General features: G+C 46.9%; 1 protein-coding gene across 10 annotated transcripts; it reads right to left on the bottom strand.

Annotated features, from left to right (window-relative positions):
* Positions 1 to 10,173: 10,173 nt before the first annotated feature.
* On the bottom strand, positions 10,174 to 112,356 carry kiaa1109 (KIAA1109 ortholog). 10 transcript variants are annotated; one of them, XM_072707740.1, is made up of 86 exons: positions 112,213 to 112,356; positions 102,637 to 102,858; positions 100,560 to 100,676; positions 100,145 to 100,223; positions 99,557 to 99,621; positions 98,757 to 98,931; positions 98,530 to 98,611; positions 96,991 to 97,184; positions 95,945 to 96,024; positions 95,621 to 95,768; positions 94,853 to 95,009; positions 94,664 to 94,742; positions 93,657 to 93,748; positions 90,206 to 90,323; positions 89,444 to 89,599; positions 86,915 to 87,012; positions 86,122 to 86,303; positions 85,434 to 85,540; positions 84,248 to 84,447; positions 83,619 to 83,843; positions 82,101 to 82,238; positions 77,434 to 77,610; positions 77,042 to 77,170; positions 76,455 to 76,574; positions 73,699 to 73,979; positions 72,373 to 72,623; positions 69,442 to 69,706; positions 68,458 to 69,283; positions 68,298 to 68,368; positions 67,993 to 68,166; positions 67,652 to 67,772; positions 67,314 to 67,460; positions 66,969 to 67,096; positions 66,070 to 66,272; positions 65,690 to 65,887; positions 63,408 to 63,619; positions 62,017 to 62,168; positions 61,165 to 61,315; positions 59,596 to 59,748; positions 58,805 to 59,024; positions 58,320 to 58,468; positions 57,447 to 57,654; positions 56,727 to 56,885; positions 55,512 to 55,687; positions 53,739 to 53,914; positions 52,506 to 53,236; positions 51,895 to 52,143; positions 50,791 to 50,884; positions 50,064 to 50,114; positions 48,353 to 48,559; positions 46,434 to 46,672; positions 45,342 to 45,586; positions 45,115 to 45,220; positions 44,392 to 44,489; positions 44,097 to 44,282; positions 43,204 to 43,372; positions 42,653 to 42,864; positions 41,270 to 41,468; positions 39,670 to 39,729; positions 39,164 to 39,390; positions 38,556 to 38,686; positions 38,326 to 38,449; positions 37,787 to 37,893; positions 37,608 to 37,698; positions 36,234 to 36,296; positions 33,172 to 33,425; positions 32,299 to 32,514; positions 27,258 to 27,438; positions 26,508 to 26,706; positions 25,379 to 25,540; positions 25,054 to 25,193; positions 24,662 to 24,860; positions 24,238 to 24,435; positions 23,451 to 23,627; positions 23,125 to 23,262; positions 22,675 to 22,923; positions 22,034 to 22,187; positions 21,525 to 21,682; positions 20,629 to 20,821; positions 19,200 to 19,417; positions 17,999 to 18,250; positions 17,506 to 17,709; positions 15,236 to 15,430; positions 14,856 to 14,990; positions 14,326 to 14,500; positions 10,174 to 10,767 (listed from the first exon to the last, which is right to left on the bottom strand). In XM_072707740.1, exons 2-86 carry the CDS (start codon positions 102,731 to 102,733, stop codon positions 10,551 to 10,553), a joined length of 15,039 nt encoding a protein of 5,012 aa, XP_072563841.1. In that variant the 5' UTR covers positions 102,734 to 102,858; positions 112,213 to 112,356; the 3' UTR covers positions 10,174 to 10,550. The 10 variants fall into 10 exon arrangements, with proteins under 10 accessions (XP_072563841.1, XP_072563833.1, XP_072563838.1 ...); XM_072707732.1 differs by having other exon boundaries at positions 22,558 to 22,923; XM_072707737.1 differs by having other exon boundaries at positions 22,558 to 22,923; positions 33,172 to 33,278; positions 67,314 to 67,463.
* Positions 112,357 to 119,226: the final 6,870 nt, after the last annotated feature.

A 119,226-nucleotide genomic window follows, 5' to 3' on the forward strand; every position in this document is an offset into this window, starting at 1 on the left:
ATTTCATTCAGACTCATTGCTACAGGTGTATAAAAGCAAGCACCCAGCCATGCAGTCAGGGTTACAAACATTGTCGTTCTGAAGAGCCCAGTGTGGCAGACCACGTAACAGTAAGAGTGGGGAGGTCGCCGAGTGCTTTAAAGTCCCCAGCATTCTCTCTGGCGTTAACCCCATGCAGCACAAAAACTGTGCACTTGGAGCTTCCATGGCTGAGCAAATGCATGCAAGCTTCACATCACCAAGCTGAATGGCAAGCAGTGGATGGAGTGGAATAAAGCCTGCCGACACTGTCAGAGTTAAATGACTCAATATCTCTTCCAACCTCAAAATGGGAAACTGATTTATCGATTAATATAGACCAGAACATCTAGACACAAATATGCTTAAATAGTTTTAGAATGACCAAAAAACCCAATCTACAACTCATACAATATAAGACTCTCCATAGGACACACTACACAGGACAAAGGATGTTCATTTCCCACAAGGGAAATTTCCCGGCACCCACCGCGAGCCATCCCACCATCCCCCCCAACACCCCACCACCCCAACACCCCACCACCCCAACCAAGCTCTAGTATCCCTTACATTCTAAGACAGGTGTACAAGAGATCTAAAATAACCACTTGTCATTTACATTTTATTTTCATTACACATTTTCTTTTAATTTCTCATGTTACTCATGTGGCTCTCTGGCATTCACTAATGACTTATTATACAGATTTGTTGCAGACTTTGTATCCTTGTTGAAGTCGTCACAGAAGGTGAAAGTAACATTATTTTTGGCACACAGCATTGCCATTTTAACCTCCGCATTTATGACCTGGTTAATGTTGTAAATGACCTGCAGATTACTGCAGGTGGCAGTTCTCGCGAGGCTACTCACAGTTCAGGTAGAGGAATTATTATTTTTTAAATGATATTATAATACGGGAGATTTACGGGAAAATACTAATATGGGAGGACGGCCGGGAAAGAGGGGTAAAATACGGTAGTTTCCCGGCCAAAACGGGAGTCTTGACAGCCTTCTGCACTCTCACTCTCAACCACGACTTCGGGTCACGTCTCGGCTTTCGGTATTTGGATAGGATAGCTACGGATAACGGCCTGGATACGGCTTATGACTTTCCCCTGTATTACCCTCAATATACCTGGTTGCCTGGATTTGCTTGTTTGTGTCTTATTTGGCAGGACATTAGCGACGCCCTGGCCACGCCCCTCCCATCTTCGGCACTGCTTCCTCTTTCCACAAAGAAAAGGCCACAGCTTATAACATCGAAAGCTTTGCTCATTGTTTGGATTATTGTTGCTTTGATTGCTCCTGTATGACAGTTTTGGTTTTTGGTTTCTGATTCTCGCTTCGCCCCTTTCCTGGAACTTCTGCCCTGGTCTGTTGTTTTTCTGGTTTGAACCTGCGGCTGTTTATCTTCTACCCTTTTGCTTTCTCCTTTTGGTACCGTTTTGTGTGCTTGCTGTGTGTTTGTACCTAGGTGTGTACGGAGTGACTGTCATTTTTGTTCTGCGTGACACGTGGTTTAATTGTTGGTTTGGTTAGGGAGCTAGGAATTAGTATTGTTGTTTTGTTTGTGTTTTGTTTATCTCACGTAGGATTAGTTTAGCTTGGGTTTCATTCGGTAGCGGTGTTTGGTTTGTTATTTTGGCCTGTGTCACTCCTGAAGTCTGTTACACCTATTGTTTGTGAAGTGTTTGTAAAAAATAAAAAATAGAAAACAAAAAAAAAAGATCCCCTTCGTTTCCTGTGTTCCCTTTCCCTATTCCCCGCTGGTCTCGTCTCCAATTTCCTTTTCTGACGGTCTCCAACCCTACACTGGGGACCATAACACCACAAAGACTTACTGTCCTGGTCATAGATGCACCACTGATTCCAGTATCTTATGTAGACTTGTGACCACGGCAGGGGCTGACCCTGACAGACTTGTGCTATTGCTCTGCTAATTCAACCTTCACATTCAGCTCTTACTGACAGATTGGTCACCAGGCCATGCATATGTACCTGTGAAACCTCAAACACTATTTTGGCCAGTGTTTCGGTTTCAGTTTCATTGTGCAACCCCTGTGTAAGTCAAAGCTGCATGTGAGATGTCACAAACACTTCTACTGAAACCGTTCAAAACAAAATGCAAATACAGGGTTTCCTTCCCTGCTTTCAAATATATATCTCTAAGTACTCAGTATAGACATCTTCCATTACTACAACCAGATATCTCAAAATAAGGACAGAAATAGATTATGCCTTTATCTGTACTTCATGGGTCCAATCAAACAGCCTCGACATTAAGATGAGCAGATAATCCATGTCAGGGAGGGGACTTTGAGTCACTTCAGGTTTTACACATGACTTTAAAACTAGTTAAACAGTTTGGTTCTTCAAGTGATTTGACTGGTTTGTTCCTTTGATTGATAGACTCATCTTGCTGTGGCGCATTAACATTGGCGTCACATGCATGATTATGGGAGACTGACCAATCAGCACACAGCAAGAACTCAGTGCTTAAGTGAAATCAAGGTTCTTTTGATTAAAATGGTAGCTTAATAATGCTCTCCCGGCACCCACCAAACCCAGACTCGTCCATCAGATTGTCAGGCAGAGAATTATGATCTGTCACTCCACAGAACATTTCTACTGCTCCGGAGTCCTGTGGCGGTGTGCTTTATGCCACTATGTTCAATGCTTGGCATTGCATTTGGTGATGTGAGGCTTGCATGCAGCTGCTCGACCATGGAAGTACATTCCTGGCTCACAGTTTTTGTGCTGGATTAATGGCAGAGAAAGTCTGGAACGCTGCAGTTATTGAGTCAGCAGAGCGTTGGTGACTTTTACACACTATGTGCCTCAGTCCTTGGAGACCCCACTCTGTTACTTTATGTGGTTGAGTTTCTGTTGTTCCTAAATGCTTCCACATTGCAATAATACCACTTATATCTGACTGTGGAATATCTAGCAGGAAACAAATTCACAAGCTGACTTATTTCCAAGGTGGCATCCTATCGCAGTATAACACTTGAATTCACTGAGCTCTTTAGAACAACCCATTCTTTCTCAAATGTTTGCAATCCTGACTGCATGGCTGGGTGCTTGATTTTATACACCTGTGGCAATTGGTCAGAATGAAACACCTGAATTCAATGATCATGAGGTGTGTCCCAATACGTTTGCCTGCCTTTGCTCTGTTCTTCAGTCGGTTATTGTGTTCCAGTTTTAGGTGTCATTAGTTCTTGTTTGCCTCTCTGTCTGTGTTGACACCCCCTGCGGTCCTTTTTGAGTTTTATTTCCAATAAAAAGCAGCCTGTAGCTGCTTTGTCAATTATCATTCATCATGCGCCACCATAACAGGGCTACTAACTAATTTAACTTAATTGTTCAGTCATAGTCAGAGTTAGGGGCCACGGATATAAACCAATCAGCCGTGACATTAAAATCAGTTTACAGTTTAAATGTTGCAGCTGATTGGTGTAGTTGGTGCTGCAAACCTGGGATGTACAAGGCATATAAACTTTGATTTCTATTTTTTTTTTTGTACTAATACACTGGAGTAGGACTACAGATTGTAATTTATTTATTTATTTATTTATTAAAACTCTTGCAGCTGCAGTAATGAAATGGGGCAAAGATGCAACCAATGAGATTATGTGCCAGCTTCAGTATCACACCCGGTCTGCAAGCTGCCCAGCTGATCAGCGGAAATAAGCTGCATCTGTGCTTCGGTATCGCACCCGGTCTGCAAGCTGCCCAGCTGATCAGCGGAAATAAGCTGCATCTGTGCTTCGGTATCGCACCCGGTCTGCAAGCTGCCCAGCTGATCAGCGGAAATAAGCTGCATCTGTGCTTCGGTATCGCACCCGGTCTGCAAGCTGCCCAGTTGATCAGCGGAAATAAGCTGCATCTGTGCTTCGGTATCGCACCCGGTCTGCAAGCTGCCCAGCTGATCAGCGGAAATAAGCTGCATCTGAATCCAGCTCCGTAAAAGAGCTCCGCAAATTCGCATCCGGTGCAGGTATTGAGGAATCTAATGTGATTTACCAAGTGTTTCTATCTTGTCCTTCGTCTAGCCCTGATCCCGTTTAATAACCGCCAGCCATAAGTCTCCGCCTCCCGCCAATTGCATAATATAATATAATATGATATAATATACATCAGATATTTAACACATTAGGAATGACAGAAAGTAAATGTATTTGTATCTAGGATGGAGTTTGTTTGTGACGTGTTATTGTTAGCCTGCACTGGGACCCCATCAGGCTGATATATCTGACCTTTATCTGTGTGTGCCCACTGTGCGTGTTAGGATTAAGCAGGACGACGGGCACCGTGAGCAGTGTGAGTGGGTTGTGAGTACACCTGGTACAGGTGAAATAAACGCCGTCTCGTGCTGAAACTCTGAACAACCGCGTCAGTGTTGATTAATTGCGTCTGGCAGCCCGACACAACAACTAGAGTGATTAAAAGACAGTGGTGCACCTGCCGTTGGCACTGGAAACGCACCAGGCTCTCCTCAGCTTGACCTCCGATGAGCAGCAAAATTTCACTGCCCTCGTGGAGGCACTGGAGCAGCGGTTTGGCTCTGGAAAACTGGCAAAGGCGGGACAGAGAGACCCTGGTGGCGCTCGGGGCAGACCTCCGCATCCTTGCGCGGAGAGGCTACCCGCAGTTCCCTAGGGACACACCTGAAGAGCTGACTCTCCCAGCATTTGTTAAAGCTCTAACATTCCTGGGGGCTCTGACAGCAAAGAATGACAGAGCATGCGCACCACCCGCACAGAGCCACGGCGGGGATGTCGCCTGACAGCCGCTGCTCCCTGCTACCGCTGCGGAGAGGTCGCACACTTCGGTCACAACTGTCCCGCTCCAGCACCTCACCCATGTCCCGGGAATCGCTGGGTGGGTGGCGCTGTGAGGGGGACACCACCCACAACGCACGCAACTTCAACCCCAACAGCTGCACCCGGAGTGATCCAACTTGGTGAGGTTAATGCTCTGTATAACCCAAGCATTATATGGTAGATGAGACACCTCGCCGAGCCCTGGTGGACACAGGGTCCATCACCCTGATTCGCCCAGGCAAACTACCAGGCACTGGCCAGGCTGCACCAGCCAGCTGGGGGATGACTGATGTGCAGCTGACTGGCGTGCACACGGCTATGAGAGGGAAGAGGCAGCTGTGAGTCCAGCTGGCCAGACGCACAGTGGTGAAGGAGGTTTTGCTTGCTCACATCCTCGACCCTGCATCATCGCTCTGTCCTTGCTGGTTCAGCTGGGGGCCACTGATGTGGTGGCCCTCCAGCGTGACAGCACCGGCCAGGAGCAGAGGAGGACGGCATGCACATGCATTTGGGGAAGGGAGCAGCCTACATCACCCGAGGAAAGGTCACCAGTGACACAGCCTCAAGCTCTGCCCATATGGCAGATCACAGCAACAGAGAGATGGCAGTGGCAGGAGTCATAGAGCCGTCTGACAGCCCGTGGGTGGATTCGACAGTCCTCGTCGCCAAGAAGGATGGGTGGTGGCGCTTCTGTGTTGACTACAGATTGCTGAACCTGGTAACGAGGAAAGACTCCTATCCACTGCCACGCACTGATGACACACTGGACTACCTCACTGGGTTGTCATGGTTCAGCACCTTGGACCTCTGGACTGCCTACTGGCAGGTTGAACTGGCCCAAGAAGCTCACCGCTTTCTCCATCGGCCACGGAGTATGGCACTTCTGGTCAATGCCGTTCGGCTTCTGCAACACTCCGGCCACATTTGAGAGGCTCATGCAGCGTGTGCTGTACCACGTTGCCCAAATCGAGTGCGTTGTCTATCTCGACGATCTACTGGTCTTCGCTGCTGACTTTGCTCAGGCAATCCGGAACCTAAAAACTGAGTTCTCCACAATAAGGCAGGCAGGATTACAGCTGAGCTCCCTCTTCCTCTTCCAGCACCTGACGTACTACCTGGGCCACGTTGTCAGCAAGGAGAGTGCAGCTACCGACCCGGAAGATATGGCAGCCGGGTGGGGTTGGTCGATTTTGTGCAACGTGAAGGAGTTGCATCACTTTCTGGTTTCCAATGGATGGACACCTGTGCTGCGACTTTTAACCAGCTTCGCTGAAGCCCCCATGCTAGCGTACTTGGATCCATGTCCCCCTTTCATGGACATGGACACTAGTACCAAGGAGACAGGCGCTGTGCTGTCGCAGGTGGGGCCCGAAGAAGAGCGCGAAGTGGTGTATTTACTTACCTGGTAGGAATGCAACTATTGCGTAACCCAACGGCAACTGCTGGCCATGGTGCCTGCATGTAAACATGTCTGTCCCTACCTCTGTGGCCAGTGGATCCGGTTGCGGACGGCCCAGACATCACTGGCGTGGCTCCTAAACATTCACAACCCGGAGGGCCAGCTGGCCCGCTGGTTAGGCGTGCTGGCGGAGTTCGATTTTGAAGTGCAACATCACCCCAGGAACTCGCACAGAAATGCGGACGCTCTGTCTCTCAGTCCCCCCACCACCGAGAGCTGCCATCACTGCTGCTGGGCAAAGGAGCAAGAGCAGCTCTCTGCGGCAGTAGCCACTGCACGCACGGAGCCAGACGATCAAGCCCACCAGGACTTTGATCAGCTGGCTGCGGCAGTAGCCACTGCACGCACGGAGCCGGACGATCAAGCCCACCAGGACTTTGATCAGCTGGCTGCGGCAGTAGCCACTGCACGCACGGAGCCGGACGATCAAGCCCACCAGGACTTTGATCAGCTGGCTGCGGCAGTAGCCACTGCACGCACGGAGCCGGACGATCAAGCCCACCAGGATTTTGATCAACAGCAGCTCATCACGGAGCAGCACAGCGATGCCGTGCAGGCCAGGGTGAAGGAGAGGCTGGGCAATGGGAGGTATCCGGGCTGGGAGGTGATCTCGGCCTCTGGAAACACTGACCTACCACAATCAATGGGACACCCTGGAAGAGTGCGAGAGGCAGCTGTGACTATAAAAAATTACAAAACTTACAGCCATTGCTTTTCAAGACATAATACTTCAAGCTTGCATACGTCAATGATTTACGCAGTACTGAAAGTTCCCTGTCCCACAATACAAAGCATATGCATCAAATTAAATGCAACATATCAAAACAAAAATTGATATAAAGTTCACTGTAGACTGATTCGGCATAGCAAAATAAAGGTCTATTACCACAAACAATATACAACCTTCCTTCGCAGACCCAAATAAATCAGGGAGCAGAAAAAAGAGAACAGAATAGAAAGGCCGCTCTCATTTCCACAACCAAAGTTCTCGTATATTGGATAATACCAACTGGCCGGAGAGCTTAAGTCCAGGCAGTCGGTAAACCGGTAGGTCGTTACGTGAGGAGTGTCTGTATTTTGAAAATTTGAACATTTCTTGTTGTAGACCAAAAATTCCATTAAAAATGATGATGAATATGACTAGCAAGTTAGTAAGTAAGGCACGTTATGAATGTATTCAGTTATGTATGTATTGAGTCATACATGCATCTGCTTGGAAGATGATTTTCACATTCAACAATAAAGGAAATGAAGGTAATACTTTAGAGGGCACAAATAGTTCGTAATAACTCAGTTACTATTAAAGTACAAATCGTAAACAAATCATGAACAAATATAGTCGCTACTTGAAATAAAAGATACATCACAATTCATTAATGGTGAACAAACGAGATCAGTATTTCACTTGTGTTATTCACATTGTGTTATACATTACTTTTTCCTTTAGTAGTTCCTTCAGTAGTTGCAAGGGTTTGCAGAATTAACAGCTATAGTAACAAATATAATAACTGCTTGAGATAAGAGATGTCACAATTTATTAATGAAGAATTAACATGAGATCATTATGTAACTAAGAGTTTGTGGTTAATTAATACATAAGTAATAGCACAATGCTACATTATTTGTGCCCTGTCAAATGAAGTGTTACTGGAAAATAGTCTTAGTTGTAGAAGACCACAATCTAATCATGACCAGAAAAGTTATAGATAATGTGATTTAATGTAGGTCGTTTGCCGATAGTGTGAGGGGACTGCTTTAGGCGAACTATCATGGCTACGCTTGGCATGAAAGACAACCTACGCTAATCTCTAATCGATTATGCATTAGACTGGGGTGTGCATCTTATATTCCCTGTAACACTTGACCATCAGTATAAGTCAGTTTCAATTTTCCCCACCATTTCCATTGACACAGTATCTGATAAAGGTGTAGGAAATGTTTAGCAGGGAGAACGATAGTTAATTTCCGGCAATGAGTCATTTTGGCGGAACCTGAGCATCATTTACGGGGCAGGTGTTGTGACCTCCTACGAGGGCAGATGCTTTATTATGAGTATTATTATGCTGGAATTTTTCCGCTACAGCATGCTATGAAATGTGTCTGTGTTTGCAGTTTTCTGAATACTGGTAATCTTACAGCTTCAAGGCCAGGTAGCAAACCACCGTCTATCGGTATTTCAGTATTTCCGGCAGAAGGAAATCACCAATGTCTGTCTATCCAACATGTCCTGGACTCACATAGATGCTTGACGCAGTCATGTCTGCTAAGCTTAGGAGCAAGTGATGCTGAAGACACTATATTTTGGTGGTATTTTACAATATACGGTCACATTTTTCTGACAGAAATATTGTGTCATAGCAACAATTACCGCCTTCTATTATATTTATAATGTTATAAGGGTATCATTGGCAGGTGTTTTACAAGGACTCAGGAACGTGCAATATCATGCTTTTCCTGATGATTCATCAGAACCAGAAAGGTGAAAACGCTGTAAAACGTAATGCCTAAAATTCTAAAAACACCATTTCTATAGATCCAATATCCAAAGATGGCAGAGGCCTCTTTGACGAACTGGAATCAAAGTCAGCGAGAGCAGGGGCCTCTCCTTTGGCCTGGGAATTTGACGTACAGATAAGTGGCTTCTAACCAATAAAAGCTACATCCATAGCCCTGTTTCTCCTCCTGCGTGTACATAGCCCAGAACCACAAAGTGTCTTCATTTGGAGGAGGATCCAGGCGCGTCTAACACTTTGGTGCAGTGTGTGACTTGAAAGCTAAACTCTATACACTATGGGTGGTGTGGATTTGCTCCAGGTTCAAGATTGACAGCAGAAGGATATACCAGGGCTACTCAAATCTCGGTCAAGGTCCAAGCACCTTCCTTTACCTGTGAACCAGGTGGAAAGCCTCTGTGCCCATTCAGAATCAGAAATTATGCAACTACCTGAACCGAAAACAAGACCCTTGCAGTCAAGGTCCAGATTTGAAGAGCCCTAGGACATACTGAAGCTGGTGTATTCTGCGTTTGTGCAGATTGTGGAGATTAAGTAGTTACTTCACTCACCACTTCCTCTCTTGAATTCCTCACTAAGTAGCAAGGAGCGGTACCTGACATGCTGGAGGAGTATGCGAGGAGGCCCAGCGTCGGGACATGGGGATTGCCCTCTGGGTATCACGTCATCTACCTCAGTGTGGAGGGGAAATCACCTGCGCTGTTAACGGGAAGCTGTGGCAAGAATCCTCAGTGTGTGGTTGTCTTTGATGTTTCATGGCACCGGTTAGCCCCCCTCCCCGCCGACAACACCTGATATGAAGCTGCATATTCAGCTAGGTGATAAAACAGCAATTCTTTGCTATAAGGGTGGGACTCTATAGGTGTCTGCTGCTGTGCCAAGATCAGTTCGGTAAATTAAATTTAAATCTTTTAAATGCAGGGGTTGTGGTCGATCCCCTGTTGCCAGGAGATGGAAATGGGGTTAATGCATGGGGTCAATGCTGTGCATTGTCATATGCTGTCAAGCTGTCATCCAATGGGTGACAATGCTACCTCCCATTTCAGCAGTTCATAGTTGTAACCCCCCCCCCCCCCCCCAATAATCAAAACCGACCAATACAACCCCACCCGTCAAACAATCACAGAATGGGGAGAACTCAACCCCCAAAATGTTCAACTCAAAGTTACGCCCTGTGTCTTGAAACCTTTGTTGGTATAACTTTGTGTTCCATTTTGTTCGCCTCATGGACCCCTGGCTCTGTACACAGAATTAGTTGTGAATGGGAGACACTCGTATTCCAATTTCAATGGATCAGAATGGCAGGAAAAATTAGGAAACATGCAATTCATTAAAATCACCAGGCCAACTACATGCATGTAATGGCAACGCATATATTATGCACGTTAGAAATCAGAACCATTTAAATTCACATTAGTCAATACACATTTTATGTACATTAGTCTATTGAACATCATTTAGAAATTAACTTTAAGCAGTAACTGATCATTTTAACCTTTTTTTGTTCAAAATATACATAACACTGTCAAATGGCAGCATGCACTATAGTAAACATCTACAGATGGTCAAAGTCACATGGTCCAGTGCTTAGTAGTGTTTGTGGAAAAACATACACTAGAGTAATGAAAAATATATTCAGAGGTCGATGTAAACTTGGATTTATATAGTAGTGATTTCACAGTTGACATTCAGGCTTAAGTTGTGTGTTAATGTGTAGGAATGTTGAGGTCTTTGTGTCAGTGTTCATCCTTGTCTCTTCCCTTCCTTTCCTTCTCATCCTGCAGAGCCGTGCCGAGCTTCTTGATCAGAACAGAGAGGACTTTGTCCAGGGGATCCATCACCCCCCTCTGGAGCCACTTGGGAATGGTTGTCCTTGCGTGATGGAAGCCCAGTTTCTGTAGGATGTAGTCCACGCCAACAGGGTCAATTTTTCGCCCAGTCCAGGATATCAACCTGAAGGAAAATGAGTGTGAGGTGGTTGACTTTCTGTAGTAAGTGTATATGGAAGAATTCATGTCACGCCTACCTGGTGACGACAACAACAATCAGTAGGACTCCCTATTTATGGAATGTCAACGATACCTCGCACCGACCTGCTGCCGGTGCAAGGTATCGTTGGCATGCCATTACTGAGCAAACTAATTATCTGTTCTTCCCACAGTTACGTTACGTCCGTCTGTCCCTTTTTACCCGCGCCTCCTGCCTGCCCTCCTTCCCTTCCGCCCTCCCCGTGACCTCCCTTGTGGATTTCCCTTCTCCGTGTGTCCTTGGACTGACTCCCCGGCTCTTCGACCTTCGGATCTCCCCTTCTCAACTATGCTCGGCTTCTGGTGCTTTGTACGGACGGATTATAGTAATGACTCTGCAACGGATTCTGACCCCTCTTTGTCTAACCGCAAATAAATCTGGTTGCTTGGAATCCTCTGTCTGGGTCTTGTGTAACGGTATATATATATATATACACAGACGCTCCTCTACTTACGAACTTTCAACTTATGAACTTTCAGACATACAAACGAAGAGGACTGCAAGTCCAAATTGTGTTCCTTGGGCTCCTGTTTCCTGTCCGCAACTTCAATTTTTTTTCTGCGCACCAATTCTGCCTAGTACGATTTCTAGCGTAGCGTGCGTAGTCCCAGCATCCTACTTCTTTATACTTGCATATACTATTAAAATGTTGAATAACAACTTACAAGCGATTATTCTTTAAACGATTAATCTAGCGATTATTTTTTCGATTATTCGACTCATCTAACTAATTTTTTGATTGATCTGATGATACATTTATTATTAAGCAATTATTTTCAAGTTAGTAATTTAATATAATTCACCCTCTCCTGCACTCGGCGGGAGCAAATTTCCTTTTTGCAGGGTGGTAGGAGATGTCTCATTAATATTTATGAGAGAAGTGCTACATGATTGGCCAGTGTATACCTCACAAAACAGTGCGGCACTGCTGGAACCGGTGATATTAGACAAAACTATATCGGAATTCAGTCTATAATTGATATAGTTTTAACGGTGGCAGCAGTGACACAACTAGCGAGCCTATTAACTTTGTTTTGTAAATGAAAAGCATGCCGCAGGGCCAATAAATAACATATTGTAGCTCTGGAGTGGCAAGGAGATCATCAGGTGGACAGTAAAGTTCAGTTATTAGCAGACTGTTTTATTGCACGATTCTTAAAAGGACAGCGTTAACGTGCTCCTGAGGGGATAAAGTACTTTCACTTACAATACGTTTAGCTTTTCACTTAGTGCACTGCAGTTACACAACATCTACGTAGTCTTGAACAACGCGTCAACACTAAAATTCCATGTCGACGCATATTTATAATCGACATTGTCGATTACGTCGAATAATCGTTCCTGCCCTATATATAGTGCTGTGCAAATGTCTTGTGCATTCAAAAACATGTTTAAAGCTACCTGTCTGGGTAGGAAGTTTATATTTGCTTAGAAAAACATTAACATTAGACCATATGCAAATGAACAGTAAGACAATAAAAACGTACAGGAATTTCCTCCGTTCCCCAAAAAGTGACTGATACCTTGCTGGATGGCTAGACGAACATCGCTTCAGTTCCCAAACCTCGCCTCAGGGGCACCTCAGCCATTCCGTGTACTCACTAAATTTCCCCGTCAGCTCTATTAATTATTTTAATAGCTTAATGAGGTATTGATTAGCCAAACACTGAATGCCACATTTACATGGGTGTATTGGACAGCTGCTGCAAATGCTGGGGTGACTTTAGGAAAGGTTTTGAAATGGCTAACCTCACACTTTAACAGACATAATACACCAGCATGAAGAGCATTTAAACATCATTAAACAATGTTTGCATATTGCTGTATATATGCAGTGAGAGACACTGTAAGGCTCGATCCCTCACAAACATGAAGAGCATTTAAACATCATTAAACGACGTTTGCATATTGCTGTATATATGCAGTGAGAGACACTGTAAGGCTCGATCCCTCACAAACATGAAGAGCATTTAAACATCATTAAACGACGTTTGCATATTGCTGTATATATGCAGTGAGAGACACTGTAAGGCTCGATCCCTCACAAACATGAAGAGCATTTAAACATCATTAAACGACGTTTGCATATTGCTGTATATATGCAGTGAGAGACACTGTAAGGCTCGATCCCTCACAAACATGAAGAGCATTTAAACATCATTAAACGACGTTTGCATATTGCTGTATATATACAGTGAGAGACAGTGTAAGGCTCGATCCCTCACAAACATGAAGAGCATTTAAACATCATTAACTAAACGACGTTTGCATATTGCTGTATATATGCAGTGAGAGACAGTGTAAGGCTCGATCCCTCACAAACATGATGAGCATTTAAACATCATTAAACGACGTTTGCATATTGCTGTATATATGCAGTGAGAGACAGTGTAAGGCTCGATCCCTCACAAACATGATGAGCATTTAAACATCATTAAACGACGTTTGCATATTGCTGTATATATACAGTGAGAGACAGTGTAAGGCTCGATCCCTCACAAACATGATGAGCATTTAAACATCATTAACTAAACGACGTTTGCATATTGCTGTATATATGCAGTGAGAGACAGTGTAAGGCTCGATCCCTCACAAACATGATGAGCATTTAAACATCATTAAACGACGTTTGCATATTGCTGTATATATGCAGTGAGAGACAGAGTAAGGCTCGATCCCTCACAAACATGATGAGCATTTAAACATCATTAAACGACGTTTGCATATTGCTGTATATATACAGTGAGAGATAGTGTAAGGCTCGATCCCTCACAAACATGATGAGCATTTAAACATCATTAACTAAACGACGTTTGCATATTGCTGTATATATGCAGTGAGAGACAGTGTAAGGGTCGATCCCTCACAAACATGAAGAGCATTTAAACATCATTAAACGACGTTTGCATATTGCTGTATATATACAGTGAGAGACAGTGTAAGGCTCGATCCCTCACAAACATGAAGAGCATTTAAACATCATTAAACGACGTTTGCATATTGCTGTATATATGCAGTGAGAGACAGTGTAAGGCTCGATCCCTCACAAACATGAAGAGCATTTAAACATCATTAAACGACGTTTGCATATTGCTGTATATATGCAGTGAGAGACAGTGTAAGGCTCGATCCCTCACAAACATGCTGCCGCTGCTATGAGCTCCATATTCAATATGATTGTAATGAATTTCTGGAGTTTCAAGCCGTCAAACTGCATGTATTGACTGAAAAAGACTCTAAAATGACTTAGCAAGGTGTCCTCTGCCTCGTGCCTCATGGTGTTTGGCTTCAGCATCTCTGTGACTCTGTACTGGATATGCAGTGTGGATAGACTGTAAAGTGTGTCACCATGCCAAGGCTTCTACCAAGGACACCATACAAACCAGGGAAAAAAGACTGACGTGTCTTACTTGCATTCACAGTTTGAGAATGGGGGTAGCCCCGCCTCCCTGTGAATCTCATTGGCCTCCTGGGGGTCCCTACCTGAGGGTAGGCTCCAGATGCCAGGTGTTGCACATGAACTCTCTCCAGTCGACAGTGGTATAGTTCACAGCATCCTCTCTCTCCCTGTCAGAGGTGGACGTGGAGGATTCGTCTTGGAGGGCGGTGGGGCTCTTCTGACCAGGGCGGGTGGCAAAAGCCCGTGGGGCAAAGAGCGCTGCACAGAGGTAGATAGTTCAGATACAGGAAATAAAAATCCAGACCAAGATTTTGATTCAACCAAGCAGTTGAATACTCAGTGACTACGACTCTTTATACTCAACTGCTTGGCTGAAACCAAATCTTTGTCTGGATTTTTACTTTCAGGACATGAACTATCCACCCCTGTATTTGACCAGTTAATCATGTGACACAATGGCCTGGAAGATGGATGAATAGATATTCCACAGGGTGGCTTGTGTGGGACTCTGATTCTTAGTTAAATTTCAAATTTTGAAAAATTTTAACTGTACATTATGAAAATATAGGCTGAAGGCCGGGGGCTCAGTGTGGTTAAACATATGTGTTATTACCTTTCTCCTTCTCCTTCAGGTAGGCTGATACCAGGTCATGCAGGAACATGATAAGCTCAGCATCCATTGTGACACATATGTGGTCCGTGAACTCCGTCACCACACTGCACTCAACCTTGGGTCTGCTGCTGGTATCTGTGTGCGGAGAGATATTAAGATAAGATTATGGTTATCGAGAACCACAGAAGGCTCTTCCAAAAAACCTCAGTACAACCAAACCCAATCAATATGAGACATGGGTCTCCTGTCAAGCTTGTAATTGCTTTAATGAACTCATTATTTTAATAGTAAGTAAATTTACCTGCTACTGGGACTGGTCAAAGCATATTTGGAGACCAAGTTCCCATCAGGTGACACCTGATGTTCTCCTTTGGTCCTACCTGTGAGTGAGGGCTCAACGGGGTCCTGCACGTGGATGGACTTGAAATCAAGTTGCATCCGGGGGAGGGCAAAGATGGTTTCTGTCTCGTGGTTGTAGCTGGATGAGCCGCGGAAGCCGCTTAGCAGGCTGGAGGTCTTCGCCGCCGTGCTACTCTGGGGGACGCTGCCATCCACGTTTCGCAGGAGGTTCAGCTCTGAGGAGACGCAGGAACCTACCTTAGTGCCACCAAAGACTAGAGCTGTTTCAGAGTATTATTTGTGTATTTTTTGTATTATTCTAAATCAAGTCAGAGTGGACAAATCTCAGGTCATCTCATCTAGCCATGTATGGTGAACATTCATTGACCACTTTTTCTTCACTCCCTGGTCAAACTCCTCCAAAACCATTTCTGCTGTGTTTAGGTCATATGACTTGGCCACCTGACCTAAACACAGCAGAAATGGTTTTGGAGGAGTTTGACCAGGGAGTGAAGAAAAAGTGGTCAATGAATGTTCACCATACATGGGACCTCCTTCAGGGCACCTGGAAAAGCATCTAAGGGCACCACATGAACCTGGTGTAGGGGAGACAGCAGGGTCAGCCAGTCCCTGGAGTAATTGGGGTTAAGGGCCTTGCTCAGGGCCCAATGGCGGGATCACTCTTCCGAACCAGGGATTTGAAGGTGCAACCTTCTGAGTCCCCACCAACAAAGCTGCACCCCCCCTCCCCCCCAAAAAAAAAAAAAATTTTGTCTGTTTAATACTCTTTTGGTCAGTGCATAACTCCATATTGTCATGGATTGCTCAGGGGACGCCCCTATGACATCACGTGGGGTTTCCCTACGGGAGTCGAGCAGCGGCCAGAGCGCTTCTTCTACACCGGTCCCGGGAACCGGCAGGACCGGTTACCGTATGCCCTCCTCTACCAGCTGATGCCTGTCGGAGTGATTGGAGAGCCTTTACATTTTAGCCTTCAGTGCGAATTTCGAGCGTTTATTTCCTGCCTGTCTGCACCTCTGCCTGCCTGTTCCCCTGACCTCTGTTCTGTTTTTTTTTTTCGACCTTCGATTCTTAGCCTAGCCCTCTTACTGCCTACGCTGATCGCCTGACCCCTGCCTGTTCCCCTGGAGTCCTACGCCGATCGCCTGACCCCTGCCTGTTCCCCTGGATTCCTACGGCGATCGCCTGACCCCTGCCTGTCCCCGGATTCCGAGTCCTGCCTGTTCCCCTGGATTCCTACGCCGATCGCCTGACCCCTGCCTGTCCCCGGATTCTGAGCCCTGCCTGTTCCCCTGGATTCCTACGCCGATCGCCTGACCCCTGCCTGTCCCCCTGGATTCCTACGCCGATCGCCTGACCCCTGCCTGTTCCCCTGGATTCCTACGCCGATCGCCTGACCCCTGCCTGTCCCCCTGGATTCCTACGCCGATCGCCTAACCCCTGCCTATCCCCGGATTCTGAGCCCTGCCTGTTCCCCTGGATTCCTACGCCGATCGCCTGACCCCTGCCTGTTCCCCTGGATTCCTACGGCGATCGCCTGACCCCTGCCTGTCCCCGGATTCTGAGCCCTGCCTGTTCCCCTGGATTCCTACGCCGATCGCCTGACCCCTGCCTGTTCCCCTGGATTCCTACGCCGATCGCCTGACCCCTGCCTGTTTCCCTGGATTCCTACGCCGATCGCCTGACCCCTGCCTGTCCCCGGATTCTGAGCCCTGCCTGTTCCCCTGGATTCCTACGCCGATCGCCTGACCCCTGCCTGTCCCCGGATTCCGAGCCCTGCTATACCCCTGGATACCGGAGCTGATAGACTGACCCCTGCCTGCTCAATCTCCTTGTTTTCCTTTTTGGATTGTCATTTCTGTCCTACTGCTCTCTCTGTCCCTGGTTCGACGAGGAAGATAATAAAGCCTGTTTTTCCCTTGGACTGATCCGCTATCGCGTCCTCCTTATATTCCAGTGCCCCGCCGTGACACATATATATTATTTTATAGTTTTGATGTCTTCTTAATTATTCTAAAATGCAGAGAATAGTACAAATAAACCTTTCAATGGGTAGGTGTGTCCAAACTTTTGAATGGAACTGTAGCGCTAAATAGTTTAGTTCTAATGTAAACTGCTCCTCGTCTAGATTCCTCCTGGGATCCATAGCAATATTAAATAATTCCATATTTGACTATATATATTCCCCTCAGAAGGAAGTCAATTTGATGCAGGGCCTTTGAATATGAATAATTGTTGCCAAAGCAGCGAAGAATTCGTTTTGGTTTACTTCTGATTTAAGGTTTCAGACCTTCATTTCTCATGGCAGTGACATAGCTGAACCATTCCTTGATGCTGGCGACCCCGTGTGGGGGGTTCTCATGTCGCCGCCGGGTGATCTTGGTGATGGTGGCCATAGGGCTCTCCAAGGCTCCACAAGGTTTGGTCACCATGGTGTTGTGGCCAAGGTGGAAATCCAAGGTCTGCACAATGTAGGTTGAGTTGTCGCTGGATCCTAGAGGAGAAAAAGCAGCACAGAACCCATCCTATAACTTGACATTTGCTACAGGAACAGCTGCGTTGACTGATCGGTTGCAAATTACACAAACTGCAATTCTTTGTGCTTTCTCGCAGGAATTAGGGTTTACTCACAGTTGGAGAACATGCAAGACAACAACGTACAGATAGTCCAAAAACTCAATCCTGCTACCACAAATTTTATAGTGTATAAAAAAAATTATTTCCTGCATTTTCAGATCGTTGTGAATGAAATTCATGCAGACTAATCATTAATGGGTACACACCATCTTCCCATATCTTTTGAGCCTCAGTCCAGAAGGCGATGTTGGGCTCCTCTAAATGAAACAATGCCCAGGACTTAGCACGAAAGTTGGGACCATGAAAGCAGGCCAGAGTCATGTGGTTGCCGTGGAGACTCATGGAGCCTCCCAGTTGCACGGCATCCTCCGGTAGGGGCATCTGGAAGAGTGAGATGTGGCAGCCGGCGATGACCTTCAACACGTTGGGCCAGTGTCGATGGTGAGCCGCGTCCATGTCTGGAAGAGAGGTACCAGGAAATGTCAGAGCAACTTGATTTTATCCCCAACCCATCTATACAATTGCTTTACAGATGAAATTCAGTTGAAGCATGTTGTAGTATATTACAGGAAAACCTCATCAATGCTCTTCAAGAGCTTATCCCATTTGTGGGATCTTGTGAAGGGTGTCACCCTGATTGTGTTGGGAACACGCCACAATCGAAGGGGTTGTTTTTTTGGTGAGGGATACCAACTAGGGTGGCCAGGTATTTTCCCGTGTCTGTTCCCTTGATAGTGGAATTACTCACAAAACCACATCTGGTAATCCGGTTCTCTCTCAACCTTCAAGAAATGCCTCAAGACCCATGTGTTCCAGAAACACCTGTACAAGTGGTTTCTGGTGTTGCACTTTGTCTTCTCATTTGAATATTTGCATTTTGTTTTTGCTATGTCTATATGGTGTGGTATGGCTTTAATGTATTGCATGCTTGTCACTTTGAACAAAAGTGTCTGCTATGTAAATAAATAAATCTATGTGGGACGGAACTCAGAAGGTTGCTCACATATGATGAGCACTCCTTGGCCGCTTTTCCTTCACTCTCTGGTCAGACTATTTCTACTGGGTTTAGATCAGGTGGCCAGGTCATGTGATGTGGCACTCTATCACTCTCCTTTTCAGATGGCTTGGCATGTCCAGACTTTTTACTGGTACTGTAAAACCTGCTGGAACCTGGTCATGCAACCTCCAGTAGCATATAAGTTCCACTTTACTGACTCTTGCCTACACCTTCCTCAGGGACCTCACATTATTTATTCTGCTCCTCTGAAGTCATCAGATGATCACTGATCTTGGACTGGTAGAATAGGGCATGCTGTGAAAAAGCTGATGCTAATCAAATTCTGCAGAGATCGCTTAACTACAGGAAGTACCCTTGAGGATGGGGCAGAACAAACCAGAGATACGTACACATCTCAGTATTTCCCTTCTCAGCACTGGCAGGTGGGGCTTTGGGGGGCATGTAGGGGACTGGACTCCATGTGGACAAAGCTCGCTTGCTGGTGTCAAACTGCTGCGTGAAGAACTCTTGTAGCTTCACGCCAATCTTGATGAGGTCGGGTGTGGTGGAACGGGAGATGATCACTTGAAAGATGTCCCACTGAAGATCGCCATGGACAAAGATCTCGCTGAAGTGGAGGAGAAGAAAATCAAGGTTGAAAATGGCTTATTATCTGAAAGTAGGCATTTAACCCACTGGGGTCGATGACATCGTCGGCGATGCCGCGTATTTTTCTTGTATCTTTCTCGCTGAAATCTATTTTTAGAAACATGGAAAAAAACGCTGACTAAATCCATAATCTGTCTTCTTTTCAAAACATCCATTGTCGAAAGTATTAACGTTTTTAAAATTAGGTTAAATTGGCAAAAAAGTAAACCATGTCACCTTACTTTGTTTTACTCGCATCGGGGGCGTGTAGTACCGCTGTCACCCGAAGATCGCTATTCACATTCTAAATAGCTAATAATTCTAATAGCTATAATTAGCGCATTAGCATGGTAATTTGATGAACAGTGCAACGGTGAAACGTGATCCAGATACATCCCCATCAACACCATAAAAAGGGGGGGGGAGGGTGTGGCCAGGTGTGAATGTCTCATTTATTCATCTTCATGTAGTTTATGATATTGAATGAAATGTGTGATCATGCCCCAGTCAGTGAATGTGAATGTGTGATCATGCCCCAGTCAGTGAATGTGAATGTGTGATCATGCCCCAGTCAGTGAATGTGAATGTGTGATCATGCCCCAGTCAGTGAATGTGAATGTGTGATCATGCCCCAGTCAGTGAATGTGAATGTGTGATCATGCCCCAGTCAGTGAATGTGAATGTGTGATCATGCCCCAGTCAGTGAATGTGAATGTGTGATCATGCCCCAGTCAGTGAATGTGAATGTGTGATCATGCCCCAGTCAGTGAATGTGAATGTGTGATCATGCCCCAGTCAGTGAATGTGAATGTGTGATCATGCCCCAGTCAGTGAATGTGAATGTGTGATCATGCCCCAGTCAGTGAATGTGAATGTGTGATCATGCCCCAGTCAGTGAATGTGAATGTGTGATCATGCCCCAGTCAGTGAATGTGAATGTGTGATCATGCCCCAGTCAGTGAATGTGAATGTGTGATCATGCCCCAGTCAGTGAATGTGAATGTGTGATCATGCCCCAGTCAGTGAATGTGAATGTGTGTTCCCTACCCCTAGACCTCAGAGAAGAAGTTAGGTAATGTGTGAAATATCTGATAACCTAATGACCCAGTGACCACCTTTGCTTCTAGAGATGCAAAGCCCTTTGTAGAAGAACAACCTGAGTTCCTTGGCTATGTGTGGCCTGATGAGCACCTTTTCTCTGACAGGCTGGTGTCCATGGTGTTGCAGAGGTTGACTTTCCACTCATCCTGCAGCTGAAGGTCAGCATTGCTGAAGACGCCCATGAGGATGCTGGAGCCCATGTAGTCGACTCGAGCTTCGGTGGAGCCCATTGTCACCTGGATCTTGTGGCTGGGCTGCTGGTTGGGGTGCTCGGAGATATGAGCTGTGGAACCAAGTTGACAGACTCAGCTTGGCTAACATCATGCGTGATGTGGAGAGGTTGTACAGCAAGCCAGCATACGGAGAGTATTTAAACAGAATGTGGGTAGGAGTCAAACCCTGTTAACCAACTCCGCCTTTTAGACTCTGTATCGTGAACCACAGCATCGATCCTTCAGTGATTTAACTGTGACCTAACAACTACACCAACATTTCTGCACAGATGATATAATATTAACAAGATGCCATGGGATCTAGCTCTTAATCCTACCAGTGGGATCTGTTGTCTTGGTTCCTATACTTGAGGAAGAAGTGATAAATAGAGATTTTATCTTCATTAGTTCTACAGATCATTCTGTGAGAAAAAGTGAAAGGAAAGCAGTAGGTTTGTGGTGCGACGTGTGGTGGGAAACACGGCACACAGCAAAGGTTTACTGCTGCGCTTCTGCGCAATACAAGGCAACAAAGTGAAAGGAAAATAAATATATATATATATATATACACACACACACACACACACACACACACGTGACCCAGGCAGACACTTGAACCAGGGTCCCAGAGCTGTGATGCAACAAACTAACCTCTGCACCACCGTGCCGCCCTCTATATATATATATATAAAAAATATAGAGGGCGGCTCTATATATATTCTCTATATATCTCTGTAGCGTGGAGAACCTGACACCCACTGAAATTCCACTTACAGACCATCTCCAGGGTGTTCACGTCGATGTTCCCCCCCACCACGCCTCCCTTGGAGTCCAGCCGGGACCTTCCCAGCCCCACGGACATGCTGATCTCCCGGTCCCTGTTGCTGCCCACGGACAGCCGGCCCTGGCTCTTCAGCCCGCTGGTGGTCCACCTGGCAGGAAGAGGGAGGCCATCTCTCAGAAACACCTACACATCCCTCACACAGCTGACTGGACATCCACAGTAGGACTGTATGCAGAACCAGTAACTAATGTGGAACTTCCTCCTGGGATCAAAGATGTCCACCTTAATCTTAAATAAGATGAAACTCTGATTTCTTGTGTCTTGTAGCATGAGCCATATAGTTATGGGAAGAGTGGGATCAGCAGTGGAATTTACCACATGTGATGTAAATGCAGTGCTCTAAGTATAACTGGTGGTGGCCGGCTAAGATTTTCCCCAAGTGAGTGGTTTCAGCATCACATGATTGTGTGCAAATGTCATTTAGAGGTAAAAAGCTTACGTGTTATTTCCCATGACGTTGCTCATGTTCATCTGCACATTGAGCTGCTTGAGGTTGATGGCAAACACCACCAGCGTCTCCCACGGCGCCCCCTGCTGGGCACCCACCTTGTTGTTCCTATTGAAGGAAGGCGTGGCAACCTTGGAGACAGAATCTGCAATGCAAACAGAGAGGGTTTGCATGGGTGCTACTCAGTAACCATCAGTGACTTTACATTTTACATTTGTATAGTTGTCCTGCATCGACTGAAAAGTTACTGGATTCCCATTTTACACACTTTGCTTATGTATGTCCTCAGTGTGGCAGTGAAATTCTCTGATCAGGTTCAGCCCTGACAGAGACAATGTGGATGGATCACTTGGAAATGCTTTACAATACACAGGAAGCTGGAAATAAAATGTAGCAATTTGCCACTTAAAATAGCTGAAACATCATGGAGGAATGTAGGAAGCAACATGTACACATTAATAGGCACATGCATTTTGGTTAATAAAAGACATTATAGAGAATTTCTGTTGCTTCACCTTCAGTTATCACAATAACCGACTGCGAAGGTGTCCCCTCTTTGGTGCTCTGCATTACAGGCCACAGATCTGTCCAAAACCCAGTGAAAAGTTCTTTTGGCAAAGATGGCAGCCCACCTCTCCTAGGCACAGAAGAGTCGGAGACGCTGCGGGAGCGGGCGGCGGCGGGGGATCTGAGGTGGGCCAGCGGCCCGGGAGACATGTTGCTGGAATGTTCCCCGAACACGCTCGGCGACTGGGGCATGTGCTGGAAGGAGCACGACTGGTTGGCTTGGTCCCAGGTCCGCCAGTAGGCCTTCCGTGTGGAGTCTGGCGACAGGTGCTGGGCCACGTTCTCTACAGAGTCGGGCGTGGCCGGGCCTGATGCTGGCCGTAACAGGGAGGGAAGACATGTTCCTATAACCAGTCTCTCCAATGGATCCCTGCAGTGCTGGCTTTGGTACAGAGATACTACACTCCCTTAGTTCTTAGCTGTCTTCCTTCAACCTCTCATATGATATGAATACTTGTGGGCGTGTCCTGCTATAAGGAGCGTGGACCAATGGCAGTGAGCGCTGGGTTCCTCACCTGGCAGGTTGATGGTCTGGTCCCCCAGGAAGAGGCGGCGTGCGATGCTCCGGCGATACCAAGCCCGGGGAAAGGCTAGTATCTCACTCAGCCTCCTCATGTCATATTTCAAGGAGGCGGAGCCAATATCACACACAGCTGTGGAAGAATGGTAAGTGTTGAGCGGCTGGAATGTATCAAAGAGCGAGGACATGCCAGGGAACGACCCGTGAATGATACAGATTCATACCGGTACATACATGACTTTCAATGAAGTTATATCACATGTCAAGCTACACCACCAATATTAAATTCGGCCATGGGTTGGGGAGTTGATATGTGGGTACCTGAGATGTTAATGAGGGTGGCGTCCATTTTTCCCCCCTTGCAGGGGACAAAGCTCTCGATGAAAGTGAGCCCTCCAGTGCGGCGCATCCTGGACAGACTGACCTTCACAAACTCCAGGTTGATGCTGAGGGAATCTTTTCTTCCAGTCACTGAGGAGGGTTCCTCATCTACTGAGCCTGAGTGGGAGTGGGGAACAGCCAACAATGGCACCAAACCTGCATCTAATGGGCTTCAACCTTTCAGACACGGCCCTCTAGACGTAAGAGACTCCACCAGTGCCAATTCTATCAGAACCAGGAGCCCAAATCTAAGGTCGGTACCGAACCCCCCCTAGTAACCATAGCCACATATGACCACAACTATTATTTAAAATAGTCCTGGAGGGCCGGAACCTTGCACATTTTTGGGTTTCCCCTCCTTTAACACATCTGATTCAACTCCTTGTGCTAATTACCACATAGCTCTTGAGCTGAAACATTTGTGGTGGAACAGGGAAAGAACTAAGCTACACAGAGCTCCGGCCCCCCAGGACTGCAGTTTGATACCTCTGACCTAAACTATCTACCACACAGCTCTTGAGCTGAAACATTTGTGGTGGAACAGGGAAAGAACTAAGCTACACAGAGCTCCGGCCCCCCAGGACTGCAGTTTGATACCTTTGACCTAAACTATCTACACTGGTCACATCACCATCAACATAATAACCCCAGTGCCTCCACCAATTTCATCGCGCATTCCAGTATTCTGAAAAACATGACTCTCTTCATTAGGCAGATCAGACCCTACCCAAGGGTCCCGGGGGTCGACCGGCGACTGTCGATTTCTGCTTGCCAGCCCCATACGGATGGAACACATAGAGCGAGAAGTCGGACATGCAGGCTGTGAAGCTGAGACCGGAGGAGTTGCTGGGGGGTCCTGTCAGGTCCGACTGGCTACTGCTGTGCCTGCTTCTGCCCAGGGGGCTGCCCAGCCCCGGGGAGGAAGCTAGGAAGGAAGCATCAGGTGATGTGCACCTCAGCAGACAGCGTGACAGAAATTTGAATGCAAGTTTAGGCTTTCGAAACGTACAGTGTGCGGCAATACTATATATTGTCAACTAGCTGCTATTAAAAACCACTTATGACCACAACCAATGGCTTTTAAGATTCATTTCTCCAGTGACTAGCTTGGCTAAGGACAGCTAAGTGCCCAGGGAGGGTGAGGTTCCTACCCTTGGTAGTGGAGACTTTGAGGACACTGTGGGCGAGCGGGGACCCCGAAAGGGTTGGGTGGGGTCCCTCGTTCTGGTGAACAGAGCCAGGCAGCTCCAGCTCGCCGCGATTGGACGAGAAGACCAAGTCAAGGGATGGTAGCTTCAGCATGCATTCCACCCTTGACATAGGCAGGCAGCTGAAGCGGATCTGAGAAGGCTGGTTGAATACAGGAAGAAGGGGAGTATTACCATGCCAACCTGACATATAACACTAGAAGATTTGGAAACCTGCTCACAGTGTTAATAATCACCATGGTTTACAGTGCTAGCAATCACTTACAAAAGTGTAAAATATGCAATATAAAGGTCACTGAAAATGTGAGAATGAAATGGTCTGGGAGCATGAGAACCTGTACTCGGACGTAAACTACAACGTCGACCGGGAAAGAGGAGTAGGCTGATGTTGAGGAGGACACCAGGGAAGTGGTCGATTCCTCCAGGGCGTCCACTGGCTCAAAAGGGCCCACATCCTCATCCTGAGAGTTCATGGCTAACGGGGTGAGAAATTGTGGTTATATTCATTAAAATATCTCATACTTCTCGAAATGTTGCTGACATCGTACCAGATCATCCATCTATATTCCAGATGCTTTTTCTGCTCGGGGTCATGGATGATGTCTTCTGGTGGCCAACATTAAGCATACGACCTCTTTGCTGGATGCGGCAGGTTCATACCGGTATAGTTCCTCTCCACAGGCGTGATGGGGATGGTTTCCAAGGCCTTCTCCAGGAAGTCCAGCAGGCAGGGGCTGATCACCATCTCCTCAGGCAATGTCTGCAGGGCCACCCATGCATACAGCTTGGCCGTCTTCATACCTCCACTGCCTTTGCCTTTGGCTGCAAGCGAGGTCTCCATCAGAACAGGGATCACACTTGCTACGTGTCCAATATGTGCTGATAACAAAGGACTTATAAGACTAACAAGAGCCAAAGGCTGCTCCTCAGCTTCTAACACCATTGGTGCATCATCTGATGAATCAGCTGGACATGCTATAAGAACACCCATGTACAGCACTGTGCAAAAGTCAAAAATAAAATGCTCTTTAAATGACCATCGTATTGGTGTAAAACTATAGTATTATGCCAGTCAAAGCGTGTCAACTTAGCCATTTCAAAACTTCTGTGAAAATCGTCCCCAGTATTTGCATCAACCATCTCAACGACATATTTTTCGATTTGGCTACTAACACACATGGAATGGCTGAGCTGTCCCGGAAGAGAGATTCGCTCAAAGGATGTTCATCTAGCCATCCAACAAGATGTCAGTAACTTTTTGGAGAACAGAAGATATTTTTCTAGTTTTTATTGTATTGTTCTTAATTTTCCTAGGTTCTAATGCAAAATTTTGTTTTTGTTTTGAGCTAAAGTGCACTTACTATCTAGAAAAACAAATTAGAACATTTCTGCCTAAGACTTTTGCACAGTACAGGCATACCTCGTACAACGTCCGTCCAAACAAAGCCCATTCACATTAACGTCCATAGGCCATAAGGATATAATAGAAAAAAATCGTCATCTAACAATGGGATGTAGTGGACACAATCAGGCTCAGAGCATGCAAGAGCATCATGTGTGCATTCCTGCGTGCATCACTGTAAACAAAGCCCTGTGAATTTATTCATGGCATTACTTAGCCTTGCTCAGTACATGTTCACGCAACCTCCAAATCACATAACAACCAGCTCCCCAGAACGTAACATGGACGTTAAGTTAGGTACACCTGCACTATACGAATACCACACACACTAAAAACATGCAGGTATAGTGAGAGAACACACGCATGCACAATGAGGGTTACCAGTACCTGATGGAATTGCTGGGGCAGGGGGAGGAAGGAGTGTATTAGTCTTGCTTTGGGCTGGACTGGGAGGACTGGGAGGACTGGGAGTGCTGCTATCTTTCATACCATACAGCTTGGACTCTTTCGACAGCGTCCTGGGCAGGGAGGATCCACGGGAGGCGTTTGGCGAGTCGGTCTTCAGCGTCTTTGAATTGTAGTGCAGCTGTGTCCGATCAAAGATTACTGTCAGCGACTCTCTGTCTCACAGAGCAAAGCTTTAGTTTTCCTCATTGAGCTGATATGAATTAGCAGCAGTCCTGAAACTCACAGACGAGCGTTTGAAATGATGCACCACTGTTTTATAGGTCACATGCACACTGGCTTTCATTTTCATAATTATAACCAATGATTTATGGAACTGACAGTAAAAGATCACCAACGAGGGGGAGGTCGGCTGTGTTTGGGAGGAGGCGTGTAATGTCAGGGGATGAACCCCCACAAAAACTGCCTATTTCTCATCATTTCTAAGTATTATTTACCTACCTGGCAACCCCAGCCGGAGCGCCAGTCCAGAACTTGAGGACCCCTCTGTAGACCCAACTCTTGTCTTCTTGACCCTGCCTGTTTTGACTTTTTGATACCAGAATGTCTCTCTTCTGGGTGTGTTCCTCCCCTCCCTTTAGTTAGACCCTTAGAAAGTACCCGGTTCAGCCTTCCTGTCTCCTACCACGTTGATCTTGTCAGCATCCAGACCGAGGTGAGCTTTACACCCACCTTCACATCCACTCCAGGGATGTAGAAGACGGTATTCTCGGAGTCTGTGGATTTAGTCTGCAGAGAAGAAGGCGCTTTCTTGCCAGCCAGCAGGTGGACTGTGGAGGTGCAGGCTGGCTGAAGCTTCTTCTTCTTTGGTGGAGATTCGTGATCCAGACTCCTTAGGTTTCGGTCACAGCTTCTGCAAAACAAGAGGCATTGTTATTAAACCAATGATGTGCAGCACTCACAGGAAGTCTTGGGACGCTTACATGATTCAGTATACATATTGCAAATTTATTGGTTTTATTACAAAAATTATTGTATCATTCATTTGTTGATATATTAGCAATCAAAATATGCCACTGGAACACAGGACTGATGGCATTACAACCAGTAGTTTTAAGTAAAACATTCAAGTACTAGTAAGTAAAACATTTCAAATAGTAATAAAATGAAACTCAAATTGTAATTCTGAAAGAGCTGTTACAAGTTAAAAACCCCATTTACAAGTAATTTCAAGCAGTTTTTTGTGCTTTTTAATTAGAAACACATTTGCCATGACATACTGTAAAACACCAAAACATTTGTGTTTAACATCCCTTTGGCAGCCAATGACTACAAAAGTAGTAATGACAAAAACAGAACAGAATGAGTCAGTCAAAAACTTAAACTTAATAACACTTAATAAAATGAAATTGTTCCCTCCTGGAGCCGACACCTTATCGTGGTGGAGGGGTTTGCGTGTTCCAGTGATCCCAGGAGCTAAGTTGCCCAGGGCTTTATGCCCCTGGTAGGGTCACCCAAGGCAAACCGGTCCTGGGTGAGGAACCAGACGGTGCGGCTCAAAAGACCCCTTATGAAGGGAAACATAATGGATACACGTTTTCCCTTGCCCGGATGCGGGTCACCGGGGCCCCCCCCTGGAGCCAGGCCTGGGGGTGGGGCTCGATGGCAAGCGCCTGGTGGCCAGGCCTATACTCATGGGGCCTGATCGGGCACAGCCCGAACAAGGCACGTGGGTCCCCCCTCCAATGGGCTCACCACCCATAGGAGGGGCCATAGGGGTCGGGTGCGATGTGAGCTGGGCAGTGGCCAAAGGCGGGGACCTTGGCGGTCCGATCCTCGGCTGCAGAAGCTAGCTCTTGGGACATGGAATGTCACCTCTCTGATGGGGAAGGAGCCTGAGCTGGTGCGCGAGGTGGTGAAGTTCCGGCTAGACATAGTCGGGCTCACCTCGACGCATAGCCTGGGCTCTGGAACCAGCCTCCTTCAGGGGTATTGGACCCTCTTCCACTCTTGAGTTGCCTGCGGGGAGAGGCGCCGAGTGGGGGTGGGCATATTTATTGCCCCCTGGCTGGGTGCCTGTACATTGGGGTTTACCGCAGTGGACGAGAGGGTAGCCTCCCTTCGCCTTCGGGTGGGGGGACGGGTCCTGACTGTTGTTTGCGCTTATGTGCCAAGAGGCAGTTCAGAATACCCACCCTTTTTAGAGTCCCTGGAAGGGGTGTTGGAGAGCACTCCTTCTGGGGACTCTCTTGTTCTGCTGGGGGACTTCAATACTCACGTGGGCAATGACAGTGAGACCTGGAGTGGCGTGATTTGGAGGAACGCCCCCCCGATCTGAACCCAAGTGGTGTTCTGTTGTTGGACTTCTGTGCTCGTCACGGATTGTCCATAATGAACACCATGTTCAGGCATAAGGGTGTTCATATGTGCACCTGGCACCAGGACACCCTAGGCCGCAGTTTGATGATCGACTTTGTAGTCGTGTCATCGGACTTGCGGTCGCATGTCTTGGACACTCGGGTGAAGAGATGAGCGGAGCTGTCAACTGATCACTACCTGGTGGTGGGTTGGCTCTGCTGGTTGGGGAGGAAGCCGGCCAGGCCTGGCAGGTCCAAGTGTATAGTGAGGGTCTGCTGGGAACGTCTGGCGGAATCCCCTGTCAGGAGGAGTTTCAACTTCTACCTCCGACAGAACTTCTCCCATGTCCCGGGGGAGGTGGGTGACATTTAGTCCGAATGGGCCATATTCCGCACCTCCATTATGGAGGAGGCTGATCGGAGCTGTGGCCGTACGGTGAACGGTGCATGTCGCGGCTGCAATCCCTGAACCCGCTGGTGGACACCAGTGGTGAGGGATGCCGTCAAGCTGAAGAAGGAGTCCTATCGGGCCTTTTTAGCCTGTGGGACTCCAGAGGCAGCTGACAGGTATCGGCAGGCCAAGCGGGATGCGGCTTCGGCGGTCGCTGAGGCAAAAACTCGGGTTTGGGAGGAGTTTGGTGAGGCCATGGAAAACGACTTCCGGATGGCTTCGAGGAGATTCTGGTCCACCATCTGGCGGCTCCGGGTGGGAAAGTGGTGCAACATCAACACTGTTTATGGTGGGGATGGGGTGCTGCTGACCTCAACTCGGGACGTTTTGGGTCGGTAGAGGGAGTACTTCGAAGACCTCCTCAATCCCACCGACACGTCTTCCAATGTGGAAGCAGAGTATGGGGACTTGGGTGTGGACTCCCCTATCTCTGGGGTGGAGGTCGCTGAGGTGGTTAAAAAGATCCTCATTGGCCAGGCCCCGGGGGTGGATGAGATCCGCCCGGAGTTCCTTAAGGCTCTGGATGCTGTGGGGCTGTCCTGGTTGACACGCATCTGCAGCATCGCATGGACATCGGGGGCAGTGCCTCTGGACTGGCAGACCGGGTGTTATGTGCCGTAAGTGTTTGGATATGTCTACAGGACACCTCAGTCTTCTGCCCCAAGCTCCACTCGCCAATCGCCGCCTCCCAGTTTCCGGCCACGCCCCTTCCACCCTCTGACCTCTGACCCTGGCCCTGTGTTCCAGATAAAGCCTGCTGGTCACATCTAGCTCGAGCTCTTGCTCAAGCTTTGTCTTTCGCTATCGCTGTGTTGGTTTGCTGTTTCTGATTGACTTCTGTGTATGACTGTTTTGGTTTCCCGGTTTCTGACTTTCTGCTTTGCCCTATTGGTACCTTTGCCTTGGTTTGTTTGTCTTCTGGTTTGAACTCTTGCTTAGCTCCTGACTACTCTCTTTGCCTCGCCCTTTTGGATACCGTGTTTCGGCCTGTGTGTTTTCTGTACATGTCTGTTAGGTGCATAAGGAGTGACTGCCTTTTTGTTTTTGTGAACGTGGTGTTTACTGTTGTTTTGGTTAGGGAGTTACACTTAGTCTTTGTCATTTTGTTTCCTTTTGTTTTCATTACCTTTAGAGTTAGCTTAGTTTGGGACGTGTTCATTAGCTGTTTTGGTTGTTATTTTGGCGTGGGTCACTCCCGAAGTTTGTTGCACCTCGTGTTTGTAATCGTGTCTGTGAATAAATATAAAAAAATACAAAAAAAGATCCCTTTGTTTCCTGTGTTCCCCTTTCCCATTCCCTGCTTGTCCCGTCTTCCCCTCTTCCTCTCCTCTACCTTTCTGGCGATCCCCAACCCTAGACTGGGGATCATAACACGGGCTGGTGGTCCCCCTCTTTAAGAAGGGGGACCAGAGGGTGTGCTCCAACTATAGGGGGATCACACTCCTCAGCCTCTCTGGTAAGGTCTATTCGGTGGTTCTGGAGAGGAGGGTCCACCGGATTGTTGAACCTCGGATTCAGGAGGAGCAGTGTGGTTTTCGTCCCGGCCGTGGAACAGTGGACCAGCTCTATACTCTCCACAGGGTTCTGGAGAGTTCATGGGAGTTTGCCCAACCAGTCTACATGTGTTTTGTGGACTTGGAGAAGGCATTCGACCGTGTCCCTGGGGAGTCCTGTCGGGGGTGCTCCGGTAATATGGGGTGCCGGGCTTCCTTTTAAGGGTTGTTCGGTCCCTGTATGACCGGTGCCAGAGTCTGGTCCGCATGGGCGGCAATAAGTCCGGTGAGGGTTGGACTCCGTCAGGGCTGCCCTTTGTCACCGATTCTGGTCATAGTTTTTATGGACAGAATTTCTAGGCGCAGCCAGGGCGTTGAGGGTGTCTGGTTTGGTGACCTCAGGATTAGGTCTCTGCTTTTTGCAGATGATGTGGTTCTGTTGGCCTCATCAGACCGTGACCTTCAGCTCTCACTGGGACAATTCGCAGCTGAGTGTGAAGCGGCTGGGATGAGAATCAGCACCTCCAAATCCGAGACCATGGTTCTCAGCCGGAAAAGGGTAGAATGCTCTCTCCGGGTCAGGGATGGGGTCCTCCCCCAAGTGGAGTAGTTCACGAGTGGGGGGACGATGGAACGGGAGATCGACAGGCGGATCGGTGCGGCGTCAGCAGTGATGTGGGCGCTGCATCGGTCTGTCGTGGTGAAGAAGGAGCTGAGCCAAAAGGCAAAGCTCTCGATTTACCAGTCGATCTACGTTCCTACCCTCACCTATGGTCACGAGCTGTGGATAGTGACCGAAAGAACGAGATCGCGAGTGCAAGTGGCCAAAATGAGTTTCCTTCACAAGGTGGCTGGGATCTCCCTAAGAGATAGGGTAAGGAGCTCTGTCATTCGGGAGGGACTCAGAGTAGAGCTGCTGCTCCTCCGCATTGAAAAGAGCCAGATGAGGTGGCTCGGGCATCTGCTTAGGATGCCTCCCTGGTGAGGTGTTCCGGGCATGTCCCACTGGGAGGACGCCCCAGGAAGACCCAGGACACGCTGGAGGGAATATGTCTCTCGGCTGGCCTGGGAACGCCTCGGGATTCCCCCAGAGGAGCTGGATTAAGTGGCCGGGGAGAGGGAAGTCTGGGTTTCCCTGCTGAGACTGCTGCCCCTGTGACCCGACCTCGGATAAGCGGGAGATAATGGATGGACGGATGGATGGAAAATGAAATTGCCTGAACGTATATGAACGAATATATGCAGATATGTCAAATATTGCTTGTCAATGGACTTTTGTTATGGAACCAATAAATTTTCAACATGTTTACAGAATTAAGCAGCGTCCCAAGACTTCCTGCCAGCGCTGTACAATCTACTGCTGTTTTCTCTGTGTCCAAGGTGCCAGCAAAGACCACTGTCCTCAACACTGGCCATCAGACCTAGAGCCCAGCACTCCCTACAGCTACATCCTTGTACTCCGGAATGCTCACCTCCTGAAGGAGACCTCATCATGCTCGGGCTGGGCCATGGTGGGGTGCAGCACACACTTCCCACTGTCGATCTCCACGCGGATGTCCAGCTCAAAGTCAATGTTCCTTTCCGTGGCGGAGCTCATCACGCTCCGGTTGGTGGGCGTTCCTGGCCAGCGCTCGCTGAACAGCTGGCTCACCGCCGCAAAGCCGGACGACTTTTTACGGGACGGCTGTCTGCGGAGTGCAGTCACATGATCAGCTCCGCTTGGGTCACTGCATTGCATCGTCCAGTTGATAAACCGATCATTCACAGTGAATAAATATATAGGCGACACTTTAACTAACAATCATATTACTAATCTTGGTCTTATAAGCCCATTAGCCACTTTCTTTGTAGACGTACAGTATTTACTTACGTTTACGTATCATTACATACCTTTTATAAAATGTGGCCAAGTCATATAACTAAAGCAAAGCCATTTAATGCTACAAAATAGCACTAAAGGGCTTGACAAAATAAAATCATAGATGACGGACTGACAGGAAGTAAAACTGATCATTACTATCACATCCAGGGATTGCGGGCGAAGTACACAATCGCCTCATAAAGTGAAATGCGTGCCAATTTTTTGTGGTAGCATTATTTTACGTGCATTTCATACCACAAGTGAAGTATGCAGTAGGCGTAAAAAAGCTGAAATGCAAGGTAATTCCGTGTCATAACAGCGCAAGTGTATGGAAACTTAAGAATTTATTTTACTTCCCATAACAAGAAATTGCTGCACATACTTGCATACCAGTTATGGGCATCTCCGAATAAATCAAAAGCACATTAGGGTGACCAAGGCGTCGCTCCCAATTATGGCCCTAATTATGGGATGGAGTACTCACAAGGGCCTCCTGTAGAAGCAGGTCTGTTTCTCTCTGTCGAGCTCCTCGTCCTTGTCGGAGTCGGTGGAGGAGGAAGAGGGGCTGTCATCATGCCTGTTATCCTCGGGCTGGAATGGAAGGCTGGGTGAGAAGACAGCGGGGGTGCCTGGGGCGCTGAACACGGAATGCGTCTCGTCGCTAATGGGCGAAAAATGAGGATGGGGGGGCTCGTCGATGGCGACTGACAACAGGTCCATTTCGGACTCCTCTGGAAACTTAGGGGTGGCATGAAAAAGATGCGAAAGGCAGAGTTATGAAGTGGTCGATGGGCAATGAGTCTCTCTCAAGCAGATATCAGCCATCTTTGGGATGCCAGCTCCATATCATCTCAATGGATGCTTCACTTAAAGTTGTGTCCACAACTGTTTGCCAATTCACGCATACATGTATGTAAAACATACAGCACACCATTAAAGATGACCACGTATAGTACATTGTCCATGATGACAACGTTCATAACTACAGTGAACCATGGAACTCTTCCTCTGCGTTTGGGAGAAACTCACCCACACATATACAAACATAAACAAATATATGCACCAGCCTGGCAACGTTTGGATGATATCTGCTATGAGAAGCTGAATAATGAACAAATGGAATTAATCATTAATCATTCTTTCCCTTTCCCAAGCAGCTGAGCCCACAAGCGCGTGTCAGTGGATTGTACTTCTGAGTATGAGCACGGTCATGATGTTTTGGAGGAGATCGGGCCCCGTCACCGTCCACTCTTCAGACACCCCCGAGACATACAGTGCATGCGGAAAGTCCACCCAAGCTTTGATGGCATTTATAGTGTGTTTCAGTGTTAGATTATGCCATGTTAACCTTCATTGACATATAGTAACCACCAACATTTATTTGAAGCCACTGAGAAAATGGATTTTTAAAATGCAAAGAAAAAGTACATTCCCAGTCAAAAGTTTTTGCACAACACTGGTTTTTACCACTTTTCCATTTATTTTATAAACTGCAGAGCTTTTTTATTATTGTTTAGGCATTGGAAAGTTCAGTGAACAACTACAAATGAAAATCTAAGCCAAATAAATCAAGCTTCCTTTATGGAAACATGGAAAGAGTCTGACACCCTAATAATTGACTGTGTGGTGATGAGTCAAGTTCTATGCTGCCCTTTAACTTTAAATGAGCTAGTTATCTGTTACAGCCCCTGAAACAGAGGAGCATTTAACGTCCCTTGTAGAAAAAATGCCTTGGATTTTCTCTGCTGTTATAACTGCTAGAGGAGGTTACTTTGATGAATCAACAACATAACATTTTCTTGCTAATAAAGGTACTCAAATGGTGAACATATATATTTATTTGTTAGCAAAGAATATTGAGTATATTTTTGGTAAATGTTAAGTGAGTAACATGCAAATGTAGAAAATCTGTGTGTGCAATAACTTTTGACTGGTAGTGTATAAACCAGTGGCCTCAAACTCCAGTCCTGGGGGGCAGGAGCCCTCCACATTTTTGGGTTTCCCCTCATGTGACACACCTGATCAAACTCCTTGTGCTAATTACCACACAGCTCTTGAGCTGAATCATTTATGGTGGAACAGGGAAAGAACTAAGCTACACAGGGCTCCGGCCCCCCAAGACTGGAGTTGACACCCCTTGTATAAACTTTCACAAAAATATCTATTGTCAAGCTCAGGTTTGGTCAACTACCTTCCAGATGACCAAAGTGGGTAATTACCCTCCACTTTTGGTCGACTGTAAAGCTAGAATGTGGGCTGCTTTACTTCATTTCAACGGAGAGGTTCCAGAATAGAGTGATTAACTTAAAACTTCAAGATCTCCAGAATAAAGTTGTGGAAAGGAACCATTCAGAAGATGAGTACAAGTATTAACAAAATCAAATGTGTTAAATACTCCTTCAAATATATCCAAGAACTATGGGATATATGGCCAAGAGCCTGGTGTGTAGACTTTCTGTATGCACTGTATATATGACACAGTGACAGTGAATGAACTCTCATTTAATACACATACATGTTAACCTGAGAGCATAAAGTTTAGACACATCTCTGCTGGATTTGCAGGTCTCTTGAAAACAAGCGAAGCACACAGTCTCTGCTTTTCAGCAGAAGAGTCATGCAAAATCAAAATATCAAGGCAATTTGTGATGGCACACTGGCGACATGCAGTTGTGCGAATTGTTTGGAATTATCTGGATTTGTGCATAGCTACTGAAATGGTAATTGATCTTCATCTATGTTATCATATAAAAAAGTCGTCTTATTTAACAAACTTGCATATTTTACAATGCCATATCTTTACCGAACAAATAGTTTAAACAATCAAGATAACTGATGGACAACGTATGTGAACCCATATATTCAGTAGGTAGAGCTACTTACTGAAAATAACCTCAATCAAATGCTTTCTGTAGCTGCAGACAGACCTGTGCAGTGGCTAGGAGGTCATTTACATAATTGAACCATATTTGAATGGACCTGAATTCTGTTGTGAAAAGCAAGTAACCAAAATGTTGTGTGTGTATGTGTTTTAATATGGCGAGGCAGTCAAAACTTACACCTGAATTAAATAGAACACCTGATTCCAATTACCGTATTTTAAATAGATTTAACCTATGAGATTCACATACTTTTTCCATCAACCATCTTGGTTGTTTGAACTATTTAATAAACATATGTCAACGTAAAATGCTGCATGTTGTTTGATGTCTTGCTAACAAAGATCAGATCAGGAGCCAATTCCAGTGGAAAGATGGATACAGTAACCTGGAAATATCCCCAACATTTTGGCTACAAAAGCCATTAAATTCTTCAATAGTGTCTCAGCATCTACATCTGATAGAGGCATGGATTACATTCTTATTACATGGACCCAAGCATGTAAATGTAGCAAATGCGACACAACACAGTGCCTTCACATTCTTCTACTTTGACTTTGCATTTTGAAAGTTGAGATGAAGCTGATTCCGGCTTGGCTCACCATGTTAGTCGGCTTACTTGCTTGCTAAAGGTTAATTTTCACTTGTGTGCCATTTTCAAAAATACCTTGAAAACCAGCTCTTCCGGGCTGACAGGCTGGTTTGGTGCATCCAAAACTAGATTATCAAGCTTTGTATAAAATAAAATGAAATTGGTACAATTAGGCTAAAACATGCAAATAAGTAGCTCAGCTGAGAGAGGCGTGATCAGGCAGACTGATGTGAATTTCTGGATTGGTAGAAGAGGCGATTAAATTTAAATTGAAATATATTTTTAAACTGCTGAGACAAACCAAATAAATCTAGGTCACCATAGTACTGTAATCAACTGGCAAGTTACTTGATCGTGTCAGACTGGATGATCATGCACAAAGTGCAGCATTTTTAGTGCAGCATTAGATGTGTTATGGTTATCTGGTATCAGTATTTCAATACTTTTCCACATGGGCAGTGTGTCACATAACAGGAAAAGTGCATGTCAAGCTTGAGAATAAACTACATTCATTCATCAGACGCAAAATCTAAGGCACGCTGCCAACTTCCTCTGGCATTCAGCAGGTCTGATCTGCCTATTGCTGGTATTACTTCTAAATATTTGCTGAAGGCTTTCATCCGCGATCTTACAGATCAAACATACAGAAACCCCATGTTAGATATAATTATACAATTACAGTCGTCCCTCGTTTATCGCGGTTAATCTGTTCCAGACTCTACCGCGAAGTAGGATTCTTTATTTCTTTATTATTCGGCTGCACCTGGCATTGAAGGATTTGGGGGGGGTGCTCGAATACATAGGCCTACAGTCCATACGTACAGTCATTTTAATTTTAATCTTAATTGTAATACAGAGGTGTATAATTGACTCAGACAACCGAGCGCGCGCTGTATCATTTTCACTGTCTATCAACTTTTTAATGAATAAATGTATTTGAAAAAACCGCGACAAAGTCGAAGGGAGAAATAGCGAGGGACAACTGTATATTGTTAACGTGTCTCAAGTTCTGCTCTTATTAAGCCAAATCCATAACCGTAATCTGAAACCAAACGCTACACTATTCAAAACATTTTTATCGAAACCATTAACATGATGCATCGCCAGTATGCTTTTTCTTTTTCCAGTCTAAGAAGGTCTATGACATGTTTCAGTCCGTGTTAAAATAGCAACTTAGAAATGAAACTGCTATTGTCTAGATGCCTTTCTCTTCTTCTCTCACCTGAGAACTTTCTAGAACACCCACAAATACCCTGGAATGGTTTGTTGATCTCACTGGTAATTTCTTGTTTCAGGTCTTAACTTAAGTTGCCAGTTAGTTTAAGTAAAGGATTACAGTGTTTGTTTTACCACTATGGATACAGGGAGTGAACAAAGGAGACCATGTGACCAAAGCCACACAACTTCGGACAGACAAATATTTCAAGACTCTCAGCTGCCGTATGGTACCGTGTCCTGAATGTTGAAGGTGACCCGTGGACCTGGAGACGAGGCATCCACCCGGATGTCTGGCAGGTCATCCACATCTCCTATTCGAGAGCTGAGGAACCAAAGGAGGGCAGGTTTAATGGCCTCTCCAGGCTGCTTCGTAATGGACACTCATAGTTGATAACAATGTCCCAGATTACCTCGCCCTTTCCATCTTCTTCAAAGGGGGCCTTCCAGTGGTGGAAATGCTCTTTGATCGGTTACTTGGCTTGTACCCCAGACCCCATTTGTCCTTCAAAGATGCAGCCTGTAGAACATCAGATTGGTGAGACAGATCTCTGCACAGTTTCTCTTATAATGGCCTCATATTTCGTGCTTTTACAAGCGAAAACCTGCTAATACAGTGGGTCGTGCACAAGTCATGCACAAGTCCCCTTATTTAGGAGAAAAATTCTCTCGCATCACACTAGATAACCAGCACTAACATAGCGGAATCAATTTGTACATCTGTGTTTCTTCCATTTACCAAATATTTGTTTTATACTTTTGAACCAAAAACCCCAAATCAAGACAATTTATTTTCAATTAGCAATTTGCAGAAAAGGACTGGATTTTCCGCTGAAGTAAGCAGGGCTGCACTGCATATCCTCCTGGCTCCACGGTGGCAAGTTAACCTTTAGCAGCGAGCTGGAAACACCCGCTGCGATGTCTGATCCCCTCAACGCCCACTGTCTCTCACCCTCATGCTGGACCTTCTCAGCTTCTTCCTCACGTCCCTCCTGATGTCGTTCACCGCCACTGACTCCAGCTGCTGGTAGCGCTGGATTTCCTGGTTAATGGTGCCCTCGCTTGCTCCCAGCTTCCTAAACGGGGGGGAAATAAACGGCAGACATGCTCGCGAGGTCCTTTCAGGACAAAAACATTTCTCACAGAGACTAAACTCAAGGCAGCTGTGGTCTCCACACTTACTTGAGGTCGTCGATGACCTTGGCCTGCTCATTGAGCTCCCTGATGTCCACGAGCCTCTTGGTCATCTTGCGTCCTCGTGCATCACCCATCTGGTTCCCCAGAGCGACCTGCCGCCTGTAATCGACGGGTTCCTGTATGGACAGTTATAACGACTGTGTATTTAGCAGTCAGAGCACAATGTTCCTGCGGCGTGGAGTTTCCATAATGGGATGCATGACCGGGTGTTACATGCTTATTAGCGTGCTCAGGTGCCACAAACCCCTCAGAGAGTTCTTGCTATTTAGCCCCCCCTTGTATATGCCTACAGGTTTTTTCCCTCCCGCATTATTGTCTTCTGGCTGTTTAACATTAGCGACTTTTTAAATTCATCACATGATTTACATCTGTTTATAACCTGTCATTATTCGTAATATTTAGGCTAATTTTGATCAAACCTGCTATGGGTTGAACTGTAACTGTAACTGTAGGGTTTTCAAAGGTGGGGGCTATAATTCATACTTTGGGGCCAATGATATGGTTTGAATCAGTGAGAGACAGGAAAGTGGCACGCTGGCGGCCAATCAGCTCTCAGCTCTGGCCCCTGTACACGCCCATGCCGGAATACTGACCGTGTGAACAGGGGGGAACATGCCGTCCGCCTCGTCCTCATCCGACAGGTCGGCCATGTTGACAGAGCTGAGGTCGGCAATGTCGTCCACTTCCTCCTCGCCGGTCAGCGAGGTCAGCGTGTTCCCAAGGGCGTTGAGGCGTTTGCCGATGTTGGGGTCCATGTGGACGTCAATGCCGCACATCTTCCACAGGACATTCAGCGTCCAGGTTCCTGCGCTGCTGCTCTCTGCAGGCCGACAGGCAGAATGGCATCATGCATGAAAGCAGACACACACACTCACCACAGACACGTCTAGTGTTCCTGTCTCAGGGACTTTCCACTGACTAAGCGTTTTATAAAAAAGACACTCCACAAGGTCTATTTTTAAAGGTTTACTATAATTTACAGACACACCTACACATGCATTCTCAGCACACAAATTAGCCTCCCACATAAATTATTCGTGGGAAACCAAGACGATGCACCCCCCACCCCCCCACGCAAACACCGCACTGCTCGGCACACCTGCTGATGCCTGGCCTGTAGTTCTGGAGCATACTTCATACGTGCCATCTGGAACCACACCTAGATAACACAAAAATCACAAATACCACCTGCATCTTTAACAGGAACGGGAATGAGGCACAGTCCAGAGCTAATGTAATCTGACAAATCACAGATTAAGCTCTGTAATCTGATAAATTATAGCTTCTCTGCTGTAATCTGATAAATTATAGCTTCTCTGCTGTAATCTGATAAATCATGGATTAACCTCTGTAATCTAATCAATTATAGCTTCTCTGCTGTAATCTGATAAATCACAGATTCATGTCTGTAATCTAATAAATTATAGCTTCACTGCTGTAATCTGATAAGTCACGGATTAACCTCTGTAATCTGATAAATTATAGCTTCACTGCTGTAATCTGATAAGTCACGGATTAACCTCTGTAATATGATAAATTATAGCTTCACTGCTGTAATCTGATAAATCACGGATTAACCTCTGTAATCTGATAAATTATAGCTTCACTGCTGTAATCTGATAAATCACGGATTAACCTCTGTAATATGATAAATTATAGCTTCACTGCTGTAATCTGATAAATCACGGATTAACCTCTGTAATCTGATAAATTATAGCTTCACTGCTGTAATCTGATAAATCACGGATTAACCTCTGTAATCTGATAAATTATAGCTTCACTGCTGTAATCTGATAAATCACGGATTAACCTCTGTAATCTGATAAATTATAGCTTCACTGCTGTAATCTGATAAATCACGGATTAACCTCTGTAATATGATAAATTTTAGCTTCTCTGCTGTAATCTGATAATTCACAGTTTCACGTCTGTAATCTGATAAATCACGGATTAACCTCTGTAATCTGATAAATTATAGCTTCACTGCTGTAATCTGATAAATCACGGATTAACCTCTGTAATCTGATAAATTATAGCTTCACTGCTGTAATCTGATAAATCACGGATTAACCTCTGTAATCTGATAAATTTTAGCTTCTCTGCTGTAATCTGATAAATCACGGATTAACCTCTGTAATCTGATAAATTTTAGCTTCTCTGCTGTAATCTGATAAATCACGGATTAACCTCTGTAATCTGATAAATTTTAGCTTCTCTGCTGTAATCTGATAAATCACGGATTAATCTCTGTAATCTGATAAATTTTAGCTTCTCTGCTGTAATCTGATAATTCACGGATTAACCTCTGTAATCTGATAAATTATAGCTTCACTGCTGTAATCTGATAAATCACAGATTAACCTCTGTAATATGATAAATTTTAGCTTCTCTGCTGTAATCTGATAATTCACAGTTTCACGTCTGTAATCTGATAATTCACAGTTTCACGTCTGTAATCTGATAATTCACAGTTTCACGTCGGTAATCTGATAAATCACAGATTCATGGCTGTAAACTGATAAATCATAGTTTCACTGCTGTAATCTGATCTACAGTCAAACTGTAGTGGAATTAATGATGAATTCCCTGATATACGGACACACCAGTGACGTTGGTTTGTCGTGATAACAGACATCGGAGAATTAGTCAGCAGATGAAGAGAACAGCGGAAATTTAAGAGAAGCAGCTCGACAACTTACACGCATTCATTACAAGGTCTCCCCTCACTTCGGGCTTCCAGTCGTCCCAGGACGTCTCAAAGCCCTCTGCGAAGCGGATGCAGAAGTTCTTGAAGTGGCCCTTGCTGACCAGCGATTCTGAGGAGCAGGCGGTGATGAGCGTGCTCTCGATGGTCAGCACCAAGGCTGAACCAGCGTCGAAGTCCACACTGTGATTGGCCTGGAGAGATGGGCGGTGCACACAAAACAGCAGCCAGCCAATGGTGTCAGACGCCATTTTACTAATAATAAATGCTTGTAAAAGCACACAAAAATATTATTTTATTATTAAAATAATTAATTATCATAATATAAGTTAGTAGTTAAAAGTTATATTTAGCTTCGGCTAAATTTTTTAAAGGTTTATCAGTTTATCGTTATCAAATTAAGCTTTGGAGTTTGCGGATTAGCGGTTATCGAATGGTTAGTAAAATTCAACATTTATTGTACTTGTTTGCTGTTTTAGTCTTTTTGTATTAAAATAAAATCCACTAGAATGTTTCACTATACTGAAAATATTGATCATGTACTTGTAGAACTGAATCGTATCACAGTAACATTTTAGATACCGGCAGATATCGAATCGCTGCATTGCAAAATCGAAATCCATACCGTATTGTGGCAAAGCTTAGGATTTGCACATCTAATCCAGGTACTCAGATTTGCTACCATGGTCCAGAGATGTGCAGTTAGGCTTTGTGACATCTCTGAATCAGTCAGAGTTTCTGGCTGTGTGTGTGTGTGTGTGTTAATGTGCTCTGGAATCCTGTCCAGGTTGCAGCTGGCATTGTACCCTATGCTGCCTAGGACAGACTCCAGGCCCCTCTGTGTCCCTGACAAGCAGGTGGAAGATTAGTGGATGGACTTTACTCTACTAACTTTAGTCTGTACATCCTCGCTATTGCACTCACCATTGCACTCACCAATGTACTCGCCATTGCACTATATTTTAGATTTTAGATTGTATATTTGGATTGTATATTTGTATATATAGCATTGTACTTGGTTCCTCAGAATGTATTTATATAATTGTAATTTTTCTTTTTTGCTCCTACTTTACTTCTTACCTTCTTCCTTCTATTTCTACACAGCCAAATAAGGGCGACTCAGAGATATATTTCACTGCATGTTGTACTGTATGTGACAAATAAATCTCTTGAATCTTGATATAACCAGTAAACAGACCATTCTTTTCAAAAGATTTAATTATTGGGTGTGATGGTTGTAATGTGCATACTACAGCCAACCATATGGTATAATTCTGCAGTTTTTGTCTGGAAGAGCTTACAACAGCGAATTTCAATTACAGATTACCCATGTAGCATTGCTTCAGACTGGGGTTAGCATCCAGGCATAGGTAGTCACCTGAGAGGTGCTGGTGATGGGCAGGCATATTCCCAGATCGTTGACAGTGAGCTGCAGGAAGAGGGTGCTGAAGGCCTGGGCGGAGGTCTGCTGGATGCCAGGCAGCTTGTCCACCACCTCCCTGGTGGCCACGTGGATGTCCTTGTTCAGCGCCAGTCGCTGCTCATTCCAGTTGTCGTATGCAGCCTTGTAGTTTAGCCAGAAGAGCACGGCTACGACGAGAAGAAACGAATATGGCTCTATCTTAGCAGAAGTGCTAAGCAGTGTTTGTCAACCCAGTCCTTAGGGACCCCCAGACGGTCCAGGTGTTTGCTCCCTCCCAGCTCCCTGTCAGACAGTCCACATTGCAAAGCAGTGGACTGTTTGGGGTTCCCAAGGACCAGGTTCAGAAACACTGTTTTAAAGCTCTGTAGTCACGGTTGGGATGCTTATAAGATCAAAGGCCTATGGCTAAAAGTGAACGGGTCAAGGAAGAGTAACAAGGAGTGAATGTTTAGGAATACAGCTGGGGGGCGGGGGTTTGGAAAGGGGTGGGGCTTCTGATCACTGACCTCGGTCGAATGCCACAGGCTGGGCAAACACAATCGGTCGATTTAAGGTGATGAGCACGGCCTCCTTGTCTGAGGAACAACTGATCTCCTCCTGCAGGGCATTCCGCAGGCCGATGCGTGTCCGGAAGTACGCCACCTGATGAAAGTCCGAGCCGGCTTCCTCGTACACCTGATCAGAATATTAGCAGTGCGTCAAATTCTATCAAGCATGCTCCAGACCCATGGACAGAAAATGATAGGCCTGGGAAGTTAGAACGTCCACGCCTGGAACTACCAAGTAAGAGAAACCTGACAGCAGTCAGTCAGCAAAGAGGTGACTTTAGGTATGCTTACCTGGTGCTTGATGATCTGGCTCAGCGCGAGGTTGAGGTCCACTTGGGTATGCTTACCTGGTGCTTGATGATCTGGCTCAGCGCGAGGTTGAGGTCCACTTGGGTATTCTTACCTGGTGCTTGACGATCTGGCCCAGCGCGAGTTTGAGGTCCACTTGGGTATGCTTACCTGGTGCTTGACGATCTGGCCCAGCGCGAGTTTGAGGTCCACTTGGGTATGCTTACCTGGTGCTTGACGATCTGGCCCAGCGCGAGGTTGAGGTCCACTTGGGTATGCTTACCTGGTACTTGATGATCTGGCCCAGCGCGAGGTTGAGGTCCACTTGGGTATGCTTACCTGGTACTTGATGATCTGGCCCAGCGCGAGGTTGAGGTCCACTTGGGTATGCTTACCTGGTACTTGATGATCTGGCCCAGCGCGAGGTTGAGGTCCACTTGGGTATGCTTACCTGGTACTTGATGATCTGGCCCAGCGCGAGGTTGAGGTCCACTTGGGTATGCTTACCTGGTACTTGATGATCTGGCCCAGCGCGAGGTTGAGGTCCACTTGGGTATGCTTACCTGGTGCTTGACGATCTGGCCCAGCGCGAGGTTGAGGTCCACCTGGCACTTCCCAAAGAGCTTGAGGTAGCTGCTACTGCCAGGTTGGGCCTTGCTCTGAATCCGGTTGGAGAGCTCCAATTCGATCAGGCCTGTCTCGAAGCGGACCGCCCGCATAGAAGGGGTGGTGGCTGTCATTTGGATCCCCTGGGAAAAGAGGAGAAATACAGGCATCCATGCATTGGCATATGGTGTCTGGTTAGACCTACTTTAAACATCAGGTTGAGTGGGTATAGGAGGACTTGGGAATACATACTTTAAACATCAGGTTGAGTGAGTATAGGAGGATCTTGGGTTTGTCGCCCTCTGTTGAGATGTCATGCTCGTTCCACAGGGGAATGGGTTGCTCTCCACCTGCCGGAAGGAATCATACAATGAACCCTCACCAGGTCACACGATTCTCTTGTTCTCATAAATCATAAAATGCTGCCCACAGCAACCACAGATCTTCACTCCAGAAAATAAACATGGCAAAACAAAAACATAAACGCAAATACGCAAATGGAAATTTTGCCCAATACTAATAACCGCATTTCTGTCTGATATTCCCGATCCGGATAACTGATGATTGTTATCTGGCTGACTTCCAAAGTACTCATGTAGTCAAACTGATGTCAGTCACTTTACTGCTTGAGATCTAGTGAATGTGATTAGAAATGACCTCATATAATGCAGGCAGTGAGACATCAGCAGAGTAGCACCAAAATGGGAGACTGCAGTGAGGTTCTAAGTGTGAAGGAACTGACAAAATCCCTTGTCCTCCACTATGAAAAATGGCTGATCGTCCAATGCAATATCTCCATTATATTGCAGTTTCGTATGTAGTGGTGTTGCTGATAACTTCAAATATTAACTAAATAACTTTGCATATTGACTAAAGTCTAAGTATCGGCCAGCAATATCGACCAAGACTGACACATTGGACCAATGGCAATGTTAAGCGATATATCATGGATCTTAGTTTGGAGTTTGGAGTAACCTGAGACTTTCTGGATGACTTCATTCACTTCCTTCATGAAGACCTTCTGCAAGAATACCAAGTGGTTGAGGAGATCGGTAGTCAGGTTGTGCTCAAATGAGCCGATCTGTAGGACAAACAGATGAATTGCATATTAGTCCATCAAACAATGAGACCAGAAGGGTTGTGCAAGAAAACAATATATGTCAATCTAATGGATCGTAAGTGAAAGGGTAAAGTGTCCTTACCTCTGCCTCACAGCGGAGATAGTTGCCCTGGAGATAATTGCCCTGCTTGGCAGGGCAATCATCAGCAGCCCAGGACTGGTCTAGATGGCTTTCCCGCTCCTCCATGATGTACTCCCCAGACATGGTGACCGGTGGCAGGGTGAGGGTGGCTGAGGAAGGGATGGTGGACATGTCCACTGGGGACACCTTGGACACAAACCTCAGTTTGTGGATTGGCAGCTCGAACGTGAACCGCGTCTGGGCGCCTAGACAAAAAGACACAACTAGGTGTATAAAATAGGTCCACGTTTTTGGGAGTCAGTGGAGCTGGACATCTCACACACACATCTGGACTACAAGGACCAATTTAGACCTCAAAATACCATCCTCAATGAAGCACCCAGGAAATGTCACAGTATATGAACACTGATCTGAGCAGAAACTTTCACCAAGCAGAGGGCTTGGTGATGGATAACTATCCATCACAATCGATTTTTGTCAAAGAACAAACACAACATCAGGAATCCACAAATTTGACATCTTAAAATTGCTGCTCTTCATGAATTCGTGACAAACTCAATACGAGAAAAAAAAAAAAGAAACATAAATAAAAATTATCCCCACAAAACCATTGCTTTGCAAACACTTTTATCCAAAGTGATGTATAATTGAGAAAGCAGGGTCAGCCAGTCCAGAACAATTGGGGTTAATGGTCTTGCTCAAGGGCCCAATGGTGACATCATTCTGCTGACCCTGGGATTTTAAATTCAATTCAATTCAATTCAATTCAATTCAATTATATTTGTATAGTGCATTTTCACAACATTGTCTCAAAGAGCTTTACGTTATCCCAAAGCCCCCAGTGAGCAAGACAGAGGCAATAGTGACAAGGATAAACCTTGGGAGGAACCAGACCCAAAGGGGGGCCCATCCTATATGGGCCGGCAGAAGACATCAAAATTAACAAGATGGTAAAATCCTTATTAGCCCAAATTTTATTGTGGTCAAATTCATTTCTAATTTGAACCGGCGACCTTCCCATCACAGGCACAGTGTTCTGAGCCGCTGAGCCATGCCCAGCTCAGGAAGTCACGGCCAGCGGAGGGCACGCACCGGTCATGCCATGGCTCTTCATGCGGCCCATCTTGTACTCGGCCTTGAGCGAGGGCAGCAGTGCCGCCCCGATGCTGATGCCGTCCAGCAGGGCGCTGAATTTCAGTACTATGGGCTTCTTCTCCAGCCCCTCGGGCAGTTGGGGGAACTCGTTGGCCTCCACCGGCGTCTGGTTCATGCTGGACGACGTCCGGTCTGACTGCTGGGGGGTGGACGTGTCCTCCCGGTTGGGCGGCGGCCTTGTGGGGGGGTGGGGGCATGGAATAGGGCAGTGATGTCAACGCGCAGGACTTGCTTTTAAGTAACACATCACAATGTCTACACCTCAGCAAATGTAACTCAGACTGTCCTACCATGGTCTTGTTATCTGCACTGCCCTCTGTCTATATGCACTGCCCTCTGTCTATATGCACTGTCCTCTGTCTATATGCACTGTCCTCTGTCTATATGCACTGTCCTCTGCCTATATGCACTCAGACTGTCCTACCATGGTCTTGTTATCTGCACTGCCCTCTGTCTATATGCACTGCCCTCTGTCTATATGCACTGCCCTCTGTCTATATGCACTGTCCTCTGTCTATATGCACTGTCCTCTGCCTATATGCACTCAGACTGTCCTACCATGGTCTTGTTATCTGCGCTGTCCTCTGTCTATATGCACTGTCCTCTGTCTATAAGCACTGTCCTCTGTCTATATGCACTGTGCTCTGTCTATATGCACTGTCCTCTGTCTATATGCACTGCCCTCTGTCTATATGCACTGTCCTCTGCCTATATGCACTGTCCTCTGTCTATAAGCACTCAGACTGTCCTACCATGGTCTTGTTATCTGCGCTGTCCTCTGTCTATATGCACTGTCCTCTGTCTATAAGCACTGTCCTCTGTCTATATGCACTGTGCTCTGTCTATATGCACTGTCCTCTGTCTATATGCACTGTCCTCTGTCTATATGCACTGTCCTCTGTCTATAAGCACTGTCCTCTGTCTATATGCACTGTGCTCTGTCTATATGCACTGTCCTCTGTCTAAATGCACTGTCCTCTGTCTATATGCACTGTCCTCTGTCTATAAGCACTGTCCTCTGTCTATATGCACTGTCCTCTGTCTATATGCACTGTGCTCTGTCTATATGCACTGTCCTCTGTCTATATGCACTGTCCTGCACCACTGTCTACTCTGTACTATTTGTCCTGTGTCATTGTTATTGTGAATTGTTGTGCATTGTTTTTATTTTACATATTTTACAATATTTACTGTTAAGTTTTTATAGTTCAAGTTCTTTGTTCTGGCTGGCTATGCTCTAAAGTAGGGGTGGGCAATATCCGCAAAGGGCCAGTGTGCAGCTTTTTGGGGTAACCTTTAGGTTGGCTGTTCAAACCCAGGTGTGAGGCCCCTTCAGCCAATCGGTCCTCTAATTATTAGTTTAATTAGGGAAAATCTGCATACCTAATGGCCCTTTCTGGATGAGACTGCCTACCGGTGCTCTAAAGAACCTAATTTTTGTTTCAATTTGTGGAATGACAAAGTGATTTTAAAAACACACTGGTTGACAACGATATGAGGGTCAGAAGGGAGCAAGGAGCCAGAACAGTGTAAGGGAGGAAATACAGATGGAACAAGTCTGGGAAAATGGTTTGGATAAATGGATGGATGGATGGATGGGGTTCAGGTTCAGGTTACTTTATTTGTACCCGTAGGTAAATTTAGTTTACAGGAGAAGAGTCAGCATCCACATAACCAGCAAACAACCCCATGCCTAAACCCACAAAGAAAAAATCAATAGATATATAAGTAAATAAAACCACACAAGACACAAGTATAATGGATGGATGGGTGGTGACTGACTGTGATTATGAAAACTGATAATACATATATTCTGAAAGCAGGGATGGAGCTAAGGAGGGGGCTGTGAGACTCACGCGGCAGCGGGCTGGCGGATCAGGTCCGAGATCTGCTTGGAGAGCTGGTGGGAGCTGCGGACCATCATGCTGTGCAGCGTGGCGGGATGCTGCGGGATGTTGATGATGATGGTGCCCACCTTGCACACTGCCGCGTTGTTGGTCTTGATGCCGCGCTGCGCGCTGTACAGCGCCTGCGACTTGGCGATGTTGCACTTCACCACCGTTCTGCAAGGCACAGCGGCCGGTCAGTGCCCAGCCCCCCCAAACTGGGCCGCCTCGGCCCACGGCCTTCTGGGATATGCTGCTACGCAATTACTCAGTATAGGCGGTTACCGCACCAACTCTAATTGGCTATGGCCACAGCTAGCAGAGGCTATTCTGGCCAATTAGCAAGCATTACATTAATTCTCCACATTCACCACCGACCACATTAATAAACAATGAAATTAACAATGAGAAGGGGAGACGTAGTGGCTGAGGTAATGGAAATATTAAGTTATGAAACAAGTCGGTAAAGGTAGCTCTAATGCAGGACCCTTGAGGAAAGTACATACCCTGAATTGCCCAGATCATGTATCTAGATAAATAGTGGGGAAAAAACTAAGTTTCTTTGGCTAAAGGTAACAAATAAATGATGAAACTTAAACATGCAGCTGAAGTCTACAATTCATAAGGCACAACATATCTGTCATTTTATTAAGCCGTTCACACTTATTCTCCGTGTGGTTATTGTGGTTTTGGATGTTCTACAGGACACTTACAAAAGTATTCAGACCTTCGTTTTCCTCTTTCTGTGGCATTACAAAGTGAGACATGCAAAAGCAACAGCCCATTTTAACAGAACATCCAGGGGAAGTCTGAACACGGTTGCAAGGACCTGCCAGAATACACCATGCTAAGGACAAAATGTAGCCCAGTAAGGTGGACCTCACCAACGAAGGACCCTCTAACCACAGTGACGAGACGAGACCACAGACATTAAAAAAACAGAACAGCTTCTTTGGACTAGTTTGAGCTGTGTGAGTGAGGAAACATTCAGCTGCTACAATGGGCTCTCTTCAGATACACGGGGACTGTACGGGGTCAGACACAGGACAGAGAGGCAACGAGAAACCTGACAGAGGGTAAAGGCCTGACTGGTGATATGGGTCTCCGTAACTGGGGACACAAGCCTGTCAGCTAGGAGCAAGTGTCAAGCAGGTGCATAATGCAAGGTTGATGGTACAGGTCACCAACCAGTCATTCATCTTAAGATACTAAGTCACTATTTATAAGTAAATAGTGTCGCACTGTAAGGTATACAAGTCACTATTTATGTAAATGTCTGAGCAACTAAACAGTGACATGAACAAGATGGCAACCTATCAGTCACTGTAACAACTGGGAAAGGTACGACAGTCTACTTGTGAGTCTTTGGTGGTATCGCATCCATAGGGGGCGCTATCTGTCCTTCTGCAGGGAGCCCCATCTCCCAAAGCTGGACTGAGTTCTGAAGGTCACCCGTTTTGGGGAAGCATCGTGTTAGGTGCACACTCGCGCCTCTGAGCACGTTATGGGCACACACTCACACACACACACACACACACACACACACACACACACACACACACACACACAGGCACACATGCACGCACACACATGTCAGCACAGAATGGAAGTTACACATCCAGGCTAGCCCCACTAGGGGGAGTTAGAGTGCAAGCCCTTGAATGCAGGATTGTCCACATACAGAAATTCTTGTTTTTCTGTGCTGGTAGGAGATGTAGGGAAATCCTCCAGTCTACGAAAGTATATAAAAAGAAATATAGAAAGAAGAGCAAATATCTGATGAGTATTCATGCAGAGGTACTTAGCAGACAGCATAGTCCAAAATATACAGCTTTTTCAGCTTGAGGTTACTATAAATTTTCTTGAAAAATCAACAAAATTGTACCAATATAGATATGGATGTTATTTAGTACCTTGTGAAATGCACAAAAAAACTACAGTTTTTTTTTATTTACCTCTAAGAGCAAGTATATCTTTTATAATGAAGTAATGACTGATTATTCAGTTATTCAGACTTCACTAAAATGCAATTACTGTGCATAAGCCCATTTAAACACAGAAACCTATAACTCCTATTCATTTTGGGATATGCTGCATTCCACCAGATTGTAACATGTAAAAATAAATGAATAAATAAATAATAGCTGTATTCACTGTTTCTCCATTGCAGGTGGCTTTAAAATTAAATTGTAATTAACTTTAAAAGTCCAATAATTAACAAGCTTTCATTTATGAGAGTAACTCATAAATCACTGTGAGATGGTCAATGAAATACAAGCATCAGATACTTTGAATGCATGCGGAATCCGGAAAGCAATTCTGTGAGGAGGTAAGGGAACGGAAACTGGAAGTTTCAGGAATGAATGGAATTAGCATCGAGCTCATTTCTGTGACAGATGAGCACTCACTGTATGTTCGGGGTTATGCCCTCCAGCAGAACGATGTTCACCCCCCCGATGTGTGCAGACGCGCACGTCTCCGTCATCTTCTGATGCAAGATATCTGAGGGAGGGAGGCAGGAAGGGAGAGGAAAGAGTGAGCGTTGGTCTACTGCCTGTCAGATCACCTGGACAACAACCAGACGCCCTTCTACTCCTCAAGGAGAAACAATGTCCAATTCAATGTATTTTTATGTACAACCATGGAAAAAAAGAAAGAAAGAAAAAGAAAGAAAGAAAGAAAGAAAGAAAGAAAGAAAGAAAGGTGACAGTAGAGGAGGGGAACCAAAAACGAACCCCTAACCCTCACCGTAACCTTAATGAGAGGGCATGCTAACATTATAGAAAAAGAACCCGGTTATGAATTACCTACGTAAATCAGAATAAACACCCCTTGCTCATTTGGCAAGAGGACTAAAATTTCTATGTTTAAAGGGGCAGTTCACCGCAATACTGATAAAGAAATGTTTTAGAGTGGTTGCAGTGCTGTCTATCCATCTAGGTTGTCCTGCTGGAAGTTGCCTAGTTTTGGCGATATTAGCCACTTTCATTTATCTAATTCCACATACCAAACGTATCAGTGCGCAGAAGATACAAACAGCCTGGCGATATCATCTCTGCAGTGATATGGTTGGTGTGTGGAGTTCCTGAATTAAACTGCTCACTGCAAAGTCTGTAGATTATATTGAGTAACTGGGTCATGAATTCTAGTGAGACAGTACTGTTGAATTTTTAAAATGCATTTTTTGGTGCTTTAAACACCACAGAAAGAATGCCATTCAGTCCCACTATATTCATATATATTACTAATGTCCATGTCTTGATTTAATGTTCTATCATTTAGATTGTATTCCATGGGATTAGCACCAAAAACCAAATGAAAAGAGTGCAAGGTATTAAAACCTTATAAAGAGAACCGTATAGGAGAACCTGTGGATCTACACTCCTAGGAAAGTTGTTATGGTTGTGAATAATACAAGTGGAAACCTGGGAAGTCCACCTCACAGTTGACCAAAAGGACAAGTGGGTTGATCTGAACTGCGTTTCCAATGAGGTCCCACAGGGGGCGCTCACCTTTCATTTTCTCCTTCAGTGTGAAGCTGCCATGAATCTTCTTGAGCTCAGCCTCCATGGTCAGGCCGCCAATATCAGCCTCCAGGTGGGTGCGGTTGACCATGCCCACGCCGAACACGATGAGTGTCACGTGCTGCGGCTCCGTGTTGCCAACACTGCGCCGCCGGCCTGGCCTGCCCGGGCTGGACGGCTCCTGCTCGTTCTCGAAGACCACGCGGCAGTTGCCGTCTGATGGACTACGCCCAACATCTATAAACAACAAATGCACAAGTAGATTGTGCCAGGCAAAGTACTACCAGTGAATCCATCTGTACAAAGAGGATGACCAGAAGAGTCACAGGGGAACTACATCTACCTAAAGTATACTTGCTTCAAAAATCAGTATAAGTATCTCTTATCCTTCTCAAAGAGAAGTGCCAAATGCTATTTCTGTAAGGCTACTCATGGTTATGAAGGTCTCATGATGTTACTGAGGTCCATGAACTGTTATGAAGGTCTTACTTGCCTACTTACCCGAATTTGGAAAGGGGATACCTGGGGTTAGACACAAGCTACCGGTCACTGACGTTCCACCAGGTATTCCTGAAGCTCCAGGTTTACTGAATCCCTACCTGCAAGGCAGTTCTCGGGGGAAGTAGTCTCCAGGATGCCCGTGGGGTCCGAGATAAGAGAGTAGAAGTTGAGTAGCTTGTACATGTTCTGCCAGCACTCGGCCGAGGGCTCGCTCTGCTCTGACACGGTGATGGAGTCGGAGTCATCCATCTGAACAGCAGTGTGGTCGGCAGCATCGCGGGAGCCCTTGCGCGACACCCTGGAGGTCCGGCGCTCGGGGCGACCCAGGGAGCCCCTGGCGCGAGCTTCCCTCCGGCCCAGCGTGTCCAGGCCAGGCCCACTGATCCCGGCAACACCACGCTTGTTCTTGAGGTTGCCGGCCCGGATGGTGCCGTTGAGGCTACCGCGAGAGCTCCGGCTGAAGTCAGAGGAGCGGAAGTCACGTGGAGCGCGAGCTTTGAAGGTTGGTGTGGGGGAGGCCGAGCCGGCTGTGTAGCGGCTCAGCTTGATGTCGGTCTGCGTGGCCTTGATGTCGTCGACCATGGTGCTGAACTGGTGCACTAGGCGCACCAGCGCCATGTCCACGTGCTGGCTGATGGACTGGCAGGAGATGGTGAAATTACAGTGGAAGGTGTTGTAGTGGCGCCGATTGAGGTCGTGAAATGAAAGGGCGCTGGTGGAGTTCTGTGGCGTGCTCATTGACTTCTCCATGGCCACCGTGTTCAGGCTGAACGTCTCGATCATGAGAGCCGGTTTGAACTCCAGGGGAGGGAGGTTCACTGCTCCTGGCCTAAAAACGGCACCCAGTAAGACTAAGCAAATGTGAAATAGGCCGCAGAATTTCAGTTTTCAAGATGACTCATAAACTTTAGATATCTCAGCTGGAAGTATCTCCAGTCATAACATTCTGTCTTAACAACAACAACAACAACAAATTAATTTTTGTATAGCGCATTATCACAACATTACATCGTCTCAAAGCGCTTTACAGCATCCCCACCCAAAGCCCCCAGTGAGTAAGCCATAGGCGACAGTGGCAAGGAAAAACTCCCTAGAAGGAAGAAACCTTGGGAGGGACCAGACTCAAAGGGGGAGCCCATTCTCCAGGGGCCGGCAGGGAGAGTCAAATACAGTAAAATTTGAGACACAAACGGGGAGCATGGGGGAGATGACAAGCCGATGCCAATGTTCCCTCCAATCGCCAGGCAACCAGAATCTGCTCTAAAGTACAGAGTGAAGTAAAAGCAAGAAACTAACAGTGCAATTTGCATTTAAACGCTAGTATGGCCCACCTTCTGGACCGCTTGTGCTTCCTCTCTTTAGAAGTGTCTGAGTCCACAATGTCCGCCCGCAAGCACTCCAGGGTCCCAGAGAAGGAGAGATGCTCGCCAAAGTACATCTTGTAACTCAGCGGCGTGGCGTCCTGGGATTGGATGCCAGTGTGGCTAAGCAGGGGCTTGAAGACCACCTGTGTGGGCAAGGATACCAACCCTCAGGTCATTCATCACAGACATTCCTATTGTAACCAGTGAGAGCTCCAGGAAGTGTGGACTAAGGCTGCATCCACTCCACACAATTAAAAAAAATGTATATATAAAAATAAGTGCGATTGTAAAGTGTTTTTCGGCTTGAAAAAAAATGAGTTACATTGTTGGTTTACACCAAAAAAGGCATTTGCTCTCTTGCTGTTGGATCTAGAAGTGTATTTATAAGTATGTTTACTTTAGTTTCATTAGATAGATATGCTTACTAAAACCAACCCCTCCAAGTCTCAATATGTTTCAATATGATTTTCACGTGACGTTAAATAATTCGAGTACTGGAACACTGCAATTATTCGTTTCTCCTCCACTTCGTTAAGCGGTTTGGTTTCCAAGTTGCCTATTCTACCCGTCACAAAGCAAAGATTATATCTGACTGGATGCTGCTTTGCTAGAGGTCAAAGTTCAACTAACTTGAACTTTTAGCGCCGTGACGAAGCGGCGAAGGCTGGGAGGCACTCGGCGCATGCTGAGGTGCCACTGTCATCCAACGGTGCAAAAAAGGGCCTTAAGGAGGGGCTAAAGGGGGAGGGCCTTAAGTAGGGGCTAAAGGGGGAGGGCCTTAAGTAGGGGCTAAAGGGGGAGGGCCTTAAGGGGGAGGGCCTTAAGGAGGGGCTAAAGGGGGAGGGCCTAAAGGGGGAGGGCCTTAAGGAGGGGCTAAAGGGGGAGGGCCTTAAGGAGGGATTAAAGGGGGTGGGCCTTAAGGAGGGGCAAAAGGGGGAGGGCCTTAAGGAGGGACTAAAGGGGGAGGGCCTTAAGGAGGGACTAAAGGGGGAGGGCCTTAAGGAGGGACTAAAGGGGGAGGGCCATAAGGAGGGACTAAAGGGGGTGGGCCTTAAAGAGGGGCTAAAGCGGAGGGCCTTAAGGAGGGGCTAAAGGGTGTGGGCTGGAGGAGGGGCTAAAGGGGGAGGGCCTTAAGTAGGGGCTAAAGGGTGTTGGCTGGGGGAGGGGCTAAAGGGGGAGGGCCTTAAGGAGGGGCTAAAGGGTGTGGGCTGGGGGAGGGGCTAAAGGGGGAGGGCCTTAAAGAGGGGCTAAAGCGGAGGGCCTTAAGGAGGGGCTAAAGGGTGTGGGCTGGAGGAGGGGCTAAAGGGGGAGGGCCTTAAGTAGGGGCTAAAGGGTGTTGGCTGGGGGAGGGGCTAAAGGGGGAGGGCCTTAAGGAGGGGCTAAAGGGTGTGGGCTGGGGGAGGGGCTAAAGGGGGAGGGCCTTAAGGAGGGACTAAAGGGGGAGGGCCTTAAGGAGGGGCTAAAGGGGGTGGGCTGGGGTAGGGGCTAAAGGGGGAGGGCCTTAAGGAGGGGCTAAAGGGGGTGGGCTGGGGGAGGGCCTTAAGGAGGGACTAAAGGGGGAGGGCCTTAAGGAGGGGCTAAAGGGGGTGGGCTGGGGTAGGGGCTAAAGGGGGAGGGCCTTAAGGAGGGGCTAAAGGGGGTGGGCTGGGGTAGGGGCTAAAGGGGGAGGGCCTTAAGGAGGGGCTAAAGGGGGTGGGCTGGGGGAGGGGCTAAAGCCAGGCTAAAATGTCAGGTGCATACCTGCGCGTCAGCCAGCTGCACAGCGGCAGGGCACTGGTTGCCCTCCTCAGCGTCGGCGGCCTCATCCTGGCTGCTGCTGTGCTGCGATGGTGTGCCGTCCAGCGTGTTCTGGTCGCTGGAGAGCACCGTGTTGAAGTCCGACGCCGACGGGATGGTGGGGAGATTGCATGTGACACCTGGATGGGGCGGGGCCAGAAAGGGTTACTGGGTTACCGGCAGCTACTATTGATAAGCACGCCACTCGTCCTATCAGTGCTCAGCCCGCCCACATGGCGCCCTGTGATTGGCAGCATGGAAGGATATCTGACCCTGCAGGAGCCTCAATTGGAGCATAGCAGATACTTTCACTTAAATCATTCAAGCCCAACTGGACATTAATAAACTGTGCAAGAAAGCCAGGGATAATATATATAACACAGCAGAGAAATGAGTCTGACAGCTCTTTCTGTATCAGCTCCCGGTTATAATTATAGACGAGCATTGCTGGCTCTGTGTTCCTGTTAATTAAAATCCCAGAAACATATTGATGGATCATTCATTAATTCAATGAAAGAGCAGAAACACTGACGATGACTTTCCATAAGAAGGAGGCTCCAGGTGGCCATAAATCAGACGGAACTGAGTAATGAAGCTTCCCCCGAGAGCAGGCACTGCGGCATCATGGGAAGCCGAACTGAGAGCAATGGGATGGCCAGTCAGTGGGAAGCTACAACCATCTACCCGTCTTCTGAGTGGCAAGCAAAGGTCGGCTTCATCACGAATTTCAACTGAACTAAATCTCTCGCTCCATGCCAGTTTACAGACAGGAACTATGAGCTGACCTAAGGAGTGCTCAGAGTAATCGTACCAAACTTGGCGTAATCTGAAGATTCTTCAGCAAGACTCGGCGAAGGCGTGCAGACCTGGAGGTTCAGAAACTTTACCTAAGCTGACCAGTTTCTTCACCTCGAACAATGAAATGCTTGATGAGGACGCAGCAAACCTCACAAACACAGATGACAGCCGCCCAAAGTGCCATTTTCAATGGGGTTACATAAACATGAAAAGCGTCCCTGAGTCTCTGCCCTGCAGGGCGTGACGCTCTCTGCCTCATGCCCAATGCCTCGTGAGCATCTCCAGGCTACCCCTGTACTGGATAATCAGATAAGCAATACCGACATGTTTCAGCTTCAGCTTCTCCAGTCACGACTGCTAACGTGCACGGAATACACTCACCGGTGTGTGTGCTGTTGTGCTGCCACCTGGTGGCGGGTGAGTCCTGCGCGTGCCCTCCTCTGCTGCCCACAGCGTGAGACATCCAGTTGTAGAAGCTGACGGAGGAGGGCTCGGACAGCAGGGGGTGCTCTGTGAGCATATCTGAGCCCGCTGCATTACCTGCGGGGGGGGGGGGGGGCGGAGGGGTTGTAGATGGCCTTAAACACATTCCGTCAGATGCTGAGTGTATATAAGTGTCAGACCCACAAAAGAGGTACTGTAATTACTTTCACAGTCACAATAGATCCCCATATACACTTTCTGTAAAATAACTGAATATTTGATCTACTTTGGCAGAACCATTAACATCAACCGTTCCATTAACATTTGCATCATCAAGCAGAGACCTTCGCCTGTATAGACCCTCTGAAGAGGCCATTTATTTAAAAGAATAATGACTCAGCCAGTCCTGATTAATCACCCCAAGAAACTTGTTACTTGCGTGTGTAGCTGAATGACTAATTCGTTAATACTGTCCTGTTTTATTTACTTACCGCTAATTACAGGTAATTTATTTCCACCTTCCCAAGGAATTTAGGATGAATTTCAGCACGGATACATTTTAGAACTACACTCTGGTCTATACTCGGAATTTACCAAGGAAAACTCAGGACAGAAATCTGAATGATGCTTTAGCCACGCTGCCCCCTGCAGGCCATTCCCCCCCGGCATGCGGCCTACCCCCGCGCGTCAGAGAGCTGCTCCTTTGTGGTGTGCCCTCCAGTAGATTGTGCAGGCTGGGGAAGCTGCCCGTCAGGTAGCTGAGCAGGCTCTCCTTGCGGGGGCTGTCCTTAGGCTGGGCCAGGGGCGGGGGCCGACCCACGTGGGCTGGGGAGTCGGCCGCGGTGTCGCCACTGGTGTAGCTCAGGGACTGGTACGGGTGCGAGCCCTGGGCGGCAAGGGCGATACGCAAGTCTCAGTGTGTACCTCACTTCCTGTTAATAAATACCTCACTTCCTGTTAATGTGTACCTCACTTCCTGTTAATGTCCCAGTGCCCCTGACTTACTATCATTGCAATATAAACCACAGGAAGCAGCCAGTGTGTTTCACAGCGGGACCCCCAAAATCTGCTGCTTTGGGAACCATGGCTTCAGTTATCTATGGTTTACCGTGGCCCAAAAACGTTAAACGGAGGGTGACAAGACAATAACCTATGATATAAGATATGAAATTCCACATTGATGTTAAAATGTTGTGTACAAGATCATTTTCATTGCTCCATCGTCTTTTGAGCGTTAAGCCATAATATCAGAATCCCGTTCATTCGTGAGAGAGTGCGAGACCACAAACACGTAATTTTTATTACATAATATTGTTAGAATTGCTTCATTTTATTATTAATTATTACTGTTGATGTTGTACTGTGCGTAATTTACAAATTACACTTTCTCTTAGGTATGTATGTACATGAAAAACAAGTTATACATGTATATGATGTTCACTGCTATCCTTGGTAGGTCTAGGAATGCATCCCCTATGGAAAAGAGTGAAAGGCTGATACACACAGCCCAACATCTACACAGAGACTTTCATGTAACGAGGAAAAACAGACCTTGATCCTGAGAGCAGACTCGCTGTGGGTGTGCGACTTGGAGAGCTTTCTCATAATTTCCACCCCACTGACAGGCCCAGAGTTGCCCCCACTTTGGGGAGGGCGATTACAGGCCCCTTCCAGCAGCATGGTGTGTTCACTCACTGCAGCTACAACAGAGGTTTAGAGTTACACATCCATGCACAATTTCTGTAGAAATGCAGAGATTTACTTGGTACATCAGCAGAGCCCATACTCCTGTGAGTTTACTCATACATTCGATACCTACAGTACTCCAAAAAAGCCCATACTCCTGTGAGTTTACTCATACATTCGATATCTACAGTACTCCAAAGGAGCTCATACTCCTGTAGGTTCACTCATACAATCAACACCTACAATACTCCAAAGAATCTCATACTCCTGTGGGTTTACTCATATGTTGCTACTTCAAACATACTGTTGTACTCTCACAGTGTTCCAGGTATTACGATGGCAGTACTGACCTGCATCAAACTCAAACTCGGCTCCATCAGCGCTGGTGTCGCTCTGCAGGCCCGGCCCGCCGTCAGGATGGGGTGAGGGCTCGCTGGGCTTGGGCGGCTGGGCGGGCCGCATCAGCCCCACTGCCTTAAAGCCCTGGGTCACCACGATGAACTTCATCCACTGGCGAGCCAGTGCCACCAGCCCCTTCTTCAGAGTCACCAGAGCGGGCAGCCCGTCATTCTGCAGGGGGGGGGGGGGGGTAGAAATTCCTTAGTCCACTCAGACAGATACACACCTTCTTGGGGTGTCTTGAGGACCAACAAAATATTGAATCTCCCATAATCGAAACTTGTGTGCATGATTCAAACATTCGTCCCTTTCTCCCATTATTTCCTTAATGGGGGGGGGGGTGTTATTTTACCCCCCCCCCCCCCCCCCCCAAAGATGTTTCAAAAACTAGTGAGTGCAGTCAGAAGATCATAACCAGCTAGCTGTTTAGCAGAACACGCCTCAGCATCTCCTAAATCAGGAGCAGACTGACTTTATTGAAATACTGAGAGGTTAACTAGTGAGGCCATTTCTGGTAAATACAAAAAAGGAGGTTTTATGCAAGATTATGGAAGAAAAACAGCTGAATGGGAACAGAACCAGGTCAGGTAGGCGTAAGCTTGCGTGTGGTATAAGACAAAATGTGTGTGTGTGTGTGTGTATGTGTGTGTGTGCGTGTCTGTGGGGGTATGTGTGTGTGTGTGTGTCTGTATGGGTATGTGTGTGTGGGTGTTGGTTTCATGAAGAGGGACGCCTGTGTCACCATGGTGGCCTCCTCGATGACGCCGTAGTCGGCCTGCTGCAGGTAACGGTGCAGGATGTTGCAGAGCAGGCAGGACGGGCTCTCGTGCAGGTACCGCGCCCGCTTGCTCACTCGGTTGTACTTGCTGCGGATGGGGATGTGGATGCTCTTCTTCTGTGGGGGGGCAAGAGGCGCAAGCTGGGTTCAGGGTGACGCCATGTCGCCGAGAATAGAGCGCAGGAAGTGAGGCCGACGTCTGAGTGCACAGATCCACAAAGGAACATTCCAGAGGCTATTTTGAGGGGCTAACGTTGTTGCACCGGTGCGTGACAGGGGAGAGGGGACTCTGGTGGCCAATCAGGTTTCAGCTGACCCCTCCTCTGTATACAGCCCTGAATAAAACCCTCTAAGCTACACAGATGGGATATCAGAGAAAAAGACATAAAGATAAATATCAGAAAATACTGGTGCTGGTAACTGTATTGATTAATTTTCACATCCCTGTGGGTAAAACAGGGATACCCTTGACCTGGAGGGCTGAGCTGCACAGGCTTTGTAAACATTTTAACTAGAAAAATCTAGAATATAGAAAAAACTATGTCTGTTCAGATCAGATGTAACGTGGAGGTTTGTATGCTCTTCATGCAGGAACTAGGGCATGTGCAGAATGATATGGGCACAGACAAAACACGTGAATTCCTGTAAGGGCCGGTTTATATTCTACGTGTGCAATGCATGCATTAATGCGTGTTCCCCTGCATGCATTAATGCGTGTTCCCCTGCATGCACTGATGCGTGTTCCTCTGCATGCACTAATGTGTGTTCCCCTGCATGCATTTATGCGTGTTCCACTGCATGCATTTATGCATGTTGTCACTACGCAAGTGGTGCTGCTTCCCATACCTGCACGCGTAGTTTATGTCAATCTGGAGGATTAAAAGTGCAACCGGAGGCTCCATCTTTCCAGTCTTACTCGTTTATTTGAGTGTGTCATGACATGTTCTGCACTCACTGCCTCCACAATGAGTTGCTAATTTTGTAACACATTTTCTATATTCTAACCACTGCTCTACATCACACTGGCACTTCACTTTGCCACATATTACTTTACTCCCTGATGTTGAGTGCTGCATTATTTGTTATTAGATATCGTTAGTAGTTAGTATACCATACTTAGTATCACGGCTGAATGATATGGGAAAAAAATCCATCTTTTACAATAAATACTGCAATATTTACAAAGCATATAAAGCAAAAAAAACTGTTCAAAATAAATCAATGTCTTACAGACACGTATATGAGTGATTTAAACATCAAGGAGGAAAATGATTAGGATTGGGTAGGGGGACACATGCTGAGTTCATGCAAAAGTAGCTTTGGTAAACTTTAAACTAATGTACGTTTTTTCCCTACAACAATAAAAATGTTCGTTGCTCTCAGCGAATTTTATCACCAAGATTTCTAAATACTGTACAGTATATATTTTAATAGATGATGGAGCCCCCTAGTGGCTGCTGGGCTCCAAGCAGCCGTTTAGTTTGCTTAGGAGGCATTTTTAGGGGGCGTGGTAATAGCAGCGTGACCTCTGACCTCTAGGGCCTCCGTCATGATGCAGCCCATGACGGCACAGATGCGCAGCGTGGATTCGGTGTCCAGCTTGCAGAGGGACGACTTCAGCTGGTCCACGGGCACGAGCCAAGCACCGATGCCGGGTGTGGCCGTGCTCAGGAGGTTCAGCTGCCTGCCAACGACAACACACTGTGCTCAGGAGTGTGGGAGACAGCTGATAATCCAATCACTCTGCAGGATGGAGTGGGCTACAGGTGGGGCTTACTGTGGGGGGCGGAGTTTAGCTTTGGTATAGAAATGGACATGGATTTGATCTCATAATGGAAAATACAGTCCACATTTTTGCTCCCTCCCAGCTCGTAGCCAATCAGGAACGCCGAATACCTGGTACAGGTGTGCTAGGAGTTAAGAGGAACCAAAAACGAGGACTGTCCAGGGTTCCCCAAGGACTGGGTTGGGAAACACTGCCCTAGTGAATCTCAACATGATCTTACTATAAATATTATGACTATAACATTATCAGTAGTATTGCATCTACCTTAACCGTAACCCTGGGGTGGGGAACCTGTTCCATGGAGGTCTGGTGTGGGTGCAGGTTTTTGGGATGACCTCTCAATCAGCCAATAATAAAACAATGTTTCTCACCTCCAGTCGTGGGGACCCACTGTGATTGGCTGATTTAGAGGCCATCCCAAAAACCCGCACCGGCCCTCCATGGATCAGGTTACAGACTGGGGTCATGGGTGCAATGGGAGAATATTAATTAAGGGGAGTATGGGTGGGGCTTCCTGTAGGAGGCAGAGTTTAGGCCAGGATCTAGCTGTCAGTGGACTGATTGGCATCACATGTGTGGTTCTGCGTGGGTGAAGGTACCTGGAGAAGGCCTGAGCGGGGGAGCGGACGTTGGTGGGTGCAGCGAAGCTGAACCAGATCTCCCTGATGGTCAGCTTCATGCTGCTGGAGTCGGGGGGCGGCGGCATGAGGGGGAGGTCCTTCTTCAGCTCATCTGACTCCACCCCTTCATCCTACAGGATACAGCAGGGAGCCAATCAGGTTCAGCGAGACGATCATCATGCACAACAGACGAAACTGATTCTCACACCTAGTTAATATAGTACTTGCTTGAGATAGAAGATGTGCGACAATCCATTAATGATGAACAAATGTGAGACCAGTTTGTAACTAACACTTTATTTGTGGTTAACTAATACATAAGTAATAGCATAATACTACATTATTTGTTTCCCCTCAAATAAAATGTTACCCAAACAGCTATGTAAAACTTTTGGAAAAACATTTATGAAAACAGACCAGACAGCCAACACATTCACTGGGCAGAAGCTTGTATCCATTTATTGAGAAATCAGAGGCAGACAGTCCCTGGGGCCACTTGGGGTTAAGGGCCCAGAAGAGAAAACACTCTGCCAGCCCTGAGATCTGAACCGGCGACCTTCCGGCTGCCCCTGGAGGGTCCTGACAGAGACATTTAAGGCCTCAGACAGGAAACGTTTTTGAGGGCATGAGGAGACACGTAATGTACAAGCAGAAATAGGAGAAGAAAGGTTGCTTCGGTATGTCTGACGAAAATGTACTGTGTAAATGTCCATCCAATCATCCATCCATTCATCCAATCATCCATCCATTCATCCAATAATCCATCCATCCATCCAATCATCCATCCATCCATCCAATCATCCATCCATCCATGTGTAAATGTTTACATGTTTATTATTCAAATGTTTCACGTAGAAAACCATCTAGACCCATATACCCCTTCAGGCCTAACAGTTACACTGATACATTCAGCTACACACAAGTATACCAACGTAGACACTAAACTATTTTCTGGTACTTTTTTCCAGTTTTTACAAAAGCAATCCTTTGAAATTCAGGAACAAACGCAGCCTGAATGCCCGCTCTCATTTTAAAGGAGCGACAGGCACCTTAAACTCTAAATAGTGAATATCAATTGAAACTTCAGAGAGAGATTTCAGATGAACTTAAACACTAGAAATGAAATTGGCTTGTTTATCAGTGAAGTGTGAAGTATCTGTTGAGGAGGCGGATCAGAGGGACTCACAGTGACCCCGCATCTGTAACACAAAGTCCACTTCATTGCAGTTCTAATGAGCTGCTTTGTTAGGTGAGGATGTATTGATTAGCCCGGACCCGACAGCAGCGGGGTGCGTTAATTACAGAGGCTGGGGGCCGTGGGGGACCAGCTGCGGGCTTTGAAAGGTGTTTAGGGGCGGGCCCTGACCCACCTGCTCATCCGAGTCGGAGTTGCCGTTGACGTCGTCCGATGGGCTGGTCGCGTCGCGTGGGAAGTCGTCCTCGGACACATCGGTGCTGTAACCGCTGCCCGGCTGGGAGCCGGTGGAGCCATTGGGCTTGGAGGACCCCGTCTTCCCGTTGCCGTCCGCCTTGCCCATCACGCTGAAGGCGCTGTACAGCACGGCCCCAGACTGGCGCCCCCCTGTGGCAAATAAACAACACTTTCTTAGAGCAGCGTTTGATAGCCGTAGGTGTGCGACTTCACCAGGATGAGTTTTTCCAGTAAGACACTCAATCTAAAAGATGATACACTGTACAGTAGCACATCTGACAGGCGCCCTCCGGTGGCACACAGGAGACACTTTCTTAGAGCAGCGTTTGATAGCCGTAGGTGTGCGACTTCACCAGGATGAGTTTTTCCAGTAAGACACTCAATCTAAAAGATGATACACTGTACAGTAGCACATCTGACAGGCGCCCTCCGGTGGCACACAGGAGACACTTTCTTAGAGCAGCGTTTGATAGCCGTAGGTGTGCGACTTCACCAGGATGAGTTTTTCCAGTAAGACACTCAATCTAAAAGATGATACACTGTACAGTAGCACATCTGAGAGGCGCCCTCCGGTGGCACACAGGAGACACTTTCTTAGGGCAGCGTTTGACACCTACGGTAGCCACAGGACTCCAGCCACATCCCCTGAATGAGTTTTTCAGGTAAGACAACCAAATGATTCAGAACAGGGTGATACACGTTGCTGATTCACTTTCCATTTGTATTTTTCCTCACATGAAAAGCAGTTAATCCACTTATGAGTTTATGAAACACAGCAGAGTCCTCCCACTCAGTCCATCCTGACCTGAATGCCTCCCCGCACTAAAAACATCTGCCCCCTATTCTGCACAGATCCCACCTCCTCTGAATTACCCCTATTTAGTGCCCTTCTCGGTGGTGAATGCCCCCTAATTAGTGCCCTTCTCGGTGGTGAATGCCCCCTAATTAGTGCCCTTCTCGGTGGTGAAGGCCCCTAATTAGTGCCCTTCTCGGTGGTGAATGCCCCTAATTAGTGCCCTTCTCTGTGGTGAATGCCCCCTAATTAGTGCCCTTCTCGGTGGTGAAGGCCCCTATTTAGTGCCCTTCTCGGTGGTGAATGCCCCCTAATTAGTGCCCTTCTCGGTGGTGAATGCCCCCTAATTAGTGCCCTTCTCGGTGGTGAAGGCCCCTAATTAGTGCCCTTCTCGGTGGTGAATGCCCCTAATTAGTGCCCTTCTCTGTGGTGAATGCCCCCTAATTAGTGCCCTTCTCGGTGGTGAAGGCCCCCTAATTAGTGCCCTTCTCGGTGGTGAAGGCCCCCTAATTAGTGCCCTTCTCGGTGGTGAAGGCCCCCTAATTAGTGCCCTTCTCGGTGGTGAAGGCCCCCTAATTAGTGCCCTTCTCTGTGGTGAATGCCCCCTAATTAGTGCCCTTCTCGGTGGTGAAGGCCCCCTAATTAGTGCCCTTCTCTGTGGTGAATTCTCCCTAATTAGTGCCCTTCTCGGTGGTGAAGGCCCCTAATTAGTGCCCTTCTCGGTGGTGAAGGCGTCCCAATGGCTTTGGGCCCTGTAGATTTCTCCATCCTAAATTCTTCGCTGGCAGAATCTCAGCGTTAAAAAAGGAAACGCGTTCGAGGATGACTGACAGAACAGAATATTTCCTGGAAACAGTGTGACCTTGCTAAGGCTGCACATCGCTGTATGCCGCATGCAAATTTACATTTTATTTATTTTGCAAGACTGTTTTGTCCAAAGCAACAAATAATAATTTTTTGAGAAAGTAGGATCATGCAGTCCCTGGGGCAGTGGGGAGTTAAGGGCCTCGCATGGCAGCCAGGGGATTCGAAACAGCAACCTGCTGGTCACAGGCACAGTGTCCTAACCTGCTGAGCTGCACACCGTTCAACGATTTGCTGTAAACATCAGAGGTGGACATTTCAGTACCAGGAAGTAAAAATCCAGACCAACCAACCAGCTGAGGATTGTGACTTTATATACTCGGCTGATTGGTTGAAACAAAATCCTGGTCTGTATTTTTACTGTGCGGACCTGAAATGTCCACCTCTGGGAAACATGAGTTGACAACCTTCCTGTGCAGATAACTAAAGTGCAACAATGAAGATTTATGAACGGTAGATAGAGACATTGGTGGTGCCGCAGCAGTGGTGCATGAATCTAATGTTCAGGTTCTAGACATGTTGATTCTTACTACTGCTAAGGTTCTGGATATAACGTCTCTTACCCTTGATGGTGAGGTTCTCGATACCGCACTCAAACATGATCCAGCCCCACTTTTCTAGGGTGGTGCTGGAGCGGGTCGGGTCGGTGTTGCCCTGTGGGTCCGTCTCGTCCACGTAGGTCAGCTCGTCCAGCTCCTCCAAGCTGAAGAGCACCTTGGATTTCTCGAAGGGGATGGCCGTGATGGCGCAGGTGCCAATGTCTGATTAGATGACACGTTCAGAGTGAAAGGCCATAGAACCCATGAGGCACTGTCACTTTAAATGTGACCTCACTGAACAAGAAGATGATGTTACGTTTAGCTACATGCATAAAAATAGACCAATCGGGGATGGTCACACACAAACAAGCAGAGATGGATGGAGAGCGGCTGTTCGGTGTGACCTGGGGCGTCGAGGCCTCGCAGCTGCCCGTGGATTCGGTGCACGTTGAGCTTGGCGGCGATCTCCTTGCCCTTCTCCACACCAGCGTTGGAGCGCAGTGACCCGGAGGACTGTGGCTGCATCTTTGAGGCCGAGGAATACTTCTCGAACGTCACCGTGGGTCGTCCATGTTCAGTGCCGTTAGGCGTCTCCTCCACGATGCCCCTGGGAGATGGAGTCAAACAGTCAAGTTAAAGAACTGCATTCTGGGATGCGTAGCCCACGGAGCGCGCCCACACACGCACGCACACACACACACACACACACACACACAAACACACACTCATACACACACACACTCATACACACACACACGCACACACACACACACACACACACACACGCACGCACACACACACACACACACATACACAGGCTGTGCCCAAATTCAGGAGCTGTACCCTCTCAGGCTGTATTCAAAGACTGAACGCATCACACGAGGGATCCTTTGCAGTCCAACATATCCCAAGATTCATTGCGCAGAGGTAAAGTGGGTGTGTCCTGGCCAGGCGACAGGAACGGTCCTTCGTGACTCAACGGTAAGGATGGGACTGTCCTATTTGACCACGTTTGGAGTGACACACTAAGGGCAACTGGGAGAGCACAATGTACCCCAATGATGCCCACCTGCTCAATAATGCCCACCTGTTCAATGATGCCCACCTGCTCAATAATGACCACCTCTTCAATAATGACCACCTGCTAAATAATGCCCACCTGTTCCATAATGCCCACCTGCTCAATAATGACCACCTCTTCAATAATGCCCACCTCTTCAATAATGACCACCTCTTCAATAATGACCACCTGCTAAATAATGCCCACCTGTTCCATAATGCCCACCTGCTCAATAATGCCCACCTGTTCATGCGCAGCTGCATGGCGACACGGTCAAAGCACAGGGCTACCAGGGACACGTGTGTCAGGCTCTTGGTGCAGCTGGATAGTGAGGCCTCCTCCACAGAGGCCTGGAGCAGACAAAGGTTCACCTGGGGAGGAAGGGGACGGATCACAGGACGTCACAAAATGGTACCATGCTCGAAGAACCAATCAGTGCACAGGTGAATACTTTGATATACAACAGATCCAGGGAGATCTAAACCTTGCTCATATGATGTATTGCTAGAAGAACACTGATTCCCTCGATTCTGCTTGAAGTATACAGCCACCTTTAGGTACCAATCAAGGACCAGAGCTGGGAAATACCTTGGGGATGGACACATTAGCCTGCAGACCCTTGATCTTCACGTTGTCTTGCTTGGCTGACAGGTCTGTCTGGCCAGGAGGAGATGTCAAAGAGCCCAGGGTGGTGCCCTCCGTCTTGGCTGACTTGTGTTCATGCTTCCCAGAACTCTGCTAAGAGCAAAAACTTCTTGCCAAAGCTTCTTTAAACCAAGAAGCATTGGAAGCACCTAGAACACCATTAGTGGTGCTACTATCCCATACTTTGGAAGGAAAGTGACCAATCACAATCAAAGCAAGAAACCCATGTGACAGGTTGTTGCTCATATAGAATTTCGGAGAATGGATGAAGAAACACTTACAGAGTCTAACACTGTGGACTTGCTGATTTGATAGGCCTCGTTCAGCACCCGGCCGTGAAGGTCATCCAGGATTGCGGCTGGGTGACGGATGCTCACGAAGTGGACCATCGCCTCGATGTAGCTGAAGGAGACAGACGCAGGTCAGATCAGCATAGCTGGGCAGCTTTAAGAAATACACTCAGGCCTGTTGTGGTTTATGTGTGACAGCTTTAAAAATGGGAGTTGTGTTGGATGCTTAATTACTCAATAAATTGTAGCTGATTAGTAACACTTGTTAAGACACTGGCTGAGATATCCCATGATTCCATCACCAGGTATGATGGAACGCTATGAACTCTTACCGGTCCAGAGCTTCTGCCACTAACGGGGTAAGCACCACGTCGACAGCTCCCTTCACCTCCACGATGGCAGTGGTCCGGGTCTGGGTCAGCGGCTGGTCCAGGCTCCAGTCGTCTGTGGTGGTGTCCTCATCTGTGGTCTCCGTACACTTTTTCTCCAGGGGCGTGTACGGTGTGCTGCCAAACATCAGGAAGCACAAGACGTGAGCGTACAAGTCCACGTTACTCTGTAGGTGCAGTCTCGGTCCACCTGCCACCAGCCAAGCTTTCTGCGCCGAAACGATGCCCAGTCAGAAACTGAAACATACCTATTTGAGCCTCCCATTAGCTGGACACCTCTGTCCAGCAGGGAACTGGCGGAGAGGCCTGGTCTGAGAACCTACAGAATGAAATAGGACAGCTGTAAAATAATGTGAAAACTGATAAGGTATCAGATGCAAATGTAAAGTTCATGAAAACCAGATGGACCTTAAACACTGGAATGGAGAGCTGGTCAAAAGAAGCAGAGCTCTCCTCGCTGGTGGGCGTGTCCAAGTCGAGTGGGCGGTGCAGAGAGGACTTTGACGTCCTCTTATTGGTGGGCTGCTTGACCGACCAGTTGGAAACCTGATAGTGGGCCAGGTAGCTCTGGTAGCAAGCCATGACGTGAGGCTTGGACGTGACCAGGCCTGGCTCAGGGGTCTTCTCCACTTCTACGTTACCCTCTTCCTCGATGCCCAAGGCAGAGACGAAGGACGCTTGGGAGGCGAGACTGGGGATGGGCAGGGGGCGGGGCTCCATGATCATTTCGCCATTGAGCATGTAGGCAAGGGGTCCTTCCACGCTGTGGTAGATAGAGCTGCGACTGTAGCCGATCTGCTGCCTCCTCTTCCTCTTCCTCCCCGGGTAGGTGCCGGGGCCCTCGTCGCTGCTGATGGGCTCGAACTCCTCAGCAGCGGAGAAGTAAGCCTCGCTGTCAGCCACGGACATGCTGGAGTCCATGGAGCGATACTGGTGGAAGGTGCTGGAGTCGGCCGACGGCGTGAATGGAAAGGAGCCGTAGCTGCGACGTTGCCGCGGCGAGTCCAGCACGTTCTCGTCGCTGCGGGAGACGTCGCCGCTGAACTGCACGCCGGTGGGCGCTGGCAGCCGGTCCGCGAACACTGCCGCCGACAGACTCTTAGTGCTGCCCAGGCGGGCCGAGTGGACGGAGGACTGGCGCTTCAGCGGTGAGCGGAGGGGCGAGCGCAGCGGCGCCCACTCCTGGCCACCGTTGGGAGAGACCGGTGTACTCTCAGAAGGATCTCCAGCAACTCTACAGGAGGTCGAGATACAGGGGCAGAGAAGACATTTGTAAGACAATTCATTCATTTTAAGTACTTCTGAGGCACTAATTACATAAATACAAATTACTAATTCCCATTTTATCCCCAAGATAAGGGAGAGAGAAATTAGCCAGAGCATGACACTCACTCCCCATTGACGGCACCGGCCTCACTGTTGGGTCTGACAGGGGGAGGGTATGGCGGTGGGGGCCGGTCCTCAGGGCCCGGGGAGGGGCTATCCCTCTCGGCGGCCAGTAGGGGCAGCGCAGCACTGGAGGAGCTGTTGTCCTCGGAGGATGAGGCAGAGCTGTGGGAATTCCGGGGGACCTGGAGGCTGAGGTGCTGGACCTTATGCTCGTGCTCCAAAGCTGGTGAGGGGCCCTCCCTCCTCGCCCCGCTGCACCTTCCCGAAGCTGCTCAAGCCGACGAGACAGAACATGGCCGCTTATTAACCTACAAGCCCGACAAGTACAACATGGTGTCCTCTAACCCATGCCGGCGAATCGTTTAACCCCAGGGAAGACGCTCAGGCACGGTCCTGCAACCAATCATCTCTGAATGACTCCTGCCTGAGAGTTAATTAATGCACAAGACAGTCTGATTGAAGACGGATCTAAAGGCACAGGACGAAACAAAGTCCATCCATCTTTCAAAGGCATACGCAGTAGAATTCCACCAGGGGGCAGTATAGTATATTAGCTAAGGGGGCCTGTGGATCACCCTTAATGGTAGAGTGATATGTCAACAGCACAGTGAAAAATGTATTTTTCCTTTATACTTTATACTGTGGATAAACAAGGTAGGAAGGTGTGGGGGTCTTTTTTGCTGATTAAAGTTCGACACTTATTTTGGTAAATATAGTTTTTTATTTCAGTTCAATAATTACTTTCATTTATTTGTCTGTTTTCGTTTCAGTTTTAGTTTACGATAACAACATTTGTTCCAACAAGCCCAATGTGCAGGTACACACATTGGCACCATCAATCCACGCAGAACAGATTGTAGCCAAAACATTTTCTCAAACACTTATTCAATGGTGATTCTAAGGTAGCAGGCAGACAACTATATGGCTTTAATGATGAGTGTATTTAGCAGCTACACGATATTGAAAAGCAAACTAATGGTACTTTGATGAACATGAATAGACTACACAGTGGCTTTGCCTACTCTGGCGGTCCATCACCCAGCATAGCGCCTCTATGTGGCCTCTTCAGGTACTCCTGCACAGTGCTAGTGCCACTACGATATGCCATTGAGACTTTGCACAGTGTAAAACCACCATTTTGTTTAGTGATAATATGAACGATTCTCATAATTACGCAGTGATATTAAAGGAAAACAATTGTTAAAATAGAGTATTATAAGATATTACTGAAACATTGCAGGAATCATGAGGCTAGTATACTTTACTGCCTCCTGGTGGAATTATGCGATGCGTCGATTTCAAATACTGATGACACATTTTCGGCATCGACTACATCAATTAATCATGACAGCCCTAGTGACAGTTACACAGAACAATTTAGGGGGGCAGTGAGGGGGGGGGGGGTTGCTAATTCTTTGTCCCAGGCCCAGCCCTGGACAGATATGTGTGCATACATACACACAACCATGACAGCCATGCTGACAGAAGACACCATAAACAATGAGATATCCCAAACAGTCGCCCTTCCAAGAGCAAGAGAGATAAGCACTTGGTTCCCATTAGCCAATGTAATGAGCTTTGTCCTCATTGACATTCATTATTCGTAGCCTGCATGGTGAGCTCACACAGAGCACACGGGGTGGGGGGGGCTGAGCACCACGTGAAAACTTCACACCGCAAATGAGCTAAATCTCATTAATGAAATTTCATCCTGGCTCAGCGCCAGCTGAAGCTGTTCTGGTCACTGCTGCTGTTTGGTGTTTTAGGGTTTTATTCTGCTAACTCTGGGTCATCCTTTGTGGGACGGGCTTGTTTTTTTTTTTTTTTACATTTTATCTAGCAGATGATTTTATCCAAAGCAATGGACACTTACTGAGGAAGCAGGGATGGCTGGTCCCTGGAGCAATTAAGGGGCTAATGGTCTGGCTCAAGGCCCCAATGGTGAAACCGCTCTGCTGACCCGGGGATTCAAACTGGCGACCTTCCGATCAGAGGAGCAGCTTTCTAACCCATCGAGCCACTTGCCCCAATGACATGGAAAAACATCTGCACCCTCCACTCCTCACATACACCACCCCGTACATCCAGTCCATCCAGGACAGACCCCCAGCTTAATAATCACTGTCCCAGACAGCAGCTACATATCACTGTTGCTGGAATACACATCATCCCCTCTGATCAAAATGGAATCAGAGCCTCAGGCTGAGCAGATTATCCTGCATGTAACCAGTTCCCACACAGTTTAGCTGATGTAGGGTCATGGCTGGGTGATCAGATTACGCTACAGCAAAATATGTCCTCAGCTACCTGATTATTTTATCTTTTTAATTAATTAATTGTTGAGATGGTAATCACAGAAAAGAAGCCAGCAGTGCACGAAGGAGCAGCTGATTAAACTCTGGATCTCTGCTACAGTGAATAAAGGACTTTTCACCCACATGCAAGCAAAAACTGAAATTACCCAAGTAGTTCAGAAAAGAATGAGCCCGACTGCCATCAATTCCTCTTTGGTCATACATAAATAAAACCCCAGAAGGCACGCAGAAAGATAGCGGCCCCTAGGGGGCCGTGCGGATGGAGGGCCCGCAGAAAGAGAGCGGCCACTAGGGGGCCGTGCGGACGGAGGGCCCGCAGAAAGAGAGCGGCCACTAGGGGGCCGTGCGGATGGAGGGCCCGCAGAAAGAGAGCGGCCACTAGGGGGCCGTGCGGATGGAGGGCCCGCAGAAAGAGAGCGGCCACTAGGGGGCCGTGCGGATGGAGGGCCCGCAGAAAGAGAGCGGCCACTAGGGGGCCGTGCGGACGGAGGGCCCGCAGAAGGCACGCAGAAAGAGAGCGGCCCCTAGGGGGCCGTGCGGACGGAGGGCCCGCAGAAGGCACGCAGAAAGAGAGCGGCCCCTAGGGGGCCGTGCGGATGGAGGGCCCGCGATGGCGCACCGTCGACGAGCTTGGGCGTCTCCTTGGTGACGATCCACTCGCCGGGCTGCAGCAGCGACTGGCCGTAGCACATGTCCGTCTCGGCGCTGGAGCTGGAGAAGGCTGAGCTGCTCGAGGGCGTCATGTCCTCCAGGCGGAAGAAGTCCAGACCCACGGCGGTGCCCCCGAAGAAGCGGCAGCCGCCCAGGCAGCCGCAGCGGTTACGACTGCGCTTGCTCCTCAGGACGTCCTCGGGCCACAGGAACCATAGCCTGGGGGGGGAGAGGTCAGCCCTACTGTCAGCCCATGTGTCTATCTGATGCATCGCCATGGTTACAGTTACTTAGTTACAAGCAAACCCACCTGTACACCATATATTCACCAGGTTAATTCAGTGGTAACCATGTGCTGTAAAGGCCTTCGGCAGTCAAAGAGAATGTTAAAGGCTTTTTATCTGGGTAATAAGTGTGTATGTATTCAGAAAAAAATACCCCATTCAGGATTAGAGCATATGTAAATTAGGAGTAGCAATAAAATCTAACAAGAATTTCTTCTGTTCTCCAAAAACTTCCTGAAATGTTACTGGATGAACACGGCTTCAGCCCCCAAACCTCCTCAAGGGCACCTCAGCCGTTCCACGTATCTGTTACATTTCACTATCAGCTCAGTCATTTAGCTTGATTAGTTAAAAAAACTCGATGAGGTATCGATTAGCCGTACGAAGTGGGCAGTGGCCAATTTTTATCATTCCAGTTCAGTATATAGGTCTAAATTAACGCTATGACCAAGTACACAGTGCCCTCTGCAATTTCTGCCAATCAATGCCTATCGCACAAATCTGATTGGATGTGCCAGTGAATTTTAAATTAAGCATCTGTGGTTTGGCTTCTTCGATTGGTTGAGCATTCACTAATTTTGCGCTACGCATCTGCAGACCCAAGAGCCAATTATATAAGTTGATTCTAGGACTGGGGCTGAGAGATCTGATCATGGATCAGCATAGGAGCTCCCTGGTTTTAAAATGCTTACATTTCCAACTCTGCATCATGACCCTTTCAAACCCTTGCCATGACCCAAATTTGAGTCGCGACCCACTGGTTGCTGTAGATGATTACCCATCCCACTAGCACTAGACCAAATTATTGGTCATTGAGATTTGTATGCAAACCTGATAACATGTCCCAGGAGACCTACAACCATGAACTTCTCAGCTGCAACAAAAGGCCTCAAACAACCAGTAACCCTCTGACCCCTTTTTGAACAAAGATAACTTGTGGCCTATGATGACATCTCATACTGGGCATGCTCCGTGACCTCTGGCCCCCGAAAATGTCCTGCGTGGCCCACCTCTTGGTGCGGCCGTCATGCAGCTCCAGGAACTGCCTCTGTGCCTCGTGTTTGGCCGGGTGGTCGGCGGCCAGGGCAATGTCGGCCGTCAGGAGAGCGAAGGTCACTGAGCCGGCCTCCAGCCAGAGGGGGCGCCGCAGCTGGGGAGGCTGCAGGCTGAGCCTGGCGCCGTCCTGCTGCTCGATGTACTGCCGCAGCTGCACATCCTGCACCACTGCACTCACGCCCTCGCCCACTGCCTGGTTGTGCAGGTTGCAGTTGGCCAGACGGATGCCGTTTGTCTAAAGAACACAAAGATACAGAGGCAGCAGAGAGAGCGAGAGAGAGAGAGAGAACAAACACACATACAGGCAATTAAAAAGGTATGTAACCACTGGGACTGTGCCCAAAATATCACACCAAAGCATTTATTATACACTAAGGAGTCCTACAATAATCAACTTCTAACAAACCTTGAAAAACATGAACTTATAACAAGCAAACTTTTGATAATTCTGCTTTCTCTTCTGAAGGCGCATTAAGATTTTTTCTAAATGGCATCTGGCGATTTACTGTGGCAGAGAATTATTGCCTTTGGGGGATATTTCTGTAAAATGCTTCAAGTTAGCAGTAAAAAGCAAATAAATGGATACAGACACATGCAGAGCAAGATGCAGAGTTTGCAGACACTCCACACCTTGGAGGCGTGACGCCCACATCAGACAGCATGCAGTCCCACACAACTCAATAACACGGCTGGCAGAACGCCAGGGAAGATAAGAGTGCGACACCTTCCTCAAATCAATTATGGATTCCAACCCTTTGGCACTGGGACAAGAACAGAGCATTAAAGAAGCTTTCACTAATCACTTACACTCATCACTTATACTAAGCTTACACTAATCACTTACACTAAGCTTACACTAATCACTTACACTAATCACTACGTGTGGCCCACTGCTTCCATCAGTTAAGGAAATATATTTAAAGGCAGATGGAACACATATTTAAAATTTGCAAACACTCAGAGAAAGTTAGTTAGTCAGGTAGCCACTCAGCTAACCATTATCTGGCTGCAAATACCATTCTGAGGGATAGCCGACATGGATTTAGGAGAGGTAGGTCCTGTTTAACGAATTTACTTGAGTTCTTTGAGGAAGCTACAAGTGAAATTGATCACAAAAAGGCCTATGATGTGATCTACTTAGATTTCCAGAAGGCCTTTGATGTTGTCCCCCACAAACGGCTCTTGCTTAAGCTCAAAGCTGCAGGGATTTTAGGAACTGTGGCAGCTTGGATCAAAAACTGGTTAACTGACAGGAAGCAGCGAGTTGTTATTAGAGGCACAATGTCACAGTGGGCCTGCGTTCATAGTGGGGGTACCACAGGGCTCAATTTTAGGACCACTATTGCTCCTAATTTACAAAAATGATATAGACACCAATACATACAGTAAACTGGTTAAATTTGCAGATGACACCAAGGTGGGTGGTGTAGCAGATACTGATCTAGCAGCAGAGAGGCTACAACGGGATCTGGATTTAATTAGCGACTGGGCTGATATCTGGCAGATGAAATTTAACATAGATAAATGTAAGGTAATCCATGAAGGGAGCAGAAATATAAAGTACAGATATTTTATGGTTTCCATTGAAATAAAGGTAGCTGATTAAGAGAAAGATCTCGGTGTGTATGTTGATGCTTCCATGTTCCACTCTCGCCAGTGTGCGGAAGCAATAAAAAAGGCCAATAGGATGTTGGGTTATATCTCTAGGTGTGTGGAGTTTAAGTCAAGGGAGGTGATGTTACATTTATATAATTCCTTGGTAAGACCCCACCTAGAATATTGTGTGCAGGTTTGGTCACCATACTTTAAGAAGGACATTGCTGCCTTAGAAAAGGTACAACAGAGGGCTACAAGAATGATTCCTGGTCTTAGAGGAATGTCTTATGAGGAGAGGTTAGCTGAGCTGAATCTGTTAAGCCTCGAGCAGAGGAGACTAAGGGGGACATGATCCAGGTCTATAAGATTCTAACAGGTCTGGATGCTGTTCGGCCAAATGGCTATTTCAATATTAGATTAAATACTAGAACTCGTGGCCATAAGTGAAAATTAGCGGGAGAACATTTTAAAATTAATTTGGGGAAGCAATTCTTTACACAGCATGTAGTAAGAGTATGGAATAGTCTTCCTGCTAGTGTAGTGGAAGCTAAAACCCTGGGTTCATTTAAATCAGATTTAGATAAGATTTTAACAACTCTGAGCTATTAGTTAAGTTCTCCCCAAACGAGCTTGATGGGCCAAATGGCCTCCTCTCGTTTGTAAATTTCTTATGTTCTTATACTGTAACACTACCCACCCTGACACTAGCTAATTGTAACCCTACCTGCCTTGATACTGCTTAATCTTAGCCCTACCCACTGTAATACAGGCTAACCATAACCCTCCCCACCATAACACTGGCTAACCCTAAATCTATCCCTAGCCATCTTTATGCCAGTTAACCCTAACCCTACCCACCTTGATATTGGATAACCCTAACCTAACCCTACCCACCTTGATACTGGCTAACCCTAACCCCAACCCTAACCCTAACCCTACCCACCTTGATACTGGCTAACCCTAACCCCAACCCTAACCCTACCCACCTTGAAACTGGCCAACCCTAACCCTAACCCTAACCCTACCCACCTTGAAACTGGCCAACCCTAACCCTAACCCTAACCCTACCCACCTTGAAACTGGCTAACCCTAACCCTAACCTAACCATACCCACCTTGATACTGGCTGCGCAGCCGTGCTCCACAAGGAACAGGTCAGTGCTGTCCACCGCCAGCCGGGTCATGGTGTACTTCAGCTCCTCCGAGGTACGGCAGGGTCCAGGCAGCGAGGCCAGCTGTTGGCCAGAGAGCAGGCTTCAGAATCCCCAAGACTACCCTATCCCTGCCCCCACTTCCATCCTACATCTCATGGCTCTCACTCGCACTTACAACAATCAGATCATCTAGCCTACATGTGGCTTCAAAGGTTTCCCAACTCTACAAGCTGAGAAAGTGGCCTCAGTGATCAAGCAAATAACATGACTGATATATTTTTGTGACGATTTCAGTCTGTGTGTCATGGAAGCCATGGAGCTGTAACACGATTTTAGACTGAACAGACCATAACTCACAGCGCTAAACTAAGTTAGCTTGAAGTTAACCTTTGAAAGTTAGCCTTTCATACCTACAATGAATAAAACATTAAACTGACAACACAATACGTTCCTGGGTCTTTGAAGTCTCAGGCGCCGAAGACGGTTCTTTGAATCACATACAAGCAAACAGCAAACACACAAAAGGCCATGCAAACAGGTGGCATTACCTTGGCATCGCAGGTGCGCTGGTCCACCCCATGCTGGCACATCAGCGAGGGCTTGGGCCTCTCCAGCTGGAACTCACGGGACACCGCGTGGAACAGAAAGGGCCCAGCCCACTCTGCCAGGTTGGCCAACTGTATGTGGGGGGGTGGTATCTATCATCAGAAACATGCTACAGCGAGATCTAGATGCTCCTACCCCCAATCAACAATCAACCACTCAATAATAAAAAACCAACAAGAACAACATGGTCAGTCACATGGGTAGGGTTAGTCTCATGGGCATGGTCAGTCACATAGGTAGGGTTAGTCATATGGGCATAGTCACATAGGTAGGGTTAGTCATATGGGCATAGTCACATGGGTAGGGTTAGTCTCATGGGTAGGATCAGCCCCACCTGAGGCACGGTGACCTTGCCGGTGAGAGCTCCTGCCTGCAGGTCGATGAGCCAGGCATATTCCAGTGTGTCGCTGTCCATGGGGAGGCCCTCAGCTGAGAACATGGCGTGAGCTCGCATCTGCAGTCCCGCCAGGCGCAGGTGTCCCTCGCGGAGAAGCCCGTCAACCGCCGGGCGCTGTGGGGGAATGGACACTGATTACACCATAAAAGGTGCAGGGATCCAAGGGAGGGACCTGCTGGGTCAAGTGACCCCCCCCCCCCCACCCACACCCACACACACACACACACGCTGCACGGGGCCAGCAGGCAGACTGCCAGCAAGCCGGAGATGGATTTGATCACGCCGCCATTATCGCACGGCACGCCACGGGACACCAGCTCGTTTAGCAGATGGCGTCTGCAGGGTTTGCATCATCAGAACAGACACCGGAAAGTTCAAGAACTTTCCAATGTTGAGTCAACATGTTCGGGAGTAGACAAACACTGCAAGTTTGGTTATGATTAATGCCTCAAATACCAACAAGGGGGGGGGGAAATCTGAAATTTTAATACCTACAAGCAATTTGAAGTAAACTATGGCAAATATGCAAATATATAAACAGCTCCATCCATCCATTTACCCTACACATCTAACATGGGGGGGTCAAAACAGCTCGCTGGTACCCCTACCAGGTAGGTGTCGCTGACAAATACGTGTATGGGAGAGAGCAGCAGCTGGAGCATGGTCTCCTTGGCACCCCTACCAGGTAGGTGTCGCTGACAAATACGTGTATGGGAGAGAGCAGCAGCTGGAGCATGGTCTCCTTGGCACCCCTACCAGGTAGGTGTCCCTGACAAATACGTGTATGCGAGAGAGCAGCAGCTGGAGCATGGTCTCCTTGGCACCCCTACCAGGTAGGTATCCCTGACAAATACGTGTATGGGAGAGAGCAGCAGCTGGAGCATGGTCTCCTTGGCACCTCTATCAGGTAGGTATCCCTGACAAATACGTGTATGGGAGAGAGCAGCAGCTGGAGCACGGTCTCCTTGGCACCCCTACCAGGTAGGTGTCGCTGACAAATACATGTATGGGAGAGAGCAGCAGCTGGAGCACGGTCTCCTTGGCACCCCTACCAGGTAGGTATCCCTGACAAATACGTGTATGGGAGAGAGCAGTAGCTGGAGCATGGTCACCTTGGCACCCCTACCAGGTAGGTATCCCTGACAAATACGTGTATGGGAGAGAGCAGCAGCTGGAGCATGGTCTCCTTGGCACCCCTACCAGGTAGGTGTCGCTGACAAATACATGTATGGGAGAGAGCAGCAGCTGGAGCATGGTCTCCTTCGCACCCCTACCAGGTAGGTATCCCTGACAAATACGTGTATGGGAGAGAGCAGCAGCTGGAGCATGGTCTCCTTGGCACCTCTATCAGGTAGGTATCCCTGACAAATACTTGTATGGGAGCGAGCAGCAGCTGGAGCATGGTCTCCTTGGCACCCCTACCAGGTAGGTTTCCCTGACAAATACGTGTATGGGAGAGAGCAGCAGCTGGAGCATGGTCTCCTTGGCACCCCTACCAGGTAGGTGTCGCTGACAAATACGTGTATGGGAGAGAGCAGCAGCTGGAGCACGGTCTCCTTGGCACCCCTACCAGGTAGGTATCCCTGACAAATACGTGTATGGGAGAGAGCAGCAGCTGGAGCATGGTCTCCTTGGCACCCCTACCAGGTAGGTATCCCTGACAAATACGTGTATGGGAGAGAGCAGCAGCTGGAGCACGGTCTCCTTGGCACCCCTACCAGGTAGGTATCCCTGACAAATACGTGTATGGGAGAGAGCAGCAGCTGGAGCACGGTCTCCTTGGCACCCCTACCAGGTAGGTATCCCTGACAAATACGTGTATGGGAGACAGCAGCAGCTGGAGCATGGTCTCCTTGGCACCCCTACCAGGTAGGTGTCGCTGACAAATACGTGTATGGGAGAGAGCAGCAGCTGGAGCATGGTCTCCTTGGCACCCCTACCAGGTAGGTGTCGCTGACAAATACGTGTATGGGAGAGAGCAGTAGCTGGAGCATGGTCTCCTTGGCACCCCTATCAGGTAGGTATCCCTGACAAATACTTGTATGGGAGAGAGCAGTAGCTGGAGCATGGTCTCCTTGGCACCCCTATCAGGTAGGTATCCCTGACAAATACGTGTATGGGAGAGAGCAGCAGCTGGAGCATGGTCTCCTTGGCACCCCTACCTGGTAGGTATCCCTGACAAATACGTGTATGGGAGAGAGCAGCAGCTGGAGCATGGTCTCCTTGGCACCCCTACCAGGTAGGTGTCGCTGACAAATACATGTATGGGAGAGAGCAGCAGCTGGAGCACGGTCTCCTTCGCACCCCTACCAGGTAGGTATCCCTGACAAATACGTGTATGGGAGAGAGCAGCAGCTGGAGCATGGTCTCCTTGGCACCTCTATCAGGTAGGTATCCCTGACAAATACTTGTATGGGAGCGAGCAGCAGCTGGAGCATGGTCTCCTTGGCACCCCTACCAGGTAGGTTTCCCTGACAAATACGTGTATGGGAGAGAGCAGCAGCTGGAGCATGGTCTCCTTGGCACCCCTACCAGGTAGGTATCCCTGACAAATACGTGTATGGGAGAGAGCAGCAGCTGGAGCACGGTCTCCTTGGCACCCCTACCAGGTAGGTATCCCTGACAAATACGTGTATGGGAGAGAGCAGCAGCTGGAGCACGGTCTCCTTGGCACCCCTACCAGGTAGGTATCCCTGACAAATACGTGTATGGGAGAGAGCAGCAGCTGGAGCACGGTCTCCTTGGCACCCCTACCAGGTAGGTATCCCTGACAAATACGTGTATGGGAGAGAGCAGCAGCTGGAGCACGGTCTCCTTGGCACCCCTACCAGGTAGGTATCCCTGACAAATACGTGTATGGGAGAGAGCAGCAGCTGGAGCACGGTCTCCTTGGCACCCCTACCAGGTAGGTATCCCTGACAAATACGTGTATGGGAGACAGCAGCAGCTGGAGCATGGTCTCCTTGGCACCCCTACCAGGTAGGTGTCGCTGACAAATACGTGTATGGGAGAGAGCAGCAGCTGGAGCACGGTCTCCTTGGCACCCCTACCAGGTAGGTATCCCTGACAAATACGTGTATGGGAGAGAGCAGCAGCTGGAGCATGGTCTCCTTGGCACCCCTACCAGGTAGGTATCCCTGACAAATACGTGTATGGGAGAGAGCAGCAGCTGGAGCACGGTCTCCTTGGCACCCCTACCAGGTAGGTATCCCTGACAAATACGTGTATGGGAGAGAGCAGCAGCTGGAGCACGGTCTCCTTGGCACCCCTACCAGGTAGGTATCCCTGACAAATACGTGTATGGGAGACAGCAGCAGCTGGAGCATGGTCTCCTTGGCACCCCTACCAGGTAGGTGTCGCTGACAAATACGTGTATGGGAGAGAGCAGCAGCTGGAGCATGGTCTCCTTGGCACCCCTACCAGGTAGGTGTCGCTGACAAATACGTGTATGGGAGAGAGCAGTAGCTGGAGCATGGTCTCCTTGGCACCCCTATCAGGTAGGTATCCCTGACAAATACTTGTATGGGAGAGAGCAGTAGCTGGAGCATGGTCTCCTTGGCACCCCTATCAGGTAGGTATCCCTGACAAATACGTGTATGGGAGAGAGCAGCAGCTGGAGCATGGTCTCCTTGGCACCCCTACCTGGTAGGTATCCCTGACAAATACGTGTATGGGAGAGAGCAGCAGCTGGAGCATGGTCTCCTTGGCACCCCTACCAGGTAGGTGTCGCTGACAAATACATGTATGGGAGAGAGCAGCAGCTGGAGCACGGTCTCCTTCGCACCCCTACCAGGTAGGTATCCCTGACAAATACGTGTATGGGAGAGAGCAGCAGCTGGAGCATGGTCTCCTTGGCACCTCTATCAGGTAGGTATCCCTGACAAATACTTGTATGGGAGCGAGCAGCAGCTGGAGCATGGTCTCCTTGGCACCCCTACCAGGTAGGTTTCCCTGACAAATACGTGTATGGGAGAGAGCAGCAGCTGGAGCATGGTCTCCTTGGCACCCCTACCAGGTAGGTGTCGCTGACAAATACGTGTATGGGAGAGAGCAGCAGCTGGAGCACGGTCTCCTTGGCACCCCTACCAGGTAGGTATCCCTGACAAATACGTGTATGGGAGAGAGCAGCAGCTGGAGCACGGTCTCCTTGGCACCCCTACCAGGTAGGTATCCCTGACAAATACGTGTATGGGAGAGAGCAGCAGCTGGAGCATGGTCTCCTTGGCACCCCTACCAGGTAGGTATCCCTGACAAATACGTGTATGGGAGAGAGCAGCAGCTGGAGCACGGTCTCCTTGGCACCCCTACCAGGTAGGTATCCCTGACAAATACGTGTATGGGAGAGAGCAGCAGCTGGAGCACGGTCTCCTTGGCACCCCTACCAGGTAGGTATCCCTGACAAATACGTGTATGGGAGAGAGCAGCAGCTGGAGCATGGTCTCCTTGGCACCCCTACCAGGTAGGTGTCGCTGACAAATACGTGTATGGGAGAGAGCAGCAGCTGGAGCATGGTCTCCTTGGCACCCCTACCAGGTAGGTGTCGCTGACAAATACGTGTATGGGAGAGAGCAGCAGCTGGAGCATGGTCTCCTTGGCACCCCTACCTGGTAGGTGTCGCTGACAAATACGTGTATGGGAGAGAGCAGCAGCTGGAGCATGGTCTCCTTGTAGGTCTTCTTCATCTCGAAGCAGAGCCTCTCGAGGAAGCCGGAGGGGCCGTCAGGTCCGTCAGTGCTGCAGTGCTGTTACAGAGCGCACATGCACGTGCACACATACACACACGCACACACAGACGGGCACACATACACACACACGCACACATACACACACATGCAAACACACACGTGTGCACACACAAACAGAAAAAGCAAAAAAAGCAAGGATTTTGAAATTGTGACAAGTGCAAAAAAAACTCAAGAAGTCACTTGAAATAAATTACTGCATATTTCAAAATGATTTATGTATTGTGATGCATTACACATTTTTCACTTCAACACTACACCAATATTTTCTTTTTACTATATTGTAGTCTATTTGCATCCTTATCCCCATTGCACATTGCACATACAGTATTGATTACTGCTTATTGAGTACTCATTTTTATATCGCACTGTTTTGTCTTGGACTACACTGCTGTCTGTCCTGTATTGCACTGTTTTTTGTTTTATTGTCCCAGAAAAAGAATTTCACCATGTTCCTCGGATATGCATATACATCAGACACACACAGCAGAATCGGATCATACTGAGCTGTCTGTACTAGGAGCAACCGGTCTGACTTCCCAGTGAAACGAGTGTGACCATGTGGGATCAGGACAGAGAGAGCACAGAAATGATCCTGTGCAGACGGCCGGTTCTTTGGCCTGTGTGCTGCGAATCAGCTGAAATGGTCACATGACCACCAAAGAGCCCTCATTTGAGAGAAACTCAAATGCGCTCAAAACCCGCAGTAGCCCCCCGCTCCGCTGCTGCTGTAGGGGTTACCATGGCAATGCAAGGTAGCTCACATGCCTGGTACTGTGAGCTCACAAATGACTGTGCATCTCTCCTGGGTCACGTGGCCATATTACTTCAAAGGCACTAAGACTCGAGGGCTCTAGGTGGTGGGAAACGATCCAGGATACGCTGATGATGATGATGATAATGCTGGTCAAAATTCAAATCACGCTTCTCACTGTGATAACCCTCAGCACCCAGGTCAGAATGGAGCAGTCGGTACCAGCAGGACATAAATCTCACCAGGACTTCAGGAAGCAAGACGCATCGAGCCAGAAAGGTTATTCATTATTAGCGGGAATAACTTCTGACATGTAGTGAATCTGATAACCCCACAATTTTTTTTCCCGATTCTGTGCATTTATTGTTTCAATCTATTCTGAAAATCTTTAATTCACTGAAGATAAATGATCCGCCACCCCAAAGATCAATAAACCCATTTTTTTGGGTTTTGTTTCTGGATGACTAGTAATTTTTCTCCAAACATGTTTATCGCATGAAAAAAGCAGGAGAAACAACCTACAGATTACTAAGTTACAGACACCTGCGTTAAATCTGCGGATCCAAGAATGAACTGATGGAGATGAATTCATCCTGAAGCGTGACGACACCCCCCCCCCCCCTCACCACGGGCAGCCGAGCGTGAACTTTGTACAGGTTGATGAGCACGGTGATGTCCCAGGGCCGCAGCGCCAGGGGGTGACCCGCCCGGCTGTCCGCGTCCCGCTGCCCGCTCTCGTCCATGCCCAGCGCCGTCCAGCCCGAGCTGGAGGAGGGCGAGTGGGACAGCACCGGGCTGGAGGCGGCCTCCTCGAAGTCCGTGTACATGTCATCCTCGCCGAAGTAGTTCTCCTGGGGGGGGGGTCACAAACACACTGTTAAACCGCTGGATGGAAAATTACTCATAATCAGAGGAGCGAGACGGCGTGACGGATGTGACCGGAGCGTAACCGTGGTGACCACAATGAGTCGAGCATCCTCGCTTGATATCAGGATTAGCCTCGAGCCACCGAAACCCCAAGTTTTCGTTTTCAGAGTAGAAAATTACCTCCCCGCCGGAGGTCCCCTCATCCGCTCAGCTGGTCAAGGCCAGCGTCTCAGAGCAGGTATGGCTGACATAGCTAGCTTCGAGTTGTCATTGAAACGTGACGTTCGATAACGCTGACAGCGCCCCCTAGAGGCACTTGTGAGTCACTCACTGCTCGCCCTAAAGGCTGCACTCCCTAACGCTGCATAGGATGACGAGTGCTGGGCACCTTGACGGAGACGAGGGCTTTGAGCAGGGGCCCGTAGAGGGTGACCTGCGAATCCGGGGACAGCTCCATCTCCACGTGCAGCCGGTCCGGCGGCAGCTCAGAGGGGTCGGCCGGGATCCTGCTCAGAGGGGGCGGGGCCACTGGCTCCGTCTTCTGAGAGGGCCGCAACACCGACAGCATGGACTCCTCCATTTCCGACACTGATCGCAGACACACAGGGAGACACACGCACAAGCAGTTAGAACCACATCATTAAAATAAGCAAAGCTGGAAAGTTCAGCTTCGGAAAGTACAAATCCGGACCAAGATTTTGTGTCAACCCACAAGTTGAGCATCAAGAGTCACAGTCACAGAGTACTCTGCCGGTTGGTTGGAACAAAATCTTGGTCTGGATTTGTACTTTCTGGACCTGGACCTAGCGCCTCTGCTAATAGGTGACGCTTAATGGAGACGCTCCACTTTAAATGCTCCGAAACCACTGGGAGGACGTCACCCAATAGAAAAGGAGCTATTTAAAACACAGGCACCTCCAAGACAGATCGTCTATATAAACGATACCCTAAAAGATGTCCCTCGGGTGTCATTTAAAACAGACACGTAGCACATCGACAGACTTTCTATCGTGGAAAAAGTCAGGGGAAGGTCCCCAGACAATTAGAGAATTTCGGGCATTTTAGGCTTTTCAGGGATTTTTTTAGGCATTTGCCACGCGAGCAGAAGTACAGAGAACGGGGCCCCCTAGGGGCCACACTGATGAACGACAGTTTAGAAGCTGAGATACGATTGAGGTCTTTGTGTCAGGAATAGCCATTCCCTGGCAGCTCTGCGGGGGCCTGAAAAGGGAATCAGAGAGCACCGGCACCAGGAGGCTGGATGAATAAGGAATCTGGCTGGGGCGAGGGGGGGGGCATCAGTCACCCATTTCTGCAACTTTTATAACAAATATAACAAAATTATAACAAAAAACTAGGACAATAATGCATGAGGTCAAAGTCAGGCATGACCATCATCATCAGCGTCACCTTCCTCACTAAGTATTACCCTCTGTAATCAGTTGCTCCCTCAGCAGTATTTGGGTTGATTTTAGCCGTCGCTATATTAATAAATTTGACCTTGACCCTGACCTTGACCTCCGTTTGCTGAAACTGGGCCTGCGCCTGGCGCACATTTGCACGCTCACACTCACACGACTGCTTGAGCTGCTCGTCGGCCTTCTGTGGGTAGATGGGGTGCCAGGTGTAGTCGATGATCAGCAGGAAATTGGGCACGGACCAGCAGTCCACCCAGCCAGCCCTGGACAAGGGGCACAGAGGTCGTTACCCAGGGTTTGAGGATACAATGCTGTCAGCGGCACAGAGCTGCCATCTCATTTAAATACATTCTCAGCAGCAAATCAGATTTAAACCGCTCTGCATTCTGGCCAAACTACAAATTCGGACCCAGCGCGATTCAATTTAGCTCCAGCCGATGACTTTCTACATTATTGAAATGCAACTTTAGACTGCAAAATGAATTTTTGCGCTGTACCATCTCAGACTGTAATTTATATAGCGCCATGATCTAGGGTGACCAGATAATCCAGGGAGGACACTGTAAACTACCATTTCAATTAAAAAACCTAGATTTCACTTTAGCACTGAGTTCTTGCTGTGTGCTGATTGGTCAGTCTCCAAAAATCATGCATGTGCCACTAACGTTAATGTGAAACAGCTGGATGAAATAAACCAGTCAAAGAGCAAGAAGAACTGAACTATTTAGCCAAGCATAGGAGCCTTTTGGTTTTAAAGTAGTTCGCAAAACCTGAAGTAGCTCAAAATGTCCCTCCTGACATGGATTATTTGCTCACCCTACCATGACGGGACTCTGAGACTCACTCAGCCTGGGTGATATTCCTCCAGCGCGGCTTCTCGGCCTTCGGCACCCCTGTCTGGCCCTCGCCAGCAGCGCAAGTTGCCGGGGCAGGCTTGCCAGCCTGATAGCCTTTGATCAGCGTAAGGAGTGGGTACCGGCTGGGGTGGCACTCAGGGAGAGCGAGGTGCAAGTCCGTGTCCTCGGCCTGGGGGGCAGACGGGGCAGGGAAAGCAGTTATAAACAGCTCGGCATAGTCGAAACAAGGGTCAGTGTGGGAACCGGGTTGCTTTTCCACTGAACTAGGTACTGTCCTTTTGGTGCCTCAAAAAAAACGATGCTGAATGACATCATCAACAAAGCGTGGTATTATGTACTGATTTCAAATGACACTTACTGCATAAAGCACAGACACTTACCGCGTTAAACAGAGATACTGCGTAAATGTGTTTTAGCTGTGTATGTGCTTTACATAATAAGCTTCAGTACTTTATCAGAGTTTATGCTTTATGTAGTAAGATACTGTACATTAGCAGTTGTGCTTTATGCAGTAAGTTACTGTGCTTTACATAGTGTCTGAGCTTTACACAGTGTTTGTGCTTCAGCAGTTTCTGTGCTTTACGCGTACACTCACTTCGCAGTGCCTGTGCTTTACACGTACACTCTCACTGCGTAGTGCCTGTGCTTTACGCGTACACTCTCACTGCGTAGTGCCTGTGCTTTACGCGTACACTCTCACTGCGTAGAGCCTGTGCTTTACGCGTAAACTCTCACTGCGTAGTGCCTGTGCTTTACACAGTGTATGAGCCTTTTGCTCACCCTCAGGGAGAAGCGTGTGTTACATGTGTTGGGCACGAACTCGGTGAAGGGAAGCGTGAAGTCGATGTTCAGAGTCTCCCCGCAGGCAGCCAGGTACACTGTGGGAGGGGAAGAGGGGTCAGGGGATGGGAGAACACTCCTACAGGGGGACATGGGACGCGAGCCACACACACACTCACACACACATGTAGGGTAAACATATCCTTATGGGGACCGCTCATTCATTTCAATGGGAAAAATGCTAACGCTAACTATTGAAACCTTAACCCCTACCCTGCCCTAACCATAACCATAAGTAACCAAACAAAATACATTTTGCATTTTTAGTTTTTTCATAGCAGTCACCGATTTTTATAAAATAGAGTTTTCCCTTATGGGGACCAGGAAACCGGTCCCCATAAGGGAAAAAAAATGGATATTTATCACGTTATGGGGACATTATGTCCCCATAAGGATAGGTAAACCCGCTCACACACACACACACACACACACACACTCACACTCACACACACACAGACACACACACACAGACAGACACACGTATACACACACACACACACACTCACTCACACACAGACACACACACACAGACAGATACACGTATACACACAAACACACACACACACTCACTCACACACACACAAACACACACACAGCTGTCCTGACACAGCCCGGCAGGCACCAAACCCATATGATCACAGCCCCCTCATCCCCTGATTGGTGCACAGATTTTCTTCCATTCTTCACTGTACTCTGGGTGGGCGGATCAAAAGCAAGGCTGCCTATGATCTTCAATCCCGCACACCCCCCTCACCCCCCCCCCCCCCCAGAATCAGCATCAGAGTGGACTGCGGCCGCTCTTTGAGGTCCTGTTTGACGATCCTCATCCCCCAACCTCATCTCAGCCTTTTTGTACCCAACGGTCTTTAGCCTTCCTGACCACCCCCCCCCCCCCCCATCAAACCACAGAAAAACAGCCGATTCTGGGTCAGGGTCTCAGACACAAACCCGTCACATTGCATTCACCAACACATCTGCTCCGACGTCCACTTTCAGTCACTGTGTGCCATCAAGATAATTGTATTTAGGTTTTAAACTACAATTATAATTGCATTACAAATTAACCAGACTTACAGTAATTAATTATACGGCAGAATGATTTACTGGAACAAGCCACATTAAGGACTCTGATCAAAGGTGCAACTGCAGAACCCTCCATATTCCGTGTATCACATCAGCACAACAGGCTGAGGTGGACCCAACAAACAGACGGCACCGCAGGGAATTGGATCTGAGAAGCCGGTTCTAGAAGGGTCGGGATGTTCCATATGGCTGACGCACAGTGATTCACAGCATACAGACTGTTAGGGTTCATAACCCTGAACTGAACACTTTTAATTAGTGTGAGCCGTTAGCTGTGGAGCGGGGCGGGGCGGGGCGGGGGGGCAGTTAAATCCCAGGCCGTAATAACACACAGTCACACTCGAATGGAGGGGAAAATTAGGGTTGAGGATCAGAAGCCATCCCCCGCAACAGGGAATTGGGAAGGTCCCAGTGCAAACCAGGCGGGGTGACTCTGGTGCAGGTTGGAAGCACGTGGGAGGTCAGCTTAGGGTTAGTACTGCCAAAAAGCTGAGTGGAGCAGTGGATCACAGGGAGCAGTGGATCACAGGAAGCAGTGAATCACAGAGAGCAGTGGATCACAGGGAGCAGTGAATCACAGAGAGCAGTGGATCACAGGGAGCATGGATCACAGGAAGCAGTGGATCACAGGGAACAGTGGATCACAGAGAGCAGTGGATCACAGTAAGCAGTGGATCACAGGAAGCAGTGAATCACAGAGAGCAGTGGATCACAGAGAGCAGTGGATCACAGGGAGCAGTGGATCACAGGAAGCAGTGAATCACAGAGAGCAGAGGATCACAGAGAGCAGTGGATCACAGGGAGCAGTGGAGCACAGGGAGCAGTGGATCACAGGAAGCAGTGAATCACAGAGAGCAGTAGATCACAGAGAGCAGTGGAGCACAGGAAGCAGTGAATCACAGAGAGCAGTAGATCACAGAAAGCAGTGGAGCACAGGGAGCAGTGGATCACAGAGAGCAGTGGAGCACAGGAAGCAGTGAATCACAGAGAGCAGTAGATCACAGAAAGCAGTGGAGCACAGGGAGCAGTGGATCACAGTAAGCAATGGATCACAGGAAGCAGTGAATCCCACGGAGCAAATAGCTGTATTTGTGGCAGAAAAGCACATTTATTTATGTGGACAGGGTTACCTAACTTAGGGAACACAAACCCCTAGAAATAACAGATGCTATAGATACCTTTTAAGATAAGTAAATGAGAAAATACTTTTCCTTCATTTCCAATTACCAGCTGTGATTTTGTCCTGTTGTTATTTGGGATAATTGATCACACTGAATTAAAGGGAGTTCCCTGGGGCACAGCCTTGGCTTTCTCCCGAGAGCACAAGACCTGCTGCCCGCCCATCCATCCATCCATCCATCCACCCTTCCATGGCTCCTCTCTCACCATTCTCCTGGTGCTTTGTTGAGCAATCCACCCAGTTGTGCTGATTTGCTGCCCAAATCATCTCAAACTGGTGGAAGAGGACCTTGAACTTCCAGGAGTAGGGGACGAAGGAGTAGATGTCCGGGGTGCTGTCACTGGCCCAGTCTTGGATCAGGTCTGTGTGAAGGGCGACACTTCAGAACCTCCATCCATCCATCCATCCATCCATCCACCCAAAGCCATTTTCTAAAGATGTTCCTAAAGTCTAAAGAACATCCTATGCAGGGTCGCAGGAGTCCAGACCCTATCCCAGAAGCTACAGGTGCAAAGCAGGGAATAATCCAGGATGGGACATAACCCATCTCAGGGCACACTCACCATTCACACACACTCACCATTCACACACACACACACACACACACCATTCACATACACTCACCATTCACACACACACACACACACATACACACACACACTCACCATTCACACACACACACCATTCACATACACTCACCATTCACACACACACACACACATACACACACACACACACTCACCATTCACACACACACCATTCACATACACTCACCATTCACACACACACACACACACACACACATACACACACTCACCATTCACACACACACACACGCCATTCCCACACAGTTTGGCACTTAGTATTCACTTCAGAACCTCTTCCAGAGAAATATAACTGTCAACATAAATGATGTGTCCCCTTAAATAAATGTTAGATAAAAGTATAAGGATGCAGGCAGGTCCTACCTGTGAAGAAGTTCTTCTGGGCGTAGATGAAGTGGTAGGTGGCTTTATAAACCTCGATTTCGCACTGCCAGAACTGGGGCATGTTCCACACGCGGGGGTAACTGGCGTTGACATGGAACTGTAGGTGTTGGGGTGGGGGGTTGGCAGGGGTTAAAACGAGGAGGAAATATCAGCCATAGGCCTGTCAACGTGTCCAATAAAGTTGCTGGCTACAAGCACTGATGGGAAGGTAAAGTCCAAATTCAGATATATCTGACATGTATCTCAGCATCTGTGTCTGGAAGGTCATGGGTTCCAATCCCACAGTCAGTGAAGTACTCATACCATTGGGCCCTTGAGCCAGACCCTTAACTGCCCCACAGACGCTGTGTGAGCTGGCTCTGTGATCCTCACATGTATGTCATTTGGACAAAAGTATCTGCTTAACAAACTGTACAGATTTTTACAATTTGCCTAAACTTCTGCTTGCATCCAAAATATTACAGTGGTAAAACCATGACATACACCATACATGCAATCACATGCATGACCACATGGCTCAAAATTACTGGGCAATTTATCCTCTACAGCCAACGAGCCGTCACAAGTTAAACAGAGCAAACCAAAACTGAATGAGCCTGAGAAGTGCAGAGCTTTGCTAGTTATGGAAGGTTCACATATCACACACATCAGAACAACATAGTGAGCTGGGCCGCTGTGGCTTTTACTAAAGTTCTCATGCATGAAACGTGCAAGACTCAGGTCCAGGGAGAATGAGTTGGGTCGCATTCAGTCTGTGTCATGTGACTGGGCGAAATCTGTATCCCGTAGAGCGACAGGAAGCAGCAGGATGTCATCACACATGTGGCAGGCGGGGCGGGCTGTGATGGTGAGCGGATCTGTTGTGATGGAGGCATATGACACATAAACACCCAGCCGCTCTCTGCACAACTGGAAGGCTGTGGGTCACATCCCAAACACCGAGACCACCTGTCTGCCCGCCATGTACACAAAGACATATAAACACCCAGCTGCTCTCTGCACAACCGGAAGGCTGTGGGTCACATCCCAAACACCGAGACCACCTGTCTGCCCCCCATGTGCACAAAGACACATAAACACCCAGCCGCTCTCTGCACAACCAGAACGCGGTGGGTCACATGCCAAACACCGAGACCACCTGTCTGCCCCCCATGTGCACAAAGACACACAAACACCCAGCCGCTCTCTGCACAACCAGAACGCTGTGGGTCACATCCCAAACACCCAGATCACTTGCCTGGCCCCCAAGGCACATAGTCTCCAGGACCCAAAGAGGGGGGCATGGCCAGGGGACAGAGAGACAGAAGGCCCCCGCAGCTCCTGCCTGTTTTAATATCTCTCTCTGTCATCACCCCACCAGCGTCCCCCCCCCCCCCCCCCACACGCGCTCGGCCGCAGGCCCAGACTCGCCGGGGTGCTGGAAGCCAGCCCTGGGGAAGTGAGGCCCATGGGTGGGGTGTCTCTCTGCCCCTCCCCCTGACGACCATCTGCTCCAGACCATCCACCTCTTGGGGGGGGGGGGGGCAGGCTACAAATGCGATGAATAACAGAAGCAGGGCGATAGCCACGTGTCCAAAGTGAGCAGTTACATGCTCCTGTGCACCATAACAACCTGACAGGCTGGGATCCCACCCCCAGGCCTGATTCTGAGCTAACAACCCCCCTAATTCTGCATTTCTCCAGCCGGCAGGACAAGGTGGCTACGATGCCAGAACATCAGCAGAACATGTGCATCCATCCACTGCACATGTTAAACTTCACCCCTGTGTTTTACCACTGACAGCTTCCGGAACACTCAGAATCAAGTTTCATATGTTGTTTGCAAAGGTACACCCTGGCATATTTTTAATTTAGGGCAAAATGGCTAATTTAGTGAAATCACAAGACTGTCAGTTACAAGAACGCATGCAAGAGCCATGTTTGTTTCTGTCAGATGGAACTTAAGCTGAACAAACATTAGCACTTTGGCAGGTAAAATGTGAATGTGGATACAGAAATTCTGAATATAAATACAGACATATCACTACTCTGATCATTACCCACAAGACAATCGACAGGATCAAAGCAGAAAGCGCAGAAGCAATCTGCTAATCTAACAGATTATAATCTGCAATGATCCGCCGCAGAGTGAGAAGCAGAAAACAACAAAATAACTAAGCAGATAGCAACTAAAGATGGAAATATATTACTTAATTTTGTCTAGTAATGAATAACAAAAAAATACATACCGGTTCATTTTTTCAGCAGACACTTCTATTCAAAGCAACATACAACGGAGTGTGCATCCTATTACAACTGGGGATACGGGCTTTGCTCAAGAACCCAATGGTGAAATCGTTCTGGGGTCCCTGGGATTTGAACCAGCAACCTTCTGATCATAGTCCTAATCTGCAGAGTTAGACACAGACCTGCAAACTGCTTGAAATGCAATTTTATTAAAGATTAGGAAACAAAGGCTGCGTAAATGTTAGGACTTCATTTGGCAAGTAAGGGACTTTTGGTCTTCTAGGTTCAGTACAGAATGATTATATAAAGGTCCAACAGCAATGTCTGGCTCATGTGAAGGGCATCATAACCCCAAGGCTAATGCAGTTATCCGCAGTCTAGCAGAAGCTGCAGGAAGCTCACTGAAAGTCCAAAACCCGTCTAAGTGCGGATTCTTTTCCTTATGTACCTTTTTTGGACCCGTACATGCTGTTCCTTTAATAACACCTTTTAGGCTCAGTATCTGCATTACAGTGCTTCATCACGAAAGCCATGTTTCATCGTGGAATGGGGGCCACACGGCATAAACAGTCAGGGCTCTACTGAGGTTTTCTGTGCTTTGGAGTATATTAATGCTCAGTGTAATGGGGGCCACACGGCATAAACAGTCAGGGCTCTACTGAGGCTTTCTGTGCTTTGGAGTATATTAATGCTCAGTGTAATGGGGGCCACACGGCATAAACAGTCAGGGCTCTACTGAGGCTTTCTGTGCTTTGGAGTATATTAATGCTCAGTGTAATGGGGGCCACACGGCATAAACAGTCAGGGCTCTACTGAGGTTTTCTGTGCTTTGGAGTATATTAATGCTCAGCGTAATGGGGGCCACACAGCATAAACAGTCAGGGCTCTACTGAGGCTTTCTGTGCTTTGGAGTATATTAATGCTCAGTGTAATGGGGGCCACACGGCATAAACAGTCAGGGCTCTACTGAGGCTTTCTATGCTTTGGAGTATATTAATGCTCAGTGTAATGGGGGCCACACAGCATAAACAGTCAGGGCTCTACTGAGGCTTTCTGTGCTTTGGAGTATATTAATGCTCAGTGTAATGGGGGCCACACGGCATAAACAGTCAGGGCTCTACTGAGGCTTTCTGTGCTTTGGAGTATATTAATGCTCAGCGTAATCCGGAAGAATGCGAGACGGTGGGGGGGTGGCAGAACTCACTGCGAGCATCTCGGCCTCCAGCAGAGTGCGATACTGCATGCTGCTGGTCGTGTCCACATGCAGCAGCTGGCCCTTGATGGTGGGGGAGTAGCCTGAACAGGAAGAGCAGTAGCGGTGGTTACTGAGTTACCCCACCAGGGTTCGAGCGGCATCTGTCTGGGCAGCTCGCTGCATGCCTGACGGTTGCCTGGTAACGGTGCCTGGATTCTCTCCGGTGCATTTCATGCGACAGGTTGCGAAATGCAGGCTCTCCAGAGGGATGAAAGGATCTCAACTTGGGGTTTAACTGGACGCGCTATGGACATTTCATTTTTACATCATCCTGTTTGCTAGTTACCTCCCAGGTGATGGTTTTGTTCTTGGAGACATTCTGATCTCAGATCAGAGTTAGCTAACGGAGCAAGGAGAGGCTTCTGTCTGTGAGAACACTGTAGATTCTGATCTTAGATCAGAGCTTGACAACGAGACCTCTAAGGGATCACCGATTCTCTGAACGTTTTATTCTTTCGAGAGATGGAAGGACTGGTGAGCCCATGATGAACTGGATTTAACCTTTGACCAAAACCAACACAGTTAAACCTAAGTGACAGAGAGGGGACATTAATCACCCCCTTCGTCTGAAGCAATACCTAAGCTTTCCCTAGTTCTGAAGCAACCCAACCGGCTCAATCAGCACACAAACTATTCAAAGAGTAAGGATGACGAAGTGTATAATTAGTACTCCAATGGCACTCAAAATGTTTTGTTTCACCTTTGATATTTCCAGAATATTAGGTGATAATACCCTATAGTATAATTAAGGTACATTGATGGAGGAACGGATCCATCGTTATCTGTGTGTTTGACTATGCGCCCCAGTAGGATCACTTAGATGAAGGTAGATGGTCAATGACAGCTGATGGTCAGGGGCTGCAGGCCCTGGTCCTGTGCTGGTCCTGGAAGGTGTTCAGCCACCTGCCTGACGCCGCACAGCGTGTCGCAGTGCACCAACACCATCGGCAGCTTACCATCCTCTCCGACCGTCATGGGGATGTTCACCTCCAGGTAGGAGCCTGCCCCCACGTTAACGTGGATGGCGTTGGTTTCCTTTAAAAGAAGGGGGGGGATGGCAGACGTCAAACACCAGCACACACTCACACACAGACACACACACAGACATGGGACAGCCACACACACACACAGGTGCACAGATGTACCCTGTTTTTGGTGAACAGGAGGTCGATGGTGGCGTCAGCGATGATGTTCATGCGCAGCTCGAAGGCCAAGATCTGTCGGCGCTCCCCGGGGGCGGCCATCTCCGTCACCTTCATGGGCTGGTAGTCTGCAGGCAGGAAGAACTTCCACAGGCAGTCCCTGGGGGGAGGGGGGCAGCTCAGTGAGTGTGAACCCCCCCACTTCATACGGAGGTGCCCAGATGTTCACTGCCTTCAGCCAATCCGGAAGTTGCCGGTAAATCCACACCCTTCGGACAAGATTGCGGTTATGGCGGGAAAGCAGGGATCTGCCGGTAAATCCCCCCCCTACTTCCATCCCAGAATATCACAGGAGGGATAACGAAATTACACCATGACGCGAGCCAGAGAGGAACGGCCCGCTCTTCCACGCACCGTGACAACGAGCCCCTTGGCACCTCACTAATCATCGGCAGTAATTAACTAAGGCCGTATAAACCCAATGCTTAGCATGTTTCCATGCTTAAGCCTTAAACACCTAAGTGCGTAAACAACTGCATACACTTCACACTAATGCAGTAAAACTTCAACACCATTATCACCATCAAACTGTACGATTTTTAGAATTTCATTACATTAAAGCACATGTTATCTTTGTTGCTGTGGGCTCTGCAGATTACATTCAAAGCCCAAAATTTATAAAAAAAACCCCATTCATCATAAATTCCAGGAAGCCTGTCTGTGCTTCACGCTGCCGTCTGGAAGGTGGCGCTAGAACCAAGCTGCCGTTACCTTTGCCGGTCGGCCCAGGGCCCATAGTTGAAGTCCGTCCCCTTGCCGCAGACGATGTCCAGGCCCCAGCAGGGCGGCAGGTCCTGTAGCTTGGTGCCCTCACCGCAGGCCTCCGCGTCACCATTCTCCAGCTCCTCTGGGACCAGGCCTGCCCAGCGCACGCACACACACACACACACACACACGCACACACACACACGCACGCACACACGCACGCACACACACACACACACACGCACACACACACAGTGTGATCCAGGGTTGCGTGCGTATGTGCACAGACAGTGCGTATGAGCACCCACTGCACCCACTGCACCCACATACCAGGCTCATCCATGTAGTAGTAGATGTCCACATCGTTGGACTGCATGACCACAAATCCCTCTCCCATGAGCCTTGGGGGCCTTAAGGGGACAAGACACGTCATGCAAGACGACTTATATGACCATCAGGACCAGGAACACAACTACACAACAACTTAGTGCTTCTGTCCCAAAAAATAATAACAAAAGAACTTTTTTTTTCATTTCCAGCCTACAGTTTTATCCTTTTGCTCCTTTATACAGTGAAACCCTCAGAGGCTGATAAAGCCCCAGGCTGACTTTGACCTCCAAGAGGACTAGTGCTGTGACCGGTCTCGGTGCTTACTTCTGGATTCACTTAAAATGAGAAAAAAAAATGCAGCCACGAACTTCTAAACCAATTTACCCCCCCTCTGACGCCAGCTGTCGCGGTCGGGAGTGAAGACAAACTCACCCCGAATGAGGAGGAGACACCATATCTGACCACCTGTTTGCTAGTCACATATCAGGCTTGGTTATTTGTCCCCTGAATGCACATTAAAATGATCGGTCCCAGCATGCAAGGCCAGTGACATCACCAGTGACATCACGGCGGTGCATGATTAATGGGTCTGACAGTCTCGGAGAGCGAGGCGCTAAAGAGCCGTCCTGAAGCCTCCCACGGGCCAGCCTGTAGAGATACTGGCCCATCTCCCGCCCCCTCTGATTAATGCCAGGCAGAATCCCGCAAGCCCCTTTGTGGTGCCAAATATCTTTGTTTGTGAGCAATGTCACCCCGTCTCTGTGAGGCTGCATATTACTGTTTGTCGAAAGGGGCTGCTATGAAGCTGATAGCACAGTGAAGATGGAGACTCCTTTAAAAACAAATCGCTGGGTTCTGCTAAGTTATCTGTGACGATAGCGATGACGCTAATTAACGATAACTGCATTTAGGCGATTATTCATCAAATGGCCAAATTCAACCAGCATACACCCACTTGGACTGTGCAAACCCAGTGGTACTGGAGTGGGTGTGTGTGCAGCAGTTTGTCGCCCCCTACAGGCCGGCCGGCGTGTCTGGCGACTTACTCGTCATTCTGTAGGCCCAGGTAGCGAGGGCTAGGCATGAGCATGACGCGGACGTTCTCCAGCGTGCCCTTCACGATGTGCATGAACTGGTCCAGCCGGCTGGAGGGAGGCTTGGTGGCGTAGGTCAGGAAGGCGTCATCGAAGTGGACACACAGCGTCTGCGGCAGGTAGTGGTTCCCGAAGGCCAGGCGGCCCTGGGCAACGACACACCGCGAGAAACAGAGGATTGTGGGTAAGGAGGTGGAGCCACAATAATACCTGGGCTATACCAAAATAACAGAATGATCTTTATACACTTTATTTGTTTGTTTGTTCACTTACAAACAGCTTTATTTGTTTGTTTGTTTGTTTATATCTGTATATCTTTTTAGACTCTGCATCGCAAAACCTGACAACGCTAAGGTAATTCACACAAAACAGGAATGCCACCTGGTGCCGCAGATGAATATGAATATATCATAACAATAACGTTATTCTTCACCGTAAATATTTGCTTCTCCTTAAATGCCACTCAGCTTCCTGGCATTCCAACCAACATCAGCTTACTCCTCAATCAATTCCCCAGCCTTCTTAAATCCTGCCTGAACTACACAGATGAAAGGCCTGACACAGCGAGACAGTACAGCAGATAGTTATCACTGTTAGAATGCCCTGCCAGTTCTGCATTTTCAGAGAGAAAATTAAAGCTAAAGGGACATTCGTGAACTGAATTTTCAAGTAAAACGGAAAGAGGGAACAGACATAGAAAGAAATGGAAAATGTGAGAAGCATTAGGAAAGACCTACCCATGATGCAACGCTAAGTCCGTAAATACCCATTTATGGTACCAACAGTTACTACACAGCCAGACTGGCATGGGCGTTGCAGATAAGGAACTTCACAAACAAAACAGAGCCTTCACCATACAGCACCTTCCATTCATCTTCCGGCTGACTGGATCCAGCCACGCCGTCATTAAAGGCTAATGCTGTCGGAACAGGATGCCATTCAAGGAACATCTAAGGCAGGCCCAGGAAGGACCGCTGGGCATCTGCTAACACCATTACACGTCTCAGGCCCAGAAATGAATGGACGGGAGCAGACGTACAAGAGCCGGGATGTAGCAGAGGCTTTGGGTCCACATCTACAGATTCTTGTTGAACTTAAGCCACCCGTCAACAAGTCTAGCTGACCCCAGATCAGTAAAACGATTAATGAGCCTCACGGTGCAGTTATGGACGCTAAGTCACCTGTCCATATTCTAGCTGAACCCAGATCAGTGACTCACAGAGCTGTTATGGACCTAAAGATACCCATCTCTATTCCAGTTGACCCCAGATCAGTGAGACTCACAGTGCTGTTATGGACCTTAAGGCACCCGTCCATATTCTAGCTGACCCCAAATCAATAAAACGATCAGTGAGACTTACAGCGCTGTTTTGGACCTTAATGCACCCATTCCGATTCTACCTGACCCCAGATCAGTGAGACTCACAGCGCTGTTTTGGACCTTAAGGCACCCATCCCAATTCTAGCTGACCCCAGATCAGTGAGACTCACAGTGCTGATGTTGACCTTGATGACTGGGATGAGTGACCTCCAGGAGGATGAAGCATCTTGGGACTCCGTCTGGATAGTTACGCTTCGAACAGCAGACCAGGACACAAGTTTCAGAACAATGGATCAGGTAGAATTCTGCAGAATATTTATTCTGCGCTCTGCGGTCGCATAATCCCAGAATGGCAGCCGAACAAGAACAGCACAGAGAATGGCAGCGACCTGCTCACCTCTCAAGGGTCTTCCCTTGACCATCTCTCCCCTTCTCCTCGTCCTTCTTAGGCTGTGCGAGCGTCGGCTCCAGGCCAAAGATGTCCTGAAGCCGAGCGTACAGGCCCGAACGGTTGTAGACGTGGAACTCGAACCCGTTTACAGTCGTGTACAGTCTGGTCTCAGCCTTTGGGTCTAAGAACAACAGAAGCTTCTGCTTACACTAACTTAACCTTATGGTAAAATGGTGAAGCTCAGTCTTTAAACATGTAGTAGCGCTTAATCTCGTACCACCAGCAGGTGTCGCTGTTTAACCCTTCCCACAGGCATAACTCTTCACTGTAAACAGGCTTCTTCTCAGCTAATTTTAGTATCTTATCCTTGTGTCAGTAAATACTTTTGCTTTCTACTGAAACAACATTCATCTTGTTGCACTTGTGCTCATTTAACCTTCAGTGCTGAATAACTGATTTAATTCTCTTACAGGTCGTCCCAAAGGGGATAAACATTCTTACTTACTGTACTTCCGGTGATTTACTTGAGTGTCTTATTGTTGTTCAAACCTTATGAGTCATCTCATCTGTTGATGGTTTTATTATCAGAATAGGAAAGCATGACGCCTACAATGTAAATCAGTAATGCTTGATGACACTTAGTGTCCTGTACTTGACGATTGTGCTGACAAGCTGGTGACCCTCTGTCCCACTTATAAGTTGCCCACACAATCCTGTCAGTTTAATCCAGAAACACTGCTGAGAACATCTGACCCCGTCTGCAATGGCTCTCAGCAGATCTCTAGCTGAGGAGAGCGGTTCCTTACCATGTAATTTTTGATTTGGGTTATACATTTTCCACCAGCGAAATATCAGCAGGCCGTCCTGGATCCTGAAAGAAGCAGCAAAAATTAGTAAACACTGGGAAGACGGCAAACTTTTGGAGATCAGAGCTCCAGGCCTGGCAGCAGATCCATCTGAACAGCCCTGCGACCCGAAACCATGGCCGGGGTCCAAGATAAACTGCAAAGCTTATTTTTTCTCAAAATCATTTCCCATTCAGGATGCCGATGGCATTCCACGCCTTCCTACATTTCGTCAAATCCCAACCAGTCAAAATCAGATAATCATCTTTACTTTCAACACTATAGATAACAACTAATAAAGAAATTAACAATCATTAATAAACAAATTAAGCCTTTCAAGACACCATAAACTACAAACAAGTGGGTCATTGTAGGTTTTATTTTGCAGCCTGTGTTACAGACAGATGGGCGGGTTCATAAGTTAACACTGAGGGATGGAAATACACGTGTTCTGTTAGGGAGTCTGTATGGCGCCACCTGCTGGAACGGCAGGTAAACCACCGTAGCCTGCACTCGTCTGCAGGGGAGCTGATGTGGGGCCTGTCTCACCTGATGGACATGTCTTCGTTGATGTAGTACACGTCCCGGAACATGACCTTCCCTGACAGTACGGAGAAGGAGAACGAGCCTGCAAGAGGTGGAGGAGAGAGCACAGGTGGCCAAAGTCTTCGAACCTCATCTCCTTGCCAACACAGGGCACTAACGCTTGGTGGTTTTGAATATAAGGCTAAAGGCTAAATACTCTTGAAATGCAGGGTTTCACATAATCACGCTGCGTTCAAATGCTAAATTATCTTTCGACAGAAGAAAAAAATTACCCATAGTAATTATCCATAATCACTTTATACTTACAATGTAACAATGCTAAGGTATTCTTTCTTCAGCACACCAACTGACACAGTATACCACCAACAAACTAAAAAAATACATTATGATTACTGTTTATGGAATAATTTTCACTCACCTATGTGAATATATCCACGTTTGTAGAGTCTGTTGATAATCAGAGTCAGTATGAGCCCAATATTCCGGGAGTTGTAATATGTCAAGTATATTATCCATCCACAGGACAGAATGGTAGCTTTAATATAAAAACAAAACAAGAAAAATATATTAGGTAATACCAGCTTAAAGAGGCAGTATAGATTTGATACTAAATATGTCTCATGGGAGGGATTTCATTGGACGGCGGGGGAAAGTATTTATGTCATTGATAACACTGAGTGACACCAAATGAGCAAAATGCTACCAGGCTGCATAACCAGAGGCCCAGGCAACTGCAATGGAGGGATGTCATTGGACAGCAGGGGAATGCATTTATGTCATTGATAACACTGAGTGACACCAAATGAGCAAAATGCTACCAGGCTGCATAACCAGAGGCCCAGGCAACTGCTTGGCAAACATGTCCATAGCAGCAGGACGCTAACATGTGAGACGCCCCTGCCGAGGAACCTCCACACCAGAGTGGGCCACAGCAGGCCTCGGGGGTGGGGGGAGGAGATGGGGGCAGGTAGTTTGTGACAGCAAACCCAGGAGAACCGAGCTGAATGGTGGGGGAATATCAGATGACCATACATGGTCGAATAGCACCTACCCCGTGTGTCACGTTCCTGCATTCATAAAAGGGGATGGACACAACCCCCCCCCTCCACATCATGAGCTTCTGCTTGGGCCAAACCTCACCCACCAGCACAATGGGGAACTCTAATCAAGCTGGCAAACATCACACTATCACATTATTCAGCTGCTTCTCAGACCAGCTCATGTATCTCATCATTTCACACCTCATCCATTAGTACAGCCCTGGATTTTTCAGACCAGTTAAGGTTAATTGGTCTGCAAGCACATTCTTCAGAAGTGAACGTCGAAACTGAGAACCCTGGAAGCCCGTGAGGCTACAGAGACACTGCAGGATATGCTACCTCACTGTTGCCCTCTGGAGACAGGGCTAGGCCTCAGCGACAGTATCGACGGAGATACTATGACATCATTATGGGATGTCAGGCCTGACCCAGGTGCAAGTACAGCCACCTGGAAACCAGGACTCAAAGGTGTGCTGTGTATCTACATATGACAAATGGACAGACATGGAAATGATCCACATGACAGTCCAGGAATCAAAGTCTGCCTTATCACGCACAGCACTATAACCATCACCACCCCCACTGCCAAACGTAACAGAACCGCTTCACTGACTGGGCAGTGGGAGCCAAACACATTAGCTGGAGTGGAGAACACGCCCTGACCAGAGCTGATCAAGTAAGCCAAAGCTCTGTACGTGAATTCATGATCATGAGTGACTCCTGCTGTAGATACAGCAGCTACTCTTGACAAAAAGCACTTGCAGCTCACAGCGTCCTTGTTTCCCTAGAATGTGTGGCACACATTCTTTAGTCTTAGCCCTATAATAACATTCACCTCTTCATCTAGTCACCCTACTGGCCAATTCATCAATGCTCAAAACTGGAACCATAGATTGTGTTCCTCACCAGTCAATCCCCAATAGCTGCACATGACATTCAGCTCCAGAATGGGATTTGCTGAGCATGAACCGAAGATGTATGAATGCAAAGGTATTTGAGGGTATTAATTTGGCGGTAACACAGAATCTAACCAGAGTCTATGGTCCTTTACAACCAACAGGGCAGAATCTTTGGAAATAATGGCATCAAGGTTGTAGCAGAACCAACTACATAGTCACAAGCCAGTTGATGGTGGTGTGGTAGCTGATTGCTCATTCAACCTTTTGTGGTGGCTGTTTGAGCTGATATTGCTCTAGTGGATGGGTATTCTGTCAACTTACAGCCATAATGAGAGAAGAAACACCTTGGAATTTATGGGAAACTGCAGTCATGCAAGTCACCAACAAGCTAAATAAAACTGAAATTAAAATGACGAGCAGGTTTGAATTAGCATCCCAAAAATTAAAATCCCAAATGACGAGCAGGTTTGAATTAGCATGAGAAGACCAGCCACAATGACACCAACACTAGCAGGCATTTGAAGTTATGACAAATACAACAGACATGACAACTTACCCACAAGAAGCCAAACAAAGTTGGAGTTTCTCTTCACTAAGTATTTGTCTAGGTCCACGAAACTGGGGAAGGCACTATCATTGCCCTTGGGTTCCATGGCAACGGCGGGCCGCTAAGACTCAGCTCAGAGCTCAGCAAACCACTGGAAAGCCTGGAGGTCTTCAAATGAGGACAGAGAGAGGAAAGGAACTACAGGTCGCCCATCCTTCCTGCATCCAAACCCTGGGAAGACAGAAAACAGGAGGCCTTTGTAAGTGCAGGGAGCAGTGAGGTTCATCAGCGGACCACCTTCAACTGGTGAGGCAGCAGGGATCACAAACTGCTAGGTTTGTGTCAACAGGATTGTTAGCTGCTAGGCTAACAAATTACTTTAATAAAATGTGAAACTGGCAATTCAAATAGCTTCAACAGCTTTAAAAGAAACCCACAAAAATAGAAGGATCGCGGTTACTTTCTGGCAGTTACTTGTGGCGGTATCTGAGGAATGCCCCCCCCCACCCCCCCAGGTTTTATTCAGGCATCTTAGAAGTCAGCCGGTGATCCCAGTCCGCACCCTGGACCTCCCAGACACACAACAGGGCCCGGGTCCAGCTCCCCCAAGGGTATTACATAATAGCCGGCTGACGCATTGCTCTGCCAAGATTTCCCAGCTGTAACCGTGACAATCAAATGCAGATCCAAAGAGGATACTCTGCTTTGCCTTCTGAATGACATACTGAATGAGGTTTTCCTTTATAGTGAAAACAGCACACATTACAAAAGCTTAATGGTGTATAATACCGCAATTTAATGTTAAGTACATAGGAGACTATGCTGAGCGTACAACTATGAGAGAACTAACCACAAATTAAGGATACACAGTATTTCAGTTAACATATCAGTATCGGCCGATTTTCTTTGAAAGTCAAGATATCAGGATCGGTATGCCGGTGACATCAATATGTCAATCTTGCCTGATACTGCTGGCCAATATTTAAACTTCATCGATATTCAAAGTTAGCAGCGCTAAACAAACACGTAACTACTAAAATAATGCAGATCACTCAGAGGGAAAAACATATTGAATCTGTGATTATCTGCAATACTGGTTTTGAATATTTTTATTTTGAATCAAGTAAAAATCAATTCACAAAATTCCAAGATCGACCTCGTTCATTCATGCATTTTCCCTATGACTTTGAAAATAGTTCCACTGAATTTTACTTAACAACAACGGGAAGGTTATGTTCGTGCTCACAGACCACTAACAGTGCTTGGACCAATCCGAGAGCAGTCGGTATATTAAACAAATTGGCTTTCCCAAACTCTCAAAATAACTTCAAATTGGATAATCAGTTTTCCAGCTGCAATATCTTCCAACAAAAGCAAGCAAAGGGATTTTTAATGACAGATCTTGGATGTTCACAGGCAGAGATGCACACCAATCATTAGTTCACACACAGTCCATTGGTTAAACCACACTTTACTGGACAGGTCATATCATTAAGTTTTATAGTTATTATCCCATTTATTCTACCTTTTGCAGATTGAATGGTATAATTATTAATTAACATTAATGTCACTCTCTTAAAATATGTCAACACATTTGTTGTCTTCCCTGGACACATATGTGTGTTTTTGTGTGTGTGTGTGAGAGAGAGACAGAGAGAGAGAGAGAGAGAGAGAGAGAGAGAGGGAGAGAGAGACAGACAGACAGAGACGGAGTGAGAGAGAGATGGATAATGGAATTCTGAAGGGTGACACGTTTTTTTCATACTCAATAATAAAGGATATGAATATCAAGACTAAGAATAATTTTGAAAACCACAAAACACTATTTGGAAATTAAGACCATTTTGGAGATTTTCTTAACAACAATCAAACTGCATGTGTGCATTTAAACCAGGGGTGGCCAATCTTATCCGCAAAGTGCCGGTGTGTATGCAGCTTTTTGGGATAACCTGTAGGCCAGCTGTTCAAACCCAGGTGTGAGGACTCTTCAGCCAATCAGTCCTCTAATTAGTAATCTAATTAGGGAGTTGCAGCGAAAACTGGCTTACACAGCGGCCCTTTGCGGATAAGATTGGCCACCCCTGATTTAAACTGTCAGCAATCATGCCTTTCGGTGTTACTCTTCACAATACTGTACTTATGAATTCTTCACATTTTCTGTGTTCCACTGTAGTTAAATATGTAGTCCTCTTGTGAGCCATATTTAACTGATGGGTTGATCGTTGCACAAGTTTTTTTGTGCACCCACTCATAAATTAATCATGATTTCGGTAACAAAACCTAGTTCAAAATAGATTACTGATAGTCAGTGTTGTGTTATGGTTTATGTGGGACTGCATGATTGATTTTGTTGAACAGAAACTTATGTTCCAAGTACACTTCAGTAAACTCTTATTTGTTGGTTACATTTTTTAAAAATCATCGTTTAACATTGACCTTTGTTAATATTTGACCTTAATCTACACAATAAATTAATTCTTAAAGAATTGCTCTAAAAAGACCATTTTCGCAAAATTAGACATAGGGATGCACCGATACGAGGGCTGTGCATCTTCACTGGTCTCACAATTAAATTCAATTACGATCATCATGTCAGTGACCCTTAGCCCTTAGCTCACAGCCCTTAGCCATTAGCCATTAGCCCTTAGCCCACAGTCCACAGTACATAGCCCACAGCATGTAGCCCATAGCCCATAGCTCACAGCCTTTAGCTCACAGCCCTTAGCCATTAGCCCTTAGCCCACAGTCCACAGCAAGCAGCCCACAGCCCATAGCCCATAGCCGTTAGCCCACAGTCCACAGCAAGTAGCCTACAGCCCATAGCCCTTAGCCATTAGCCCTTAGCCCACAGTCCACAGCACGCAGCCCACAGCCCTTAGCCCACAGTCACAGCAAGTAGCCCACAGCCCATAGCCCTTAGCCCACAGTCCACAGCAAGCAGCCCACAGCCCATAGCCCTTAGCCGTTAGCCCACAGTCCACAGCAAGTAGTCCACAGCCCATAGCCCTTAGCCATTAGCCCTTAGCCCACAGTCCACAGCAAGCAGCCCACAGCCCATAACCCTTAGCCGTTAGCCCACAGTCCACAGCAAGTAGCCCACAGCCCATAGCCCTTAGCCATTAGCCCTTAGCCCACAGTCCACAGCACGCAGCCCACAGCCCTTAGCCCACAGTCCACAGCAAGTAGCCCACAGCCCATAGCCCTTAGCCCACAGTTCACAGCAAGTAGCCCACAACCCTTAGCTCACAGCCCTTAGCTCACAAACCCAGAACACTTAGCCCTTAGCTCACAGCCCACAGCCCTTAGCCCACAGTCCACAGCACGTAGCCAACAGCTTATAGCCCTAAGCTCTTTCTTTAATTCAACGTCCTTTTCACCCACTCCCAGCACACTTGACCAAACGCCTCACTCAACTACCTTTCCTCTGCAAGCTAATCTTACCTGGGTCAGTAAAATCACACACTACTCTGAAGTATAATAATAATAATAATAATAATGATTACTTTATTCCTCTAAATTTGTAAGATTTTGAATTTGTTAAATCACATTTACATGCAGACCATCTAAGGAAAGGTACAGTATACTTGAATTTTTGGACACAAAGTGACCCCTTCTTTCAACCTTAGCCGGCTGCACTTCCTGGTTGCCTCTAAAGTCCTCAGCTGATCGATTGTCAGCTGGTCATTAATTAGAGCAAATCTATGTAAGGTTCATTATCAGGCAATCGCAGCCCAGTTCTCCAGCCCCTCTACAAGGATGCTAATATCATGAGCAGTCCTCAAGGACCCACAGACGGTCCACATATTTGCTCCCTCCAAACTCCCTACCGAGAGCTGGGAAAGAGAACCGGACTGGGAAACACTGGCTTTAACATCCTGTTCCCCTTCATGAAGCTTGGCTAACTGAGAAACCCTCAAACATATTATTGCAAAACAAAGTGAAAGTGTTTATAGGAGGGGTTTAGGTAGACAATGAGGACAGAAGTTTCGATCTGGGCTCAGTAAAGCAGACCCTGCTAGACATTCAACAGGAAATCCTACAACAGGAAATAAGCTCAGCAGCCTCGAGGAATTCTGAGAACTATATCAGGCCCCCAAGGATGCAGATCATTTAAGCTGCCATCCCAACTCACTGCGAAGCCCGAAGCAAACAGGAGAGCTCTGCTCTCATTCAAGTTCCAGTCCTGAGGCGCCCCAACCAGTCTCAGTCAGGTTCCAGTCCTGAGGCCCACCAACCAGTCCACATTTTTGTTCCATTCCAGCAGATCAACTCCTTGTCTTACTCTTTAGCTAATTATAATGCCCTTTTTTTTTTTACCTGTTCCAGGCATGTAGTCAAAGGACTAAAACGAAAAAAAAATCAACTGGCCTAAGGGGCTGAGGGTCACTGCACAGTACCATAGGACTCCCGTTTACTTTATTCACTACAGACATTTGCTGTGTTAAAATTATGAATGAAATTATAACCTGGCCAGTGAACCCGGCCAGTGCTCCAACCAGGCCAATGAATGTGGATTGTGCTGCACATCTGTGCCAATTTGACAACAGTAACACAGAGGGAGTGTGTGGCTCAGTGGGCTAAGCCTATGTGTCTGTAATCAGAAGGTTGCCGGTTCAAACCCAGCCTCAGCACGTCTGCAGGCCCTCAAGCAAGGCCCTTAACCTCCAGCCCTTTGCAGACAACTTACTCTGTCTACTCTACAGAGCAAGTTGAGGGCGCCATAAGGGCAATTTCCCCATGAGGATCAATAAAGTATCGATTATTATTCCTTAAGGGAAGACATTACTGCAAAAACATCTATGTTCACAGCAAGTCAGAAGACAGTGCAGACAGATCTGCAGTTTCTGTATTTGAAACTAGGAAAACACTTTTAAATTGCACCATACGGACAGTATATGGGGGGGTCTGATTTCAAAGTTTTTGTCATGTGTACTAAACGCAGTGAAATTCTTATTGCACGTTAACTCCTCAAACCAATGATTGAAGTAAAAAGCAGAGTAAATATAAACAACAATAACAACAACAATACCACAGTGGTCAGTAAGTCCAATCCCATAGTCATTACATTACACCATGGGCTAAGATAGAGATGTAACAGTGACAGTGACATGTAACAGTGACAGTGTGGCCATATTAATACTACAGTGCGATTTAGGGCTGCCACTAACTATTTTACCAATTGGTCAATTAATCTAAATGAGTAATGTTCCTACTGAAAATCAAGTTGACCATTTAAATTAAGTTCATTTTATTTTGACAACAACATACTCATTGTTACTACAGGGCTTTAGATAAAGGGCGCTGGCTTTTCAGCAGTATATGAACATCAGGCACAATTCAATAAACAGAGAGTAGTTTGCCTAAATTATGAATGAGTTTGTCATTTGTCACCTGCGTAAATTCGTTGTATGCTTATGCTTATTAAATTCGGTTAGCGGAGCACGCCACATGCGGCTGCTCTGGCGAATCATGCAAGAAATAGCAGTGAAATGGTGGTGAAGAACGGGACAGATCAGCAACAACATCTTTTGGAAGAGGAGACATTGTGGTTAAACAAAGTAAAAATACGTTGATGGTGTGGTGGTACTTTTGCAGGTTAAAGTCCGACACGTTTTTTTCTTTTGGTAAACATGGTTCTCATTTTTATTCAGTTCACAAATTATTTTGTATTATTATTTACTGCCCATTTTTTGTTTCAGTTTTAGTTTACAATAACAAGCTCAAGCTCTCAACAAGCCCATCACACACAAACACACAACGGCACCATCAACCAACGCAGAATAAGCCCAGATTTTAGACAAAATATTTTCTCAGACACTTATTCGGATGGAGTTTCTAAGGTAGCAGGCAGACAACTTTATGGCTTCAATAATGAGTGTATTTAGTACCCACAAGGACAAAAGGTATTAAACATCATACCAATGGTAGTTTAACGAACATGAATAGAAAACACTAGGTGGTTTTGCCTACTTTGGTGGTCCATCCTCCAGAACAGCACCTGCACATTTCCTCTCCAGGTGCTTCTGCATAGTGCTACTGCTGCTGAGGTTTGCCATCGAACTTTATGGTTATATGATAATAAACATACTCCCATAGTTACATTGTAATATTAAAGGAAAACATTTCTTATAATGAACTTATGCGTTCTGGAAATCATAACGGTAGTTTCATTAAAATAATTTTTAAAACTACGTGTCGATTTAAAATATTGATGTTGACGCATTTTCAGCGTCAACTTCATCAACTACGTGAACTAATGATGGCAGCCCTGGTGCAGAGTAGCCAGGGTCTTTCTGAGTGCTACTGATGATGTCTGTCCCTTTTAACCACAGCCCAGCATCCACACAGCCAAACCGTCAAGGTTTCTGGGGATCAGATGTCTCATTGTTTTTCTGCAATTCCCTTGCTAATGACCAATTCCCACTTTGTAAATTGTTCCTACGGTTACAAAGGAGAAATTGTGGTCCTTAATGAGGCAATTAAGGAGCAAGTACTTGGCAATGCACAGGATTACCCTGGTCACTGTCCCGACCCCCCCCCCCCCCCCCCGTTCCCCAAATATCAAGGATGAATTAACTGATATGAATAAACGTGAACAACACAATAATTAAATGCACAAAAGTATGACCTGTAGACATAGACTAGACAAACAATACAAACGAGATAATGTAACTATGTTTGTTTAGTGTCATGTAAACTCAAACAGAAAATGCAGTAGGACTAGACCACAGCGAGTTTTACTTCAATGGTTTTCCACACTACAAATCAAAACTGCCATTCCATTGTTTTCAGTTCAGTTTCAGCAATTAAACAAAAGCAGCTGAATGTGAACCTCTGAGTTGTGTGAAATTCTATACATTAAATACATTAATCTTCTGGAGGAAACACGGATATAAAGGAAACAGGTTCCACCCTTTCTCTTCCTGTTAGACTTCCATCCATCTTTCTCCGATAGTGACTTATCTAAACAGGCCAAGGGTGATCCACAGCCTCTTTTGGGGATCACATGTCAGGGGCAGGGCACCCCCACCTGGAAAATTACCCATATAAACAGCTGGGAGTGGGGGGGGGGGACAACACAAGCCCTCCATACAGGCAGAGTGGTGACTAGATGTAGGTATGAGAGGAAAACTCCTGCATTCTTTAGTTTTCTGTGCTCATTCCTCAGAAATACAGCAGTATCATTGCCGCACGACTGCTTGGTTCTGTGTTACGGTAAACACTAAGACCCCTTTCTGTCCTTCTGTTAGATATGGAGATAATGCTCGATATCCATAAAACAGCTTGTAAGCTGATTAGATTATACAAGCTTACTGATCACAGTGTTGCTGATACTGCAAAACAAAGAAACACCGAGTTATATTCTGCTGGATTTGTCTGCCTCATGCGTGCAGCTACGGTGCTGCTTCAACACTTTGTCTTTTGGTCTCAGGTAAACGTAATTGCTTCTGTTCAAAAGGAACAAGGGCCCAAAGTTTTAGCAGTGTTTTATGATTGCAACAAATCTATTTAAAAGTACAGGCAATAAAGGTTCCCTCTATGCGTGCCACATATCAGAATGTAAAGTACTATTGCATAATTACCCACAATGCACCCTGATGCACCTTGCTTCTTGACCTACATGTGCTTACATGTTGTCAAGCATGCAGCTATTTCCGAAAGATAAATACATGTGATTTACTGGAATTCAGAGGGATTTCACATCTATGCAAAGTCACATACCAAATATCTATAAACACATTTGCATGTATTTTGCTCTTGTGATGCCTGTCTCTCCACTTTCTAAGTTAAGAAAATCAGCATGTGGTTATGAATCTCTGAATCACCTCTGATTACACACACAACCTCCCAGGTGTAAAATGAAAGCCTAAAATAACCAGGGTCGACATATAAAAACACGTGTTTGTCATTTAATTACATTAATCGGGCCAGACTTTTCAAAACCAGACTATATAAGAACAGAATACACTGAAGTAACAGATAAGCCGTTTTAAAGTGGGATTTTAAAAAATACATATTACACATTATATGCATATGCACAATAAAACACACTTCTGAAACTGTATTTTAAAAATGTATAAACACGTAACAGATACATGCAAACAGTGTACAGGGAGGGGTGCAGCTATAGTCCAAATTCCCCAGAAGGCCCAATGAGCATATTATTCCCTTTGAAGTTCCCATGTAAAATAGCCAGGTGCATAAAGGCCTAGACCTACATGGCTTTGGATGAAAGCATCAGTTAGCAGCAAAATGTAACGCAGTAGTGGCAATACTCTTTGGTTCTGCTGATTCCTGAGTGACCACAATTTTTTATGACGTAATCGCACTTCACGGGGCCATATTTCACAAAAGCAATTGGGATTCGGCGTTCTTCCCAAGCACTTCCGTCAGCAAGCCCAAGTCATTAAAGATTATGCCACCCACTGCCCAGAGACTGAACTGCAATGCTTTAGAAACGTGACCACCTTCCACAATGTGTCATCACACAAAAACCTGCTTTGTTCGGTTTAATGTAAATCCCTCTACTCCGTTCCTATTTATAATCCCGAGATCTCGTGGGACATAGGGGATTAGAAAATGGGGGGGGTGGTTGTTCATCTGAATGTAAGTAACACTATATAAGCAGAACACAATCCTAGAATATATGGGCATTTTCGGTAACGAACATTGCTTCGTCTGTTTCTTGGAAACTGAATATGGACAGGTCAGTTTACCTCTTTCAATAGATTTTCTTTTATATTCGAATCACAACTGGGACACAAACTTTAACTTGCACCAAAAGCCCTTTAAGTTGCAGTATGCGTGTTAACTGTTACACATCACTTTGTAACTTTTAATAAATGAAATGACCTGTGCGTAAAGATAATACCCTCACCTCAGTGATTCTCGCCCATAATCATTCAAAGAAAACTGCTATTGATTCAAATAATAAAAACAAATATTTATATGTTTCAGTTGCATGTAACGAATTAAGAAATTATTTTTGTATTCGGTACATATTTTCCGCCAATGCGATGCGATGTATGCAAATAAAATCCTGAATCAGAAACAAAATAACTACAATCGCTCTAAATGTAACAAGTAAATTAGCAAATTGTGTAACTGAAGATCGATGTGAAAAAAGGGGGCAGATACTTCAGAAGCTGGGTCTCCAACAGGGGTGTGGGAATTGCATGCTTGAACACATCAAATTAATAACTGATTCAGATAACCTACATTTAAAGTTAACGAAATGCATACATTTTGACTTAGCAGAGGCTAATATCTGTGTGTCTAGCAGCATCTCTCAGTGATGGGTGCAGCCGGCCGTGGAATGGTTGTCTGCAGGCAGCCAGTTCATCTTATGTTGCAAGCTGGGTGAGCAATGCTTGGTGCTTGACGGATGGACAGTCACGTCCAAGACTTAAAAACCATCGATGGACCATTAACACCTATTTGCAAATGCGGGTTGCGGCCATCGTGCTTTTTTTCTCATTCTGCATCAGTCGCAGCCCCCGTGTTTTTGTGCACGGTGCAGCCGGGCTGGCCGCGCCCAAATCTCACGTCAAATGCCATAAAAACGCGAAAAAATGCAACACCTACCTTCTGGCACGAGGTGTACTTCTGCATCTCATCTCCTCCCCCGTGCTTTTTACCGAGAGGCAACATATGTCCGATTACAGACGGCCGCACTCGCATCACGCAGACAGCCACCAGCTTCCATCATTATTTACATGTTCGGCAGGGTCTTCCTGTCACGGACTACACTGCCCCGACGTTCAGCCAATCACAAGCCGCGGATTACCCACGTCGACCAATCAGAGAGACAACGTAGAAAACTATGCTAGTACAGTAAAATATGCATATTTTCAGCGGCCAATTAAAATGCTCGTTTCATTTAAAGCAAGGAGCGCTGTTATTACAGGTTATTTTCTGCTATAGTTTTCCACCCCGAAATCTTAATTATTACCTATAAACGACAATTACTACAGAGGACGTTGAATGATAGACTAGAATTTAGAATTTTAGATTTTTTTTAATAATAATACTATATTCTTATTTCATTGTTGTTATCTTGTATTTAGCTTTAAAATTAATTATCGCGGTAATATGTATATTTGAAAAATGTTAAAAGCGTACCGTTTATCTGTCGGAGGAAATATATGTTATTGTTATTATTATTAAATCTAGCATCTGGCATCTGGATAAACACCATTATGTGCTGTTGCCTCAGGTCCATTAAATGCAATATTGTGGACATGCGGTGACTTGTATGAAATGTAGCCATTACTAGTAATGTCATTTGCAGGAAATTGTTCTGTGTCCTCCAGTGTTTAGTGACGTCAATAAGATCGCCCATTGCTCAGCCCTGCAAAGTAAATCGGAGCTGGAATGAATGACGACATCGGCGGTACTATAAGGCACCCGCGGATCACCTCTATGTCGACTAGCGTGTTCATTTAGACGAGGCACATAGTGGAATTTCAGAGACAAATTGCTGTGCCTTCATCAAAAACAAAATCATAAAGCGCAACGAAAGCCATTTAAAGGCAGACAAAATGCAATCACTTTCCTTTATTACCAGCTGTCAAATGAAATTCCCTGGTTCCCGTTAAAACGTTCGTATTCATTAAAAAATGTCCACCCAGGTTCAAAGTTTTAAAAGCAACCGGTGATAGCAGTCACAGTAAAAAAAATGCACCAGAAGTTTAGTTAATGTGTCATGCAGTGGTAAGCGTTCGGTAGAAACCTTGCAGTGTGCAGTCTTTGTTAATAACGTGAAGCCATAGTCAGCAGAACGTGACTCATCACTCCTACAAATATTTGTATGGATTTATCTGGTAGAGGCTTCCATTGAAAATGCGTACTCTTCATTACAAATGCATGAAGTATTAAGCCAATTATAAACTTTAATTCACAAAAGCAGCTCTGTAGAAATGTCAAGCGATTGCAAACGGGATTTTAATGGCTCGTGAATGAAATCTTTTCGCGCTGTCAATCACGGGTAGGTTTACATGCTATTTTAATTGGTTACTGATTGTTCATATTGGGCAAAAACCTGGACTGTCTGCTGAATACCAGTTCAGCATTGTGAATTGGAAACTACCTGTGTTTTTCTGAGGTTAAAAACAATCTGTGTGGTTAATGAAGTTACACATCTTACTGGGTGTTAATGGAAATATTTGCCACCGAAAAAAACTGACAATGATGCTTAAATAGCAGTATTTTGATATTCAGGTAAATGAATTTACTATATTCCTGATTCTTTACTGGGGAGACACTTGTCTTTACTGGGGAGACACTTGTTTAGCAGCTATGCACAAGAATGCACAACAAATTAGGCCTATCACTCAAAATAAAAACATATAAAATAAAATAATAACAGACCCAGCATGTAATTATTGGTGAAGTTCCCCAAATAAGGAACAATGACCATGGAAATGGGACAAGCTGGTCACCTAATACTCCGTATTGGCAGGACAATGGCATCGCCTGTGAGACAGTTGGAATAGACAAAGTGGCACAGGAGAAAGCAGGGACCACATCAGAGAATAATCTAATCGGGAAGTCGGGCACGAAGCAACAGAGCCAATCCACATATAACGAGGGAACCAAGCAATCAAACATCCAGGCTCCGGTGACCTTGAACAAACACAGGAACAAGCAAAGAAGCAACACCCAGTGTGATCCAACAGAGATTGATAGGTTCCCTCCAGGGGTGGGTGATCTTCTGGGGGCAGATATCTATCCTTCCATCCATCCACCTATCCATCCATCCATCCATCTCCCAACCACTTATCCTGGTCAGGGTCACAGGGACTCCTATGGCCATTTCTAGCCAAAGGCACGGGCTGATGGACACTCCAGTCCATGTGTGACATGAGCATAGACATGATTAGTAATCTCCCGTCTACCACATGCATCCATCTTCTAACCAATTTACCATTCAGGGTTATGATGAACCTAAAGGCAATTCCTAGAAGCACAGGGCACAACAATACCCTGGCAGGGATGTCCAGCCCTCTCGGAGTGCACGCACCGCGGTAGATGTAGAGACATACCGATACCCTGGCAGGGATGTCCGGCCCTCTCGGAGTGCACGCACTGTGGGAAATGTAGAGACCTACCATCATCTTTTTGGACAGTAGGAGAAGACTCAAGCACCATGGGGAAAAATGTAAACTGCACACCTTCAGAGCAGGGATTTGAACCCCAACACATAAGGAAACACATATGAGGAAACACTGCTAATCACTGAGGCCTCCGTGCCTGACTGATAAATATTTACAAACGGGAATTGACTAAAATGCCCTTATCTTTTTAAAGACTTTATTGCCAATTTTAACTGAAACAGTTACCATAACTGATAAAATAAGTACCTAAATATGTCTTTCAAGTTCTGTGATTTTGTCCAAAATAACTAGCATGCAGTTTAGTATGTTTTTACAGTTTGACATTTCAGGTTGAGAATCCTGGCCCCTGCTAGGTCTTGCTATGCTTATTGTTACAATATGGAGTTATCCTGAATTATCTTGTATGGGACATGTTTTTAAAAGTGGAATAGAAAGGCTCACACACTCCCATGAAAAGCAGTTGAATCTCCTATCTGAACACACCCTATAAACTCACTCATAATAGGGTGGAACGGAATTATATGCAATGGTAACTTCAAAAAGCACCCGCAGAAAGATTATTTGAAGTGGAAATGGTCCCTCTTCATTTTAAAATGAGGCGCATGCCCTCATACCCCCACTTCTGATCTAAACACGTACACCTGGCACATGTTTCATAGTGCTAAGCTACAGAACATGACCAAAGAAACCACAGAATTGATATGCAATATGTATCAATGCTGTGTCATGTTCTGTAATGACCAGGATTCAATTACAACCAACGTTAACAACCAGAAAAATGTATCATTTGTAACTTATTTGGTAGAGATGAGCCTCTTCATTGTGGAACCGGTGACTTGTTATGCTTACGATTGAGTTCTACTGGATTCAGAAGTCCAATCTGATTTTTGCTGAATGCGATTTGGACTTTGCATGTGCGTTGCCTTTGGTTTTCACACTGGGGTTAGGTTTTGGTCTTGGAGGATGTCTTGGAACTGGTCACTCCTTGTTGTGAATCAGTAGACCTGCTTGCTGTGCGATTAGAACTTGGAATTTCTTGTTTACATATACAGGGTCACAGCAAAAGAGAAAGACTCAGAACGCTATGTCAGTTCATGACAGGGTACGCACAATCATACAGAGTCACACGCTATGGGCGAATCTGAGTCCTAATTTGACCTAAATTACACCATTCAGGGGTGGAAAGAAACCCAAATAAACATGGAGGGAAACGTGTGATCTCCACACAAAGCTGGGGATCGACATCGAGAGCCTCTATGCCACCCAGCTGTTTACACATTCAACAAATAGATGATCAATATGTTCACAAAATTAATAACAATGGCATCCATAAAGGCACATGCTGTGTTAGATCCACTCGACGTTAAGATTGTTCATTCAGTTGAATGTTTGATTCATTTAGTTCCCATTTGAATTGATTTGTAAACATGAGAGCAAAAGTATATTGGCAAAAAGAAATAGCATAAGGTAAGATAAAATAAAATAAAGTGCAAAAAAAGGCCACCAGAGGCGAAACCAGATTTTAAGGAGATATTTGTAACTGGTATTCTCAAAATTCCTCATCAGCTGAAATGTTTCAGCATGTGACGTTGAGTATTTACATCCGTATGGCAAATGTGTTCATGCAATAGGGTATGTCTAGGCTTGTCTGTATGCTAAAGGCTTAGGATAAGAATGTGGCTCACAGTCCAGCTGTAAAACACCTTCATGAAGCATAAATCTTCCAGCTACGTCTGCAGGACAAGGGCACAGGGAGTCCCTGGCGGCACAAGGCACGACGTTGGAGAGAAGCCTGATTGGGATGCTGGTTCACCACAGGGCACACACTGATATACAGTAGCAGCCCAAAGTCTGTACACACCTGTTATTGATGCATTTGTCTCTATTTTACTTGTTATTCCCCTTATAGCAAAAGGTCTCAAGGCACTGAAGCCATACATATCAAATATTGTAACAGCCAAAATTTTCTCAAATTTTAGACTCTTCAAAATAGCCCCCTTCTGCTTTGATGACAGCAAGGCAGACTCTTGTCATTCTTTCAGCCAGCTTCCGGATGTAGCCACCTGGAATGCTTCTCCAACAGTCCTGAAGGAGTTTCCCCAATTTCAGGGCACAAGTTGGCTACCCTGCCCATAATCTTCGATCCGAACTGCAGGGTTTAGTCCATCTGTCACAGCACTCTGTCTTTTTCCTTGTTCACAAGATAATACTTACTCCATTACCTAGAGTATTCCTATTCTCTTATCATGCACAGCTGCTTGGAGTGACCAGGGTCACATTTCTCTACATGTCGTATGTGTACAACCATGTACATGACGAATAAACCTCTTGAATCTTGGAGATTTGCTTAGGGTTTTTAAGTTCTCAAAAACAAATGATTTTCAGTAGCTGTGCCCTGCCTTTTGAGTGAAACTTGACTGTCAGAAATGTAGAGATGCCAGTTTGCCTAACTGCATGTCTTTGGTACCCAGTACCCAGAATATTATGACTATGGGAAATCACAGGGAAACATGGGGAGAATACGGGGAAACGAAAGAACATGAGAAAACATGGGGAGAACATGGGAAATCACAGGGAAACATGGGGAGAACATGGGAAATCATGGGGAAACATGGGGAGAACATGTAAACATGCATTATATTCCCCACCCACATTCACAGTGCTAAACAAACACATTGAGGTACAATTCACCTTCAAGACAATCCCACAGCAACAGAAGTCTCTTTTTATTACATAAATGGAACAATTCCTTTTGTACTCAATAATAAAACTGAAGGTCAGAGGTTAAGCCGGCAAATCCTCCACAGCAATGTGTTGGTTTTTCCTAGGCTGTCCTGGTGCTCCGTCTTCCTGTGGGATGTCGTCGATTGCTCATTCATCTTTGCACAGAGGGGGCTATCAGTCTGTTCCGCCATCTGCTCAGCTGCCCATTCCTTATCCTGTCCTGAGCCCAGACACTCGGCGGCTCCCCGCTAATCCACTGCATCGTAATGGATCTGTCTATCACTCCATGCCGTCTCTGATGAAAAGGCCCCCAGCATATCCCCATCGACCACTGCCAGTGCGTCGGATGGACATGCGGCATAAAATTTGCCGGCTTTCTTCCGGCAGCTTCCGTCACGGCAACTGCTGCAACATTCCTATCAAAGAACATTAATGCAGTGATTCTGATAGATTGATTGGCGGGAATGGACTCAGGTCTTTCAGTTGTCAAAGGACAGCTAATCAGCTGACTCCTGGAACATGATGTCATGTTAACAATGTGGAAGCAGAGGGTGAACATTTTCTTTGGCAAACTGAACTTGCATCATGCCCATGGTTAGTCGGAAAAGGTGTGTGTTCATAATTATCTGACACTCTATAGTGTCGTTTGAATGTCTTCATCAAGGCAAAGTTAACATCTAGTTTCAGTGGTTGATTTTGATCTGATAGAGACTCTTTAATAGGATCCCTACTCCTAGGTGACTCATGGAACACCAGAGACTTCATATCAAGGATTTATGAGCGTGATCCCTGACCTCTGACCTCCGTACCGGATACTGCACAAGCATCACAATCTCTACCATCTACTCATGAAAAAGGTGCAATTGTCTTCTAGAAGTTGATACAAATTGAAGCAACTCAGGCATAATGCAGCTACAGAAACAACAGGGATCATGCATCTTCTGGCAATTAGACCTCCGGCTATCTGAGGTCATTAGGTCACATCCTTGACCACTCATCCAAGGAGAAGACAAGACAAGCATGTTAAACATAGGACAAGCAGGTATAATATGATCCAGGTTCTTTCTGTTGGGCTCACTAGCAGAGTTAAAACCAGTCTATCCAGGGCTGGTTCTAGCCAATGTGGCACCTTAGCCAACGTGGCACCTCCCACGAAAGTGAACTTGCCTGGCAAAGCCATCTCTGGCATCTACAGCATCGCCCAGTCCAGGATCTATCAATTCTGCATTTGCCTTCTGGAGCAGAGAATGTACCTGGAACCAAAAGGCATCTGAACATCATGCCAGTCCACATAATGTCAATGATATATTACTAGATATGTTAGGCAAACATTTATTCAACATTGGGAATAATAGTAGAGCAATGCTTGGGATCAGAACCATCAGGTTCCCCTCCTTCTGCTCCAGATTATGTGCTTGAAAACAACTGTTTTTGAATAATCTCTCCAGGTATGAATGGTGCAGATTGAAAAGACTTGGGGATGCTGGCCCAGTTATCTGAAAGATCCAGAACAATATTAATTTTCTGAGCAAGCATCTTTACTCAAGTAGGCCTAAATGTTTTATCTATCGTACATAATTTGAGGATGCAAGACAGCCCCAGGCAACATCAGCAGTTCTCCTGCTATTAACTCCAGAAAATGCATCTTTTATTAGGACAGACCACACAGATATGGAGTCATGGGCTGACTGACCACAAGAACACTGATCCAATAGTACATGTTTTCAGCTGTGTGGTGTAGGTCGTACTACTGTCCTGG

The sequence above is a fragment of the Paramormyrops kingsleyae genome, chromosome 25, assembly GCF_048594095.1.
Source record: "Paramormyrops kingsleyae isolate MSU_618 chromosome 25, PKINGS_0.4, whole genome shotgun sequence".
In the NCBI taxonomy this organism is placed as follows: Eukaryota; Metazoa; Chordata; class Actinopteri; order Osteoglossiformes; family Mormyridae; genus Paramormyrops; species Paramormyrops kingsleyae.

Coding starts and splice junctions, on each gene's coding strand:
- kiaa1109 (XM_072707731.1), bottom strand. CDS start 102,733: ATGGAACCCAAGGGCAATGATAGTGCCTTCCCCAGTTTCGTGGACCTA. Junction 77,171..77,433: donor GCAAGGTCACCGTGCCTCAG/GTGGGGCTGATC, acceptor CCCCACATACAG/TTGGCCAACCTGGCAGAGTG. Junction 57,655..58,319: donor AGTCTGCTCTCAGGATCAAG/GTCTGTTTTTCC, acceptor CTTGCCGCCCAG/GGCTCGCACCCGTACCAGTC.